This window comes from Lemur catta, chromosome 5 (assembly GCF_020740605.2).
Source record: "Lemur catta isolate mLemCat1 chromosome 5, mLemCat1.pri, whole genome shotgun sequence".
Lineage (NCBI taxonomy): Eukaryota > Metazoa > Chordata > Mammalia > Primates > Lemuridae > Lemur > Lemur catta.
Window position 1 is genome coordinate 5,117,854 of NC_059132.1, and position 143,035 is coordinate 5,260,888.

The following is a 143,035-nucleotide window of genomic DNA, read 5'->3' on the forward strand; positions in this document are numbered from 1 at the left end:
CAGAGATTGAATCAGATTCATGTTGACTTTTCAGGTGATGCTATATACTTGCTGTCACAACATATCAAGAAGCACATAATTTTTAGTTTCTCTCTCTTTTTAGTTTCCTAGATATGATTTTTTAAAAATTGAAATATAATTCACATGACATAAAATTCATTTTAAAGGGTATAATTCAATGAATTTTAGTATATTTGCAATGTTGTACAACCACTGCTACTAATTCTAGAACATACCTCGAAAATAAATCCTATACCTGCTAACAGTCACTCTCCATTCCTTACTTCCCCCATCAACTGAGAGCCACTAATCTACTTTCTGTCTCTATGAATTTGCCTATTCTGGACATTTCATATAAACAGTAGTATACAATACGTGGCCTTTTATGTCCGGCTCCATTCATTTAGAATGTTTTCTTGTTCTTGTTCTTGTTGTATTCAGAGACAGGGTCTCACTTTGTCACTCAAGCTAGAGTGAAGTGGTGTTATCATAGCTCACTGCAACCTCAAACTCCTGGGCTCAAGCCATCCTCCTGCCTCAGAGTAGCTGGGACTACAGGTGCACACCACAACACTCAGCTAATTTTTTAATTTTTTGTAGAGACAGAGGTCTCACTATGTTGCCAAGGCTGGTCTCAAACTCCTGGCCTCCAGTGATCCTCCTGCCTCGGCCTCCCAAAGTGTTAGGATTACAGGAGTGAACCACTGCACCCAGCCCACTTAGCAAGTGTTTAAGATCCATCCATGCTGTAGCATGTATTAGTATTTCATTCCTTTTTATGGCTGAATAATCTTCCATTATATGGATATACCACATTTTGTTTATCCATTCCTCAGTCAATGGACATTTGTATTGTTTTTATTTTGTGGCTATTATGAATAATGTTGTGCTATGAACATTATGTACAGGTTTCTGTGTGAACATATGTTTTCAATTCTCTTGGATAGTTGTCTCTCTTTTTGTGATGATAAAATTGATTTATTGGGCCAGGATTACAGACTCACACCTGTAATCCCGTACTTTGGGAGGCTGGGGTGGGAAGATCCCTTGAGGCCAGGAGTTCAAGACCAGCCTGTGGAACATGGTGAGACCTCATCTCCATAGAAAAAAAAAATTAGCCGGGCATGATGGCATATGCCTGTAGTCCCAGCTACTGGGGAGGCTGAGGCAGGAGGATCCTTTGAGCCCAGGAGCTGGAGGCTGCAGCGCACTATGATTGCACTTGTGACTAGCCACCGCACTTTCCAGTCTGGGCAATGTAGTGAGAGCTTGTCTATAAAAAAAACAAGACAAACAAGATTGATCGACAGGTTCAAGTATCATTGGCATTACAAAGTTCCCTTTTACCTTTCATCCAATGGTTATAGGAATCCCCGATGATTGATGATTTTTGCCTAAATCTATTATCTCATTAGAGGTTGCAAAATGATGATTTTATAATTCTATCCTTCTATTTACATTTATTAGCCAGAATTTTTCAAGACTAAATCATAATTGTAGGAAAAAAAGCATAATAAATACTTGACTCTCTTCTTTCATTTCTCAAATAATGATATTTTGTGCTTTCCTGTATGGAATCCTAATAAATTCTGGGTATCTATATGGTCAAGGGTCTCCATGGAGTTGCAAATAAAGAATTACAATCCTGGAGCCAGAAAACAAAAAATTATTCCAATCTCTGCTTGGTGAATTACAGCGTATCTATTCAATGCCCCATGGCAATACTGTACTTTATAAAACATTCCTCCTACCTTTCCTTTCCAACCTGTCTTTCCCTTCTCCCTTCCCCTTCCTTGTTCATTATTACACAGGGCAATTTAGCCTTTCTGCACTGGGCCTTCTTTCTCCCAGCCTCTCAGGCTCTGTATCTCGTGCTTTCTCTAACCAGCACCCCCACATCCCTCATTCTGATTCCACATTACAAAACATCCAGGACTGTCCAAGCTGGGGAGTTGGCATGAATTGTGAGCTAGAAGCCTCTTGTGGATGGGTAAGAGGACAGAAAAAAGAGAGAAACACTCACACTAATGAGTCTTATTTCCATCACATGTATTTTCTGCAATGAACATGCATCACATATGGTGGAATAAAAAAATACATGAATAAAATGTTTTAAAAATAAAAGAGATGGAAGGGAAGGAAATGAGCACTGTTCTCTCTCACTTTCCAGTTCCCCCTTCTCTCCATGCAGACTGCTGCATCCTTGACTTTCTGTTCCAGGGAAAGTGAAGTGGAACCTTTCCTCTGACTCAGGATTTCAAGTGTTTCCCACCCCCACAGGCCCGCAGCGGGGGTGGGACCCACAGAGTCACGCCCTGGAACGGTGTGGAGGGCTCGGAGAAGGGCTCCGGGAGCCGGGCCGGCTGAAGGCCTCAGCGATAGGTGAGTGTTGGCTGAGCGAGGTGCTCAGTCTCCCTGATTAAAACCACTGGGCTCTCCATCCTCTTCTCCAAAAGGCACCTCCCTGGACTTCAGGAGGCCTCCTGAGGGCAGTTCCATTTAGACATCTTGGCATCTCTTAGGGAGATCTCAAGGCTTGGGAAGGGCAGTAGAGAGCTCTCAAGTCTCCCTCTGCCTCCGGAGTCAGAGATTAGAGGGAGCAGCCAGCTGACAGCCAGAGTCCCACACTACCCCTGCCCCTCTGCCCAGGCCCTGCAAATGCTCTGGGGCCGAGTCTGCACTAAGCCAAGTGAACGCCGGCCAGGTTTTCACCTGTGTGGTGAGCGCCAGAGATGGAGGTGTGGGCAGATGTTTGTGTCTCAGCCTAGCTGAGCAGGAGCCTGGAAGGAATGAAGAAGCCTTGGTGAGTCAGGAGGCAGCAAGGCAAAGAGGTCCAACACTTGTGCTCTGGAATCACCTAGATCTGAATTCTAATCCCTGTCCCTGCCATTTACATACTTTGTGATCCCAGGCAAGTTTCTTACTTCTCTGAGCCTTGTTTTCACCTGTGGAAAATGGAAATAACGGATCCATTTTATTGGTTTGTTATGAGGATGAAATGAAGCAGTATCTACAGAGTGCCAGGCCCACTCCCACTGACCAGGAGTTACTGTTACGGAGGAGCCATAAGCCTCACTTTCCCCATCTCCAAAACAGGGATAACAGGAGGATTTATCCGAGGGAGGGGACTAAATGAGATAATAAATGAAGAGTGGTTGACGTGCTCTTAGTAAAAATGAACAGTTAATACTTTGAACAGCTCCCCTGTTTCACTAAAGGTCACAACCGATAGTTCCCTCCTCCTACTGCTTTCTCCCTGACCCCTGTTTCAGTTGGAAGAAGGAAATGATCCTTCTTGTCTTTTTGGACAGAGGATGCACAGAAAGAACAATGACTCCTGGAAAAAAGCACGGGGGGAGAGGAGGAGGAGATCCAGGGTCTCTCTCCTTCCTAAGACCTGCCTCTCCGTCCCTCCCATCACACTCAAACCCAGGGCTTTCCTGCTAGCATCTCTGCTGGACAAAGCTCTGCCCAGGGGTTCCTGTTAGAGACTTCGGTAATCCCAAGAGATCAGTATGAATCTTCCCCACCTACAAGATGAGTGGCAGGTTGAAGCCAAGTGCTTCCCAGCCAGAGAGAAAGGAATGGAAGTTCCCTTTTTGTGTGTGTCTCTCTCCCCCTCCCTTTTGCGGGGGAGCTGAATGTGCTCCTCTGGAGGGACTGAGGGAAGCCAGGGCTGGCTCTAACGAGATTTTGCCTAGATGAAGCTGGCAGCTGGGAACCACTTTCCCTCAGCTTGCCCTCTGCCGGGGAAACTCCATGACGGAGAAGAGGCAGCTGGCAGGGAGAAGCCTCCGGATTGAGGATGCCGGAGCTGCCGCAGTGCCAGGAGGGCCACACAGGCCCACGTGGGCCCAGAGGCAGATGCGGATGCCGCCTCTCCTTCCTGAGGACTCCCTAAAAAGGCAGCGCCTTGGGCCTGGGGGGAAGCATTTCTTTATCAGTAGCACAGAGGCAAATACACAAGGACACAGGACCTGGTGGAAAGGTGCACGACTGGGGATCTGAAGACCCAGTTCCCGGCCCGTGCTACCACCCCATGGCCATGTGACTTTTGGTCAAGTTGCTTAAGACCTTTGCCCACATTCTACCATCCCTATTTGTACAGTGAGTGTTGTAATACCTCCTGCACAGGACTGCAGGGAGAGTTAGTTGAAATAACGTATGGGAAACTGGAACATGGGCGGTGGTTAATAACTATTCATTTATTCCACAGAGGGACTGGAGAGAAAGGAAATCACTGGATTCTGGAGGCTTTGTGATTTATCAGCTTATTCTACAGAATTAAGCACTAGGCATCATGCCATTTGTCGGGTGGTTGGTTTTAGTGAAGATGTGTGTTTATCATGCACCACAAAATCCCAAGAGTATCCCTAAATATTCTGGGCCTTGGAACTGGTTTCTCTGGGTGGCGAGGCAGAAGGAACCTGTTCCTCAGAGATCCAATCAGCATCTCCTTTAAGCCTTTTGCTGCCCTCCACCAACCAGTCCTTTTTGGCTTCTAGCTCCATGTCCCTGTTTTGGGGGAGGCCAGAATGACACAGCTACATGTCACCCTGTGGTCTACGGTGGGGGGAAGGAGCTGTGTCCCTGCTGGAACTGAAAAACATCCTTGAGGGCTGCAACTTTTACAGGGAAGGTTACCATGCCAACGGCAGCCTCCTTGTCCAACAGGGATGAAAGGAAACGAGGCCGTGGGTGACATGCATCTATTGTGTATCCATAAACTTGCCTGGAACCTATTAGGGGCTGCTGACTGCTGCTCAGCAGGACAGGACAGGAAGATTCAGGTTAGATTTCAGTGGGACTCCAGGACAGGCAGGACAGATGAGGGCAGGGCCAACAAGGGAGGATTGGGAAATGGTTCTCTGAGATTGATACCTATCTCTCAGTGAGATGTGTGGGTGTGGTACTGACAGCGGGCGTGGGCAGGGATGGTGTCCTAGATACCAGTTTCTGGCTGTGACGGGAACCTCAACTTCCTCCAGGTTCTTTTTGCCTTTGCCAGATGGTCCAGGAGGTCACCTATGCTCTGGGGTAGATAGAGAAGAGCAGCAGCAGGGACAGCAGGTCAGTGGGGTGGTGGCTGAACAGAGAAGGGGGTTGCAGGCCACAGGCATGCCTCCGGTGAAGGCAGCAAATCTTGGCAATAAGGACCCAGAGGTGGCAAAAGAGGAGCAGTCTCCCCCAAGGAGCAGGGCTTCCAGGGAGAATGGCCAGGGGCTCAAGTGCCCCCCACCCCACCCCAATTGGGGAGCGGCACAGAGAACTGAGGAACTGACATTAGGAAGCTCCTACTCCATGCCAGGCACTTTACACCCTGTCCCCACCCTCACCCCAGCCCATTTCCTTTGATTTTCACAGCAAACCTGCACATCAGGAGCTCCTATTTCCGTTTCACCCGCCAGAGGAGGCCATGAAGGTCTGGGGAAGGTAAGTTCCTTTCCCAGCATCACCCAGCTGCTAGGGGCAGAAGCTGGGATTACAACTCCCTCTGCCTGAACCCTGGAAAGGAAAACTATTTTCTTCTGGAAAGATCTCTTCCTCGTTTCGCCTTTCGTTCAGGCTTCCCACGTGCCGAGGTGGCTGAGAAGAGGCTAAAGGGACACAGACAGCTGGTGTCTGGGAAAACCGCCTCTGCCCACAGCCCACAATATTAGGGTGCAGCAGCGGCCACCGCGGGCCCTGCGCGCACCAGGAGGCGCCTCGGCCACGTCCTCCCACTCTGTCCCTACCTCCCAGGGAAGCGGGCCCGAGGCTCAGAGACGAAAGCGTTACCCCAAGGTCACACAGCGAGCGCGCGGCCGCGCTGGGACTCGCGCCGGGCTCGGTCTGGCTTCACGGTCGCGCGCAGCCCGGGAGCCCCGCGGACGCCGCGGCGGAAGCGGCTCCTTCCCGGGCGGGCTCCCCGCCCCCGCCCGCCCCGCGCCATGTATGGCGCTTCCTCCGCGAGCCCTACAAGGCGCTTCCTCCCTGCCCGAGGCCCATACAAGGCGCTTCCTTCCCGGCGCGCCTGGCAGGCGGCCCGCGGGCGGGGAGCCCGCGTCCCGGGGATCCGCTGCCAAGGAGGGGGCGGCGGGCAGGACGGGCCGAGGACGCGCGGCTTGGCCCGGTCGCCGCCCGGCCAGGCGGAGGGAAACCCGGGAGGGGCCGACGTGGGAGTCCCACTGTCCGCCGCCGGTTTCGTGTTTGGGCCTCCTTTCCTCCCCCACCCCGAACACAGGCGCCCCTGCCGGAGACCCTTCAGCGGCTGCCGGCCCGGGACCTAAACCCCGGACTCCCCGGCGTGGGGCAGAGCCCGCCGCTCCGCGCCCGCCGCTCCTCCCTCTGCGTTTGGCGAGTCGGTCCTCGGTGGTACCTAAATGCTTCTGTTTTTCTCTCCCTCCCTCCTTGCTGTTTCTGGCTCCTCCCTGCCTTTAGTCAAGCTGTCCCCTCTGCCTAGAATGTCCTTCCCAGCCGTTCTGGTGGAACGAACTGCTGCCCATCCTTTCCTTGGTTCCGACTTCTGCCCTTTGGAAATCCTTCCCTCCCCCACCCCGTAATCAACAGACCTCTGCGCTTAACAGTGTCGTACATCCTTTATGTATCGGGACTGCCATTTGGGCCTACCCGTGTTTGCATTCCTAGTTACCGCCTCAGTAAATAATGGCTATTATTAATATAATATCCACGTGAGGGGAAGGAGGGAAAGGACCTGTTTTCGGGCCTTCCACAGTCCCTTTTCACCTTGGACAGGCGTTTTTGACTCTAGGTCTGGTCCCCAGCATCTCCGTCCATCCGCTGTGGCTCCAGGTGCTCTGAAGGCTCATGAGCCCCAGAACCCTCCTGGAGCAGTTCGACTCTGCGGGGAGGGGTGGAATTGGAGGAGTGGGACAGGCTGTACACAGAGTGGGGACAGGGTCGAGAAGTGCCTGCTGGGTGCTCCCACACCCAGAATGGCCTCTCGCTCAGCCTGACAGCTCTGGTTTATCCACCACTGCAAGGACCAGCAAGCCCCCGCAGACCCTCCCGGCATTGCTTCCAGAGACTTACACTTGGCCCAACCATGTGGTTACCGTACCTACTCTGCCATGAAAAAGGTCAGAGAGAGGGAGCCAAGCCCAGCAGAGATGGAACCAGCAGCAATTCCTGAACCCCCACCCCCAGCTGGAACAGCTGTGTTACAGCAGCACAGCTGACATCAAAGTCCAGGCTTTGTGCCGGGGAGTAAACAAGCAAGCCCCCCTGTGGCCAGCTGGACCAAACTGGGAGCCTGTGATTGTTCTGTCTCAGGTAAGGCAGGAAAAGAAAAGCTCAGAGCTTGGAGCTGAGTGTGGGAATGTTCTAGAGAAGGAGCTTCTAGGGCCAAGCAGGCTCTGGGCGTGATCCGGAATAGAATCACTCACAGGCTTCCAGTCTCCAGTACAATGAAAACACACACACACAGTGACTGCACATAAAGCCAGAAGTTAAGGAGCTTTGTGGGTCTCCCCAGCCCCAGGTCGGCTGAGTGCCTGAGAATAGGGTGCATGGAGAGGATCTCAAAGCTCCAGGAGTTAGGTTTTGGAGAAAACTGGGGCCTGGGTCACACACCCACGGCCTAGGATGCCTCTTGCCTTGTTTTCCCACCTAGGGCTGCAGGCCCCCAGCAGCCTCCTCGGCTGAGCACTGATCTAGGATTGTGGGTAATGTAGTCCACAGAGGCTAGGCTTCCATTGGTGCTGCTTCCCGCCCTCTCCTCCCCTCCTGTCCACCCTCTGCCAGCCACCACCCCTTCCTGCTCCAGGCTGAGGTCAATTGAGTGAGGAGGTGAGGCTTGCTCTTTGCAGGGCTGGGAGATCCCAGGCTGGAAACCAGGGAGCTATTTATAACAGCCTAGCCAAGAGGGAGGGCCTTAGAGGAGCTGGGGAGCTCCAGTAGGCTGGTACAGAATCTGCAGGAAACCCAGGCCTCTGCTTGGGCAGGCCTTTCCTTCTCTTCCCTTTTGGGGGGGGGGGAGGACAGGGAGGTTTGATCCTCTAAAAGCCTATGAGGCAGTAGGGGTCAGGGGCTGTTCACTGCCTTCAGAGGGAGGGAAAGAGGACATATGCTCCAGTGGCCATGGGGTCAGGCTTTTGGGCCTCTCTATGGTGGGAATATTGGGCCTAGGATTGATAAACAGGGTTTTTTTTTTTTTAACAAAAAGGCCAATGTGACACCCAATAACATGACAGTTGCCTGGTACTTCCATGCATTTTCCTTTTCATTGTTTTCCTTTGCTTGCCTGCTCAACCAAATCATATACCTCTAACAAACAGAAACCAAACCTTCTCTTGCCAATGGCACCTCCCTGCCAAGACCGAATTGGGTGCTACTTTTGTCTCCCCATCCCATAGGAGCCTCTGGCCAGTGGGTTTGTACTTTTCTCACCTAAGCATGGCATTTTCTCTTGGCTGGGTTTGCCACTAGATTGCACACTCCTTATTGACGTGGACTGTGTCTGCCTTGCTGACTACAGCAGGTCCTTTTTTTTTTTTTTTTTTTTTAAGACGGGGTCTCACTGTGCTCAGGCTGGTGTCGAACCCCTGAGCTGCAGCTATCCTCCCGCCTCGGCCTCCCAGGAAGCTAGGAGTATGGGCGTGAGCCATACAGCAGGTCCTTAAATAACATTTCATTCAAAGTCATTTCCTTATAATGTTGATGAGAAAAAAATCAATTCCCAGCTGGAGCCATAGTCTTTGTGGAGAGTTTGCACGTTCTCCCCAGTTCTGCATGGTTTTCTCCAGGGACTCTGGTTTCCTCACATATCCCAAAGCTGTTTAATATTGGAAGCATTTTGTTCTTTAGAAGTTGCTGATGTTTTGTGACCAGATATATGCTGTAAGAACTTAATTCTTGTTTATATCAACTAGCCTATGGTAAAATTGGTTTCGTTAAGTCACAGCTTCTAAGAACCTATCGAAGATGTTAAGTGAGGACTTAATATGCTGTATATTCCCATTGCCTGGAATAATAAAAACAATTGGTTTTGGTTTTTTTTTTGAGACAGAGTCTCGCTCTGTTGCTGGTACTAGAGTGCCATAGTGTCAGCCTAGCTCACAGCAACCTCAAACTCCTGGGCTCAAGTGATCCTACTCTCTCAGCCTCCCGAGTAGCTGGGACTACAGGCATGCACCACCATGCCTGGCTAATTTTTTCTAGATATATTTTTAGTTGTCCAGCTAATTTTGTATTTTTTTAGTAGAGACGGGGGTCTCACTCTTGCTCAGGCTGGTCTCGAACTCCTGAGCTCAAATGATCCACCCCCCTCAGCCTCCCAGAGTGCTAGGATTACAGGCGTGAGCCACTGTGCCCGGCCAAAACAATTGTTGAATGAAAGAATATGAGTCAATGATAGCTAATACTGTTTGTGGCATGCTTAATGCATACTTCATTGTCACATTTAATCAGTGTTTTACAGATTGGGAGTCAGCTTCAGCTGTTTAAGTGCCTTTCATCTTAAGTGGTAGAGCTGTGATAGGAATCAGTGACTGACCAGAGTAGCCCTGAGCCATGGCATGAAGCTGCCTTCACGTGGGCATCCAGGTGGTGCCTACAGCTGCTGAGCAGCTAGGTGGGTGAGGTGGGTTGGGCAGGTGGGGCAGACACGGTTGAACAGGCCTGACCCCTGGCTGCCACGCACACCTCTCTTGCTGTTAGTGCTCAGGCCTGGCCCCAGGACGCAGATGCTGCAGAGGGCCAGGAGAGCTGCTGGGAAATCCTCCTAAGCAGCTTACTGAGAAAGACCAGCTCTGATCTGCAGCGGGTGCGGGGGGAGTCCTGAGGCAGCGGCTGTGGGGGTTGGAGGGCAAGCAGCAGTGTTTGGGGGCTCCTCAGATGTAACCAGGGACCACCTGTCTCTGAGTCTGGTAGGATATTTCAGTCTTCATCTTCCTTGACCAACTGTCAGCAGCATTTGGCTTGTATGTGATCACTTCTCCCTGAAATCCTCCCTCTCATCGCTTCCATGCCTTGGTGGACAAAGCTCTGGTTTTTCTTCGCCCCCTCCTGCTGCTCTCTTTGAGTCTCCTCGACTTAGACATTAAGTGTTCCAGTGCTTCAGGACTCAGCCCCAGGCTCTCTTCTCAAAGTACACTGTGCCCAGAGGACCTCTTTGACAAACAAATCTTAATGTGTCATCTGCCTTGCTTAAAATACCTCAATGACTTCCCATATTCTTCAGAATGAAATCTCAGGTTGTCAGCAAGGCCTCTGAGGCCCAGCCAGGTCTGCCCTGCTGGCTTCTCCAGCTCCGTTGTCCGCCACACTCCCCCTTCCTTCTCTGAGCTTCACTCACTCCGGTCTCCACCTATTTCCTCACCTGTGCCCTCTGTGTTGTTCTCACTAGCTGGTGTGGTCTTCCTCCTCTTTGCTAGGTTGAATTCCCCTGCCACAGACCCTCACATGTGCCTTCCCTCAGGTGTTCATCTCAGCTGGGATTTCACATCCACTGAAGTGGTCCTTTAGCCTGGGGCCCACTGGGACAGGGACTGTGTCTCCTTTGCTCACAACCATATTCTATTCTAGGGTTTATCACAGGGCTTGGCTGTTGTAGGCACTTATTTTATGTAACAAGTAAAGTAAAAACTTAGTTTATTTAACAAAACACCCTATTTTAACATTGAAGAAACTGAAAGAGAAGTGACTTCTGGGCCCAGGGTCACAGAGTTAGTAAGTGGCAGAGTGTGAGACAAACCTTGGGCACCTGGCTCCAATTTCCATGTTGTCAGCCCTCTGCACTGAGCTGCCCATCCACTGTTAAGTAATTTTTCAAAGTAAAGAAGAAAGGAAGAAGAAAGATATCTGAGAAACGGGGGGCGGGGGGTGGGGTCTCCACTCATGGAAACGCAAAGTTGGAGATTTAAGAATGAAAGATCACACTTCACCAAAAAACATATGAATGGCAAATAAGCATATGAAAAGATGCTCAACATTAGTCATTAGGAAAATGCAAATCAAAACCAGAATGACACCAGCAATGAACAATCTGAAAAAGAAATTAAGAAAGCAATTCCATTTATGATAGCATCCAAAAGCATAAAATACCTAGGAATAAATTTAACCAAGGAAGTAAGACTTATCCACTGAAAACTATAAAACATTGATGAAATAAATTTAAAATGACCTAAATAAATGGAAAGACATCATGTGTTCATGGATTGGAAGATTAATATTGTGAAGATGCCAATACTACCTAAAGCAATATACAGGTTTAATGCAATCCTTACCAAAATTCCAATGACTTTTTTGCAGAAATTGAAAAGCCAATCCTTGAATTCATAAAGAATTTTGAGGATCCCTAAATAGCCAAAACAGTACTGAATACATAGAACAAAGTTGGAGGACCCAAATTTCTTGATTTCAAAACTTACTACAAAGCTACATAAATCAAAATAATGTGGTACTGGCATAAGGTTAGATATATAGACCTATGGAGTAGAGTTGAGAGTTCAGAAATAATCCCACACACCTGTGGCTAACTGATTTTCTCTAAGGGCACCAAGACCAATGGGGGAAATAACAGTCTCATCAACAAATGGTGCTGGGACAACTGGATATTCACATGCAAAAATAGCAAGTCAGACACCCAACCTCACACCAGATATAACAGTTAACTCAATAGGAGCATAAAAGGCTTATTGGAAAAAAAAGAAAAGAAAAAAAATTAACTCAAAATGAGCCAATAATCTATATATAAGAGCTAACACTATAAAACTCTTAGGTAAAAACAAGGGTAAAATCTTCATGACCTTGGATTTGGCAAAGGAATCTAAGATATGGCAACAAAAGAAAAAAAATAGATACACTGGACTTCATCAAAATTAAAAAGTTTTGTGCATCAAAGGACATTATCAAGAAAGAAAGAGGCTGAGCGAGATGGCTCACGCCTGTAATCCTGGCACTCTGGAAAGCCGAGGCGGGTGGATCATTTGAAAAGAAAATCATTTTCTTGGAAAGGCAAAGTCAAGAGAGAAAGAAAGCAGATCAGTGGTTGTCTAGGGCTGTCAGTGGGAACAAAGACTGACTGCAAAAGAACACAATTATTCTAGGGTTATGGACATTGAATTGTAGGATGTTACACAACTATACACATTTATTTAAAAAAATAATCAAACTATCAAACTATACTTACAGTGGGTGAATTTTATAGTTTGTGAATTACACCTCAATAAAGCTGTTAATAAAGAAACAAGTGATAGTAGAGTGAAAAAATCAGAGCCCTGAAATCTGAGTGGCTTCCTGGCCTTTGGATCAAGTCAGGACTGACTCACGTTCCTCTCCAAACTCACCCTCTCATCCCTCCAGCGGAGCCCTGCTCCCCATGCAGACCTACACCCCAGATGACATGGGAGCCCCCTTCACTCCTCTTATCCCCTCACACTCGTCACTCTCTATTCCTTCCTTGTTAACAGTCTCCAATGCTGGGCCTGAAGCACTGAAGGGCAGGGCCTGTGCCCAAACTGTTCCCCATTGTATATGGGCATCTTGCACAGGGCCCAGGACACAGGAAGTGTCTGTAAACGCCAGCTGAGTGAAAGAATGAGGCTGGACAGCCCCTTCTGCAGGCCCTCTAGGTCCACCCCAGTTGCTTCATCTTGTTCCTGCTGGGCAGTCTAGGCTGGGGATGTACTTGGGTCTGCACAGCCATGTAACATGGAGCAGGCGTGCTGGCATCTATCCCTGATTTTTCCTCATTCTGAAGCCCAGTCCCCACCTCCTTTCTCCCAAGTGGCAGGATATCTGCATCTTTGCCTTCACCTCAGAAGCTCCTTGCCTCCTGCTTGGAGCCTTTCTGAAGCTTCCACTTGCCTCCCCGGGTCTCACGGCTTCCCTGAAAATGGGTATGCCATCTGGGTTTCCTTTGGGTGGGGTTGGAGAGCCAGCAGAAGGGGCTGAGGGTATCTCAGCAGAGTGGGAGAGAGAGCTGGGAGTCAGGGAAACCTAGATGGGGGCTAATTTGGAAGCCCAGGGAGAAAGCTGGAGAAGCAAGTTAATCTACACACATAAGCCAACCCTGACTCACAGGGAAGTGACTTCAAAACAGCTTTCATAACCCCTCCTGGACGTTGGCCACCTTTCCCCTCCCAGCTCGCTCTGTCTTTGGCTTCAGGCCACTCACTCCCTCTGATCCTTCCTTTTCTCATCCACAACACTGGAGAGAATAGTACAGGGGTTGGTGAGGCGAGTCCACCTATCTTCTCAACTGTACTAGCAACTGTTCTCTCCCTTCTTGAGTGAAGAATGACTTGCATTTGCATTGGCTTTGGAACCAAATGGACCTGACTTTGAGCCCTAGATTTTGCCACTTAGTAGCTTATGAACTTGGATGGGCAGATATAAACTGCATCTACCTAAGTTTTTCTAGGGATTACATAACTATTCAACAAATGTCAGTGACTACAGTTATTTTACAGATGGACAGATAGCTCAAAGCCCAGAGTGAGGAGTAAGGAAACCGTGCAGAGCTGGGTTGAGACTCCTGCGCTCTCCTCTCTGTTCATTCATCCCTACTTCCTTTGGCAAACTGCCCTCTCCACTCTTCCAAAATTTAAGGGTAAAGCAAGTGAGGTACCCCTTAATGCTTGTCAGAAATCCACCCCCACAACTTCAGATGAAGCAAATTTCTTCCACAGCCACATGGCCTTAACTCTAGCACCACCTTGTGGTCATGAACACACACTTACCCTGGCCACCGCCAGAGGACCAAGGTTGGTAGTGGAGGGACCATCAGAGAAGCTCCCACCTAAGCCCTTGCTAAGCGCCACTGTACTGTGCACTTCTTGTGCCTTACCACATTTAATCTTTACCCTAGTCCTTACGAAGCAGGCATTATTAAAGGTAAAGAAATTGCTGCTCACAGACATGGAATAATTTGCCAGTCTTCCAGGTAGAGCCAGGATTTCTATCCCAGTCAGACCCCAAAGGTTTCTGCTCCCTACCATGCTATACTGATAGCTTTCACAGCTTGAAAGGCATGTCAGATTCAGGACCTGCCCTGTACTGTCAGGGAAACTGAAGGGTAGGAAGGGACTTACCAGAAGTCACAAGCCCAGTTAACAGCAGAGCCAGAACCAGACCTCTTCGTAAGACTTCTTGTCCTGGGCTATTAGCTGAGCCCCAGGTGAGCCTGCCACAGTTTCAAGGAAAGAATTCTGGAGATGCGTATACCTAACACAGCTCACCCTGTCAGGGTTTAGACTCAATTTACAGAGAACCCTGGAGAATTGTTTTCACGTGTACCTCTAGGTCCTGTGTTCAGCCACCTGCCTCCTCAAGCAACTTGTGGCCCCCAAACTACGACAAAATGAGCAAGTAACTGTGCCCTGCTTCTCTGGCTCCAATGTGATGCTTCCACTTCCACACCCTGTAGTCAGTTTCTTTTTTCTGAGACCCAGTCCCATCAGGGTGGGACTTGGCAGGTGGGACTCCCAGCTGGCTCTCACTCAAATTGGCAATGAGGGGGGAGGGAGGGGGAAAAAAAGAAAAAAAATCAAATTGGAAACAAGGGAGAAGCTGGCCTGAGGCTTGAATTCCACCTTGGCACTCAACCCTGAATCCAATGTGCCTGTCTGGGAGTGTCATGGCATGGGAACCAGAGCCAGAGAACAAAAGATGGCAAGTACTACAGGCCCAGACAGGCAAGCACCACAGCTCCACTGTGTTGCCATCCAATAATTTCGAGTTCAAGAACAGCACCTAGGGATGCATTAAGAGGGAAAATTACAACTCCACTCGCACAGGCATGTCTACTCCTTCCCAAAGGATAATTGGATTTCATCAGGGCTATCATCTAGATCCAACGAGAAAATGTGTGAAAGTATGCTGAAAAAGCAAACTGCCATTACTGGTCAATTCTGCTTACAGCACTAAGTTTTCTCAAATCTGTAGAAAGCAAACCACGCGCCACCTTGGTTCCTTAACTAGGCTGCCTAAACTACCAGAGAGAAGAGGCTCCAGGCACCTCAACCTTTGAAAAGCAAACAAAACAAATCCTCTTCTGCTCTGAAATCCTGGCTCCATTGGGCCAGCCCCTGACCTGCTCTTAGATGGGGCTATTACCCAGCGCAAGGTATGCAAGATGAGGGCAAGTGCTTAGCTTCTGTTCTTCCATCTGGACCATTCTAAGACTTAAAATAAAGACAAAACTCTGAAATTGAGCCTGGGATAAGATTTTGGCATTATCACTAAGAACCTGTTTCTGGTCTGTTTCATCACCTGTAAAAATGGGGTGCACTTAATATCCCTGCATGGGATATTAAGAGTTACAGGATAACATAACTGAAATACCTTTAAAAAAGAGCAAGATTCCCTTTGGCATGCATGTAGAATGGAAAGATACAAATTAATTTGGCTCCAGCAACTTGAACCTCCTTCCTCTAGTATAACTTTAGAATCATGACATCAGACAACCTTTGCACATACCCTTCCATAGGCAAATGTAAACAACTCAAATCTAAGGCTGAAAAGTTATTAGCCATGACTAATCTGACATATGCCTTGGAGAACTCACACTACCTCTAGTTCAGACTTTTCTAGGAATAGTCCTAAAAAATCTCAAGCACACAAGGTGTATTCTTAAATATGGTTTAATACTCTTCTCCATTTCTGTACATCACAACACCAAGATTTCGCTGCTTAGGATCTCTCTGCAGAGGCTATAGAGAATGCAAAGGCTACGGTTTTCACCCCCTCTTATTTATGTGTTTGTATGTGTAAGTGTAATACATATCAGTATATATTGATACACACATCAATATATAATGCAATATATATCACCCAAGAGAACACATTGATTAAAGAAATACAAAAATTTGGCATCATTTCCAAACTTAAATAGTAAAAATAAAAACTACAAAAGGAGCTGCATACCCTAAATGTATCATGTGAAACAACAAGCATATTCAAAAATGTAAATTTACATCCAATTTCTCTGGTCTTGTCATATCACATCAGACCCATTTACAATGGCAAAACCCTAAGGTACTGCTGTGAAGAGAGCATGTTTGCTCACTCTTGGGTGTTCTGCAAACAAACAGCAGAGCCCAAAGCAAAAAAAGAAAAAGAAAAAAAAAAAAAAGAAAAGAAAAAGGAAAAAAAAAAAAAAAAGCCTGTTCCGGTGAAGCCTCCTGCGTCGATGAACACCAAAGAATCGACTCTTCTCACTGGGGGTTGAGACATCAGGTTACACATTGACAGACAGTCGTTTGGACCTCAGAGTATACAGTGTGAGAACCAGAAGCTTTACATTTAAGACATACTCCCTTCATTCAAGTGAAACAGGATTATTGGAACGATAGGCAGGTCTGTAACCTGGGAACAAGGAGCTGGTTCAGACCAATAAAGCTACAAGTGACTGAGTCAAGTCAGTAAATAACAGCAGTCAGGCACTAAAGTGTTAAAAGTACCCAATTTGAAAACCAGATGTGCCCCACTACCTTCGTCAGTGTGGGGGTGATACCAATTGACTTTTAAAACCTTTGGTCCTTCAAAGTCCATTTGGTATACTTTTTTCCATTGCTACTACTGGGCACATACTATACACTTTGTTCACTGTCACCACCTCGGGCACGCCATGACCTTGCATGTCAGCTGGGTTCAAGTCTGACTTATAACCCAGCTCTGAAGGATGAGCTTCAGGATTTTAGGCCAACTTTTGGATCCAATATGGTCTTAAGTCCATGGTGCCAGAAGCTGTGTCCCATCCCTTCCCACCCATCTCCCCTAATTTCTCATGTGAGAGGTGCTTGCTTGTAAGCCCCACGTTAGAAACAGATGTTCCAACCCCACCAGGAGGTCAGAAGTTTATAATTACATGCAGTCGTACATGTCTTGTCCGTCGTTCCTGTGAAAAACCTTGCAGTTCATTTTAATAAATCAAAACATTCACATAATCTCATGCCATCCAACACAAGGAAAACACATCCACCTCCCTTTTACCAAGGATAGACCCAAGCAAAATAAAATAACCTTTAAATTTCTTTGCTTCCACTTAAATTGCATGTTTTATTTCTTCCAATCCCAGCAATAGCACAGAAGCCCCATAATATCCATCCCAAACTGGTTTCTAGTAGGCTAAGATTGTGGGGACCCTTGTCAAAACAAGTGATACAAAGGGCTCCCAAACACCGGGCACAAATGCGTCTGTCTGCTAAACAGAAGTAAACAGTGCACTGGCCCAAATGCTTCATGAGTCAGTTGGATTTTGCAATGCGATTTGCATCCTTGAAACTGCCAGTCTGGAGGGGGAGGGGTAGTGTGAGGGAGTAAAGTTGAAATTGCCTCCTATTAGCTCACCCTTTCAACATTAAACAGAGACCGAGAGAGAAATGGTTCCAACATTTCACCACATATATTTCTTCTTATGCAGTCTAAGCTGAGAATGCCATGTAAATGGGTCACTGCGAAATGCAGCAATTTAATTTTTCTCCAATCAAAATAAGAAACAAACCAGTATGATCTCACTTCTATTAACTTTTGGAGGTTTACAGCAGTTAAAGTATTTTTGCTTCTATGTATGAAGGTTAAAAAAATCTTTTTTTTTTTTTTTTCCATAAAATACAAGAGCAACCAATTTCACCATCGAGTAAAAGTAAAAACTGGGATTCTTTTTTAAATTAGTCCAAAGTGGCATTTAGGAACTTAGTTGTAGGCTGCTGCGCTGACACCATGACAAACCAATGTGTAGGGTTGGATCTGGTTTTGTTTCGGTTTTCTTTTCAATATCCAATGCTCATGGATTAAGTTCTGGAAATGTTCCAATTGTAAGGCAGGGATCTGTTTGGATTCCACCACGGGTATGCTCCTTGGGTTGGATGCTGGAGGGTGAGGCACATTTTGCCGGACCCATGTCGACTACCTAGTAGTCATCAAGGTCAAAAAATTCATCGTCTCCTCCTTGATATTCCATTCCCTGGAAATCTACTCGGTACCGCAAGATACCTGGGGAAACAAACCAAAGGGGTAAATTATCTGTGTTCATGGAATGGGGGTGGAGGATGGTCACTCTAAGGGAAGCCCAATTCTCTAGTAGAATTACAGACAGCAAAGAGTTAATGGTAAAAATTGGTCCAAATTAAGGAACCCGTAGCCACCTCCTGCCCTAGTCATCTGCCTCAGTAGATACTGAGCACATCTCACCTGAAGAAATGCTAGGCAGGAAAGGCCTTGGCCTGAGACCTGGGTTTTAAGTTTGATTTGCCACTCACCTCCAATTCCACCAAATCCTTTCACAAATTGGGATCCTTCTTGTGACTTATCTGTGACAATTTCCAACGTAGCTCCAAATTTTTTATAGTTGTTAGCAAACCATTCCAACAAGGGCATACTCTCAATAAGCTCATGTTCCTGTCCTGTCTACAGAGGTGACCATGAGATACAAAAACAAGAGGATTAGGATATATCAAGGCTTAGCCCCTCACTCCCCCTGCCGACCACCACTCTCATTCTCCCATTCATAATGTGTTATGCATATGTATGTACATACGCGTGTCTATGTGTAAAGACAAGTGAATTCTCAGTTTTGGTAACATGATAGGACACAGCAGAGAAATTCTGATTATTTCAAACACTTCTCAGGCTCTACCCTCAGTAATAAAATGTCAACACACTCAGTGGTTTTTCAGCTTATGATTCCTGTTGTTGATTCTAGAAGTCAGGTTGTTATAGTGTCTCTAAGCAGCACTCATTCAACAGCCCAGAAGAGACAAGCCAGAACTGCTTCGGGGAGTGGGGCCTTGTAAAGAACAAAGCTCTCCAATCAGAATTTGAAGAAGCTACCCCTTAAAGCCATCTTGTGGTGATACATTTAGACCAAACCCAGAGAAGCTGCTGCACTGGAAGAGCTGATATAGTAAATGAAGAAAGCAGCACAGGTTTCACAGTGCAGGAGAGGCACTACTCAAATTAAATTCTCCTATTTATAATTTCAAGGATAATGAGAATGTTTTCCTGATTGCTTAACTACTTTAAAAAATAAGAGGCCACAGTAACCATAAGGTGGCCTCTTTCCTTGCAATCAGATTGGAATGTGGCAGATAGGAGCTGACCACCTCCACTGATACCCCACCCCGAAGCATGCGCTTCAGCACCCCACGGCTGACACTCTACACTGCCAGCCTGACATGTGGATTCCTCGCATGTATCATCAAGGCAAGAAAACAATCACATACCTCTTTGTCTGTGAAATGAGACTTATCCTTTTCTTGTTCTGGAGTTAGATAGAGAATTTTCTCCTCTGTAATATTAGGAGGAAAATGTGTTATCCTGGCTCTCATATTCTAATGGTGTAAGCCCCACATGATGAGGTTAGGTTAGGTGAGGAATGGGCTCCTAGATTCACTCTATCAACCTTTTTTCCATAATCACATTAGCACGCACTGAATGTCTACCAGGTATAAATGCTCCAACCGTAAGGAAACGTCAAAGACATTCCAGATACAGTTCTGGTCCCCAGTAAATTTAACAATCTTAACCAGACATTAAATAGTTCAAGCAGAAAAATCTATGCAGGTATGTGTTACAGGCTGAAGGAGTGGGGAACAAGAGGGTAGATCTGTCTTGTGATTGCTCCTACAATCAGCCACCCTTCCCTAATCTCCAGGCCAGGCTTCCTTAATACACAGGTAACAAATGGCAACCTTATTTTCTAATTCTCATACCTTCTGTGCCTTGGCAATGAAGAACGTATCTCATTATATCCAGATTTTCATAGACTATTAGAATCTCTACAGCTCCCATTTCCAAAGCCTTTAGTGTATCTTCGACGCCAAAACAGTATTTGCCCGTGTCCTGGCTGATTTCATCAAAGTATCGTCCTGTGATTAGGGACAGGTCAATTTGACATTAAAGTTTCCCCAGTACATACAAACATACTTATTAGACCTAACAACTAAAGATTAAACATAATGGTTTCACTGAGGCAGAAGATTTTAATAAAAATGCTAAATCTTGCTCTTTTACCTTTTCAGTATCTTGTTTCATACAATCATATACATACATATATACACAGAAACATTTCAAAGAATAAAGTAGCTGTATTTCATTGATACCTATTAATTTCTTCTCTTGAATGAATTTCACGTTGGAGAGGACTTCAGTAGATAACTCAATAGCTTGGTTGAATCCATTTTCACCACCATAGGATATATCAACTAATTTTAAAACTTTTGATTGCAACCTCTGACACACACAAAAAAATATCGTTAGTACTTCAAAACACCTTTACCAAAACCCACTATCTCTTAATGGCATGGAAAGTTCAGCAATATGATCACTGAAGTTTAAATATGGGGAAGGAGCCTAATTTATTCAAAAGCTACTCACAGTGAACAATGCTGTCAGGGTAAACTTTCCCAGCCAATCATATCACACATTCTATTAGACCTACTACAGGATATCTCATCAAGCACAAACAAAAATAAGTTTCTTATGGAGGAAAGGGGGAATCACTGGCTCCTGCCAAATAAGGCAATAGAAAGCTTTAGACATTTTCTTTGGTGGACTTTCTACCATAACCTCTGGAAGAGGTTATGCCATCTGCCATCTCCTCTGGAAGAATACCTTGGGGATGTGTTATGGCTGAGCCCATGACATAAACCAAAAGATCCTGCTGGATTAAATGCTTTGGGCTAATCAGCTCTGTCATACTGTTGAGAGTTTCACTGCTTTACTTACCTTCAGGAATAAATCAGAAAGATACTACTAAACCAGGGACCTCCACAGAGCCTATAAGGAACCCACCTAAAAATGGCCGATTTCAGAAGAGAAAGACCCAGAAAAACATGAGGGAGTGTTTTCTAATAAACACCTGTAATCACACCACCATTTATCTCAGAGCTAGGTTTTTAACCCAAGAAATATATCACTGTAAGTTCAAAAAGATGTGTATGCTCCAGTGCTCATACAGAAGACTCATCTACTCCCATCTAGAGATATACATAATGGAGTCTACGCATCACTTACCTGATCAAACATATCAGACTGACTTAGTTCAGTTTTGAAGTCGGCTGATCCAGCTAAAACGAGACCAGCCACATTCACTTTGTCCCCAGAAATAAACAGCTGCACAGCAGTCTCTGCTACTTTCCGAACATAGTTATGTCGCTTTTCCATTCTTAAACGGGCAAAACGCAAGGCTGACTGACCTCCTCTACCTTTGACACAAAAGTAGTGAGAGAAAATGGCAATTATTAAGTAGCATAAGATGCCTTGCAAATTAAATATAAAATCATGTCATTATCCAAGTAAAGGACAAAGAAAAATCACCATTCCCTTTCTAAATGTTTAGCATAAACTGCTACTCATTTTCAGAGACTGACTACTAATTCTGATGCCAAGGGAAGAGCCATAAGCACCAATGAGTCATGAGTCATTCTAGGGTGCTTTTCTCCCATCATCTGAATTTACTTCCCCCGCAACATACTATTTATTTTCCTTATTGCTAGACACAGAGAAAGTGGGCTCACAGTCTCCTCCTATATTACCGTGTTTCTTTGGGAGATCCACAGTGAATTTGTGCAGGACTTCTCTTGTGTTTCCTTGGAGAGTGCCAAAAAGTGCACCACTACCATCTATGACAATGAATCCAAACTTGCTATCGTCGGAAAGTAGTGCTGTAAGAGCCTGAAAAGGAAACACACATACCACATGCTAAACCCCAAAGCTTTGCTTAGGTCAAGACAAAACCTGAAAGGACATAAACAAACTCTTTCAACCCACTCAACATGCTACATAAGTACTGTGGAAAAACACTTTTATGAAATAATCACAGACTTCAGCTATAACTATGGAACTCTTATGGACAAATTTGAACCCAACAGAGAAATAACCAACGATACCTATGTGAACCCCTTCAACATACCTGACCTGGGCATGTGAATATAAAACCAATAAAAACATCTGTACACTCATGTTTATAACAGCAATATTCATAATGGCTAAAAGATGGAAGTAACTCAAGTGTTCACCAATCGAAGAGTGGGTAAGCAAAATGTGGTACAGCCATACAATGGACTATTACTCAGCCTTAAAAAGGAAGAAAACTGTGCAATATGCTGTTACAACATGTATGAGTCCTGGGAACATTATGCTAAGTCATGTAAGCCAGTCACAAAAAGACAAATACTATATGATTCCACTTTTACGTGGTGCTCACAGTCGTCAAAATTACATAGACAGAAGGTAGGAATGGGATCGCCAGGGTCTTGGGAAAAGGAGGAAGTATACCTATTCTTGTTTAATGGGTATATAGTTTCAGTTATATAAGATGAAAACAGTTCTGGAGATGAATGGTAATGATGGTTGCACAACACTGTCAATGTATTTAATACATACTGAACTGTACACTTAAAAATGGTTAAGATAGTTAAAAAAAATTCAAACCCTCCCCCAAACAAAACTCAAATATAGAGTTATAAGGCTTAACCTTTTCCTAATTCTTGATTTGATTTTAACTGATGATAACTTATGAGTATAGCATTCAAATTCAGGATCTAACTTCCGAAAATTGACTTTCTGTTACCGTTAACAACCCTGACATTAATAGGCAGCATCCAGTATGGCAAATAAGAATATCTTGTAAATCAACTCAGGAGGAGTACATGAGTACAAAACTCAGAAACAGTCTATAAAAAGCCCTTGTTTTGAAACATTTCACTTAGCTCCTGTGTCTTGAGCACTATTAATGGTATCTGGATATAAAACTCAGACTCAGATTTAAAGGTATTATAGTATAGCTGAAGATTCTGAGTTTATTTTTTTTTAAAGTGACACCATCTTGCTCTGTCGCCCAGGCTAGATATAAACCTTGAACTCCTAGGCTCAAGTGATCCTCCCACCTCAGCCTCTCCAGTAGCCAGAACTACAGGTGTGTACCACCACACCCAGATAATTTTTAAATTTTCTGAACAGACAAGGTCTTGCTATGTTGCCCAAGCTGGTCTTGAACTCCAGGCCTCAAGCGAGTCTCCTACCCCAGCCTCCCAAAGTGCTGGCATTACAGGTGCAAGCCACTGTGCCCAGCCAATTACAAGTTTTAAGGGGAAACCCCTCCTTCTGGGTTAGCTTTATATCCCAATTATTTCAGCCTCCCCAAAGAGAAAATATTTAAATAGTACAGGGACCCACATAGACAAGAGTTCTCATGACGGAGTTTGAATACTACAGGCTTAACATATTTCTAATTGTCAGGTGGCAATCTCTTCAGAATGAAGAAATTATTACCCATTCCATTTTAACCAAGAAAATACCCCTTCAACTGATGAGAAAGCAGATCAACCAACTAAGAATCTAACAAAATCATGCTTGGTAAAATTAGCATTAAGACATGCATATTGCACATGTTAAAACCTAGCCTTATAATGATGTTAAGGTACATTGACTGAGATTTTCAACAAGTCTGCTTATCAGAGAACAGACTTATCCCTTGTAAGAATTATAATTACCCTGATTAAACAGGATATAAATTGTGTTGTACAGTATATGACATTCATTTCTAGTTATTGACCTATCAGTTAAAGCCAAAATATACAAACCTAGCAAGATTAAATGCTACCTTGGAAAAGGAGTTACGATTTAGTAAAAACAATGAGGCTATCTCCGTAAGTGAGCTAAAGCCAGACAACATGGATACCAGGTACCATTTAAATCAACAAGATTCAAAATCTGCTTTCATCAAACTAGATACAGGTACAGAGTGGGTGGCTAAGAGCCTCCCCAATGAAGCCTCTGCCAGGAAGACAGTGTAGCAAAGAGAAAACCAGTCTGGACTGTCTATGCAGTTGACCGAGATCCAACTGGAAATGAATTTCCCGTCAAGTTAGCAAAAATCATCCATTGTAAACTGTGTCAACAAATGTCAGTTCTAATTCCACTGTAGAGGTTTTTCCCTAGGTCGACGAAAGGCAAGAGACTGAACTAGGAACCAGCTGCGAATTCTTGATTGTTCTACTGTTGACTGATTTAGGTCACTCTAATGAGGTTTCCTTTCCACCATTAAAGTTCATCTTATGGCAGCTCTGTCGCTCAAAAGTTTCATGGGGAGAGGAAAAAAAATAGAGCTCTTATAGTCCTGCCACTAAAAATTTTACAATGTGTGAGGTGAAAACTAAGAATGCAAGAAATATGGGCAAGCATCACCAGTACATAGGGAGAGATGGAGATCAAGCAGCCAATTATTTCTATGCCTCTAATTATGTCTTCAAACCTAGTTTAGCACTTTCCTCAAACATGCTGAATGATCAGCGTCATAATAAATTTAAGTTTTCTTACTTTTTGAAAATAGCTATGTAAAATGGTTTAGAAAACAGTCTGGCAACTTCTCAAAAGGTTAAACATAGTCACTATATGACCTAGCAATTCCACTCCCAGATATATACCCAAGAAAAATGAAAACATATGGTCACACAAAAACTTGTATATGAATATTATAGGATCATTATTCATAATAGCCAAACCACAGAAACAACCCAAATCTTCATCAAATGATGAAATATATATATAAAATATGGCATATCCATAAAATGGAATTATTACTTGGTAATAAGAAGGGATGATGTATACTGATGCATGCTACCGCATGGATGACCCTTGAAAACATACAGCTAAGTGAAAGAAGCCAGTCACAATAGGCCACAAATTTGTATGATTCCATTATATATAATGTCCAGCATAAGCAAATCTATAGAAAGAAAAGAGGTTAGTGGTTGTCTAGAGTGAGAGGGGGTGGGAGGTGGGGTATGGGGAGTGACTGCTAATGGGGATGGGGTTTCTTTCTGGAGTGATGAAACCCCCACCGCCATCAGTGGAGTTCTCAGAGAAATGTGCTTGAACTTCTTACCTCCGTATGGAATTTGTTGTCACACAAATACAATGACGTATTAATTGGTTTGAAAGGTTCAAAGTCAATGTTGACTTTCTTTTCCTTTCCTTCTTCTGTTACAATTGTTCCACAGTAAACAACCAGACCATTTGGAGGTACTGCAAAGAACATAAACAATTTCTCTATTTTAATCCACACCTAATTTTCCTCAATTAACAGAAAATGTTCACACAACCTATTTTCCCTGCCCCTTTAAACCACAATTTAAATAAAGCAAAAATAGCCTTCCTTAAATCTCTCAGGCAGAATTCTCTCCCTAATTTTAAAACTTCCTTTGAGATGTTTCAGTGGGATTTATTCCTTTAAGTATAGTAAATACTACTTAACTTTCAACAAATAAAAAACAAAACAAATAAAAAGTTAAACACCAAGGCCAAAAAGGGACATTGATGGAGGCTGGCTGAGCACCATGGCAGGATCAAAGTAAAAAAATGTAACCAAGACAAACAAACTTGAGAAGGAAAATGATCAAACTCCAAATTACCTTTGTTATAAAGTTTGAGTCTCTGCTGTACAGATGTAATGGCTCCCAGGACTGAAAGGCGGTTTACTCGTGACTTAATGTTAGATGCAGTTCCAAACTCATCTGCTAACATTTTTGCCACTCGTGAAATCTGGTCTTTGGGAGGAATGATCAATGATATCATGCTGGTGCCATTGCTATGGAAAAAAGAGTAACTCATTAGAGGTTCTAATGTCACATAAGTAGAAGGTTTAAAAATCATGTTTTTCTTTAGTAGAATGAACTAAAGTGAGATGCCCCTGAAGTAACAGAAATAGGTCTCTCTCCAAGTAGTAATGTAGGGACTATACTAGTGTTGTTCACCAAAGTATGCCCAGTGGTAGGAACAGTGTTCGGAATATAGTAGGTGCTCAATTATTTGATTGACTAGCGAGTGAGGTGAGCTATGTAAAGAAGGCACTTGAAGGGATACTTGGGAAACACCTCATATTCCCCCACGATAAGGAAAGAAGCTGTAATAAGGAGGTGTCGACAGGCTGGAATATGGTAGGGAGACCTGTCCATGGTAGAGATTTGGGATCTGGTGGCTCTTCAGTGAGAGATGCCATGCCAGGATGATACAAGTCTTTCAGAAGTCTAGACAAATTTATAGTCACTAATTCAGCTCCCTAAGCACCTTGATAATGGGAAAGGAGAGCTTTGGAAGTCACACAAATATCCCAGTTATGAAATCTCTCTCTCTCACACACACACAAACTCTCTTTTTCTAGAACTAAAAAACAGGACCAAAATCTGAACCATGGAGGATACCACCAAGGCCCTGTCACACAGGAGGTCCCTTTTCAACAGCCATTAACACATTTCCTAACTTCAATACTGATGTCAGCAACAAATCTTTTTTACTCACACCTTTCCGAAATACTTATAACCATCAGCTAAGAAATACCTTATTATAATATTCCTACTTCTACATGAAGCAAACATAAAACTATGTATCAAAACATATCATTACCAATCATTAGGAAAATGCAAACCAAAACCACAATGAGATACCACTTCACACTCATTAGGATAGCTACTATAGAAATACCCCAGAAAATAACAAGTGTTGGCAAAACCGTGGAGAAACCAGAACCCTTGTGTATTGGTAGTAGCAATGTAAAATGGTACAGCTACTCTGGATAATAGTGTGGTGGTGCCTCAAAAAAAAATTAAACACTGAATTTCCATATGATGCAGCAATTCCACTTCTAAGTATATACCCAAGAGTGAAAGCAGAGACTCAAACAGATACTTGTACACACCAATGTTCATAGCAGCATTATTCACAATAGCCAAAAGGTGGAAACAACTCAAATATCCATTGGTAGATGAACAAACAAAAATGTGGGGTGTGTATACGTATAGATATGCACAAATATTATTCAGACTTAAAGGAAGGAAATTCTGACACACTACAACATGGATGAAATTTGAACATATTATGCTGAAAGAAATAAGCCAGACATAAAAAGACAAATATTATATGATGCCAGTTATACAAGGTACCTGTAGCAGTCAAATTTCATAGAGACACAAAGTAGAATGGTGGCTGCCAGTGAGTGGAATAAGGGGAAAATAGGCAGTTGTTGTTTAATGGGTAGAGTCTCAGTTTTACAAGGTAAGACGAGTTCTGGAGATTGGTTGTAAAGGAGTGTGAATGTACTTACTACCAAACTGTGCACTTATAAATGGTTAAAATTAATACTCATTAATACTGAAAAAACATGGAAAAACTATTATTTAAAATATTAAAGGACACCATCGTCTGTAGTCCTAGCTACTTGGGAGGGTGAGGTGGGAGGATCACTTAAGCCCAGGAGTTGGAGGCTGTAGTAAGCTACGATTGCACTGCTTCTCTCCAGCCTAGGCAACAGAGTGAAACTGTCTCAAAAACAAAACCAAAAAACCCAAAAACCAAAGGGCACCAAGAAGAAAGTAAAAAGACGAAAAGATAACTCACAGAAAGGGAGAAAATATTTGCAAATCATAAAATCCGATAAGATTTATGTAAAGAATATCTAGAATATGTAAAGAATTCTTACAAGGCTGGGTGTGGTGGCTCATGCCTGTAATCCTAGCACTCTGGGAGGCCGAGGTGGGTGGATAGCTCAAGGTCAGGAGTTCGAGACCAGCCTGAGCAAGAGCGAGACCCTGTCTTTACTAAAAATAGAAAGAAATTATCTGGCCAGCTAAAAATATATATAGAAAACATTAGCTAGGCATGGTGGCGCATGCCTGTAGTCCCAGCTACTCTAGAGGCTGAGGCAGGATGATTGCTTAAGCCCAGGAGTTTGAGGTTGCTGTGAGCTAGGCTGACGCCACGGCATTCACTCTAGCCCGGGCAACAAAGCGAGACTTTGTCTAAAAAAAAAAAAAAAAGAAGAATTTTTACAAAAAGACAAATAACTCAACTAAAAAATAGGCAAAGGGCTTGAACAGACATTTCTCCAAAGAACATATAGGAAGGATGTGGAGAAATTGGAATCTTTATTCAATGCTGTTGGGTAAAGTGGTATGATACTTTTGGAAAAGACACAGTATGTAACAGGATATTCCCCTTCAGGTCTGTTAGCCTGACAGTTTATGCTAGAAAAGCCCAAGCATGTTTTCCTGAGAAATGTTAATTGTATTTTCACTAAATTATTAATAAACTGCTAATCTTTTTATGTTAAGAAAACTAGCTTACCAATTTTATAAGGAGAACAAACGGCAATATAAACAGAATTGAATCTACAACACATAGGATATTAAATGCCCAAACTCTATCCTGACCAGATCTAAAGGCTGGCTTTATTATAAAGCTATCAGTATAAATTGAGCTGATTTTTATCTTGAAGGCAAAGGTTGATCTAATATGAACCAAAGCAATGAAATGTCGTATCATTTAACAAACTGTTTCTACCTGATACTTTGTAAGTCATACGAAAGTTACTTCCTGAGACTTATAGATCAGGCCCTTAAAACCTATGACAAGTTTATTACAGTGGTTATAATTATTAGAATCATGGGGAAATGTGTGGGGTCAAAGAAAGAAAGCGGGAAGACTGCCAGAAATGTCTAAACTGTCCCCTAATTACTGATCTTGCATAATTTCACGGTAGCCCAATATGCCAGCTTTAATAGAATTTCACCTATCAGGAGTCCAGTGGAAGCTGGCAAGAAAAAGAAATTAGAAAGCTGGTTACAACATCAAATCAAATGTGCTTATGTGCCAAGTGACTAGTAAGACAGAGGAGAAGCAGCACTGTAAGGGGACAATAACCCCCCCTATATTAGCTCTGTACCTATAGGTATTTGAAATCTGAAAATGTCTGGAATCAGATTCTAGGAAACATATTATCATATAGCGAAATTCATTTCATAAATGTGTACTATGGTGTTTTCTCTCAATATTTGCATTGGAAAGGGATCTCATTTACAAGAGACCCTGCCCTGGAAGTTTTCTCCTAGTGGTCAATTCCACAGGGCTTCCAGGAAGAATTTTCTTTATAAGCAGACAAGCTACCCAGTACTCCCACTATCAAAAATAGTTACTCTCAGATTGTCAACTAAAGTTAAATCTCCCAAACCAGCATTGTTTCTGTTGGTGTGTCCACTTGAAACCTAGAAAGCTGGTTCATAACCTCTGTGATAGTTCCCCCAGTAAACTACAAGTTGATCAAAGACAGCATATAGGAGAGTATGGCGTGTGCTCTGCTGCCACCCCTTGGATAGGGGAGCAAGTATGCTGGGCGATCTGGGCAGTCAGGAAAATATGATACACAGCAGCTTCAGCAGTCATCACAAACACTTGCTAGGCTTCTGAAACAAAACTTCTGAAAAATCGTTTTTGATGATTCTTTCTGGAGTTATATCAAACTCTATAGGCCAAGGAGAGAAAAGGAGTTTGCTCTGAGGGGCTGGAAACATTGAGCAAGTAAATCTGACTTCAAATATGATCTAGATTGTAGGTGCCATGCTACCTACCTACCTGGCTTCACTAATGCACATGGAAAATATGAAAATATAAAAGATGGGGGAAAAGAAAGGACAAATACGTTTGAATACCAATTTTACTAGCTTATGCTTGCTTCCTGATGAACAATTCTTAAGGGGGCATATATGTTCACCCCAGGACTCCTGGAATCTTTAGGGACCAAGGAAATTCTTTCCTTAAAGAGGGGCTCAGTTCTTTAAAAAGCTGACATGCTCTGACTCACAGAGTAGTTTCCTAGGAGATGGAACTAGCAAAGAGGCAATCAGTAGGGAATGGAATGAGAGGCAGATCCAATTCAATTGAGGAGCGAAGATTCAGAGCTGAGAAGAGGCATCAAACCCTAAAGGTTTAGAAAGTTTGAAGCTAAAGAGGATATTGGGACAAATTAACCGAGTGAAACCAAAATGCCTTAAGGCAATCCTTAAAGCAAGATAATGATGTGGAGGGCAAAGCAATGACCTTAAGATAAGCAGCTACTTACTTTCCATTGCTGATAGGTTAAGAAGATAAACATTCATTAAGCAACTCTACGGTATAGCACAGTTGGGCAACCTTACACTCAAATCCATGTAATATTCCAGAGAGGACAAAACAGCGAACACAACTAAGAACACGATCCTGTCAAAGGATTCCATTTAAGAAATGGTTTAGAAGCACAGCTTGCCTAAGAATTTTTTGTTTGGTAGATTCCTACCAAGTTGTTAAAGCTGAAGCAGTACTTGAAACTTAATCTTGGCTTCTTGCTCCTTTTGAATTACGTGCAAAAGTTCACTTTTCATTAGTTTCTGGGCACACCTCTTCCTACCCTCTGTAGGGAAACCTTAAGTTTCTGAATTTATCTTTATAAATAAGACATCAGACTGGGGAGGGGAAATGCAGATTATTAAATGGATACCTTCTACTTTAAAAATTCAAAGGGTATTTTAATAACTCTTGAAGTTTTATATGTTAGGTTTAACACAAGCAGATCAAAGTTTTTACAGTTAAGTTTCCAAATTAAGATAAAAACACTCATTTACCCCTGAGGGAAGCCAATCAAAGTTGTTAGACCAGTTTGTCTAACACCAAAATAAAATTAAGGAAGCTATTTCATGTTAGAGAGGAGACAATGAGAAATAAAGCTCTCACTACTATAACCTTCTTTAATTCTAATAGTTTTCCTCCACTTTCCTGCTGCCACGATACTCCTTTTCCAATATCAAAAGGCTCTCATTTAAGAAGACCCAGTGAATCATCAGATACAGTAATGACTCACACGGACGTTATAAAAACTGGGAGAAACAAGACATAACATACAACAATGTGTTGCCCAAAGCTCCCAGGGGCCTCTGCTCTCAGAACTCTTTTTGTTCTCATTGGTTTTAGGGGCACTTTCCCTTATCAAAGAAGCTTTCATCAATGCCTCTCCCACAGGATTAACTTCTGAAAAATCAAACAGGTGGGAGACAGGAGGAAGTAGTTGTAAAACAAACAGACAAACAAACCAACCCCCAAAATGACAGCAAAAAAATCCAAATAAAATTCTGACAGGAAGATAATTTAAATAACAGCTTTCACTTTCCTTCCTCTCAAAAAAAGAGGCTACTGACAAGGAAAGGTTTTCTCTCCCTAGGACGGGAGGTCAGAGTAGTACCACCAGCTACTCATTCAATCCAGGGATTCATGGCTCCTGAGCACTGCCCACAGACAGACATTTATTTACATGATTACTCAAAACTGCCAGGACTGAAAGATCTCTAAGGAAGAAGAAAACTCAAGGTAATCAGAGCAAATCCTGAGTTGTGCTGTGTGTATGTGTTTGTGTAACTTTAGGTCTCTCAGGGTCCCAGCCTTTGGATTCAGGAAACTTCTGAAGTAGACGGTCATAAGAATGACAGGCAAAACAAGAAAATTTAGGCACCCTTGACCTGTAAAAATCTTATCAATATTCATCATCATCATCATCACCATCAACAACGCTCAAGAACACTCAAATTTGCATGAGAACTCCAGAATCCTTGGAGAGCTTTCTAAAAAAAAAAATAAATAAATAAAGGACAGGCGCTGGCTCATGCCTGTAATCCTACCACTCTGGGAGGCGAGGCAGGAGGATCACTGGAGCTCAGGAGTTCAAAACCAGCCTGAGCAAGAGTGAGATCCCCGTCTTTACAAAAAATAGAGAAATTAGCCGGGCATGGTGGTACATGCCTGTAGTCCCAGCCACTCAGGAGGCTGAGGCAGTAGGATCACTTGAGCCCTGGACTTTGAGGTTGCTGTGAGCTAGGCTGATGCCATGGCACTCTGGCCTGGGTAACAGAGCAAGATTCTGTCTCAATCAATCAATCAATAAATATTTAAAAAGTTCAGATACAAAAGATCCCTCCTTCAACCATTCTGGCTCAATAGCTCTTGAACAGGAGAGTGAAGGTGGTAGTGATTTGGGGTGACACAGAGTCTTAATTTTCAAGTACAATAGATTTTAACACAGACCTAGGGTTGAGAATCACAGTGTCTGGCCTGCTTTCTGCAGAAGCAGGATAATCTCTGGGTTAGCTGAAAGTAAAGAGCCTCTACAATCTTACCCTCACTCACAGAACAGGAACCCAGAGGAGCCACTTGCCGTATTTACCCTATGCTATGGCTTGAACATGTCCCCCACAATTCGTGGGTTGGAAACTTAATCCCCAGTGCAACAGTATTGGGAGGTGGGGCACAGTGGAAGGTGTGTATGTCATGAGGGCTCTGCTCCCATGAATGCATTAATGCTGCTATAAAATGGGATTGTGGGAGTGGGCCCTCATGCTTGCTCACTCCCTCTCTCTCTTTTGCTGTCCTGCCATGTGAGGAACAGTGTTCCTCTCCCCTAAAGGATGCGGCAGCGTTCAAGGACCCATCTTGTAAAGCACAGACCAGACACCAAAACCTGCTGGTGCCTTGATCCTGGACTTCTTAGCCTCCAGAACTTTTGAGAAATGATTTCTCTTCCTTATAAATCATCCAGTCTTGTATTGTTGTTATAGCAGCACAAAAAAATTAAGACATCCTAGCTATTACAACCACACTGAATTCTAACAGCTCAGAGAGGCCCAACTTTTAGCAGCCAGAACACCCACTTCCCATCCAGCTCATCAGTCCTAAGTAATAGAACTTTCAGGCTAGGACCAAGAATGTTTTAGAGACTGCCTGCTATACTCTCTGGTTGGGATTTGGAGCATATGCTTCCCAAGGAGCTTTCAGCCCGATTGTTTGATGGCTGGGTGGTGGCCTAGAATATGGCTGGCCAAGGTCTTCACCACCCCCTTTTAAAGATCCCATCTATTCCTGTCTCACAAAGCTCAACTTAAATCTCAGCCAGATAACTTCTGGGAAAACCACTAAGCCAGCAGTATTATATGGCTCACCAGCTGAAAATCAATCAATTCTTCTTTAATTTCCACTCCATTTCTGAAATTGTCATTATTTTATTCATTGTCAGTTTTCCATTTTTCTTTTCCTAAATATGCAAAATTAAGTTTAAACTTTTAAACTAAAGTGGTCTTTTTGATATGGGTTTAATATGGGAACAGAATAGGAGAGCACAGGTTTTAGAATTAGGTAGATTCAGGTTCATATCCTGTTCTATCACTTAATGGCTGCGTGACCTAAAGCAAATTACATAAATCCCTGTGGGTCATTTTTTACTTACTTCACAAGGTCGTGAATGTACTGTAACATATGTCAAGTGTCTGTGCTTGAATAGCAGATAGTAAGCGATCACTAAATGATAACTAGATAGAGCTCTAGCTCTTTGCCCTTCCCCCACAATAATAAAAGTTAAAAAGAATTATTATAGTACAGCTACAAATGGGGGGTGGGAGGGTGGGAAGTACTATTAGGTGGTGTTGAAGTCTTATTTGAATCCAAGCAAGTCTGGCAAAGAGTTGATTTTGTGGTGGGTGATGGTCACCTTTAAGGGACTACAGGACTTGCCAAATCTTCCACAGAACAAAAGAACTAAACCAAAAACAATATGGCCAGAACAGAACCTGTAAACTCTGTTCTTTGAAATTTATCATAAGGGATAACTGCAGAGATTCATTCCCCTCTACACTAGGTCTATATAAGTTTTCTGAGGACAGAAATCATTTACCACATAATGGTGTCCACAAATGAATAAATGATTAATTCCTAACATCAAAAATAGGGTCTTTTCTATATACTCTCTTCTAAGCAGTCACCAGAGATTTATTCTAAGCTACCAAATAAAATAACAAAAAATTTACCACTCCTCGAAGAGGCCCTAACAAGCACCTTAAAATGACTAATTGTCCCCAGCTTTCGCTTCACGAAAAAGGTTAAACTATTAGGATTTACCATAACAAAACCAGCACTACAAAAACAATACTCAACACTTCTAAAGTGTCTTCTTCTAATTTTGTTGATCATCACCTTAATGCCACCCACCCCAACCCCACTGCTGCCACTATCTATGAGGCAGGTCAGGGGTGGATCCAGCCTTTTTTTTTTTTTTTTTAAAAGACAGGGTCTCTCTCTGTTGCCCAGGCTAAAGCACAGTAGCGTCATCACAGCTCACTGTAACCACACATTCCTGGGCTCAAGCGATCTTCCTGCCTAGCTTCCCAAGTAGCTGGGAATACAGGTGCACACACCACCATGCCCAGCTAATTTAAAGAATTTTTTCTAAAGACGGGGTCTTGCTATGTTGCTCAGGCTGGTCTTGAACTCCTGTCCTCAAGCAATCCTCCCACCTCGGCCTCCCAAAGTGCTAGGATTATGGGCATGAGCCACCATGCCCAGCCAGGGCTGCCTTTTATAAAAACTTGGTTAGAATATCAAACTGGGAGGGAGGATTCTGTTACCATTCAAAGGGGCTAGAAAAGTTACCTGAAATTGGTTTCCGCAATTCATCTTAGCGTCAAGATGCTATTACCAGATGGGAGAAATACCAAGATTGGAATTTACGGAGGCATTATAGCAGCCTCTACCCTAGGGTACAGAATAACTCAGATGCCCATTTTTTAGCAGAAAGTTTGTAAAGGTTCATTTTAGTGTTTCATCCTTAAAAGTACAAGGACTGCTGTCATCTAAAAGAAAAATGCATATATCTGGTAGAATATTACTTTTTCTACAATTATAGGCATTTGTCTTAAAAAGAAAAAAAAATTTAAAAATTTCACAAAACCTACTGGAATATTCCACCAGAGAGCAGCAGAAGCTGGAAAATTTCTCTAGAGTTCTCACAAACAGTGCAAAGCCAGAGATCGCAATCACAATCGCTGTGAGGAACTCACTACCCGTGTTCTACATAGGACCTTATAATTCATAAAAGTCCTTTCTTTCTAGACTACTATTAAAGTACTTTTCAAATAAAGCAAAAGCTATAGCCTTCCTGTTAACCTTTTTATTATACAAAAGAGTTTCTGGGGAGGGATTTAGCAACAAGTTATTTCCCTCACCACTGATGCTCATTAAGAATAAACATGTTTGGTATTCAAATTCTTCCTAGAGTAAATGTGCAAATAGCATACCTGTTTTCCTTTTATCTTTACACCTAACTCTTAGCACACCTGTTCCCCCTAGTAAATTACAAATCTCCTTGGACAAGAGTCCTTTCAGAAATACGAATCAAAGAGTAAGGCAGTGCCGTGAATAAGTTAGGATCACAGGCTTTGAAATCAGCAAAGTGGGAAGAGAATCTGGCACTGCTTCTTACCAGGGTGTGATATTAGACAGCTACTTACTTTCTCTGCACTTCAATTTCTTCATCTGTGAAATGGCAATGGCATTCCTCAGAGCTATTCTGAGGAGTCAGAATCTATGCTATTCATCTACTCATCTTCAGAAAACTAATTTCATTACTTGATTAAAATACATCTTAGGTATGAACCTCTAATAACTCCTGCATCTTTCCTGAGGATCCACCTTGCTCAACTAGAGTTAGGAAGGCTAGAAGATGCCAAATAAATAAATAAATAAACACGGTAGCTCAAAAACAAGAACTTCTTTTCAGTAAAAAGCTAAAAATATCAGAGGCATTACGGAATTAATGTTTGGGGATCAATGCACTTTCATTTCTTGCAAACTAAAGCTTATTTGGGCTGAAAAGCAAATTTGTCTTGGGACTGTCTTAAATTCTGTCATGCCAACTTTACCAACAAGGTACACATGTGTACAAATGCTCTGCACTGTTTCAATACTGACAGCTCATCAACCATCGAGCAACACAAAGCTTTGGATCTAATTTTAGGCTAACTGGCTTTTAATAAAAAATGAATTTCATTTACAATTTCAAAGTTGCAGATCACTTACAGCTCCAACCCACCATTGTATCAAAGACACTGTATCAACCAAACAATACAATACCAATGTTCAAAGTAACATTCTTTGACAACATTTTCCTTGCTTAGGAAATTTGCTAACTTTTGCTTGAGTAGACACCATGGCTTTTCCTTTCTGACAATGTTCAACATCTCATGCAAGACCCTAATCAAGTATTTATATTAAAGCCCCTTCAACATGTACAGTGCTATTCTGTACTTACTAATATGGTGCTGGAAATGGTTTATATCTGCAGGCCCCCACTGCATCTCCCCCCATGGCCTGTTAGGAACAGAGCCACACAGCAGGAGGGATCTAGGCTGCCTGCTCCTTATGAGAATCTAATGCCTGATGATCTGAGGTGGAGCTGAGGGCGGTGATGCTAGCGCTGGAGAGTGGCTGCAAATACAGATTATCATTAGCAGAGAGGTGTGACTGCACAATAAAAACGTAATTTGCTTGAATCATCCCAAAACCAAACCCTCCCACCCCGTCTGTGGAAAAACTGTCTTCCATGAAACTAGTCCCTGGTGCCAAAAAGGTTGAGGACTGCTGGTTTATATCATCACTCTATGGTTGTGCAGCAGACCATGTTCTCATTTTATTACACACTTCTATAATGTCTAGTACCCAACTCACAGCAGATGTTTGATGAAGCTTACTAGCTGACTGGTTAATAATAAAAGGGCATTTGTAGGCTTTATTTTTCAATATACCTAGATGTGTGCTTTGGGGAAAATGTAGTTTAGAAGGTCACAGAGAGCAGGAAAAAGAAACTTTTATTTCTACTACGATCATTCTTCTAATGGGGATCTTAGAAGATCCAATGAAAATGTGAAAATAGAAGAGTACAAGCCCAAATGCAGAGTTATCTGCAAGACAAGAACCAGCTGTCAGGCACCTGAAAATGTCAAGTACTCTGAACCTGGTAGGAGGGATTTTGACAAGAGTAAAGACTGTGGGCAAGGGTCCAAAGTATGTCAAATGGCATAAGATAAAGCTGCTATAACAGAGGGCTTCCTCAAGCTCTCTGAGGACAGTGTCCCAGTGAGAAACCTCAGACTCTCAGTTTCTAACCTGCTGCAAAAAAGAGCCTTGAATGTACCTAATCCCTCCCCCACCTCACTAAGATAGAAGGCTGCTGAAGAATTAAGAGACACCTACAGAACGTATCCTAGGAGAAGGTTCTATTCTGAGATCCCTGGAGAATAGGCTGGACTTAAAAGAAATTTCTACTGTCCAAGTTCTTAGTTGGACAGATCTAGCAGTGGGAAGGTAATTTCTTCCTCCTACTCTTCAAATAGGATCTTAGATCATTTAGCCCTCCTGCAAAGCAGACACTAAGTTCTTTCACAACCAAACATCATCTTCCCAGCACGGGGTTGTGCTGCACGAAGCATACCCTCAACCCCAAGTTTGAAGAAAAAGAGGATGGGACAGACCTATAACCTACATTGTACTCTGTCTTAAATGGTGTTCTAATTAGGTATTCTTGCTTTCCTAGGAGTGTGTCCAGAGTGCGCCTTCCTTCCCTGGAAGGGTAAGTGTATCTGCTATTACAAGGAGAAGTCTGTCAAGACTTGAAATTCAAAGAGAGTAATTGTTCATTAGGCCCACAGTGCATAGAACACCATGCCAGAATACAACAGCTGTTAGGAGCAGTTCTGAGTTAAGTGTCATAGGCAGCCTATGACACTTGGAGGAAACTGAGGAATACCACCACATCCTATCACATATTCTCACCTCCCCTCTTCCCTTTATCACCTATTTATTTCTCCCTTTTCTCATGGTTCAGCCCTATAAGTGGCATCTGTATCCTGACCCCTTAATAATATAATTCCCCACTAGGATATTTCTACCGGATCAATGTTTGTATATACAAAAGGAAGGAGCTAACATTTGCAAAGTACTTTCCAGGTGGCAAATGCAGTGCTAAGTATTTTAACCCGTATTATCAACTGCCACCACCCAATGCAAGATTATTATCCATAGTTACCTATGTGGAAACCAAAACTTGGAAAGAATAAGAGGCCAAGACTTCTGTGGTTGTTTGTTCTACATTTATCTCTTCTCACAAAACTTAAAATATTCGAATTCTTGACTTTACTCTCATGTGGTCTTTTATCTGTCTAACCACCAGAGACTGGAGGATGGAAGAGCCAGAACAGAGGAGGAAAAAAGCCCTCTTAAAGAAGCCTGAACCTTGAATGGTTCAGGGATTTGTATGAAAGACTACAAAGTATCACTTTAGTTACAACCAGCCCCTCAAAGATATTGAGAATCAAAGAAAAAATAAAAGTATCTGAAATTCAGTGCTTTGAGAACATTCCTTTTATCATTAGGTGACCGTTCTATTAATCAAAATGTTCATTTGGGGAAGGTACTCAAACACATTTACCATACTTTATTAGATGAAACAATCTATTCATATTACCTAGAGATAAGATTTTTAAAAATTAACCTATTCAATGATCTCACAAAATTACTTTTAATTCAACATAATGGGAGGAATTCTGTAGAGATTCTTAAAAAATGGTTATATTTGGCGGCAGGAAAGACAGTCACGTATGACCAGGTAGTAATATCTATTTCCTTCAGAGTTAAGATATGGACAAGTTATTTTTAATTAAACAATAGTTTTTTAAAAAAACCCAAAGGCCAGGCATGGTGGCTCACGCCTGTAATCCCAGCACTTTGGGAGGTGGGCAGGCTCTCTTGAGGCCAGGAGTTTGAGACTAGCTTGTGCAACATCATAAGAAGAAAAAAAAAAAAAAAAAAGCCAGGTGTGGTGGCACATGCCTCTAGTCCCAGCTACTTGGAGGCTAAGGCAGGAAGACCACTGGAGTCCAGGAGTTTGAGGTTACAGTGAGCTATGATGACAGCACTGCACTCCAGCCCAGGTAAAAGAGCAAGATCCTGTCTCAAAAACAAAAACAAACAAAAATCCAAAGACTATAGCAGAAGTTTGCAAGCTGCACTGATCTTCAAACACAGGTTGAAGGCTATGAGAGTTAACTGACCGAGCCTTCACCATATGTGAAATATATGAGGCTACCTGGTGAAGGTAGGTGAAAAAATATTCTAACACCCACAGATATAATCTAACCCAGATTAACACTGTCCATTCCCTTTGTCACATTCACCACCGTCCTCGGCTAGAACAGGCTCTAATTATGATTTCTTTCTCTCTCTCTCTCTCTCTTTTTTTTTTTTTGAGATAGAATCTCCCTCTGTCTCCTGGGCTAGAGCACAGTGGCATCACCATAGTTAACAGCAACCTCACACTCTTGGGCCTGAGTGATCCTTCTGCCCCAGCCTCCCAAGAAGCTAGGATTACAGGCAAGTACTACCACGCCCAGCTAATTTTTTGTAGAAATGGGGTCTTGCTCTGCTCAGGCTGGGCTCGAACTTCTGGGCTCAAGTGATCCTTCTGCGCTGGCCTCCCACAGAGTGTTAGGATTACAGGCGTGAGCCACTGTGACTGCCTCTAGTTATGATTTTATTACCTTTAAACTATAAAGCTTCCAACCCTATTTCTGGGGCTACTTCCTGCCTGCTCAGAAAACACTAGCGGAAAAAACAACCAAAAATTCCCATCTATCTTCCTTGTAACCTATGTTTACCTGCTTCAGTTCCTTATTCAAGATACCCACAACCACAGTTCCACTCACACGGTCCCCTAGTTCCAGTTTTGGCTTATGTACACATTTGTCCTCATAAGCCCAATGTGGAAAATATACTAGAAGCAATCATAAACAAGGAAGTACCATCCACTTTAAGTGGGGCCTATGTATACCAAAAGAATTGCTTGGTTATTTTATTAGCACACACAAACTTTCAACCAGGCTTAACTGAAACCAAACTGACATGTTCCACCCAACTTAAATCAGGTATATGTGTAACACTCTTTTCAACTCAGAAGATTAAGTATGATGCTGGTTACAAACAGAATGCTAATAAAGTTCCCCATTTTAGTAACTTGGCCTCTATAAATGCTCTTCTACTGACATAACATAAAACAGAATGTTACAGCTCAGATTACATTTTAAGGAAACCTAGTCTTGTATTTTCTGGGAAACATAAAATATATCCAGTATAGCACATTGGTTTAAGTCCTGGACCCCGCTACATTTTTGCCCTGTGACATTTTGGACAACAAGTCACCTAATCTCTCAACCCTGGATGCCTTATCTATCATATGGTGGCAATACTGATTGTTTTGAAGATTAATGACTTAATAATGTATTGTTTAGCAGAGAGTCTGTAACATACTAAATGCTCAATAAATTATTTTGCCAAGATACTTCACTTTACTCAGATGTAATTTATTAGCGAGCCCATTTTGCAAGTGGTTCCTTTTTCAACCTACATTACATTTGGGTCATATATCAAGAAGTCAATCAATCACACATTAACTATTAATTTCAAAACTTTTGTTCTAGCATATTTTAACCAGTGTTAAAACCAAACCAATCCTTGATTCTCATGCCTAGAATTCTACACTAGTGGGGGGTACTTTTTCATTTCGAAAACAATTCTGTTAATCCACCACTAAGTCTCACTATCTTGTGCTAATAACCATGTTTGAACAAAACCTCAGTTTTCTCCTGAAACCTACAGAGTGTTCCCAAAACACCAGCACACATGGATTCACTTTGCCATCCAGTTTTTCTTTACAGCCCATTATAATCCTCCAAAAATATTTTAGCATTAGGTAAAGAAGGAAAACCATTTTTCACTATACACTACCTATGAAAATCTAGAGCCTGACTTTAACACAACTTAGCAACGAAAATACAATTTTGCTATTCCCCAAAATAAATTGGTATATACTGTGAAACTTGACTCCTTTACCAACTCTGAGATGGCCAAGACTTTAAATTTTCATGAGATCAAGATGCAATCAAATCCCAATTAAAAGCAAAGCAAGACATATTAACCACATTGTTTGCAGAAAGATTTTCTAGCTATCTTAGACAGCTTAATCGTGTCTAAAATGTCTAAACTTCATCACTTGGAATACAAGTGGTGCCTAAGAACTTCATTTTTCACGTGCTTTTAAACTTTACTGAACTTTGCTAAACAAAGATGTAAAGGCTTCAAAAGCTTTAAAGAGAGGTAAAAATTTTCAAGAGGCCAGGTAACATGGCTAGGAACAAATCTAAGAATAAGATTCCATCATCGAGCAGTAGAAAGGAATGTTGTTACTTATTAAGCAGTGTTATTTTCAATGTTACCTCACTCAGACAATACGCAAATTACAGTGAATTCTTATTTTAGACTGCTTCAGAAAACAATGTATGCACTTTCCTGCAAATGAAAGTAATAAAAGAACAAATCAGAACAGGTCACATCCAACTTTAAACAATACTGCAACAACCACAATGTATAAAAACCAACACTCAATTGAGGGCTTCAGCTTCAGAAGATCGTAGTGAAATAAAAGAACCTAATTCCTGGCAGTGCATCATAATAGGTCACAATCTGTATTACCCTTCCTACAGTACTCTCACATTCTGGGATTATTCACTCTATCACATGGCACAAGTTCCTATAAGATTATTAAACAGGTCTGAACATTCTCTTAAATTCAAAGAAAAACCGATGGAATAAAAAATAAGCTGCTACCTTCAGTTCATATTATAATTATGTTTCTCCAGTACACCAAAGGAGAAATGAGCAAAAACCCAAGTTACTGACTAGGGCCAAACTTTCAGAAGCCTCACTGCAAACACAACTGTTGCTAATTTATTAAGAAGCACCATACCAAAAGCAGCCTGTTAACCATGGGTCTTCAGTAGAATTAAGCACATCCCACCTCATAAAGTAGTCATAACAAAGAGCTTGGAGGAGTGGTCATCCTATCATCGCAAAGGTATCCATAAATGACAAACCTGGCCCGGAAACCAGAATGTCTAACTCCTGTGCCGAAATCAACTTTCCACATGGCCTGGGGCAGGCAACTCTGCTATTCTAAGAATGCTCAGACATACAAGTATGTAATGTTCCAAACACTTTTTTTTTCAGGCCACTTCCTGTAAGTAAAAAGTTTCTATTACTGTGAAAGGAACAAAACAAACTAATAAAGTGAGGAAACACCAATATCTCTGGCACACCTTCTTCAAGCCAGCAATATTAACAACAAAAAAGCATACATAGCTACCTTTAATATAGCCTACTCTTCCTACAATGGACACACCTAAAGTTTCTTATCAAAACTTACAAGACTCAAAGCCCACTTAATTCAGTTCTGAAATTTCAACAAGCATTAGTATATAGGGCACCTTTACAATGATATCCCCAAAAGTTCCAAAGAAATGCCAACAGGGACTCTGTTATTACGGTTCACATCAAAGAGCCCACTAATCCGTATTTCTCCTAGATACACACATAAAGATTCATCAACCAAAGCCTATCCTGTCAACCACATCCCGCATACGCTGGCATTTTCAGTTTATAGGTGGGTCCTCAACCGCTAAAACCAGGAAGTTCAAGAGTAATTAGAGGACTTGGGAGAGGCGGAAGACCCAGAGAAATCAGAGGGAGTTAGAAACAGGATGTCCCTGGCCACCTCTCCTTCCTGTCCCATCCAAACTTCACCTACCTGGGCCTCAGAAGCCCAGGAGGGGGAGGCCATTTTAATCAGGCCTTGCTGAGAAACGTGAAGTGAGAAGGAGAGAGGAAATCAGGAAAGGACGTTCGGAAAGGAAGGCCGAGCCCTTTCTCCCAACAGAACCCAAGTCGGCTGGCAGCACCTGGAACCCGAATAGAAGGAGCTGGATTTAAGGGCCTGGGAGGTGTACAAAAGTAGCGGTAGCCTACCACAAGGGGGGCCGAGTGGCCTGAGCCCCGGGAGCACAGGCCCCTTACCCCCAAGCAGGGGAAGGACCCCTTTCTCGGGCCAGCCGCGCCGACCCTAGCCCCCGGGTCGGGGGCTACTACCCAGAGGTCCAGAAGGCGGGAGTTGGCTAGTGCCTGGTTCTCCTCATCCGGCCATGCGGCGCGGGGGCGGTCATCCTGAGGGGTCCGGGACCAAGAGGGCACGGGGGGGCCGGACGCGGCGCTCACCCGCGGGCCGCCTCCAAGCTCTTAATGAGCTTTTTGATCTTCCAGATTTCCACGTTCCTGTCGGCAGCACTGGGGTCGTCCGCCATCTTCTCGCCTCCTCCTCCCTAGAGCGGCCCGGCGGGGCCCGGAGACACCAAGACCACAGAGTTAGCGCCGCCGCTGGGGCAGAGCGGCCCCCTTCCTCGCCACCCCCAAGCGGCCCTCCTCTCCCCGCCCCGCGCAGCCCGCCGCACAGGTCGCTAGCCCTTCCCTTCCCGTGCCGTACCTAAGGGCCCAGTCCTGGGCGGCAGCGGCTGCTCCTCCCCGGCGGCGGCTCCGCGGCGGCGGCGGCTCTGACGTAGGACACCGGCTCCCTCTCTCCAGGCAGCTGCATGTGTTGCAATCCGCTCACATGGGGCCTGTGACATCACTTCCTCCGCCAGGGGCGGAGTAGAAGACGGCGGGCGGAAGGGAGGGGGCCGGTGCGGGTGACGGGAAGCTCTGCGCGCGCCGCGACTTTCCATTGGCTGGCTGCGCAGCGGCCTACAATGAGCCCGCCGATTGGCCGCAGCTGGGGCCGCGCGGCCTTGTGAGGTAGGGGCCGAGGGTGGGAGATATCACTCTTCTTCCGGCCCGGCAAGCCGAGAGTAGGAAGTAGGCGGAAGCCTGTCGCTCTCGCGAGGATTTACTCAAAGCCCCGCCAGGCTCGAATGGGAATGAATCTTAAAGGGAGAGGACGGAGGTCGTCGTCTTTTCCGTCTCTCTTCGTGAACCGAGTGGACCTCCGAGGCTCTGCAACCCGAAGCTAAGTGCTCGACCCCGACACGCGGGTTCAGTGGTAGTTGAGAAGCTTCAAAGAAGCGCGTCGCTTCGCTTTGAGCGGCGAACTTCATTGCTGACGGAGCGCTCGAACCTGCGTGCGTCATGGCTGCATGGAATAGTGTTCAGAGTCCTGGCCGATAGGTCCAGATTAGGAACCTGCCCCGGGTGGAACCCTCACCTGCAGGGGCGAAAGAAGCATGTTCCCTTTCGCCCTAGTGCTAGGATGGGTTCATCTTGAACTTTGTAGGGTGGAAGAAAAGCAGGGGTTGCCACAGGTTGGGAGTCTGAGGTATCTGACCCCGTGTGTGATTTGGCTAAGTTGTTGAGAGTGGAAATGGGGAGTGTTGAAGCAAAGTGGGCAGCTGTATATGTTAGAACTTTTGTCTTTTTGAGCTGGGATTTTTAGTTGTCTATTTTATGTCTCCCCTCACGTCATTTGGGTTCAATTATTTGAGCCCAGATCGTGTGCTAGACCGTTTTCCTGTGGATATAGAGGGGAACCAAACAGTGTTTACATTAGTGGAGCTTATAGTCTATTTGGGTTTCTGTTTGTAATTTTATACTTTAACGAAGTAATTGCACAAGTACTTAAGTACTTCAGAGTGTTCTGAGAGTGTGTGACAGGGGGCCCAACTCTGAAATGAGACCCATAGGATGAGTAGCAGTTTGTCAGGAGGGAGCAGAACACATTTGAGGAACTACAGTAGTTCCTTGTAAAAGCAAGGTCAGGAGTGGGGAGAGTGGGGAGGAAGCAGCAGGGGAAGAGATCATGTAGGGACTTTTTAAGCCAGGTTTAGGAGTTTGACTTCCTTCTCTTAAGAATGACGTTTAGAGCCTCAGTTTGAATTGGAGAGCAAAAGTGGAGGCCTAGAGACCATTTTGGCTGTTTCAGTATCAACTGAGAGATGATTTTTTCCTAGATTAGGGTGGTGACTACACAGATAGAAGTGAATGGACAATGACATATGTGAGGGTAAGAATGGATAGGACTGGATGATCGATTGGATGTGGAGCATGAGGACTAACAAGAATGGTTCCCAGAGTACTGAAGCGCTGACATTTACTGAGGTGGGAAAGATGAGGAGCAAGATTTGGTTAAGAATTACATCCTGGGCCTATAAAGTTTGAAATCGCTTATCATGATCAGTCACGCGATTGCACTTATGGTCTTTGAGTACTTTCTTTCATGTTTTATCAACTTTGTGCATGCTTTGGAGATGGGGGTGTCACCTCCTTTTCGTACATGGGGAAGCTGAGGCCAAAGAAAAGTGAAAGGGACTGGCCAGGCGCGGTGGCTCACGCCTGTAATCCTAGCCCTCTGGGAGGCCGAGGCGGGTGGATCACTCGAGGTCAGGAGTTTGAGACCAGCCTGAGCGAGACCCCGTCTCTACTAAAAATAGAAATAAATTATCTGGACAACTAAAAATATATATATAGAAAAAATTAGCCGGGCATGGTGGTGCATGCCTGTAGTCCCAGCTACTCGGGAGGCTGAGGCAGTAGGATCGCTTAAGCCCAGGAGTTTGAGGTTGCTGTGAGCTAGGCTGACGCCACAGCACTCACTCTAGCCCGGGCAACAAAGTGAGACTCTGTCTCAAAAAAAAAAGTGAAAGGGACTTGCTCAGTCACACAGCTAGTTGATGGCTTTCTGACTCTGTGTGCATTGTATTATACAGTGACCCCATTACCTGTTTCTATAGGGTGGGGGACACAAACTGATATGGGGCACATCTCTCCCCCAGGAAATGAATTCTCAGGATGAAATCTCATTAGGTTCCAGTTTCTAATTTTCGGCATATGGTCACTCATTATATAAGCGCACTCTTGCTGTGTCTCATTCACTGTGCTTAGTAGCGGAGTCTTTTATAGTCACAAACACTGCTTATTTACTAAGAATCTACTGTGTCCCAAGTGTAACCCTACTTCATTCTCCTTACCCCAGTTCCTATTTTTAATGTAAGGTTGCCTTGCTCAACCTGTCCTCATTTTTATGTTTGTATTTATAGCGTTGCATCAGGTTCATGCTTGAAGGCTTTACAAGCTTTCTAGACCAGCTCACAGGCTTCTTCCTGTGGGATTCATGCTGATGTAAGCATGACATCTCAGGTAGGATTATTGTTTGTCAGTCTTTGAATTCTTGAAACTTCTCTTAGAACATTGCAGACCCAGGCAGTTTAACTTGTAGCACCCCAAAATTCTGCCTAGTTACTGCAAACTCCCCATCTCTGCATTTAGAATCAGTCATTAGAGCCAGACTGGGATAGATTTCTAGCCAAAGAGATTACGGAGGAACGGAGCAGGGAGAGATGCTTGTCCCTTCATCAAGGAGGTGGCTTTTAAAATGGGACTGTGACCAGTGTTGAGGAACATCTTGTGATATAAAGATGATGCTACTATATCGTGAGAACAGAATATATAACCTCTCCAGACAGACTCTGAAAACTGAAGGCATTTTTCTTGATCTCAGAACGTTTCCCCCCAGCTGTAACATTAAATATTGGGATATAAGTGACGTTCCTAGCAAATGGGTGGGGCTAGAGGGGAGAGTGTTCAGAGGGTGACTTGGGTCACCCTATAGCTCCTCTATCTGCTCTAGGACTTTCCAGGAAAGGAAGTAGGACAAAGCTCTCACAAAGGAGCCTAATGAGTGAAGAGAATGGAGTTGCAGTGGTATCTGAAGTGGTGAAGGGTCTTTTCTTGAAGTGGTTTATTTCCAAAATTTGGGTTGTCTCTTCAAATCCAATCTTCTTATGAACCATCTGTAAGAATTTGCTTTTATTTTTACTGCTCCTTGCTGTAGAATCTGTACTGTAAGTGTTGTACTTAAAAATTAAGCCACCCTTACAGATTACTTATTAAAGGTACTGTTATAGTGGAGAAATGCAGTTCAAAGAAATAGAACAAACATCTTGTTCTGAAAACTGATATATTGATAAGGACACATCTATGTACTTACTATTCCTACTGATAACATGTACCTGACTTTAAACACAAGGAAATAATCAGGTGAATCCAATCCAAGGGGCAGTCTGTAAAATAAATGGTCTGTCTGTACCATTTAAAACATGCTGTAAGACAAAAAAGGCAAAGGAACTATTAGATAAAAGACACATTCTGTGTGTGATCTTTGATTTGATCCTGCATGAAAAATAAAAAGCTCTTGGATATTGAGACAATTAGGGAAATTTTCATATGGACTGCTTATTATAGTATGTTAATGTTAAATTTCCTGATTTTGATATTAATAGCTGTGAGAATGTTCTAAGAAGCATGCTGAAATATTTAGGGTGAAATGTCATGATGTTCAGAAAGTATAAAACAGCACTGCAAATGTGCAACCATGGCAAAATGCTACTTGGTGAATCTGTATGAAAAGTGTGTATACATATATGCTCATTATAGCTTTTCTAAAAATGGGCTTGAAATTTTCAAAATTTTGAGACTGTCTCAAAAAAGAAATGACAGGAACTTGAGGGGGCAGCTATTTTGCACCTTATGAACAAAGTGAGGGATGATCCAAGTGGAAATCTTGGTGGGATTACTATTCCAAGGGCAAAGGAACAGATAAAATTTGGAGAAAGGTGGTGGGAAGAGATAGGGAGGGGCCAGGTCACTGGAGCCTGTAGGCCTTTGGGGAGAGCTTTGAGCAGAGGAGTGACAATCTGTTGTGAGAAAAGGCTAAGGTAGTAAAAGCTCTAAGTAGGAAGACCAGTTAAAACTAGAAATAACCCAAGTTGTAGGAGGGGGGAGATGGTGATTGTGGATGTACTTTTGAAAGTTAAGATTTGTTGACTCCAGGATTTTTTTGGTTAGAGCGACCATAGAAACATTTATTTTGAAACTGGAAAGACCGCTTGCTTAAAAAGGAGGAAATCAAAAGATCCTTTTGGGATCTAATCAGGCAGATATAACTAGAAAAGGGAGACTGTACTAAAGAATAAAGCAAAATCATTTGTGATAGTTTTGTGTGTCAGTTTGGCTGTAGGATGACAGATAGCTAGCTGGTTCAACATTTCTGTTGATCCCTCCAGAAGAGATCAGCATTAGCTTGGAGTAAAGCATATGGCTCTCTCCCATGAGTGGGCATCATCCAAACAGTTAAGGGTCCAAATAGAACAAAAATAAACAGGCAGAAGAGGGCTGGAATTCTCTGCCTGCTTAAGACATCCATCCATCATCTTCTAACCTTGACTGGGATTTACACCTTTAGTGTTCCTGGTGACTGGAATTTTATACCAGCAGCTTTCCTGGGGTTCCAGTTTACGGATAGACTGAGACTTCTCAGCCTCCATAACTGTGTGAGCCAATTCCTTATGGTAAATCTCATCCTAGATATATATCCTATTGGCTCTTTTTCTCTGGGGAATCCTAACACCACCTTTCAAAGCCAGTTGTAATACCATCAGCTTTATTGGTAGCTAACAAATACCGTGTTCTCTACTATCCCTGGGACAGCTGAGACAGTTGCCTACAGGTACCTAGCAGCTCTTCTCCCTTTCTAATAGAACTCAAGAGTTTTTGCTCAGGGGAAACTTGACTCCTCTCCCTTTTCCCAAGGATGAATCTTGACTAATAAAAGGCAGTAGTTCTTAATTTGGGTACTTGGGAAATCCTAGAGGGCTTTTTTAGTTGTCATAGTGATTGGGAGGTAGTAGAGGCATTCAGTGGGCAAGGGCTCACCAAAAATGCTAAGTATCTTCTAACACACCACAAAACTTCATGATGATGAATTACTACACATCCCACAACTTTCCCATCAAATATCAACATGGCTAAAAACCTCAGCCTAGAATTTACTTTTCACATGAATCCCAAAGATTTTTTACATGGGTGTTTAACAGTGAATTTTCCAGGAATGTTATTGTCTAAATCACTTCCTTCACACTAGAACATTAAATTGAATTCTTATATTTTGAATTCTTATATTTTTTGAAAATACATGAAATTTCTTTTTTGTAAATGGTAAGGTCTCATGCTCTGTTGTCCGGGCTGGTCTTGAACTCCTAAGTTCAAGGGATTCTCCCACCTCAGCCTCCTGGGAAACTGGAACTTACAAATGCACACCATACCTGGCTCTGAAAAGTAATTCTAACACTTAATGTAATACAAGAATGATATAGTCACTTTTCTGCTTAAGCTGTCAGCATATAATAATTAGATAGAACTACATCAAAGAATTTGGGACAAGCAAATACACTGAAGATGGAAGAAAAGACTAGGGAAAGATTCTGGGTTCCTATTATTTTTGAGCTTTGAAATCAATGGACTTAGGACTTTGCCCTACATATTAGGTTTTTTTAATATAAGCCAGAATTCTGGCTTGGTTTTTGCTACTCGGAACTGAAAGCTACTGGAAAACAGCAGCCCTGGTTTTTATGCTAGATAGAGATCTAGAGACTATTTTAAGATTCCAAATTTAAGGTCTATAAGAGGTAAAGAAAAAAAAAAAACCCACCCTTATAACCAGATTTGCCTATGCTGATTGTTTCATTATACACTAGCCTTCCCAAATCTTGAATTTATTTGCATTTTTAGCTAGTGCCAGAAAATCTTATATTTGCCCCCTTGGGAAATAATAGGAAGTGTGAGTCATGTCATATTCCTGAAGCTAACTCTCAGGTCCTTAACCCTCACAAATGAGATCAAACTGCTTTTCACATTTATTTTTTTAAAAAAATCCAGACTAGGTCAAAAAGAACAATCATCAATGATGCAGGTGCCAGACAAGCCAGAAGGTAGTCAGAAAAGTATGCCTCAGGAAAGTCAGGGAGCCTCATTACTGCCTTTAACAACTGTACCTAACATAAATAAGCTTAGTTTTTCCATTGTTCTAGCTTCTTCTGCCCCATCTACAAACATGGCACAGCTGGCTTGCTTTGCAAGGCCTCAGATGACGGACCCCATCTACACACATGCCAGCACAGCAGTACCTGGCTAATTAGAAAAAGATCTCATCCCCAGTCTATGGCTACCTTCACTGTGTGTGTGGGATGGTTTCATCCCTTGAAAATATGGCCACTTCAGCACAAAACAATGTTAAGTCTTCATACCCTTCTACATGCAGCTGAAAAATGACAGGCTAGGGACAGAACATTGTGAACTTTGTACTGTTGGAATTATTGCCCATTAAATGATCATTAGCTAACAGTCACTAGATTTACAAATCAAGGAAATTATATATAGAATACTGCAAAAACACAGTAAGAAAATGAAGTCTGCCCATTTCTGCTCAGGAAGTCCCTTCACTCCCAAGCTTCATGTTGTCCTTTTGGCTCCAAAATTTACTACTGTTTCTCCTCCTTTTGATCCCCAGTGCCAGAACTTCCAGAGCCTTCTCGCTCAGATGCCATCTGTTAAGAAAATATGAGAGCCACTCAAATTTAATGTTTCCTCTGTTGAAATACAAAACGAAGGAACCACATAGTCCTCCCCCTGTACCCTATGGGTAGTTTTTGTGATTGTTTCCCTTTGACACTACCCCCACTCCCAAGGTAGAATCACAAAGGCCGGAAGATTTTTCCAACTCCAATACTCTCAATTCCATAAATGGCTATGGAGGGAGCCACCAGTGACAGTAATCAAGAGCAGTGACATCAAGATCAAGTTAGAACCAAAAAACACCCTTCAGGCCTTGTACCTTTTTGTATGCCATTTCGAAGAGCTTCAGTGATGCCTGCTGAAGGGAGGATGCCGCCTGTCTAATGTTTTCTCCTGTTTCGCTGTCTTTTCTAGCCAGGATCTCCCTCATTTTGGAAATCTCTTCTTTTAGCTTGTTGCACTTAAAAGAAAAACACACACACATACAAAAATCCTCACTTTTCCAAGTCTCCTGTGCCATTACATGTACAAGTACTATTCAGAAACTTTTAAAGATCTAAACCTCTATCAAGAGCCACAGAAAAATCAACTTCATTGACACTGGTGACAATACATGCAACCTATTTTAAAATAAAACTCACCTCATCAGCAGGCAATTGGTCCTTGAATTCTTCCATCTTGGTTTCTGTGTCATGAATGATTCCTTCAGCCATATTAACTGCTTCAACTCGTTCCTTAGAGAAATTAGAAGTTCGATATAAATGAAGACTTTCCAACCAACCAAAATCTGCCTAATGTCCGTACTGACCAAGACAATAAACCATCTGCTACATACATTTACAGAGTAAAATAGAGTGGAGGAAGAAATCACCAGTCTGAGTAGTCTGGAATAGCTTTGAGAGAGGCTCGAGCTACATTCTGTGTTTTAAGAATTTTAATGGGGGAAACTGAGAAGATAAAAGACATTCTACACCTAAGTTATTAGCAATGGAGAAGGAATAGACTGATCTTATATTTTATTTTCTCTTACCTCCAACCTGACATTTACTCCCACTTTCATGTCCCAGCTTTACTAAGATTAAGCAGCTCAGAGAAAGACAAAAAATAATCACCTTCTTTCGTCGATCTTCCTCAGCATACTTCTCTGCATTTTTGACCATATTTTCAATATCATCTTTGCTTAATCCACCAGAAGACTGGATTATAACTGTAGTAAAAGTAAGGCATCTCATTAGTTCATAGGTAAAATTATATGCCTCTTCTTCCTCTATTAAGAGGAGTACTCTTGCTCTTAGTAACCTAGCTTGATGCAAGTTATGAAGAGGAACACCCTACTGTTCTATAATAAAGCAAAATGAAACCAAGACCAAATAGCCTGCCTGCCCACCCACAGAACCTTCAGCAATCCAGAGGGTCAGTTCTTGCCTGTTTTTTTTGGGGGGGGGGCGGGGGCGGATAAACACTACACTTGTAAAAGTGACTCTGATTACTCAGGAAAAAAGGGAAGAGAAGACTCATCATCCTCCCCCGAGGCTCAGGAGGAAAAGATTTGCCTAAGAAGATGGTCTATATCCCAACAGAGGTCCCTTAGAACAAGGAGACTTACTCTGCTGCTCACGTCCTGTGCCCTTATCTTTAGCAGAAACATGTACGATCCCATTGGCATCAATGTCAAATGTAACTTCAATCTGCGGGACTCCACGAGGGGCTGGGGGAATTCCAATCTAAAATAAATAAGTAAATATCCAGAGTAAGCTCCTCTTACAGAGGAGTCCAGTGTTATTTCCCAATCTATATGGTCTTCTGAAGTCACTTGGTTCCTGGGGGGAACAAGTGATACCTTTTACTTAATGTTATAAAAACATTGTGAGGGCAGTAATTTCACTGCTGCCTGAAATCAATAGGGCTTATACCCGTGAAGGTTAGCTATAGCAGATAACCATAATGGCTGTATGTACCTAGGAACAGTGAATGAGAACAATCTCCTCACTACTGTTCATCTCCCCAAGAACCAGTAAGCAGTGGTAATGAGAAACCAGTAATAAATATCAAATGTCTTTTAAATGAGTAATCAGGAATTTCTGAGTTAGCACTGTTTCAAAACATTTTCCTGGCTCTTAAAAACTTTTTTAAAAAAAATTATTTTGCCACCAACACAGAATCAGGCAGAAAAATATTTGAAACTTGTCTCCCCCGCCCCTCCTTTTTTGAGACAAGGCCTGGCTATGTTGCCCAGGCTGGTGTCAAACTCCTGGGCTCAAGCGATCCTTCTGCCTCAGCTTCCTGAGTAGATGAGATTATAGGCACACACCACTACACCCAGCAGTCTTATAAAACTTCTTCATGAAGTTCCTAAGGCACAAGGAACAAGCAATGCTTCGAGGTAAAAACTGAAGCCACAGGAATTCATCTGCACACCTTCTTCTCAAGATAACACAGTATACGTGAGTATGTCAGCAGTTTATACTAGTATTTTTAGGGGTTAGAATATTGCATACAGTGAAGAGACTGAGGAGAACAATATTCAGGATTCACGATACCTACCAAAGTAAACTGTCCAAGAAGTTTGTTGTCTCCAGCCATTTCTCTCTCACCCTGACATACTTTAATCTCCACTTGAGTCTGTCCATCAGCAGCCGTAGAAAACACCTAGGAAGGAAGGAAACTTCCTGGATTGGCAATCTGGTTGAACTCCTCTCCTTATACAGACAAAATGCAAGCCAGAGAAAGAAATTTAAATCCCAACATTGGAAGGGTCCTAATTTACACTATTTCAGAACAAAAGCTTTTGTCTTTACAGGGAATCAGAGTAGGATTAGTACAGCAAAAGGGCATACAATAGCTATTGTCTCAACTAAGCAAATGCATTGTACAAAGATGCAGCATTAGCACAGAAGGCCCCAAGAGAAGGAGCTAAAATGTTGAAACATGCTCCTCTGGGGAAACAGGGATCAGAGACAGGAGATATTATCATGTGCTCAGTCACATAAGTCATCACACACATTTTTTCAGAATGATGTGTTGACAAATACATCACTGCACAAATGTAGCAATAGCTATAGTTTTTTTTTTTTTTAAATCAAGAGTGGGAAAGTCAGGAAATAATTCTTAATCCAAGACCAAGCCATGTTCCAATAACCCTGCTTATTATCTTAGTAACCCCATCCCACCCTCATCATTCATCTGAACATAAGTCAAACGCAGTCCCCTAAGTCTTGGCTAGGCTATTCTTTTTTCCATTTTGAGATAAGATCTTGCTCTGCTGCCCTGGCTAGAGTACAGTGGCAAAATTATAGCTCACTGGAGCCTCGAACTCCTGGGCTCAAGCGACCCTGCTATCTCAGCCTCCCAAAGCAGCTGGACTACAGGCACGTGCTACCATGTCCAGCTAATTTTTTAAATTTCTTCTATAGATGGGGGTCTCATTATGTAGACCAGGCTGAGCTTGAACTCGTGGACTCAAGACGTCCTTCCACCTCAGCCTCCCCAAATGCTGGGATTACAGGTGTGAGCCACCCACCATATTCTTTTTACTGCATTTGAGAACAGAGGACTACAGGGAATTCAGTCCCATAGAAAAGACTCCTTTTACCAGACCATGTTAATTACGTGGAGAGACTATTCATGTCTTCCCTAAAATCATCACTGCTAGTGACATGTAAGAACTTTTCCAGAAACAAGAAACCATAAAATATGACATTCTCACCACCCACAGTCAACTAGCCTGAACTACAACCCGAAAGTATTCTACAGCTTATGAAGAAGGTGGCTGCAGCAGTCACATCTCTCACAGAACCTAATTCCTGTGTGACAAGGCAGGGAGAAATGGCTCGTACCTGGCTCTTCTTGGTTGGAATAGTGGTGTTCCTGTTAATAAGCTTGGTAAAGACACCTCCCAGAGTCTCAATACCCAGAGATAGGGGAGTGACATCCAGGAGCAGCACATCTGTGACATCACCGGCCAACACACCTCCTTGAATGGCAGCTCCAATGGCCACAGCCTCATCAGGATTGACAGCTTTACTTGGGGCTCGGCCAAAGAGATCCTGCACGGTCTGCTGAACCTGGGCATCAAGGAAAAAGAACCTGTCACCCAACACACAGGCAAACTGTCTGAGAAGAACAGAAGACAGCACATATGTCCTAAGCTCCCAGCCAAATCTCAAAGACAAGCTGATTCAGATCCAAGAATGTTTACTCAAATTATTATTTCGTAACTGAATTCTTGTTAATGATCTTATAACACTCACACACTTTATACTCCTACAAATCATTTAAAACAGAGAGTGCAAGGCAAGGGGACTTAGAAATTGTGTAGTCCAAGTCCTCTTCTATATTATCAACTAAAAAGGAAGCTGTAGTAACAATGCAAAACTGTCAAGTATCTACGATAATTTGTTAACATAAAGTTATCTGCTTGGCCCAGAGTCTCTTTTTCTTTCAGGTTCATTTTGTACATTATTTCCTAAGCCCATGTATTTCAATGGAAAAGTAAGAAAATAACAAGATCACTAACTCAGGACCAAAATAATTCTATTTAGGCTACCAAGGAAGAATTGTACCTTCAATGAACAGGTTTGTGCTCAGTCATTAATATTCTACACATCTGTGCTTTCAGAATGATGTGTTGATGAATAAAATGCATCACTGCACAAACCTTTGTTGAAGAGAGAGAAAAATAAACCCCAGGTCCTATGCTACAAAGACCCGGACCCAAGACTCCGTAGGGGCTAGTTAGTACCCAGGTTTTAAGCTATCTCTGACCTCAAACTGTTTCATTCCTAAAAATTCTACAAGACTCAGTTCAGGATCACTATGTCTCCTGGGCTAGAACGCAGTGGCATCATCATAGCTCACTGCAACCTCAAACTCCTGGGCTCAAGTGATCCTCCTGCCTCAACCTCCCGAGTAGCTGGGACTACAGACATGCGCCACCACGCCCAATTAATTTTTCTAATTTTTGCAGAGGGATCTTGCGCAGGCTGGTCTCAAACTCCTAGTCTCAAGTGATCCTCCTGCCTTGGCCTCCCAAAGAGTGGTAAGATTACAGGTGTCAGCCACAGCACCAGGTCTTATATTCTTTAATTTAAGAAGGTTGAAAAAAACTCTTTACTGAGGATATAATCTCTTCCCCCTTTTAGGGCACTCTGGCAGAATAGGCCACACATTCATGTCCACAGACAACATAAGCCACTTGTCCCAAAAATACATTATGTAGTGGCCCTCTCTTCTCTCCATGACAAGAAAACCATGGAGCCATACCTTAGGCATCCTAGTCATGCCACCAACAAGAATCACTTCTCCTATGTCACTCTTGCTGACTTCTGCATCTTGCATAGCTTTCTGACATGGAGCAATAGTCCTCCTGATTAAATCAGTGACGATCCCCTCAAACTGAGCACGGGTCAACTTCATATTCAAATGCTTGGGTCCAGAAGCATCCATCGTAAGATATGGCAAGTTGATGTCGGTCTGCAAAGGAAATGTTTAATTGTATGTCTGTGGGGAAACCAATGGTGGTTAAGCTTATTATGTCAACTAAAATAAGACCACTCCCTAGGACACGAATACTTGGAAAGCTACAAGGAGGGTTAGACCTACTTTAAATGTAAACAGCTACCAAAGACAGTGACTCTAAGATGCAACCTCTTATCTCCCCAAAGAGAAACACTATAGAATCCGTTTTAATGAGATCTATAGTTATTAAAAATAAAGAACAGACAAACGGGGAAAATCCCTGCTAAGAACTATTCTGCCACTAAACATTGGTTAAGAATCACACAGCGGGAAGGGTGGGACAGGGGGGTGAAGGAAGAAGAACTACCTATCAGGTGCAATGTACACTATTCAGTGATGGGCACACTAAACAACCCAGAAATCACCACTATACAATTGATCCATGTAACCAAAAGCCCCCATTCCCCTAAATCTATCGAAATAAAAATATCCAGAGAGACAGAGTAAAAAGATCAGTTGTTGCCAGAGGTTGAGGGGAGGGAGGGATGAATAAGTAGAGCACAGAAAATTTTTAGGGCAGTAAAGCTATTCTGTATGATACTGCAATGGCAGATACATGACATTATCATTTGGCAAAACCCATACAATGTACATCACCAAAAGGGAATCCTAATGTGAACTATGAACTTTGATTAATAATAACGTTCAACATTGACTCATCAAATGTGACAAACGTACCACACTAACACAAGATGTTAATAGGGAAAACTATTCAGGGGGAGCAGGGAGAGGAAGTATTTAGGAACCATCTGTACATTCTTGCTCTAATTCCTACAAACCTAAAACTACTCGAAAGTAAAATGTATTAAAAAAATACATACATGATCATGCACTTCAAGATGGCAACAGTAGAGCAACAACAAAAACAATTACACTACTAAAGTTTTCTTTCACGAAGTTTTAAAAATATCCTATATACATGAAGAAAAAATAAAGGCAGGCTCTGAACCAAAGAACCTGTCATCAACCCTGGACCTTCTAAGTTCCAGGAAGTTTATAAGTGGTAAGAAAGCTTCAGAAATGTTTAGTAAGAGAAGTGGAAGGACTGGCTTTTTTATGGCCATCACATCCATGGGAGTGCAGCTGATGGTCACATCATGTAAAATCCAGTATTTAATAAATCACAATCCTAGTAAGGCATGAGATCTTAAGATGTGTAGAATACAGTGAACCCCTTAACCACCTTTCTTCAGAAGAAAGTACTATAGACATTTAAATGCTTAATAAATAATGAAATAATTAGTTAACACTATCTATAGAAATATCGATGTTTAAAGAATACTATTGACAATGTCCTCCTTTCTTTGCAAAATGTTAATAAACCAAATCAGAAAATAGAAAAATGCTATCCAGAACTTTCTATGACAACGGAAGTGTTCTTTATCTGTGCTATTCAATTCAGTAACCGCTAGCCACATATGACTGATAAGTACTTGAAAAACTAGCATAACTGAGAAACTTTCGATTTTAATTAATTCAAATATCCACATGTGGCTACTGTAGTAGCATAGCTCTAAACACTAAGTTAATAGCAGTCTGAAAAACTCCAGCACTACCAACTCTCAACCCTCTGTGCAGCCAGTCCATCACAATGTTTTGTCCTGCTCTCTCTCAAATTCAACCATTTATCCCTCACTCTTATATTCTTGTCCAAGTCCTTTCTCACCACGCGTTTACAACAGCCTCACCGTGTCTTCCCACATCCATTCAGGCGCGTTTGGCTGCAGGACCCCTTACCAAACATTTCTCCAGCCCAAGCCAGAGAACTTTCCACAAATCAAAACTTGACCACGTTACTACTCCCAATTTAAAACTTTTCTGGGATTTGTACTCACTTAGGACAGAAGCCTCTAGCCTCATCTTCCCTGCTTGCTAACCCCCATTCCCACCCCACCCCTGCCAATATGCCCTCTGCCCTTTTAGCCACTCCCTGCCCTTTCTCAAGTCTTACTGCAGAGCCTTATACTTACTGCCCGCCCCACCCTTCCTGGTCAACTCATCTCTCAGACGCCATCCTTGTTATGCTGAACACCTCTTTTGAGTTCCTTTTTATAATTATAAATGTAACGGCCTTTTTATAATTTGTTACATCAATAGCAACATATTTAGAGTACTATTTACTACAAGTTTTCCCAATAACATTATATCTGTTAATTTGGTAATCTTCACCAACTCTAGGGGGAAAGGTACGACTATTATCCTTATTTTGTAGCTAAGGAAACAGAAATGTAAAGTAATTCATCCAAGATCACAGGTAAGTGATGAAATGGGGATTAAACCCTATCAGACTGTCAGCAGAACCATCACTCTTAACCTCTACATCACTTCTGGTTTGACATTTATTAATATAATGTTATAATTAATGTCCATCTTCCCAAACCACATAGAAATGCCATGAGGAATTATATTCTAAGAATTTATCAAACAGGTTTACAATCACCTTGTACACCTGAATGTACAGGAGACTTTAATACACCTTGCTACAATAAATAAAAAGTGGGAAACAATCCAAATGCCTATCACTAGGATACAGCCATGCTAATTAAAACCAAACCAACCAATCTCTTACAATACCCGCCCCCCAGTGTCAAATCCCTGATAAGAATTACAGGCTATCTTCTGCCAGCTCCACAAATTTCAACCCCAACTCTAACCATCATGTTGCAAAATTCCGCCACTTCATGTGACAGCAAGGACAAAGTAACACGATCAACACTATGGATCAGTGTACAATTTTGTTAGTACTCACAGCTACTTACAACAAAAATATCCAGGTTTGACTGAAGGTTAATTAAGCAGCAACCACTTTACCAACACAATGACAACTGCTATAAATACCTCTTCCCCGTGGGAGATCAAACTAACAACTAGTCACAGCTCTGCTCTTCCTGCTGTCACTCAAGAAATTGGAAATAGATCCACTGCCTTACATCTTAGGGGGTGGGTCTCCAACCTAGATATAACATAGTTTGTACAATTCTACTCTTGGTAGTTAAGTGAAGCTTCACTTCTCAAAATTGGAGCCAAACAAGCTGATGCCTTAAAGAGCGGCTAGGCAAATCTGATGCCCAGGAGAGAAATTTGCACAGGTGTATATACCTCAGACTTGAGCCAGCTTTCACAGCTCATTTTTTAGACTGGTGATCCAAATTATTAAATGAGAGATAATTAGAGACTTACACAATTTGCAAGGAGAAGTGTATTCGGTTAAGTGAAGACAGCAGTTTTTCCAGGCCAGTAATTTTAGTTTTATATGTTGCTAGATTTTAAAATAGATGTCTTTAATTTAAAGGCAAACAAATGTATGTCCACTGTCATTCAGATCTTAATATACTTACTTACTTAGCTCCAGTATATACAATCTCTGGTTTGGGTGGTTACAAATTTTCAGCTCATTCATAAAAAACTAAAGGCCATACTGTTCCTGTGCTCACACCAAAGGTTTTACCAACCAGAAAACTGTAAAAAGACTAAACTGACATTAGGCCAATTACAGTATGCTATTCAAATAAACTCAAGCTCAAAGTGTGTATCAAGACTGCTAGAATTTTTCCATGTCTCACCTGCACAGATGAGGAGAGCTCACATTTAGCCTTCTCAGCAGCTTCCCGCACCCTTTGAAGCGCCATGTTGTCTTTGGTCAAATCAACCCCTGTCTACAAAGTGAAGATGTACGATACTAGCATTAGTGGGGTGATGAATGTTTAAATTGCACTGATAAGGTGGAACAGTACAAAATGGAGTCATACCTTTATAAGCAAGCATGAATTACTTTTTATTACCCTTAAAGATTGGTAGGGGGAAAAAATAGCCTATTCTAAAAAGATTATCTATGCCTAGAATAAGTAAACTGAACAGATAGTCAATTCTTTCCAGCCCTTGGATTCCAGTTTAAAATTCCTCTTCCAATATTATATATTGCATGCCATATAATTATATGTCTCATTTGTTCCTAATCTGAATCCACAATAACCAGAATAGGTAAGTCCACCCATGAACCATAAGAGCAATTATGTCAGTGCTTTATTAAGGGCACAAAAACTGTAAACAAAGCAAACAGCAATCTAAAAAAAGAAATTCTCAATATCCCAATGTCTACATATTAACCACAATGGTAACTAACCTCTCTCTTGAACTCTTTCACTATATGTCGTAGCAAGGCCTGGTCAAAGTCTTCACCACCTAAGAAAGTGTCTCCATTCGTAGATTTCACCTCAAATACTCCTTTCTGAATTTCCAGGATAGAAATATCAAAAGTACCACCACCTAAATCATATACAGCAATGCTAAAAAGCAAGAAAGCAAGAATGCCTTAAGGAACAAAACCTGTAACAAGGGCATAAACTTCAACAAACAAATGAAGATAAATGTAGCTATTTTCCTGAGGTATACAATTATTATAAAATCTGACAACTGCCTAAGTGACAAATCTAACATGTGGCCCTAATAGGTAACACGTACAGTGCACACACAGAGATGAAATGAACCTTATTTTTGTTTTGAGACAGGGTCTTGCTGTTCCCCTGGCTAGAGTGCAGTGACATCCATCACAGCTCACAGCAACCTCAAACTCCTGGGCTCAAGTGATCCTCCTGCCTCAGCCTCATGAATAGCTGGGACTACAGGCATGCACCACCACAGAACTCAATTTTAAAGACGGTATTTAACCATGGTTTTCCAGCCTGAGCAAGAGCGAGACCCCGTCTCTACTAAAAACAGTAAGAAATTATCTGGTCAACTAAAAATATATAGAAAAAATCAGCCGGGCATGGTGGCACATGCCTGTAGTCCCAGCTACTCGGGAGGCTGAGGCAGTAGGATTGCTTGAGCCCAGGAGTTTGAGGTTGCTGTGCTAGAAGGACACCATGGCACTCTAGCCCAGGCAACAGAGCGAGACTCTGTCTCAAAAAAAAAAAACAAAAAAACACCACCATGGTTTTGTATAAATACTTGCCAACATTCATACCAAGGCAAAGAAAAATTGCCATAGCCCAAAAGTAAATAAATAAAGGTATGGTCTTGAAATGAATAAAAAATATAGACCATACTGCCTTGAAAAAGGTAAAGGCAGTATATTTTTAATCTAAGTAGAAGACTCAATCACTAAGAAATCAAGATGATCATTTAGGATAAGGCTTGTGGCTCCATGACTTGAATTTCACACATCCAGGTGAAATTTACTGCACAAACTTACATTTTGTCTTCTGATTTGTCTAGACCATAGGCCAGAGCAGCAGCTGTAGGTTCATTAATCACTCGAAGCACATTTAGTCCAGATATCTGGCCAGCATCCTTAGTGGCCTAGAGAAATCAAAAAAAGCTTTTTTCTACCCTTGTGTCCAGGTACCACTACTTTTTGTGAATAAGAATGCTAATTGACCTTACCTGTCTCTGGGAGTCATTGAAGTAAGCTGGTACTGTAATCACAGCATTTTTTGCTGTGTGCCCCAAGTAATTTTCTGGAAAATAATCAAAGAATGAAACTCAATCATGGGATTCTGTCAGAAAAAACAGGCAATAGAATTAATGTAGCTTAACAACACGTGTTATGCTTTTTTGGAGCCACAGACAACACCCATCAGTTTTTCAGCAAGTTACCTTGCAGCAAAACACTCCAATTAAAGATACTGGTTGAAAACTCAAGATCTCACCTTTAACATTTTAGTGAAGGTTCACCAAAGTACAATGACCTTTAGACTTAAAACAGCCACTAGTCTCTTGAAATGGAAAGTTCTGAGTTTTACCTAACAGTGACAAAAGCTTAATGTGTAGTCTTCTGGCTTTCAATACAGAGATTACCTCCTACTGGAAAAAAGAGATAAGCCAGCCACCATTAGTGAAATGTCTTCAATCTGCAGATAAAGTATGAAGAGTAACAAAGTTTTGCCATTCCTAAGTTTTCTGTATAAAAGGCACCAGAGACTCATCTACCTGACACTGGAGTATGGATCTCAAAGGAAACATCCAGTCTTTTCAACTTTCCTAGATGTGAACTAAGTCCACTCACCTGCAGTCTCTTTCATCTTCATCAGTACAAATGCTCCAATCTGACTTGGAGAATAGAGTTTTCCATGAGCCTCAACCCAGGCATCACCATTGGAGGCACGGACAATTTTAAAGGGAACATTTTTACTGAAAGACACAAAAATTGTATCAGAGAAAACTAACCAGTGCAATCTACTATGACAATATTATCATACACCACAAATGTCCATCTTCCACACCCGAAGAAACACATGGCCAACAAATTTTAACTTTAGGAATTCATTTAATGAAAATCTTCAGAAAGCAATCAGTAACATGTAAAAAACATCCTAATGAAAGCTGAACACTTTCCTTCACACCAAGCAAAAGATTTTTGCAGCTACTTTGGAAGAAAGTCTGTCTGGCAGTTCTGTTTGAGAATGAATCAGTTACTATATGGCCCAGCAATTTGACTAGGTATCCACCCAGGAGTAATGAAAACATATTTTCATGCAAAAACTTATATTCAGATATTTATGACAGCATTATTCATAACAGCTAAAAAAAACCCAAAACAGTAGATAGAAACAACCCAAATGTCCATCACCTGACACATGGATGAACAAAATGTGGTATATAATCATAAAGTGAAATACTATTTGGCCATAAAAAGGAATGAAGTACTGATACATGCTACAACATGGACAAACCTTGAAAACATTACGCTAAGTGAAAGAAGCTAGTCACAGAAGTCCACATGATTCCATTCAAATGAATTCATATTCCATTCACAAATCAGAACTCAATAAAGCTGTTTTTTAAAAAGAAAAATTTACAGAGGAAACTCTATGCTTCCAGCATTTCTAATTTGAAAAAAGCAAAACCAAGTTTTTTCACCTATCTGGATCAACACATGATGGAACCCATGCCATCACTGCCTTACGTGTTCAACAGTGAATCACATGGTTCAGGTAATGCCTCAAAAATCTTCATCTATCATGTCAATACACACCAAACACCTAAACTGTGAAGGCAAAAATGAAATTTTTAAAGGAGTTACCCTTTTGACAAGGGCATAGATTTCCCCCAGGGACAGTATGTAAAGTGCTTAAAATAAGATGCTCCAAGGATCCTGATCAATGTGCTGAAAGATTCTTCGGTGCGGCCCCTTGCAAATAACTGTGCCTTTGCTATTACTCACATGTCTTTCTGTACTTCAGGGTCATCATATCGGCGGCCAATGAGGCGCTTGGTAGCATAGAATGTATTGTTTGGATTGGTGACAGCCTGACGCTTGGCGGGCATGCCAACGAGTCGCTCACCATCTGCTGTAAAGGCCACAACTGAAGGGGTGGTTCTTGCACCTTCAGCATTTTCCAACACCTAAAATTCCCAACATAAGAGAGAGAATAAGGTCCTAGTTATCATTAGTAGCTTTTGTTTCATTTAAGATACAAAATAGGTCTCAAGTTACTAAATGAATACTTAAGAACAATACTAATCGGCATACTTTAATGCTGTGAATACTGATACAATAAATACCTAATATTGAAGACGAAGATATTTAAGGTACCCTGACGTCTTTATTTACTTTGAAACTATTTCTTACTAAAAATAACAAATGGGACAAAGACCATAGATCAGGTCTTTCATACTCAATGTTGGGATGAGGTAACCTTTCTTTCCATATTGAGAACTAAATCTACTTTTAAATTTTTTTGTGCCAGCTACAAATTTCAGGCATATAGAAAACAACGCCAAGAAGCACAAATCAGGGCGTCTCTTGGTATAAAAAAATGGGATAAGAAGTCTCTAGATAGTTCAGGTTATTTCAGAAGAGGATATGGGGTTGGGGAAATAGGAAGCATGAAAAGCAGGAATAGCCACGAATGGAAGGAGATCCCAGGTGCTCTAAACGGCGATAAGAACCCAGTAGAAATAAAGGTTTCATGTACAGAGTAAGGATGGCAAGAAGCTCCAAAAGACATGCTTCACTTCAGATGTGGAGTTCTGTGCTCACTTCGGCAGCACATATACTAAAATTGGAACAATACAGAGAAGATTAGCATGGCCCCTGTGCAAGGATGACACTTTTAAAAATATAAAAGGAAAAAAAAAAAAAAAGATGTGGAGTTCCACTTGCTTCTAAGAAGTCTGTTCCTGCACTTCCAATCTTGATTCAACTAACTTACAAAAATGCAGGACTTTGGTTACAAGAGTAATAGTGCAAGCCATTCCAACTCCTCCTAATGGTAAGTTAGTAGTCTTACCTCTATATGAGGAGAACAATCTAATTCCTATCCAAGGAAGCCAAATACCTACAATTATCAGCACCACAAAGATTCACCCAGCAAGTCTTAAGCAACCAAAAGCAGTTTTTAAATGTAAACCAGGTCTTAGGATCCCTTACTTAAAGCAAAGGGCACAAAATTCTCGATTGGGTTCTAGCTACTAATCATGCTCACCTTTGCTTGTTTACCTTCCATAACTGCCACACAAGAGTTGGTAGTACCCAAATCAATACCAACAACTGCTCCTTTGATTGCTTCTGATCTGTAAGACATTTAAAACACCACCACAGTTATTGTTAACAATATTCTGACCAAAATTCTCAGAGAATAATATTTGATAGGAGAATGGACAATGGCATATTACATAATCTGTAAACAAACACAAATAGGTAATCACAGAGAGGAATGGTTAATCACAAACGTAGAGCCCACTGCTCTGGGGGTGTAACATGTATTTTCTCTCAGTGGAAATGAAGTTATACTTACGCATAATCCCGCCTTGAAACAATTCTAAAAGCCTCATGACTAAGGCCATTCCAGCCATCCTGAAAAAGAAGAAAAATTGCTTCAGCCATGAGCTATATAAGAAAACTTGGGCTTGTTCCAATTATTCCTCTGAAGAGCACAAAGTTTGAGATTTTCATTCAGCTGAGTAGCTACCATGTGTAAAGCATAGTAGAATGAAAAAGTGCTTTGTATATATGACGCATTAAGGTACTGAAAACAACAAACATTTAATAAATATAGTAAAAGTTTTCCAAATAAGAGAAGTATAAAATCTTCTTAAACTACATTACAATAGAGTTTCTCAACCTTGGCCCTACTAATTCTGGGCCAAATCTTTGTTGTGGGGGCTGTTCTGCACATTGTAGGACATTTAACAGCATCCTGGCCTCTATGCACTAGAAGCCAGTAACACCCCATTAAATTCTGACAACTTAAAATAACTCCAGACACCGTCAGATACTCCCTGGGGGCAAACCCTGAAGGAGACACTTAGCCTGACCTTGACATAAAATTGGTTTAACAGAACTAAGGTGACTAATCTCGTGGAATCGTTAAAAATACACATGTATATTTAAGTAGTGGCCTTCCACCAATGTAAAAAATCTTTATTACATCCTAACTTCCGGCTCCTTCCTTAATGCCCACACGTGAGCGCAGAGAGAGATTCAATTGCTATTCTCCGAAGATGTATGTTTTCGACTTTAAATGATAACGAGCAACCATTCCACGGCCTTTTTCTCCTCATCTACTTATTTTTTTCTGAAATAACAAACGAGTACGATCTCACACGGAAGGTTTTGAGAAAATGTTCCTAAGCACGAAGAATTGAGTTTGGAATTTGATTTCGACTTATTGTTCAGATGCTTTCTTCCTTTATTTCACTGTATTAATGAGATCTTTGCACGCACTGTATTTGCCGAAGGGAAGAGGAGCCATCCTCCTCTTACGTTAAAATAAAAATGAAAATAGCGGCTCTCCCGATAGGCTGCATCCCTCGCCGCCCCCCCCCCCGCCAAATCTGTCCAACTAGCCACAGAACAGACTGCGAGGACCGCTACCCGCTGACTTATCCGCTACCCGCTGATTTACGAGACCATACTCCAGATCGCGAGGGGTGTGACTCAGCAGGACCCAAGACACAAAGGCAAAACCCCGAACAAGGCCTCGAATCGGCAGCGCTAACTATGGGAGGCCCGTTATCTGCCTTCCCTCCTGATCTCTCTCCGAAGATTCTGGCCCCGAAGGGCACAGCCTGCTGCACTAAGGCCCGAGGCCCTGAACCCTCCTCCGGCAGTTCCCTACCTGGTGGCGGGCGGCCGTGGGGCCCCGCGAGGCTGCGGCGCCCACGAGACGAGCTGCCGCGGCTCTGCTAGCGCTTATCATGGCGGCCAGACGGAGGGAGTACGAGGCAGCAAACAAGCGCTTGGGCGGCCGGGTGCTGCACGGCGCGGCGGTGGCTGCGCTTCTGGAAACCTCTAACCACGTGGGGTGAGGGGCGGGGGTTGGCCACTGCGGCCCAAAGGCCCGCTCTTCCGCTGAGGCGCCGCCCTCGCCGCCTGACCAGAGACGACCTGGCTGCCGCTCCTGGAGTCAGGGCGTACGGATAACGTGCTCCGCGGCATGATTTTGGAAAAAATCCCGGCCTCCCGGTCCAGCCGCAGCGGCTCTGGGCTGAGTGAGAGTTGAGGAGAGGAAGAGGCGGATGCAGGCAGCATCTCAGACAGCCCTGGTCCTCGGAGGCAGGAAAGACTCAAGGTCACACGGGATAAATTGCGAACCGATTACAGTCTCCTTGCGTCAGTTGCGCGGAAGGCGGAGACTGTTGCGCCTGCGTAACTGGCGTCTGCCTAAGGGCCTGGAGCGCATGTGCACGGGGCGTGGCGGAAAGCGCGTGTGGAGACTAACTACAGCGCTCATTGGATGCCCCCGCGCACGCGAGTTTGGCCTGAGCGTAGCCCGGGCGCGTGCACGTACCGTCAGTGTGGGCGTGTTTTGCGCTCCTGCCGCTCAGGTAGGGCGCCATTTTGTCTTGTGGCTTTGTTAAGAGAATACGTCAGAACTTCTGTCGCTCCGTTCCGCCCTTTGTTTCCAGCTTGAACTACGTCTGGCTGGGCAGACGTTGGACAAATTCGTGTCCCATTTTACCACAGGAGTCCTTCCAACTACAAAGCTGCGTCTTGTTCACACAAAGCATTTGGTTGCGTTAGGATAAGTTTTGTGGGAACCGTCAGGGGAAAATATTCTTGAGCGCAGGCCCTTGCCCGCTCCGCAGTGCTACGCCCGACCGAGGCCCCTCTGGCCCTGGCTGAGGGATGTCAGTTACTACTCTGTCCTGTGACCAGTTTCAGATTTTTAAGAAAAGGAATTAATTTATTCAACAAACAAGTACGGGCGTGCGTACCAGGTGTCAAGCACTCTGGGTGGTGGGAATACAGGGAAAGCAAAATAGGAATGCACTGATGACAGTGAGATTGGACTTGATTTGGAGGTGAAGCGATTCGTCCTTTAAGTTTTTGGGTTTTTTTTTTTTGGCAGGGGGCGGGGGTGGGGGTCGGGGACAGGACCTCGCTGTCGCCCGGGCTCAGCAGAGCTCACTGTAGCCTCGCACCCTGCGCTCAGGCCATCGGCCTCCCGAGCAGATGGGGCTGCAGGCGCGGGGCGCTCGGCTCACAGAGGGCTGGGAGGGAGCCGCCACGCAGAAGTGCTCTTTTAAAAGAAATGCGTGCTTCAGACTCCTACCTCTTCCCTCAGAAAACTCGGTAATAAGTGATCACCACTGTGGGAGGAATTGTGAAGGCACCGTAGGGGGGAGGTTGGGGGGGAAAGAAGATAACTGGAGTTTACATTCTGAGGGGGATGGAAGTGGGAGTAAGAAAATAAACAGAAAACTCAAACGTGACATTGGTTATAGATTAGGCAGATTCTGAAAGTTTTAAAAAAATCCTCCCACATACTCTTCCCTGAAGTGTTAGCTATTACTATATTATCCTCACTAGTCTAATCTTCATTTGTTTCGTTAATTCCCTCAGAGGTAGGCTTCGCTAAGGCCACCAGAATTACAGGCTCATGACTCCTATTTGTGGAGATTGATATTTTAAAACAATACACTGATACAAAAGAAGATGACAATATTAAACATTAAAGCAAAATAGAAACAGAAAACGTTACGTCCTCATGTGGTGTGTGACCGGAAATGAGGAGGGCAGGTGAAAATAATTAGAGTAACTGCATTCTTCTCACTTCCCTCTCCTCTCAGCTGGTTCTCTTAGGAGTTTTTCTTCTTGCTCCACGCACTAAAAAGTCACGAAGTGTTAATCAAAAGAATCCTGGAGTCACATGGTGTTATTTAACATATTCAGTGCCACACTAGGAAAAAAATTTTTTTCCTTGGGGCCACAGTATTTTGTTACGAAAATAGAATAAAAACTCCTAAAACAAAAGAATCCTTTCAAATTTAATGAAAAATTTATTATTTTTTATTGTTTTCTGTGCGTGAGTTATATGCAATTAAATTGTTAATATTAATTGTAACAATAAGAACATCAACAATTAAGATTTTCACGAACCAACTGCAGGGTTTTGCCCAGGGGGCCACCCATGAGGTAGCCTGCGGGCTACAGCATGGTGGGGTCAATTGCCTGTGCACCGCACGGCTCCCAAGGTAAAGAGACGTGTGAGAGTTACATGTGCTTCATGAGGCACCGGGCTCAAAACTAGCATGAGTTAAATACAACTCACGTGGCAGTTAATATGTTAAAGGGTGTCTAAGACCAGGATTCTCTGGCTGCATACAGTATATGATTGATGTTCCTGGTGGATTCCCCAGGTGCATTGCAACTACCCGGCACGACCACAAGGGGGATGTGGTAGCGCTATATTTTCAAAGCACAAACCTGAGAATGGGGGCTTTGCAGTATTTCCAGTGTGAAGGACAGGCTTCGGGACTGCTTTGCAAATTAATATGTGTTAATACTACAGCCTGAAGGCTTGAATCTAAAAACACAAAAGGGTTCAAATGAACAAGAATGGACAGTTAGATGGACAGCCAAGTGGTAGAATTCTTCACCATACAGCACAGTACTGTATTTCATTTGTCGGTTGTCATCTCTGTGTCTCACTGGGAAATGGAAGAGCTGGTGCATAATTTGCATGTGGGTAAATGTTTACTAAACAGACCAGGTGGCTGTCCAACGCCTGTGCATTTTATATATATGTACACACACATATATATATATATATATATAATTTTTTTTTTTTTTAAAGAGCTGGAGTCTTGCTATGTTACTCTGGCTGGTCTCAAACCCCTGCTCAAGCCATCCTCCAGCCTCAGCCTCCCTAGAAGCGTGTGCCACTATACTTAGAGCCCTATAATTTTAATATTAATAATATTCTAACTGGAATGATTATTATTTTAGCATATTTGCAGGTAGGTAACTAGTTTCAACTTTTGAGTATTTAACTCCTAGCCGTTAATAGGAGTTGTCATTAGAATAGTAATCATTAATAGTTATTGGATGTTCACTTAAGAGCCATACACTGTCCTAAATTGCTTTATATACATTATCTGGCATGCTCACAATGGTCTCAAGTAAATATTAAATACTATTGGTATTCTCATTTTGTCAATGTGGAAACTGAAGCTTAGAGTGGTTAAGTGTGGGGTCACATAGCACTAGAATGGTAAAGCTAGAATTTGAAGCTAGATTGTCTGACTCTAGAACCTACACTGCTAACCACTAGGCTCTGCCACCTCATAACCAAGCTGGGTCTTTTACCTCTGCTTTCACATATCCAGAAGATGTGTTTTGTAATGCCGACCTAATCCATGATCAGTTATTTTAGGCAATTCAATTAAAAAGTTAGAAATACTTAAAAATTTTTTAGTTGTTTAGGTTCCAGGACAACTAGAAAGCTCAATCTGTAATATAAGACATAGGATCAAGTTTATATATTTAAAGTGAAGTCTCTTTAAATTGGTGACTCAGAGATGTTTTATTCAGTCTCCCCGAAGATGGATAGCATGCTGTGGCACCTTCCATCTTCAGGAAATAAAAATGTGACATACTGTAGGGATTTGTCACTTTTGTTCTCCTTAGAATTTTTCATGTACCTGCAGCAGATTTCAGGAGACAGTTCCCACTTTTCTCTTTTGGCATTAGCTACACTATATTGGAGTACATTACACAGTGTCACTCCACTCCAGCCTGGTTCAACGGAGCTTGACTTAGTGAATCATAGGACGTATTATGTCAGGTGATGTCCCTATCCCTAGGGATGGTAACAATTAGCAGGTTTCATTCTGTGCTGAATGCCTAGTACCCCACCAACCTGCCTTCCTCCTGATAGGAGAAAAGAGAAATAGAGGACGACCCTGAAAGAAAAGTAAGGCAGTAATAAATCAAAGTAAGATGTCACTTTGATTAGATAGAACATTTACATTCCAATGATAATGCAGTCTCATTGCACAAGGTAGAAAGCAATTAACCTCTTTCCGGATTTCCATTCGGGTTTGGAAAACAGTTGGCTATTGGATAGGTCTTCATGGCACCATGCAGGAAGCCCCTGTTTGGGAAAGAGGTGGGGCTGACAAAATCAGAGATTTGCTCTTCATAAAGATGGATTTAACTTCTTTTTAGAGATAGGGTCTCACTTTGTTGCCCAGGCTGGAGTGTAGTGGTGAGATCATAGCTCATTTACAGCCTTAAACTCCTGGGCTCTAGTGATGCTCCTGCCTCAGCCTCTCAAGCAGCTAGGAGTATAGATGTGTGACACCATGCCTGACTAATTGTTTTTATTTATTGCAGAGATACGGGTCTCTCTGTAGTGTTGCCCTGGCTGGTCTCAAACTCCTGATCTCGAACTCCTGGTCTCAAGCAATCTTCCCGCCTAGGACTCCCTAATTGCTGGGATTACAGGTGTGACTCACCATGCCCAGCCCTAATATTTAATTCTTAAAGATGGGCTGGGCATGGTGGCTCATGCCTGTAATCCTAGCACTCTGGGAGGCCGAGGCGGGTGGATCGTTTGCGCTCAGGTGTTGGAGACCAGCCTGAGCAAGAGTGAGACCCCGTCTCTACTAAAAATAGAAGGAAATTAACTAGACAACTAAAAATATATAGAAAAAATTAGCCGGGCATGGTGGCACATGCCTGTAGTCCCAGCTACTCAGGAGGCTGAGGCAGGAAGATCGCTTGAGCCCAGGAGTTTGAGGTTGCTGTGAGCTAGGCTGATGCCACAGCACTCTAGCCCAGGCAAGAGAGTGAGACTCTGTCTCAAAAAAAAAAAAAAGTCTTAAAGATGTAGGAGACTCTTCTGAAATTTTTTAACTTAAAAGGCAAAAATTTCAGTTTATTCTTGACTAGCATGGCATAGTGAAAGGAACTCTGAGATAGAATTTGAGCCCAAACTTGGGTTCTAGAAACACAGAAAGAACCTTAGATAGCATTTAAAGGACAGAGAGAATCAGTGAATTGCCCAAGGTCACACAATGTTAGCTTCTATTCTACAGCCTCCTTCTACACTTGCTATGCTTCTTATTCTTTTTTTTAATTTTTATTTTGTTTTTCTCCCTTCTGTACTGTCTCTACTTCTCACAAGCTATGATTTTTAGAAATCACCCACATGATTTCAGATTAAATAAATATTCAATCAGTACAGGACCTTTTTAAAATGGTTACAGACATGTCTGTCTCATATGCCCTCTTCCCCCATCTCATCCTCACTCCTTGAAGCACATGATTAGTGAAAGTACATTAGCTGTCTTTTTAGTTCTCCTAGCTTACATGTTCTTGCTATGTGAGGGGCTGTTGGTTTCTGCTATGGACTGAATGTATGTGTCCCCCATAATTCATATGTTGAAGGCTTAATCCCCAATGTGGTGGTATTTGGAGATGGGGCCCTTAGGAGGTAATTAGGTCATAGGATGGGCCCTCATGATGGAATTAGTGCCCTTGTAAGAACAGACAATAGAGAGATGATCTCTCTCCTCCATGGAGAGAGCCCTCCCTAGAACCCAACCATGCTGATCTCAGACTTTCAGCCTCCAGAAATGTAAGAAATAGATGTCTATTTTTTAAGATACCCAGTCTGCAATATTTTGTTGTAGCAGCCTGAGCTGACCAAGACATTTCTAAGGTTCCCCATACCTGTTCCTTAACTGACAGGAGAGGAAATGCCCAGATTTTCTTAAGTGATGAGGGTTTAATGGAAGACTAGTTGGGAAAGTTCAGGCATTGTCAAAATACCCATAAAGCCAGAGTACTGGAAGAACAGGGAGGGTGGCTCCTCCTCCTTGAGCAGGCTCCAGCAGGAGCTATACGTCCAGTTACCCGTCTTCCTCTCAGAAATGGGCTTCTGGTGTTCCTGCCTGTACTGGCTCTGCCCTTTTCATAGCTCAGCTTTTTTGTATCTGCTTCTTGAATTCTTTTACCGCAGTGGTTCCCAAACTTCAGAAGCAGTCAGAATTACTGGGAGGTTCTTTAAACATGCAGAGTCTTGGTACCCTACCCCTGGACATTCAGGTTATGGAATGTGCAGGTTTAGTAAGTTGAAGGGTGGAAATTAAGGACCACACCTTATTTAGAAACACCCCAAGCACCATGGTGGCTTCTCGTGTCCAGACTTTTTCATCATATATCCCTATTAGAAAAATATTTGAGCACATACTTCCATTATGTATTCATGTATTTATAAACTACATGTATAATAGTAGCACTATATACATCTGTACATATAGTGTTACTATTGTAAATTCATAAAAATAGAAAATAAAAATGGAAAAGATAAAAATAAATATAAGTAGATGTGAATATGAATATTTCTTTCCTATACCCCAATGTATCCTTGGGGCTGCTTGCTGTTACCTTTCTCTGTGTGGCTTGAATTACACCATCCCATATTGAGTGCCTTTATTGGGCAGAGTAAAGGCAAGCCCAGTAAAGTGCCAAGTTGTCTCAAGGGTCACTGGTCCAGCTCATAGGCCCAGCCTTTGGTGTAGGTGCCAATTGCTTGTTTTATTCAACTAGTGGTTGGGGGATTGGGGGGTGGGGCTTGAGTGTGTATGTGCCATGACTTGAAGCAAGCTGGTTTACCTGGAAAGATCTCTGTGACCACTTCTTCAGGAGAAAGGGTGATTTCGATAGCTGCCAAGGGTCTCATGAACACCTCTCCTTCATAGGGGAATGAACTGTTTCTAAGCCTGCCAAAGTGCAGAGGCAACTCCACAGAGGCTGTGGATGAGGAAATCCTGCCTGTGCTCTGAGGCTTTGTGTGGCTTCTCAGAAGGAAGTCTGCTTTTCTCTAAGTTGTGTGTGGGCATGTGTGCATTGGTGTATGTGTATATTGTGCTGGCCCGCTACTCTCTCATTCCATTATGGCATGACTCCCTGGCCGGAGCTGGGGAAGTCACTCTCAGGATTAAAGGCAGGCAACAGAACACCAGCTCCCAGAGTCCTGAAGAACAACATCTGTGTTTCTGTGGTCAAGTGTTGGTAACTCAGTCCCTGCACCCAAATGCAATTCTTCCCCAGGGTCTATCTGGACATCTATCAGCTCTGAGATATATTCCCAGTTGCCAAAGAGGCTTCACTTTTTCTGGTGCTTAATTTGTGGTTCACTGATATTGCTGTCTTGTCCTAGGATACTATTTTATGAGTGGAGCATCATTTCCATGAGTCAGAGCAACCACATTGGGACTAGAGCTCAAAGTCAGAACTGGGAGAATCCCAGACACATTTCAGAAATCAAGTAATTAAATAGCAAAGAAACAATCTCCCTAAAAGGTATATTTAGGTATTAAATTTGGACGTACTTTCCTTTTTTTCAATTAATTTTCTTACCCCTACATGAAGACTTTTTACATTTTCAGCTTTCTTCTATGCACTTAGGTATTTGAGTGCTGGTTTTCTGTACTCTAAAAGTCCAGAGAAGGTCGAATGCTCTTTAGAGAGCTCTGCAGAGGAGAGAGGGACAGGGTGCTTCTTGGATTCAGGGAAGTCAGCAGATGTGTATATGTGTCTATTTCCTGATTGGTAGGGAAAGTTGAAAATAAATTATTTATATTTTTCTTGTTTTTCATTTAGCTTTATACTATTGAAAATTTGTAGGCTTAAAACACCATTTTTTCTGTCTCTTTGTGTTTTGCTTTTTTTGCTTGCCATTATCTTGTCTAAAGATTTCTGCATGTCAACTTGGTCCCATGTACTTGTCATTTTTAATGGCTATCTATATAATCTTATTCTTTCTTGAAATACATAAGTTTATTCCTTTGAATCCTCTGTGCTTCTACTGTTTTTTGAAGGGTATGGGGAAAGATATATTGCATTTCTAAAATATCTGTAAAAACAAGTTGCATTTCAGAACCCAAATCAGCATTTGATTTTCTTCACATTCAGAGTATATGCAGGAAGCCATTGGACATGAAAAGGTATTGAATTGTCTTTCCTGAAGTCCACGTCTGTGGGTTTGGCTGGGCCACTTGATGAGAAATCTCAGCAAGAGGCCTCAGACACCAAACTGGGGAAAAGATTAAACTGACAGAGTGTTTGATATTTCCAAGGAGTCACTTAGGTTCTGTGTATTACCGCAGCATTCAAAAGGGAGACGTAGTTCAGTACTGTGATTAAAGTGACTTTTGTCATTACCCTTTTTGTTCATGTAAGATATAATGGTAGGCTATAGCCATTTCATCATTTGGGGGTGTAATGGTTAGCTAAAGCTATTTTTCTCCAAAGGGCCAGTTATTTCTTCATTTTTTTCCAAAACTTCTGCTTTAGCAGGTAGGAGCCATAAATTCTGTGACATAGCTGCCTTCTTATCTGTCTTGGGAGTTACAGATTACAGATATAGGACAATTCATGTACCTCTGCATAATGAGGTGAGTTTTATAAATCATAAATCTTCACTTAACATGCAGGTGGCGTTGGGTGCCAGGTTTAGAAAAACTGATGTAGTTGCCAAGTTCATGAATGTCATAAATCATTCATGCTAAGGTAGCCCGGAATCACGCTGTCCTCTGAGGCAGACCAATTTCAAGGTGGTTGTTAAACACAAAAATGTGAATCTTGATGATTGTTTTTCAAAATCAAATGCACATTTTATTTGAAAATTAAATCCAAATTACCTTTCCTTTTTTAGTTGAAGTCAGTTTTCTAAGACCTTCCCTTCATCCTCATAGAATCTATCAATAATAATATCTTTTCTTCCCTGATCCCTGAATTCTATCAGAAACACATCACGAAACACATAACCTGTACATTTGCAATCCAGATCTTTAATGTGCTGAAAATGAGATTCAGACATTTCAATAAATCTTGAGGCACGTTATTAGGAGAAAACCCACTGGGGTTTTGGGGTTATTTCTTCTTGTTCCATATTTTACATGAAGTTTCCATGAATTAAAGATACAATGATCTTAGTAGGCAAGTATAGCCCTCTTCCACACTGCCTGCCCCCTTGAGGCAGTATGTGCCCTTCTAAGTTCCCAGGCTTTAGCCAGATTCCTAGAACATGCATATTAAACTGAAGTGTTTTTTTTTTTTTAATAATCCAAGGTTTCATTAACAGCCACTGCTCCTCATGCTCCAGCATGTACACTGGATTACAATAACACCGTTCTCTTTACACACAGGTTCATAGCTATAAGTTGATTGTTCAGTCAAAACTTTTCCCAAGGGACTTTTAGGCAGAACTTCCTTATGTTGCAACAAAACTCACAAATAACAAACATAGTATAGGGGATCCTCAACACAAAAGTACCAGGCCTATCAAACAAATGGGTATCCAAAGGGGAAAATGCCACCCAAATGGCACTTATCCAGTGCCTCGGATACCCTGCCACAGGGCTGGAGGGTTCAAAACCCTCCCCAAATGGCGGCTTAGTCCTCTCATTCCCTGGGAACCACAAATGAGCTCAATCCAAACCAGGTTCCCTAGTTCCACTCAACCTCATGACCTCCACACCCCAAAGGTGCCTCCAAACCAACAGGAAGGTATGAAAACCTCCCAAATGAGTGGAATTGGGGTCTTGGCATGCACGCCAGGGAACTTACCAAATAAATAACCATGGTATCCAGACAACTTCCCAAATCTGTTTCCTTCCCCTCAACTCAGTTCCGATTGCAGGGAGTTGCTTCTACTCTAGGGCTGGGGTGAGAGAGAGGAGTAAGCATGCTCCGGCAGCTGCTGGGACCATCCTGTACTCTCTCACCTCAAAAAGAAGCTGCTCCCACCAGAGAAGACCCACAGCTTGTTCCAGGGCTAGTCCCTGCCTCCTCCAGTAGTCGCAGCGTGCCATTCAACTGGGATGTCGATGGGCCTACCAAGGAATACCGAATCTGTTATCGAAGGCTTGCCACTTATTTTTGAGGCCGCATCAGAAGAATGAGCACAAATGGTTTAAGGAGAAGGAAAGAGGAGTTTATTAATTTGCTGGCAAATGAGGAGGATGGAGACTCCTGTCTAAAAATGCCATCATCCTCTAAACAGAAGTATTTTCTCTGAAAGTTGCTCACTTGGTAGATGAAGAAAGCTATGAAGTTGGCTAATGTTAAGGAAGAAAAACCAGCTCATGCTTTTAGTGAGAAGCTCTGAAAGAGAAAAATAGAGAGAAAAATGATTTTGCCTGAGGCTACTAGGTTTTCTAAGGGTAGATAAGTATCTATACAGTATCTCTTTGTGTGGTCTCCAGATTAAGGCCATACAGCAAATAACATGTGACTTCTCTTTGGTGAACCTCAGCAGTCCTTTTGTGGTGAACATGTGAACAGCTACCCGTCCTCATTCATCATGTGGGTATCCTGTCCTTGGTTAAAGATTTTAGGCAGAACATCTTTTTCACTGAGTACAACTGAGTTTTCATCTGTTGTGATAATCCCACTTACCCTGTGAATCTCAGCTCTGATGCTTAGAAATAGCTCCTTACCTATTATACTTATGAATTTGCAAAATCACTTATATGATCTTTGTAATTTAATTCACCTTGTTAAAACACTGGGAGGCTCATTTCCTGACAACATCTTTTTCACCCCTCCTCTCTTTCACCTTAGCACAAGCTCAGGCCTCCATACTTGGTGCATACCGTTCCTACTATCTGGAATGCTCTTTGCTTTCTTATCCAAATGTTGAGCTCCCAGCTCATCCAGCAAAACCCACTTAAATCTTACCTTCTCTGTGAAGCCTCCTCTGCTTCCCAAGCTTGTCACTTGATCCTCTGTGCTTCTAGGGCATTTATCCACAGTTCTGTCATAACACATCACAGGGGATTTAATTATTTGTTGGCATGTCCATCCCTCCCAGTAGACGGTGAGAACTTCCCAAGGGCAGGAACAGAGTGTTAGTAAGCTTGGTATTGCTAGTCCCCACCACATCTGACACAAAGTGGAAAGTCAGTGACTAAATTTCTCCCCCTTTTTTTTTTATTACCCTGTCCACCTGAGCAGTAACATACAGCCTTGGGAGAGAGAACAAAGCTTTTTTAAGTTGCATTTCATCATAACTTATGGATGGTAAGACTAACTCATAAAGCATTTACTTGAGCCCCTGTAGGGATGCCTACGGGCAGAGAACAACAGAGGCAAGGAGAAATGTCATGCATTCTCAATGTGCCCTGGGATTTTCTGTAGATTCCTATTCTTTATTCACTAGGACTTTGATGTCTTCGTCTTCTCATTACAATCATTCTAATCTAGTTCTCATCCTTTCACACTTGAACTGTAGCAATTATAGCAGGTATGACTTTCAGTTTATAAATTCATGTGTGTAGGAAGAATCACATTTATTTATATTCTTAAATAAAGGTAAATTCTAATTATATGCTCTGATACCATCTGACTGGTGGGAAATTTAACCTCACTTATTTCTCATCTTCAAGCTTGAATTGTGGTTCCAGGATATTATGTTTGCATGACATTGAAGGGGCTTTGAGTTGTTCCATCATTTGCACCATCCCTCCGAGCCTGAGTCTACTCTTCATTTTAGTCTCATCCTAATGCCTGTGGTCCTGTCTCCTAGATAGACCATGTGGCCAGGCCTCTCCAGAATCTTGCTCTCTCCTCAGGTGCTGCCAGAGAGCAAGGCCTGGGTGTCCCTGTTCTAGGCCCTACAAATACATCCTCATTCCCAGCCCAGGGGCCTCCCTTTTCAGTCTGCATGGAGTGCCTTCCTGCATCCTCCTGCTCTGAGGCCCATTGCCTTAAGCTCTAGCCTCACTCTTGTTGTTTTACAGCAGTCTTTGATGGTCTTTTAAATCCCATCCTCCTATCGCTATAGCCATGTAGTGGTTATGGTTTACCTTTGGTGCATGTTTCTACGTTCCTCATCTAGATTGTGAGCGTCCCAAATGCAGAGACATTTGCTTTCTTGTATCCTGAGCCACCAAAGGGCTTTTTGTAGTATGGGATACTCACTAAATGCTGATTGATGGTGACATAGACATGGGGCCTTTCCTGAGCACACCCAGCCCTGCCATACAGTAAGAATCTGGAAGATGAAGAGAGAAAGGGGCCAAGTTTCATTGTTGCCAAATAATCGTGTGTGTTTCACTGGTTTGTATCACCAGGGGGTAGCCTTCTTGTCCTACAGCCAGCATAGCAAGAAGCATTTGCCCTAATAATGATGAACAAATTCCATTTCTCAGAGAAAATGGGCTCGTGCTCCTCTGGGTGACGGTCACTCTGGCTTTGCTGTCCTTTGGCTTCTTTCCATGCTGCCTTGCCCAGATCTCAACAATAGGTTTCTCTCACAAATTCAAACTAGCCAGGCCCTCTGGAACACATCAACCTCCCTGACACCTGCTCAAAGTCATTATTCTTCCAATGAGCTATGGTTAATGCACCTGAATGGTTGTTATCCACTTCTCCTAGGCAGATCCTGTGAAAGTGTCTTCACACAAATAGGCATTCTGACCAGAGGGCCAGCTCCAGCTCATACTTGAGTCAGAGAAATGGAACCAAGGACCTTGGACTTCATGGGTACTTCACTTGCTCCCTTACATCAGCTTCCTGTGACCCCATACCAACGCCTTTCTGGCCTCCAATTTTATTGATCCAGTGATAGAAAATGAGCTGAGAGGATTCCAGCATCATCTGGGTGGTTGGACTAGATAACTTTTAAAGTTCCTTTCTAACCCTGTGACTCTTGATTCTATGCTTTTCATTTGCTTTGTTCTTGTTTGTTTGTTTGTCTGAGACAAATCTAGCTTTGTTGCCCAGGCTAGAATGCAGTGGTGTCATCATACCTCACTGCAGCCTCGAACTCCTGGGCTCAAGCAACCGTCTTGCCTCAGCCTCCATGGTAGTAGGACTACAGGCACATGCCACCACACCTGGCCAGTCAAATGACTGGCCTACTACCTCCCATCTCAATCATGCGTTTACCCTGCCGTTTGTTCATGTATTGGTTTAATGCTGCTTTTCTGTTATTTATGTGTTTATGCTTGTCCATTTAATGTTGGCTGTCTTATGTTGTACATTCGTAGGCGGCAGAGAATCCATGTATATAATTTTCTTTTAATAGTGCTTTTTATGTGAGTGTGTGTGCGTATCTCATCCCCTGATTGTGGGGAAAGAACGAGGAGGTAAAATCGAGAAGACGGCAGTGAGTGCTGCTATGGGGGAGACACTGACACTCTGAGGTGACTTCTGAGCCCTTATGTTATCCCTGAAGATGGGCAGGGGGCAAGGGGCAGGGGTAGGGCAGGACTGTGACAGCACAGGGAGTTTAGGGGTGTCATTAAAAGTAGCCGTGCTCAGAACTGTGGTACATACATACTGCAGAGTAACAAAAGGAGGGAAGAGAGAAGCTTCAGGAAACTAAGAAAAAAGAGGAAAAGTGGGCAAAGCTTGAAGCCTCATTTTCCACAGGGATATCAAAGTGCTCTTAAGCCAAGAACTATTAGCTCTGACAACAGCTCCTATTCTTAAGACTCCTTTGGTGTTTTTATTATTTTTTAAACAAAGATTTAGGAGTAACTTTTGTAATTGTAAGTGGAACAATGACAAGCAGGATTCATGGGGTATAATCATAACAGAAACTTTGTTTTTCACTACCACTGTTTCTTTAAACCTGCTTCGTAGCAACTGTGCTAACTCTGTTCCTGGGCAAAAATACTTTTCTGAATCCCTTGGGGGTGTTAGGAAGCCCTACAGTCACTTTATGTAGTAAAACATGATTTCAATTAGGTACTTAAAATGTTCAGCTGGGTATTGTCAATGTTCCAAATTTTTTCAAGATTAAGCTATTTGTCCTCCCCACCTGGGGCCTGCTGCATGTGAAAAGAGGGGGTGTGGTCTTACTTTCTCTCCTGAAGTTTCCGACTCTTCCAGGATTAGAGTACAAGGAAGTACGAGGAGGCAGGAAATATACTAGCTGTCTCATGTTGTCCAAACTGACTTTGCACTCTCCAGGCATGGCCAGTGTTTAAATCTAGCTTTCTCCTGGGGAACTTCCGTGGGTTCTTCAGAGATCTGTGCTCCCCCCAACCGACATGGGCACACGCACACACACACAAACACACACACACACACACACACACACACACACACACACACACACACACACACACACACACACACGCTGCTGTAGTTCCTGTGGCCTGGGCAAGTGCATTGTCCTCTGTCGGTTGTTTTCTCCCTCTAGGCCCCTAATAACTCAACAGTCCATTTCCAATTTCTCTTCTGCTCAGGCCTGTTTGCCCTCTGACATTCCTATTGGACAGGATCTAAGGGGCTCTCCAAGCCATGCCCCCATGCACGTGGCCCACCTCCGGTCTGGGAGAAACAGGTTCTTTGCCCACACAAGCTTTGAGCAAATCCCAGTATCACAGAGCAGCTGCTAGCACATATGGTGGCCCCTACGTTTCTTGGGCTGGAGTCAGAAATTAGTCTACTCTGCCCCACTAACTGCAGGAGACACATACCAAGCTTGAGGGGTCCCCTTCAAGGCCTTCTCATTAGGCTTGTAGTGAAACACAGGCACCCCTCTTTCTGTGGAGGGGGTACCCTTCACACACCAATACTGCTTACCAAATAAATCCTTTTCAGAAACATTCTTAGTATCCAACAACTCCTCTCTACCCTTGATATGGGTGAAAGTTTGAGAGTTCCATAACTTTTTTTTCAACTGTTTTCTAAGAAAATTTGCATCTTTGCTGACATTTCACTTTGGTATGACATGGATACTGCATGTTGGAGCCTCTGTCAAAACTCCCAAATGACACAGTGTAGTGACTATTGTCAAACGAGATTTCAGGAACCAAGGAATTAATTTCTGAGTAAGTATAGATAATATTGTTCTCCTCTCTTCTGTCAATGAAGCTTAATTGTCCTCATCTGTAAAATGGATCCCTGTCTTTTCCTTGCCTCAGTAAGAATAGATAAGAAATTGTGAGCATAGGCTGGGTGTGGTGGCTCACACCTGTAATCCTCACACTTTGGGAGGCGGAGGTGGGAGGATCACTTGAGCTCAGGAGTCCGAGACCAGCCTGAACAAGAGTGAGACCCCATCTACTAAAAAGAGAAAAAATTAACCAGGTGTCATGGCACTCACCTGTAGTCCTAGCTACTTGAGAGGCTGAGGCAGGAGAATCCCTTGAGCCCAGAAGTTTGAGGTTGCTGTGAGCTACGATGATGTCACTGTACTCTACTCGGGTGACAGAACAAGACTCTGTCAAAGAAAAGAAAAGAAATTGTGAGCATAAAGATGACTCCGGGTGGACCACAGACTCTGGGGAATGGTTAAATAACCTCCAGAGGAAGTCTGTTTCACAAAGAAGGCAAATAGAGATGAAGGGCTTGATGGAGAGAAAAATATGCTAATTTCATCTGTGTTTTTCTAAATCCTTCCCTAACCCCTCCCACCCCCGCCTTGGTTTGGAGCTGTCCTTTTCTTGGTGGACTCCGGTCTCTATCATGGCCCCAAAGCAATGCTTGCCCAGAGCACAGCCAGCGGCTGCTGGGCTGCTTTCCCCAGCTCCTGTTACAGAGATCAATAATCCTTGGCTCTGTGTTTTCCGGCTGTACTTGTGTCTGTGTCTATGTTAAGGTGGGAGGGGTAGATGTCATCACCTTTGACAAAATGCTCGAATATCTTCATCATGATAAAATGACATCCTGGTCTTCTAGTTCAGAGCCAGAGCCTGGCCTGCAAGGAATTCAAAGGCTCTGACTTGGAGCTGCTGTCAAGCCAGCAGATGGAGCAGCAGTCCTTTTCTGTGTGCTTCTGGGCCCACCTGTACTGGTGTGCAGGGTGATGCTGGGCCCAGCTCTGCGGCCAGAGGGGACAGGGAAATGAATAAAAATGATTGCACCCCACTGCCGTAACTGTTGTCCTGTCTGCACAGGAGCTAGGTAAAATATGATCCTGGGGAGGTTGTTTTCATGTGTCCCTCCGGAATTGCTGCAGAAGCAATTGTAAGGAGTGAGTGCTGTATGCCTGAGACAACTGTAGGGCATAGGAGAAGCGAAGATGTGGGGATAACAGAACCAAGTCCTGGGCAGTGGAGGACTGTGGCATGAATCCCTCGCCCTGGAGAGCCTTGGGGAGGACACAGGGATAAAGAAGCACGGGGATACAGTGGCTCTTGGTGAGAAGGCCAGCCTTAAGGGGAACGTTTGGACAATGAAGCTGAATTACCATCCGCCTAACTCACTCTTCTTTGTGTGAATTGCAAGGACTGGAATCCGTCTGACTCAAATCTGTAGACTGCTAAATAAATTTTACTTTGGGGCTAGTAGAGTTTAAAATTCCCTGAGACTACTTCGTCCTATTTTCTTTTTCTTTTAATGCTCTGCCCACCAAGGGTCCCGAGTGGCTCAGACCCAGCCCATCCCTCTGAGCCCAACAGGTGAGAACTATTTCTTCCTATTTTCTAAGCACCCACCACACAGCTGATTAGATAGCAGCTCTTAAGAAATAATAGAGATGTGAATGGCACAGAGAACGTTCCTCTGCCCCTCTCCACCCTACAGGAGGCCTTGTGTGAAATGGAGAGTCCTGCTCCCTTCTTTTCATGGCTTCAGAATGGAGATGGGGCAGTAGATGGATTCCTACTCTGCGAAGCCAGGGCCTGTGACTCTCCTCTCTGACCTCCTCTATCTGCATAGCCCGAAGTCAGAAGCAGAGTGAACCAGGGGACTCGGCAGGATAGTCTCCATAACCCGAGGCCTAACCACTGCAGAATGCCCAGGAAGCCAGAGGACGGTGGGCCTCTTGGCTGGTCCTTTGCTCAGTCCTGAAGTCATCTGTGAAGGGAGTGGGGGTGCTTGCGTTCTTAGCTGCATGGCAGGTGGCACAGTCTCCTCTTCATTGGGAATCCAGAGGTGTCTGGCAAGCCTCTTGGCCACAGGCCTCCCTGGGGACCAGAGCTCTTTGAAGAGAAGAAAAGGTTCTAGGAATAAGCAAGCTACTGCTCTTGATGAAAAAATCAGGAGGGAAGAAAATGATACTAATAGGAGCTGAAGAGAACTGTCTGTGGGCTGAAGAGAATGTTAATGGCTTTGCTTCCAAGCTTCAAAGCCGGAGCTGGGTAGGAGTGCACACAGACACCTACAGCTGTCACCTACAGAATACTTACCAAGTACTGAGGCTTGCAAATAATCACAGCCTGATTCTCCCGGATCAAGATGCAACACTTGCTGAGACAGAGAAAAGAAGAACTGTTGGGAGACCCTAGGCCTGGTTCAGCTAGTTGGGGTTTAACTTATCTATTCTGCATCAGTCAACAAACGAGATTCTCAGAAGAACTTGGGTGCTGGGAAAATGACTGGTGGGGTAAGAGCTCTCATGGCACAAATCTGGCGAACAGTTGTCTATTTTCCCTGTTTACAAAATGGTAGCTGCTGTGGACTGAATTGTGTAGGCTAAACATTTGTATGTTGAAGCCCTAACCCCCAATGTGATGGTGTTTGGAGACGAGGCTTTTGGGAGGTGAGATCATGAGGGTGGGGCCCTCATGTTGGGATTAGTGCCCTAACAGGAAGAGACACCAGTTCACTCTCTCCCTCTCACTCTCCTTCCCCCTCCCTCTCCCCCTCTCATCCCAGCCTTATCTTGGACTTCTAGCCTCCAGAACTGTGAGAAAATCAATTTCTGTTGTTTAAGCCACCCAGCCTATGGTATTGTGTTGTATCAGCCCAAGAGGACTAAAGCGTCACTGTAGGGGATGCTGTTGGTACCCTGCCCAAATCCCTTTGACCATGGCAGTGTATCCATCCCCCAGCTGCTATATGGGGTTCCGGTGCCTCACAGATGCCCCCTTCTCCAGAAAATTGCTCCCAGTGGATGGGAGGCCCGTCCTGTACCCGCCTGCAGCTTTCAGCCAAGAGAGTACAATGGCCAGGCCAGCCCCTTTACCTCAAGGAAGGATCAATTCTTTGGTGCTATTCATGCTCCTGAGTTCCCCCATGGGATCCGGCTGAGGCTAAACACAAAGATGCAGCCACATCCTTCTTTCCTACCCTTTCCTGCTTCCTTCATTCTCTTTCTTCTGAAAGCATAAATCGTGTGTGTAAATCATGTGACCCAAATCCTGTCTCAGGCTCTGCTTCCAGGGAACCTGACCTAAGACAGCCACTTTCCTAAGTGGCAAAGTATTGAGCAACCCAGATGACTGTAGAGAACTTTGTGAGTATAGTGATGATGATCAACACCCAGTGACAATGAGCATTGGGAACAACAGCCCCTGTTCCTAAGTCCAAGAAGCATAGAGAAATAAAGGTCCACTGAGAAAGAAAATGAGGCGGGAGTATGTTCTAGCAATAGATGGCTCCTTCAACAGGCATCTGGCAGACAGCTGTGCTAGCAAGGGTGTAAACAGCCTTGTTAGCATAGAGCCATAGGCTGAAGTTCCATGAGTTTAACCTGTGAAGGACGCATCTTGACTGCAAAAGTCCTTGAGCCATGACTAAACAGCAGAGTCGTTCAGGTAGGTTTGTGCTCTGACTGGGAGCCAGCTGCGTCCCGAGCTCCACACTCCTCTGAGCAGGGTCCAGAGTTCTCTGAGAGGAGAAGCCGAGCGCCTGCCCAGGGAACTGCCTGATCTATTGAAAGCCTTCAGGAACTCGGGTCTTGCCACCCTTGTGCTATGTTTGGCTCAGCCTGTTAGCTTCTTTATGACTCTGTTCTGTTCTTTGGGGTTTCTTTTTCACTCTTTTTGTAATAATTCCCTTTGATCTCCCTTCTTCTTCCTTTCTACCCGCTGCTTTCCTTTCCAACCCAGGCTTTGCTATTAGGGCCTATAAGATCGAATCTGGCTCCATCTTGAGAGGCTGAGGGTGGATTCTTACATTCTTCCAGGCCAGGAAAGCCTCTGCAAGGCAATCCCTTACTGTTTCTGGTCACCTCTTGGAGCTTAACTTAGTGCACTGTTATGCTGAAAGCCTCGCTTCCCACTAGCAGTGAGGATAGGGAGGAATGGAGTGGGTGGAGGGGCGGAGAACCCTCTCCTGCCATGCCCCTGGCTTACACCTTGGTCCATACATTTTGACAGTGGCCCCCAGGGAAAATGTATGATAGGGCACAGTATACACCTATCAAGATGCTCCCAAAGATTTACGGACATACCTCAAGTATCCTTAACCTCTTTAGCAAGTACTTATTTGACTATTTCTAGAGTAAGAGTGCCTCCTGATTCTTGTTCTCAAGAGATCTGGAAACTTATGTTTAGATTTAGAGGTGAAAAAGAGAATTTTGGACAATTGCTACCCATTTCCACAACTTCTCTCCCAACATATTTTGTAGGAGGGAATAAGATAGTGGTAGTATAAGGGCCTTGTCCTGGAAAGAAACCTGAAAGGCAGCTATGTGTTTTCTTCTAGAACATCTCCAGCAAAGGGTAGACTGGCTTTGGGAAGACTAGATCCATGCGTTCAGAAGATGCATCAGGGTATAGACTATCTCTGGTATCAATACTTGGCTTTGCTTGCTTCCGCTTTGTTTCATTCCTATACAGGCTCTCCACACATGATAGCAAGATGGCTACCAGCAGCCCTAAACCACTGCAACCCTTAGAACTCACTATCTCAGAAAGAGAGAGAATATGCATTTTTCTCATAGCTCCTGCAAAACCCCAGAGAGGACTGTGATTGCTCTGGTTTGAGTTATATGTCCTTTTCTGAACCGGTTGCTGTGCACAGAGGTGTTGAGTAATCTGATGGGCTAGGCCTGAAGTTGAGGGGAGAATCCTGCCACTCCAGAACCATGTGGTCTTAGAATAACTAGAGAGACTGATCCTCTAAGACAGCGACATTTGGGGACAAACACATGTCCATTACAGCAACAGTCCTCAACCTTTTCAGCACCAGGGACCGGTTTCATGGAAGACAATTTTTCCACGAACTGGCATTGGGGGGGTGGCGAGTGATGGGGAGCAGCTATAAATACAGATGAAGCTTCGCTCACTCGCCACTGCTCACCTCCTGCTGTGCAGTCTGGTTCCTAACAGGCCACATATCAGTACTGGTCCCTGGCCCAAGGGTTGGGGACAGCAGCATTACAACATACATTGTCTATTCACCCTTTTGTCTATAGAGTACACCTAGCTCATTCAAATGAAATTGCTTAAGAAACACAAATTATGGGCTCAGCAGTTGTGAGTGGCACTTTCCAGTAGCAGGTGTGAAGAAATGTAAGCTCAGCATAAGAAAAAATCAAATCAGTCCAGCTAGTTTGAAGAGCCTTCTGGACTTAGTGTCAGGGAACCAGCTGGAGGTGTTGGAGAACCACAAGGGGGAGGCGATCTTGCCATGAATGAACCCAGGGATTGTGCCAGGAAGAGCAGCCTGGTACACAGTGGCACTCACTTAATGTTTGTGGAATGACTTCTCTGAGAATGACAGGTCAAAGAGGAGGTTAGGAGAAGCAGGAAGAACCAAGAACTGAAGGCAGACTCTTATGCTGATCCAGAGTTCCACTCTTTGACCAAGCCCTGCTCCCGCAGTTTGCCAGATGGCACATGCTTGCTACTCTAGGATTTTCCCATACTGTAATTCAAGTTGTTATTTGTTTTCATTCTAAACAGCTGGTAAAGTATAAGACTTTCTAATAATTCACGATGGAGAACAGGACAGATACCACGTAGGAATGACTGGTGATGCTGGTTTCAGGATCAGAGTCTTCAGAAATAGGCAGTCTTTTTCTTAAGGGTGGCTTTTAGACTTTGTGTCATTGTCATAAATTGTCAAAATTGTAGACAATTGTCATAGAGAAAGACTCCACAATTGAGGCTTCTTAAGTAACATTTTCTTGGGCATGAGTGGGCTTTGGGAGATGTGTGCTGATTTACCCAGTGTCCTCCCTCCCATCTCTCCTTTGTGGCTGGTGACAGGCAGGGATCAGCATGTACTCAGAGAAGCATGTGGGTTTTCAGACCAGGAGCTGGCATTCAGCAACCTGGCCGAAACACAATGCTACTATGCGGAAATGAAAAGATAAAAACCTGAGATATATGATGGGGGCTGCAGTTTGGAATAAATGGGTTCAGGACCTCTGCCCATCAGCCGAATGTTCTGGCAGCTGCTGCATTTAATAGACAACTCCATTAACATCTTCCCTTAGGGGGACTAGGGAAGATGTGTGTGTGTGTGTGCGTGTGTATGTGTGTGTGTGTGTGTGTGTGTGTGTGTGTGTGTGTGTGTGTGTGTGTGTTGAGAGAAACTAAAAAGGCCTGGAGCTTTCCTCCATGACCTGTTGGAGTGTATTTACAGCTATAAATATGTTCTGTTGGCTTTTGTGGCTCCCTTAGTCTGGGTGCCCCGGCAGGCTGTGGCAGCTGAGGTGGGGCTGGGAAAGGTAGCAATTTGGCGGGGTCGCAGGGGGACTCAGATCACCTGTCTTCTCAGCCTCATAGGATAGCAAGGATGAGAAGGAATATATCCTTTCCCCATTGTAATGAAGAAACCGTCAGTCCTGGAATTCTGAAGAAAAAACGAGGGATTTGGGGGCGTCCTCAGAGAGATTCTATGATGATGCTGGTAGATGAGCAGAGAGGAAGGAAGAGGACAGGTGAGTCCCAGACTCGGAGGCTGGGTCATGAGTGAGAAGACACTGGTTGCTATTGCAGGAGGAGAAGAGGCACAGGTCTAAAGAGGGAAACAAAGGAAGCAGACAGACTCCTCACCTGCTCGAGGGTTCGGCCCCTCTGTGGAGACAAGAGAAGGGTGAGATGCCCCTTACCATGGCTAATGGGTGAGACTCAAAATCTATCAGATAATTGTGCGCCTGAGATTTCCTGAGTCCCTGGTACATAGAGAACACAAAGGTTAGTAACAAGAAACCACGTTTTCACTGAGGGATTTTTGGTCCTTGTATCTTCCCACTCCACCTTTTAGCTGCTGTCAGACCACATTAGGGCGGAATATTGAGCCCAGCCATATCCCAGCTGCGGGGCATTTCCCCAGAGGAAAGCGTGGCAAGAGAGGGCAGCACAGCTCTGATCCCAGACTTCGCTCCTGGCATATACCCGAACGCTCTCACCTGCTTACCTCCTCTCAAAAGTCACTTCCAGAGGCAAAGCTAGGTATTTGGCGTGGTGCCTACCCACAGATCCACAGAACAGAGTATGACCAGCCCTGAGACAAGTTCTTGGTCAGATGAAGGCTGTGATTTCCGGGTATACTGGCCTGATCCTGCGTCCTGGGTTGGCAGGGAGGCCAGGGTCGAGGGTACAATGGACAGGCCCCTGGCTGGGAGGTGAAAAGTGCTGGGTTCAGGTCTTGATTCTACCCTGTGTAGCTGTGTGGCCTTAAGATATTGGTAAGTTATGTAAGCTTTAGTTTTTATCTCTAAAATGGGAATAATACTTTCCTCAGAGTGCTGTTTTCAAAGTCATATAAAATCACTTTGTAAAATACTGTATTAGTGGAAGGAATTATTTCCTTCATTTTGTCTCCCAAATTGAAAGGCCTCAGGCTGGGCATGGTGGCTCACGCCTATAATCCTAGCACTCTGGGAGGCCAAGGTTGGAGGATCGCTTGAGCCCAGGAGTTTGAGACCAGCTTGAGCAAGAGTGAGACCCCATCTCTACAAAAAAAAATAGAAAAATTAACTGGGCGCCGTGGTGCGTGTCTGTAGTCCCAGCTACTTGGGAGGCTGAGGCAAGAGGATTGCTTGAGCCCAGGAGTTTGAGGTTGCTGTGAGCTACGATGATGCCACTGCACTCTACCAGGGGCAACAGAGCAAGATTCTGTCTCAAAAAAAAAAAAAAAAAAAAAATCCAAGACCTCTCTTTGAAATGTGTGAAAGTGGGCCAGGTGTGGTGGCTCATGCCTGTAATCTTAGCACTCTGGGAGGCTGAGGTGGGCAGATCATTTGAGCTCAGGAGTTCAAGACCAGCCTGAGCAAGAGCGAGACCCCGTCTCTATTAAAAATAGAAAGAAATTAGCTAGACAACTAAAAATATATAGAAAAAATTAGCCGGGCATGGTGGTGCATGCCTGTAGTCCCAGCTACTCGGGAGGCTGAGACAGAAGGATCACTTGAGCCCAGGAGTTTGAGGTTGCTGTGAGCTGGGCTAATGCCACAGCACTCTAGCCCGGGCAACAGAGTGAGACTCTGTCTCAAAAAAAAAAAAAAAAAATGTGTGAAAGCTATTGGGTTCAAGGTAAACATCTGGAAGGGTATGTGTGTGGTGGGGGCAAAGAGAGAGGAAAGGAGAGGAAAAGATGAGGGGAAGGGTATCCCCTATAGTCAAGGAGGACATGACATGAGCCTCTTCAATAAACACCTGTTAAAGCCACTGGCTTGAAATACCTGAGGGCCTGATGCTGCTCTGATAAAGGGAGGGCAAACAGGGACAGCCAGAGAATGGGACTCCACACATGGAGAGTAAAGGGCACATTCTGGACCAAGTTGCTTGCTATGACTCCTTAGGCCTCAACCCTATATTCTGCCTCCTCTTTCTACGCATCATTTCAGCTTTCATTCCCACTGCTGGCCATATGGCCCCTATGTTGCATTCTGAATTCTCCAAAGAGAGAACCTGACCCCCTCACCTCACCTGGTTACCCTGGTTCAGAGTTATGGTTGGAGGCCTCAGGCTTTCATCATAGAACACATGGTCACATAAGATAAAAATAGTAGCCCACAGGCAGGTATGGTGGCTTGGGCCCGTAATTCCAGCTCTCAGGAGGCTGAGACAGGAGGATCCTTGAACCCAGGAGTTCAAGGTTACAGTGAGATATGATCACACCACTGTACTCTAGCCTGGGCAACAGAGTGAGAGCTTGTCTCTAAATATATATGTATATATATATATACACACACACACAGATACACACACACTATATCACTATATATATATTTATAGTATCTCCCATTTTTTGAGGGATTCCTATGTACCAGGGAGAGTGCTAAGTGCTCTGCATAGCTTATCTCAGTAATATAATCCTCCAAACAACCCTGCTAAAGTAGGTTCTACTATTTTTCCACATTGTGTAGATAAGCAAACTGAAACACAGAAAAGCTAGATAACTACCAAGTGGTGCAACTAGGATTCAAATCCAGGCAGAGTAGCTTCAGGGCCAGAGCTTGAAGGCGGCATCTAGACTGCTTCTGAGGTAGGACTGTGGGTGAAGCTATATGTCTAAGCACGGCGGTGGGTGTGTAGGCAGCGTCCTTGATGTATGTAGTCCGGATGTGTCCAGCATCAACAAACTTGATTCTAGAGTCTGCTAGCTGTTTTGTGACTGCTCTTTTAGGATCTGTGAATGGGTGTGGCATGAAAAAGGCTTCACTGTCATTTAAGGTCGATAAACACTGAGGGGAGGGTACATGGCCCCCAAGACATATTCTAGTAAAGAAACTGCTTTTCCATTTGTTGAATCTGGACTTTCTCAAAATTATCTAAGCGAGAACTCTTTTGTTTTTTGCAATAAGCCTAATCTACAATGAACCACACCTAACCCTACCCTCCACTCCACACCACCCAGCCCTCAGAAGTCATAGCAGCACCTTGGGTGGCAGCTAGGATTTCCGCAGAGCACAAAGTGTTTGGTGGCCAGTCCACTCAGATGGCAACCACAGGATGCTGATTAACCAAGGTCAGGCAGCCACTCAGGTTCTCAGGCTGCACGAAGAACCCATCCAGCAAAGTTCGTTTGGGTGGTTTATTTCTTGCTTTCATTGCCCCATCACTGCTCTTGTCTAGACCCTTTACGTGTCAAGTCTGGGCTGTGAAAACAGCCTCCTGACCAGCCTCCCTGCCAGCTGGTTCTCCCCTGCAGTCCATCCTGCCCGGCTGGCCAGATAGATCTGTCTTCCTAAAACACTGCTTTGAGCTTGCCACTCTCCAGTCCCAAATGTATTAATTCAGATTTCAAGACTGTCCTATTGGCCCTGGCCCACCTTACCTGCAGCCCTGCCACACAGCCTACATTGTAGATGAAGCTGAATCTTTCCAAAGCCCCTGCGTGCTCTGCACACGCCGCTTCCTCCAGCTAGTGCTTGAGAAGCTCCTTTCTCCCTCCCGTTTCCTCCTGTCAGAATCTTGTGTCTCATTCGTTCACTTATCCATTCATTTATTTTGTGCCTATGTGCCAGGTCCTGTGCCAGGATAACACACACTCCTTAACCTCAAGGAGTTAATAAAAGCAGATATGCAGTGGAGTGTATTATGACAGGGTTTTGTGAGCAGGGACACCATCCCTGCCCGGGACACAAAAGGCAAGTTGGGGTCATTTTCCTGGAGAAAGGGCTGTTGACGCTCAAAGGAGGCCGTGGTGCTGATCACTTGACGGCATGTGGCCTGCGAGCAGCTGGCCAAGGCTGTGCTGGGTGTCTGGGTCTTTACGGGCTCTCCCCAACCTCCCTGTCCTCAGGGAGAATCTCAGGCTGATTCTGTTGGCCTGCGGAAGATCATGAGGGCACAACACTTGTACTCATCAGGGGAGTGGGGTCTGGGGCCGAAAGGAGGACAATGACTGATAAGCTCCTTGCACCCTGGGGTTCAGGGGCCATCCCCTCCCCCTCCCCAGCTCCCTCTGTGAGATACAGACATTCAAGCAGCTCGGTTGCCAGGGGCAACCCCAGAAGGCCGTTTCATTCCAAAGGCAGACACTGAAGCCCCCTACCCTGGGGCCTCATACCCTGGCTCTGATAGACAGTGGGTAGGTGGCTCAACTCAGCCAGTCCCCTCTGGGAAGTGACAGAACAGGGTCTGAGTGGAAGGTGTGGGAGACAGCCCTTCTAACCACTCAGCAGGGCCCTAAGAAAGGTGACCCACCAAACAGGAGATGGCATTTTAATCCACATGAATACTTAATATGAGTAACATAACCTTGTTTTTCTGAGACGCGGCCTAATTTATTTCAGGCCTCAGGCTTAGTAGTTTAGCCCTGACAAGCTGCAGGCCCGGCGCATGTGTGTGGGGCTGCAGCGCTAATGAGACTGTAGAAACAGCCTCTTCCTCACAGTTTTCCTGTTCGGTTGAAGCATCCGACGGGTAAGTTCCTCCTTTTCCTGAGCTAGGACTTGTGATCTGGGAATGTGGGCCCTACCCAGGGAAGAAGGCAGGGCACGCAGGCTGCCTGCAAGAGAGGGCACTCCTGCTGCAGATGACATGCGACCAGCTGGTTTCCCGAAGCTCCCTCCTTCTTTCTCTTGTTCCTGCTGTTCTGACTGCTTAAATTGCCTGCTGTTCTCCCTACAATGAGGGAAGCCCGTGCTGTGTAGAGTCAGAACACCTGGGTTTCAGTGTCTGCTCTGTGACTTGGGCGATATATTTAATAACCCTGAGCCTCAGTTGCTTCGCCTGTGAAATGGAAACACCTGCCCTACCAAATCACAGGGTTATTGTAAAGATCGAATGAGATAATTGATGAAAAAGTGTTTTGGAAACTGTAAGCAGCAATAAGAAGAAGAGGGAGAAGCAGCAGCAGCTATCAGGTGTTGAGGGGTTAATCTGCCAACTGCTATCCCTTTATTTACATTGCCTTTTTAATCAAGATATCATTGTTTTTATTCAGATCCTCCCAGTCCTTTAAGATTCAGCTCAAAATTCACCTTCTTGTGAAAGCTTCTTTGACAGTTCTTACTCTCTTGCTCTCTGAGCTAGTTTGCACCATCGAGGTTAACTTGCCAGTATTTCACAAGTTCAAGTTCTCTCTCCCCAGCTGGATTATAAACTCCTTCAGGATAAGGACTAGGTGCTCTATTTCATTTGCCTTCCCCAAGATACTGAACACATAGTAGCTTTTTTTTTTTTTTTTTTGAGACAGAGTCTCACTCTGTTGCCCGAGCTAGAGTGCCGTGTCGTCAGCCTAGCTCACAGCAACCTCAAACTCCTGGGCTCAAGCAATCCTCCTGCCTCAGCCTCCCGAGTAGCTGGGACTACAGGTGCCCACCACCATGCCCAGCTAATTTTTCCTAATTTTAGTAGAGACGGGGTCTCACTCTTGCTCGGGCTGGTCTCAAACTCCTGAGCTCAAGTGATCCTCCCACCTCGGCCTCCCAGAGTGCTAGGACTCCCAGAGTGCTAGAATTACAGGTGTGAGCCACCACACATGTCCTAGTTTACTCACTTCTTACCTGTCTCCCCCACTAGAATGAATGCTCCATGAGAGTAGCGTGCCTTTCTGTCTTGTTACCACCATATCCCTGCACCTGGAACAGTTTCTTATAAAGACTCTAAATACTGAATGAATGAGTGTTTGAATGAATTATGTTTGTCTGGGCTGACAAGAAGAGCAGCCCTATTTGGAGGGAGATAAAATGAGATAAACTTTTGGTGGCAGACCCCCCAGGAAGAATAATCTCTATTTTGGTCACCCTCAAGAAAGTCCGACCATAGTTCTTGCCTTAAGGAGGAGTTGCTCTTGCCTGCTTCCTGAATGCAGATACAAAACTGAGTTCCTGTCCTCCTAGGACACGTTCCAGAAAGTAGAGAAACTAGTGGGTTCACCACTTTTCAGTTGAAGAAGAAAGAAACACCTTACACACACATGCCTAGGAGAGGCCTCAGAGCCTGGGGAAGCTGTTCAGTTTGCAAGTTGGGCTTTGCAGACTAACAGTCGCCCACCTGAGGGTATGAGGGAACAGGACTCTCCCTGCCAGAATGACATGGGTAACAGGCAGGACCTGGGAGGGGGTGGAGCTGGGGAAGACAGAGGAGGGAGTTTGGCACATTCCAATTTAGGCAGCACATCACCCTGAACAGTCTGCATCACCGTGTGCTTATTAATTTAAAAAATGTTTCTGAATCAACATATTCCTTGCCTGTCCAGGCCTGGGTTTTTTGCAGCCATGCAGCACACTGGCCAAGAAAGTGTGGGGTCTTGAAAGAGAAAGTGCCCTAGAGGAATCACCCTTGCCACCTGGCCCTGCTTTCCAATGCTTAGAAGACAAGCGGAGGGTCCTGAAACCCAGGCTGCCCTACTTTTGTTCGCTTGGAAGAAAGACAATAGGCAGATGCCTCCTCTTCTGCCTCCCCCAACACTATCTTCCCCACCACACACTCTCCCGCTCACACAGAGGAAGCTGGGAGGGCTCCCAGTGGCATGCTCCCGAGAAGCAGTGGAAAGGACAAAGATTCCCAGTTACCCAGGCATGGGGGTGAATCTTGGCTCCTTCACTTGCTAGTTGTGTAATCTTTTTCTTTTTAGAGATGAGGTCTCGCTATGTTGCCCAGACTGGAGTGCGGATGCTAGTCGCAGGCACGATCATAGTGCACTACAGCCTTGAACTCCTGGGCTCAAGCGATCCTCCCTCAGCCTTCTAAGTAGCTGGGACCACAGGCATGCCACCATGTCCAGCTGTAATCTTGACCAAGTCACGTAAAATCCCTGAACTGCAAGCTTTCTCAGCTTTTTCTGCAACACCTTGTGGAGTTATTCAAATCAAAATAAGGTTATATGCACAAAATACAAGGATTATAGTAGATGCCCGATACAGAGGACTAGGGGAGGGAGGGAGGCAGCGCGCTCGCTCACCAGTGGCTGGCCGGGGGGACTGAGTCTGTCTGTCTTAGACTAGCCCGTAACGTCTGGCCTTGTAGCCCACACAGCAGGGAACGCCCTTTTGACTCTCTTGACCCAGGAGCTAGCTTGGCAACACCGGGTGCTCTGGTGCTCAGGCATGTCACCTGGCTTTCACCAGCTGCTTCTCCTGAAGCTTTGAGAGAGCTCCGAGAGGTCACTGAATCCTTTCTCCTTCCTTTATGTAGCAGAACCTCTCGCTCAGACAAGCCTGAGACCTCTGCCATCAGCTGAGCCTGAGGGAGCAGGGCCACAGCCTGCGGGCTATAGCTCACTCAGAGTCCCTGCCCCCTGACTGGCACTTGTGTCTGGTTCCCAGGGTGTGTGGCTGGAGCCCAGGGTGGGGGTGTGGGGTGGAGCCCTGAGGAAGCAGTTGGCCAGTCTGCTGGCACTGGCGCTGTCGCTGCCCCTGGTGTCCCCTGTGCTTGAAGTGCCAGGTGATACTGGAGTCTGTTCACCCAAGACTTGCCATTCTCTTACGTCACAAGAATGCTCAGTGCCCAGGAGGGGGACCAGAGACGAAAGGAGGGGGATCTGGGGCATCCGTTGCTTTGGGCAGATCCGTGCCAGTGTGACGCGGGCTTTCCTGCCTGAGTGTCTCCAACTGTATGACGGTGGCCGCCAAGTTCCCGTCTGGTGTGTGTCAGTGTGACCCTGTGGGCGGGTGTGGGGGAGGTGCATGATGCTCTGGCTACCCGAGAGGGTCAGCACTGGGGCTTCTAGGACTTGTCCCCACCCAGTCTCCAGCCTCGCTGCTCCCCAGGGGGCTGTAACTCAGCCCGAGGCCACCCAACTGCATTCCCCTCCCCCAGCCCACCAGCCGCTCACTCTGTCACAACAAGGAGCTTTGGCAGAAAAGGAGAGGAGCGTGGGTGCTGCAGAGAGAAAAACACCCCAAAGTTTCAGTAAAATGGCAGGAGACATGCCAGCACCCAGGGAGCAGGAGCCTTCTGCTTCTCACAGCCTGCACTGCTGGGCTGGGGTAACACCGAGATTTCCTTTCTTCCTTCCTTCCTCCCTTCCTTCCCTTCCCTCCCCGCCCTGCGTGATAATCAGGGAGGGAGACCTGCAGTGAGGGAAGAAAGGGAACAAAGACATGCTTTTCAGAGGGACCGCTGGATTTTTATGTAACCACCAGAATAGACACTTCTGGGCTCTGCTTGCTCTGGGCAAAGCGGTGTGTGTGTGTGAGGGAGAGAGAGACAGAGTGTGAGCGCATTGTCAGTATGTGAGCGCCTGTGAACGTGTGGGAATATGAGTTTCTCTACGCGAATGTGCCTGTGAATTGGTGTGTGTGTGTGTTGGGCGGCAGCAAAGATAAAGGCAGATAGAACAGAAAGAAGCAAACACAGTGGCGGTTAGATGTCTGCCTTGGATAATCCACACGTGAATAATTGAAAATTGACTAGTATTTGTGCAGTAGGTTGGCCATTAACCAATATTGTGCAGCATTAGAATAAAGCTGTATAAAAGGAAAAACCTCAAGACTGACATTTTTTTCTTCATGCTTTTGAAATTAGGGCATTTCCTTTGGGCAATGGCTCCTTATCTATAGGGTAAAAACCTCATTTACTCAAAGCTCAGAATACAGTTTTGTGATCATTTCACCTAAATAAGGGCTGGAGTTTATCTTAGTACTATTTGCTTATAAAACATTTGAGTTCGTAAACCAGATCCCAAAGGGAATGTTTATCCCACTCAAGAAAACAAGTTACTTTCACCTCTTTGACGTATCTATTTACATTCCAACAATGTTACTTATAAATCATTTCTTTCTAGCAATCCATTAAAGCAACTCCTAGAAGCAATACTTAAAAAAAATGGCAGGGCTGTATTTTTTTATTTAAAAGCCTATAATAAATTTTAATAGTTTATCTGATTTATTGATGTCTTCTCATATATGATCATAATAACTTCTAATATTTATTGAATGCTTATCACACACCAGGCATTGCATTATAAATGCTTTACATACATGCTCTCATTTGGTCCTGTTATTTTATAATTAAGGTGTAGAGAAATAACTTAACCAAGGTCATGTAAGGTAATCAGTGCCAGGGAATAACTTAGATTCAGGTTTTGACTCCAAACCCCATGCCTTACCCCATATGCTCAGTTGCACCCTCTATATTTACTGCCCAAGGATGTCAAAGCATGTAACAAGAGGAACGACTATGCAGGTGCCTACAGAGGGCTGTCCCTGAAAAATCTTGGCTCCTGGTCCAGACCCAATGCCAAGGCCAGTGTCCGGGCATTATGGGTCAGTCCAGCTCTGAGAACATAATTCCTGTTGTTGGGATAGAGGGGATAAATCCAGCTGTGTCATGACCCCTGAATCTCCTTGGGATTTTTCAGTTCTCTCTGGACAGCAGATTTCTGAAGCATCACCTCTGATAGAAGTATCCCTGGGACATTGGCATGAGGTAATTGGTAAATGCAAAGCATATCGTGAGGTCTGTATTCAGCACTGTGATGACCAGCCCAGTGGAGAATGAGCTCAGAAGGTTGTAGGAAGAGTGTAGGACTTTGAGAAAGAGCAATGACCCAGAGCTCCCTCTGGAAGGGGTGAGGGAGAGGAGGCAGAAGGAGAAAAGGAAGGTGATGGGAAGAGGTCGAGGGCGGGGAGGGGGAGGACGTGTGACTGGCTGGAAGCACACAACCAGATGAATAATGGAGAACAGCTTTATTACTTTGACTTTTTGAAATAAGAACTGGTTTATGAAGGTGGGGAGGGAGCAGCCTGGGAATAAATTAATTGAGAAAGGAAATTGAAGCCATCATTTCTGCCCTGCTGATGAGCAGATGTCAGCATGCCCCTAGCCTCTTGCTATATTCAGTGCTTTTCTAGAGATAAATGGTGGAGCTCAAAGAGGTTCCAACAGGGCCTGCACTGCAAACTCTGAGGATCCAGGATATTTAGGTCACAAGAAAAGAGAACTGGAAGTTAGGGACCAGGCTTCTAATCTCTGAGGATTTTTTTTTAACATGAGCTATTTCCCTATTACCAGTGGATTTAACTGCAAAGCTGAAGGGAGATCAAATAAAAATTCATAAAACATGAAGTTATAAGATGTTGGGATCCCTACCAAGATGATCCTAGGAATAGATTTGTTGGGAGATCTAGAAGGGAAAGTGTTGGAAACACCTTCACCAAGCCATTGAGAAGCCTAGCAGGGCAGAGAGTGCTTGGAGCCATCCAGCCCAAGGCCTGTTCTTAGAAGCCAGGTCAGGCCAGAGACCAGGGGGGGCCAGGCAATTGGGTCAATAGCTAGCTGAAGAGGATAGAGAGGGAGCCTGGCTCGGCGCCCTAGCCTGGGAAAGCAGCCCTTGTGCTGAGAGAAGTTCTCTGTGTAGACTCACCCCCCACAAGGGGAGATAGGCAGAGTGTGCACCCAAAACCAGGCATCCTCAACACAAATTTTTGGGATCTCCTCTGCATCCAGATGAAGGGGATTATTTACTAACATTTGGAAGAAATGGGCAAAAATCATAACTTGATGGGCTAACCAAGGTCTCCAGCCTCCTTTTGGGCATACAGACCTATTAGCACAGGGAGCAGTTTTGCCCCTGGGGTAGACTCTCGCTGACTCAAAGTCTATGCAACCCAAAATCTTGCCTCTAACAGACAAGACTGAGAGCCTAGGATGGAAAGAGAATTTAGGAGGTGCCATGAATGCCACAAACTTAGTCCCAGGATTCTAGTGGACTAGAGGCTTGGATGCTCCTCTTGAAAGTCTGGTCCATGAATAGCCTGGTCCTGGAATCAACTGAGTACTTATTAAGCACTTTTTGGGGTTCCATGGGGGATTAAAAAAAAAAAGAGGTTATGAGGCTGTTCCTACTCTTGAGAAAATTAATGTGTTTTTTAATGGGATTGGCCCCTTCCTCACGCCCCTTTCTCCTGTCCTTGTTTTCACCTGTGTGATCATTCATCTCAATACGCTTCCTCCTCTTTTCTTGTCATCTTCCTCCCCTGCTCTTTCTTCCTCCCTTTGGTCATTTTTCTCTGGGATTATCTTTGTTCTCTTTCTCCCACTTGGTCTTCCCTAACCCCTGAGTATTTTGTCTCTTGGTTTTCCCAACACCTCTCCTGCTCTGGGTTGATGATAACCTACCTGCACCATGGGCTCCAGGCTGCAATAGAGCTCCAGGGAAAGTTAAAGTTCTGTGATCCTGCGAGTGTGTCTGGACTTGGATAGGCACAAGTATTCCTGATTTTTTCAGAACTTAGAAACTGCTTAAATGAGTAAGTGATTTGGGGGAAGGGTGAATGAGCCCTCAGAAGAGCAAGTGACAGGCTGAGGCTGTCTGGGTGTGATGTCGACCTCCTGTCTCCTCTCCTGTGATACAAATTAATCTTTCCTGGTTGATGAGATTCCTGGGGAGGGGATTCATGACAATGGAGTTCCTGTTGGAGGATCTGTCTTTAGGCAGACAGGGGAAGTTCAGAGAAAGCCCCTCCCTGCATTTGCTCTTCCCTAAGTGCCCTTGTTTGAAGTCCACAGTGGCATATTTTTGGGTGGCATTTCCTGAACTCCTTCAGAGCTAATCTGTCAGAAGGCAGGTGGAGCCTGGGTCAGAGAAGTCTTAGCTATGGCCAAGTTATATTAAAGTTATGAGTCAACAAGCACATCCTGGCCATTTTTCCAGTATAATGACTAAAAGAAATTAATGTGGAATTGATGGAGGGTGACTCATTAAAATTACAATAATAATTAGGAACAAGCAGAGAAAGACCATAGGAAAGGATAGTTTCATGGGCGAGATCATGTTTTCCCACATTTTATATTTGGCGAATGTGTAGGAGTGATGAACATATCCAGACTCTACTCACTTTTCAGCTACAACTTCAGTTTCAACAAAAACCTAAATTTGAAGCCCTCAACCCAGACTCTGTTTCCGCTTTTTGAGCACTAAGGCTGCTGTTCATACTCTTGGCATTAGTGGCTTCAAGATGGGGGTAAATGGGTTTGTGCAAGTGACTTTGTGGGTGAAATGAAACCTGAATTTTCCATGCCCAGCCTCAGCACTGCCTCAGGCATTAAAGGTAAGGAAGGCTGCACTGGTGTTTTGGTCAGGGAGTGGAGCTGTCTCAGACCACTTTGTATACCCTATGGAGCAGGAACTGTCAACCTAAATAACAAACAGAGAGAGGCTCTCTAAAAGAAAAGATATTTATCTGGGAAGAGAGCATTGCAATGGGAATGGGTGTGTCATAGCAAACTATGTACTTATTCAGGGAGGTAAAGGAAGACAAGGGGTTTTAGAGGAAAAGATGAGGAGGATTGTTTTGACACACCTATTCTTGGCTACAAAGATCAATAATCAAGGGTGATGCCAACCTGAGGTTGGACAGGCAGTTGCTGGGCAGATGTCTTTGCAGAAGTATTTTTTTGTGTAAGGTTGTAATGGCCTTTATGCAAGGCTGTGGGTTTTGCAGTCTTTTGGGATTTCTGTTTGTTTGTTTGTTTGTTATCAGGCATACAAGCATAAGAACCCTCTCTTCATGGTCTTCCCCACCTCTGTTTGTCAGGGTTTTCTTAACATTAGTGACTCCATTTTAATTCTGAAAACTTTTACAGAATATAATTTTATTTCCCCAATTCATAGTTATCTCTAACTCTGGACTGCCCAGAAAGAAAGGGGGTTAGTTTGTTGGTTCATTGTTGTTTCTTTTCTTTCAGTCACTTATTCACAAATAGTGCCAGACACTGGGGGCATGAGAATGACAAAGTCATGGTACCTACCCTTCAAGAGCCAGAGTCTCGGCCAGGCATGTTGGTTCATGCCTACAATCCCAGCACTTTGGGAAGCAGAGATGGGAGGATCACTTGAGGCCAGGAGTTTGAGACCACCCCGGGCAACATTGCGAGACCCTGTCTCTACAAAAAATTTTAAAAATTAGCCAGGTATGGTGGCATGTGCCTGTAGTCCCAGCTACTCAGGAGCTGAGGTGGGAGGATCACTTGGGCCTAGGAGTTAGAGGCTGCAGTGAGCTATGATCAGGCCACTGCACTCCAGCCTGGGCAACAGAGTGAGACCCCCGTCTCCAAAAAGAAAAAAAAAAGAGCCACAGTCTTGTAGGGATGCCCTTGGGATAGGGATAGAAATCACAATGCAGATCCAGGTTGATAAAAGCTATTATACGCATACTATGTGACCTTAGAGAAGGAAATAGCCAACATTAAGGAGGGAGAGAAAGACACTTAAGCAGGATCTTCTTTTAATCAGGGAAGTTGAGACAAATGGCTGGATCTTCTTAAAGGATGAGTTAGGAGTTGGCCAATCCAAAAGGAGGGGAAAAGCAGATTCCAGGCAGAAGGAACAGAAGACGCAAAGGCACCAAGGCCCTGGGGGAATGGGAGAATAGGGCTTTTCCTATGAGTAGAGGGCAAGGGCATCTTGCGAGGGGCATGGGGGGGTCTCAAAAGGGGACTAGGAAGGGAGGTGGAGAGCAGTGGTGAAGGGACTGGCTGTGTACGCTGCTGAGTTTGGACTTTCTTGCATAGGCCGTGGGCAACTCTTGAAGACTGTTAAACAAGGGGGTAGGATAATCAGATCTTTGCTTTACAAAGAGGTCACAGGGTAGAGTTCAGTGGAGACAATTTATTCTAGGTCCCAAGTACAACAGTGCTTAATATCTGTTTCCTATCCTGGTCCTCGAATGAGGAATTGCTTCCTTCCTCCCTTCTTCTCCTTTCTTCCACAAACATGCAGTGAGCACTTACCATAAGCCAGGCTTTGAGTTAGGTCCTGGGAATACACAGATGAATAAATACCACTCCCTGCCTAGAGGAGCTCACAGGCTGGTTATGCTCTTCCCAAATGCCATGCGATGGTAATTCACGTCTCCATTTTACTATCACGAGAAAAAGCAAGGACAATATAGTGAGTCTTTAAATAAAGTTAAGTATATTCAATGTAAAACCTTTTCTCTTTAGTTGAAGTTATATTCTTATGTACATTCTTTCCTCAAAAGATGTTGAGAACTGTCTCTGCTTATCAGTTAAAAAGAATAAAAAAGATATTGATAGTAGATGGTAGTTGTCATTGATTTTGTTTGTTTGGCATGGACTTCCTTGCTTGGCAAAATGAAAATGAAGCAATCCTTTGTCATATCGCAAAAAAGTATGTGTGTGTGTGTATGTTGAGTGGTGTTACTGGTTAAAAATTCCTCTTTCCAAAGGTGGGACTAAGAGTGAGCCTTGCTCATCTAATGAAGAGGACTTTACTCAGGGAACGTGGATTTACCAGACATGACAAATGCAGGCTCTCTTGCCACCTCCTACCTTCCCACCCTCAGAAGCAGGAAAAGAAGGGAGTTCCAGGCATCAAGAGAGTTAGGATTTGCTCTTTTCTGGTTACTGGGGCTCAAGGTGCCAAGATCAGCAAAGTGACTGGGCGCCCTGTGCAAGGCGGTGTGAGAAGGGGAAGTCCTGCACTGGGACCAGCACAGCTGCTGGGGGCATTTGGAAACAGTGGAGCCGCAGATCAGCCTGAAGAGCTGTGACCCTCGAAAGGACAGATACTTCTTGGGCACCGTCAGGCTTAAGTCCTCTCCCCGCCCCAAGTTTTCTGCGCGTATCCTGGGGGACCAGACGCAGACATGCCCCACGTGCACATCCAGGTGCTGAAGACTCTTGGCAAGAATAAGAAGGTGGTCAAAGAGCTGGCCAAGAAGTATGACACTTTCTTGGCCGTGGAGTCTCTGCTTAAGCAGATCCTAGGAATCCTGGGCCCCGGACTAAATAAAGTTGGAAAGTTCCCTTCCCCGCTGACACACAACAAAAACATGGTGGCTAAAGCAGATGAGGTGAAGTCCACAATCAAGCTCCAGGTAAAGAAGGTGCTATGTCTGGCCACGGCTGTTGGCCATGTGGGGATGACAGATGATGAACTTGTTGACAACATCCAGCTGGCTGTCAGCTTCCTGGTGTCGTTGCTCAAGAAGAATTAGCAGAATGTCTGGTCATTATACCTCTAGAGCACCACTGGGCAAGCCCCGGGGTCTGTATGAAGTCACTTTCTAATAAATACTAGTGCTATTTAAAAAAGAAGAAGAAAAAGAGAGAGATAGAGAGAGAGAGTCAGGTGCCAGCAACGTCCTTTCTAGACGAGGGCTGCTCCTCTTGACAACGTGGAGATGGCGCCTCATTGGGTTGGGGAAGGACAGCAATTCCATAGAGAGATCCAGCAGGCTTAACAGGAAAATCTGGTGAAACCAGAACAGGCTGCCCCAGGCTGCCTCTGGCTCTGTCTTTGATGGGTAATTGAATGTAGTCATCAACTTTTATCAAAATTAGCCAGGCATTCAGCGTTTTCATGGCCCAGGCATAAATAACCCACCCACCAACCCCTTCAAATTATGTCCTTTAACCAGTCACACGCCTGCTCTCAACATAGTATTAGCACCTAAGCTTAAACTACGACACACTCACCAGACTGCATTATCCTGCTTATAACTTACTTAAAGCTTGTGGGTTTAAACTAATTCAGGAGTCTGTCTGAGGACTAAAGGCAGAAAGTCTTATTATGAAGTAGCAACGTGCTTAGGAAGTAGGATGCAAAGCATGGATGAAATCCAGAGGTTGGGGAACCAATGGTCTCATGGGAGAGTTAAACATGTAAACAATCATTTCAATATAGTATAATAAATGCAGGTACAAAGGCACAAAGAACCATAGTGTAGGGGCAGAATGGTGAATTTAGTATGAGTAGAGGTAAGGAGCCTCTGGCAGGAGTGTGTGAAAAGGGGACCAGTAAGGGAGGTGGGAGCCTGATTGTGAAGGGCCAGACCAGGAGGCAGAGCTGGGGGAGAGCTGCTGACCAACGGACCGGACTGGGGAAGTTGGGAAAATCTTTCCCAAGGAGCTAACCCTTGCCTCACCCTCTACTTTAAGGCTCTCTCTCTCTTTCTTCTCCCCCTGCCCCACATTTCCTATGCATGCCAGGCCCAGAACATCCTCACAGGCTGCCGCTCTAATTACTTCATCCCATTTTAATTCTGCTGAGTTAGGAGCCTGTGAACTCAAGAGGAAATTCATGCAAAATACCCGACAAATTGAATGTGCTGGCGTTTTAGAAACAGGTCTGACCCTATCTGCCCCTTCATCCTCCTTCCCCCAGCACTACCCCGACCATTCTCAGCTTGAGAACTTGAGGGTGGCACGTGCTGATGGGAAGAGGGGGTGGCACTGATGGAGTAAGATGTTGGGTTTGACTGAATCATTTGAGCCATTTCTGGCGGAAGAGAGGAGGACAGAGTGGGGCTCTCTGATGGGGGTCCTGCCATGGAGCCTTTTTTGGAATGGATGGAGTCCATCTCCACAGCTCCAAAACATTGTGTGGTTGTAGTGTTCTTCATTCCTCAGGATATTTACAAATTGGGAGAGATTCCTTGTTCCAAACTGTTTATTCATAGAGATGGATGGAGTAATCTCTTAAAACAAGGGGACAGCTGTTTTCTTTCTTTCTTTCTTTTTTTTTTTTTGAGACAGAGTCTCACTCTGTTGCCCGGGCTAGAGTGCCATGGTGTCAGCCTAGCTCACAGCAACCTCAAAGTCCTGGGCTTAAGCAATCCTCCTGCCTCAGCCTCCCAAGTAGCTGGGACTACAGGCATGTGCCACCATGCCCAGCTAATTTTTTCTATATATATTTTTAGTTGGCCAGATAATTTCTTTCTATTTTCAGTAGAGACAGGGTCTCGCTTTTGCTCAGGCTGGTCTCGAACTCCTGACCTCGGGTGATCCTCCCACCTCAGCCTCCTAGAGTACTAGGATTACAGGCATGAGCCACAGTGCCTGGCTTGGGGATGGCTGTTTTAAATCAACAGTTCTCAAATTTTTTGATCTCAGGATTCCATTATATTCTTAAAAATGATTTTAGTCTCCAAAAACATTTGTTTACGTGGTTATATCTATCAATATTTACTGTATTATAATGAAAACTGAGGCTAGGCATGGTGGCTCGTGCCTGTAACTCCAGCACTTTGGGACGCCAAGGCATGAGGATTGCTTGAGGCCAGGAGTTGAAGACCGGCCTGGGTAGCATAGTGAGACCCCACCTCTACAAAAAATTTTTAAAATTAGCCGGGTGCAGTGGTGAGCACCTGTAGTTCCAGCTGCTCAGGAGGCTGAGGCAGGAGTATCACTTGAGCCCAGGAGTTCGAGCTTACAGTGAGCTAGGATCAAGCCACTGCACTCCAGCCTAGGCAACAGAAGGAGACCCTGTCTCTAAAAAAAAAGAAAACTGAAAAGTCAAAAGGATATTTAATTAATCTACTTAAAATAACAATAATAAACCAGTATATGTTAACACAAATAACACAATTTCTTGAAAAAAGTACTGTTTTCCCAAAAGGATCATAATGAGATTGGCATGCTTAAAATTTTTACAAATCTTATTCATATCTAGCATAATAGAAGACACCTGGATTCTCTTATCCATTTCTGTAGTTAATCAGTGTCTTTTCTCTCTCTTTTTTTTTTTTTTTTGTAAGACAGAATCTTGTTTCACTGTGTTGCCCAGGCTAGAGTGCAGTGGCGTCAGCCTAGCTCACAGCAACCTCAAACTCCTGGGCTTAAGCGATCCTCCTGCTTCTGCCTCCTGAGTAGATGAGACTACAGGTGTGCACCATCATGCCCAGGTAATTTTTTCTATTTTTAGTAGAGATGGGGTCTCGCTCTTGCTCAGGCTGGTCTTGAACTCCTGAGCCCAAGTGATCCTCCCATCTCAGCCTCCCAAAGTCCTAGGATTACAGGCATGTGCCATTGAGCCCAGCATAATCAGTCTCAATATGTTGTTTTGGTTGAAGTATATGAAGCAAACTCGGCCGCCTATATTTGGAAAATGAGAAATATTTTCATTTTCAGATAATTATGGATATTTTTCTTTGATACTATACCAAAACTTGACACACAGTAGTTTGTTAAAGGTCAGTTGCAATGTGGAATCTGACACCATATCAATTCCTATTCTGTTAAATTAAAACATTGGTTTATTGTGAACTTCAAAGAGATTTTGTACTATCATGCACTGGTCATTTGGACAATATAGATCCGCTGAATTATACAGATCTTATAAATGTTGATACATTTCATTATTCAATATTTTTAAAATCATATTCATTATATCACTATCAATCTCATCAGAGAAGTTTTTAAGTATTGGGAAGCTTTCAAGTTCATGGTGGCAGATACAAGTGTTCCAAAATTCTAATTTTTCACTTGAAAGCTTGAATTTTATTATTGGCAACAAATACTGTCAGTTGTTTTCCTTGAAGTGACAGGCTCACTTTGTTCATTTTTGGGAAACTATCTGCCAAACACTCAGGTCTGAATAATCATAGTTCGTCTCCCAGTCATTCTTCCAAGTAAAAGTGGTGCTCCACGAAAAAAGAGTCTAGTTCTGCCTGAAACTCAAACAATTGCAGAAGTGCTCGTCCTGGAGATGATTGTCGTGTGTTGGGATACAGCAGAAGTGCTTTCTGTGTGCTTCTGATTTTGTCAGTCAGAATACTTGAAAACATACTCAAGAGTTGAGACTTAATAGAAACTGATAATTTTTACTGTCTTCTCAAGGACATTCCTAAGTGAACATGACACTTTTTTGGTGCACATGTGTGGCCGTGAAGAGTACAATGACTGCTGGTGCGGGTCAGCAGGACTGCTTTGATTTGTGCTGAGGTACAGGCTGTTTTACCCACAATTGCTTGTGCACCAGCAGTGCAAATGCCTCCTGATGAAAAAGGCCAACGGTTTATCTTACAGTATATGAAAACAGTTTTAGCCTCACAGCCCCTTGGAAGTGTCTGGGGGATCCTCCGGGGTTCCAGGGACCACGCTTTCAGAACCACTGCCCTAAGTGACATGTCTGAGTTCCTCTGGGTTTGGCCCCAGGCTCTCTTTTCTTCTCACTGTCTGCTCTCTTCTTGAATGTGCTCATCTACGGCCTTTGAACTACCTCTGAGCAACTGAGCCACACGTTCATCCTCTCCAGGCCTGACCTCTCCCTGGAGCTCCCGACCATGTATCCAGCTGCCCACTCAATTTCGGCACTTGTCTGTCACAAAGGCTCCGCACAGGCAGCATGTCTAAGGCATCGCTCGTCATCCTCCATCCATTTACATGAGGCAGAATCTTTGCCATCATCATGTTCCTTCTCACTTCACAGCCAATCAATCACCAAGTCCAGTAAATGTCTCTTTAACCCGTAACTTCTCTCTGTCTCTCCTACCACCACCACGGCTGGAGCCAGGCCCCGTCACCTCTTGCAGAATTACCACAACAGGCCCCCTTCAATCTGTTCCCCTCATTGTAGCCAGAGTTATCTTTTCAAAACACACATCTGATTGTGCCAAAACCTTGCTTAAACCCATCAGCGACCTCCCACTACTCTCAAAACGAAGGTCCAAATCTTTAGCACGGTCTGGCTTCCCGATCTAGGTTGGATGCTTTATTGCAAGTTCTCAAGGAATCATGCCCCTTTCCTTTGTAACCCTCATATACTCATTAGTGGGACTGGTTGGCTCCCATCTCTCCCTGATAAGATTATAAGTTCCATGAGAGCAGAGACAGTCACACAGTAAACATTTTATAAATTTTTGCTGAGTCAATGATTGAATGAGGCCTAGGACAACTCCTTTTAGCACGGATTAGCCACTGAAAAATAAGTTTTCTGCCCTGGGCCCCTAGGGGAAGACCTATTTTTATTTTTATTGTCTCATAGCATTTCAAAGAAAAATGTTGCCTTGTCCCATGCGTTCCATCACAGTGTCTTCCTAGGCATGGAGGGACATTTATCTTCTCTTTGAGGAAGGAGCTCTCTTTGCTCCCCATCACTCATCCTGACAGTGGCTCTTGAAGAGGGTCAGCCAGCAATACCGGTTCCTCAGGATTACAGGAGAGGGGACTCCATCTCTCCCTCCCCTAGGTGCTTGGCTAGGAGGCCCATTTCAGCAAGAAAGAAAAAATATACCAAGAGAAGAAAAGGAGAAAATAAAGGGAACAAGAGAGAAAAAAATATGGCCTTTCCTATAGAAGGAAAGGGAAACAAATTTTTATTAAGCACCTACTCTATGCCAGGCACTTGGAAACTTTTGTTCATTCCTTTAATCTTTTTTTTTTTTGGCATTCCAGAGGGCTTTTAATCTTTACAACAACCCTATGAAGTAGGAATTATTGTCCCATTTGTATAGATGTGAAAACAACTGAGACCCAGAGAAGTTAAGTAACTTGCCTAAAGCAACACAGCATAGTATATTAGACCTGTTTACCTTCCCGCCCTACAGCTCTCTGAGGGACTGTGTACTGGTGAAAACTTTGCAGCAGGCCATGTTATATACCTGTGGTCCCCAACCCCTGTGGCCGAGGACCGGGTCCGTGGCCTGTGAGGAACTGGGCCGCACAGCAGGAGGTGAGCAGCAGCAAATGAGCGAAGCTTCATCTGTGTTTACAGCCGCTCCCTGTCCTCGCATTAGCGGATAAGCTCCGCCTCCTGTCAGATCAGCAGTGGCATTCCATCCTTATAGGATCGCGAACCCTACTGTAAACTGCGCATGCGAGGGATCTAGGTTGCACACTCCTTATGAGAATCTAATGCCCGATGATCTGAGGTGGAGCTGAGGCAGTGATGCTAGCGCTGGGGAGTGGCTGCAAAAACAGATTATCATTAGGAGAGAGGTTTGACTGCACAATAAATATAATGTGCTTCAATCATCCTGAAACCATCCCCCTCCCAGGTCCTCAAAAAAATTGTCTTCCATGAAACCGGTCCCCGGTGCCAAAACGGTTTGGGACCACTGTTATATACCGTACGACATCACCCTCACCCCAGTTTCTTAAACCACCATGTACTTGCCCCTGCTCTCTTCTGGCCTAGGTGATTAGACCAGAGGCAGTTTCTGATCTAAGGTCCGTTAGTCTGTGGCTGGCTAGTCACCTTGGACTTATGGCCTGGTGCAAAAAGACCAATAGGGCCAATAGGATTCCCTCTCTTAGTAACCTTGACCGAAAGCAAAGAGTCCCCCAGCAGGGAGCCAGGACTGGAAGAGAAGCAACACGCCCCGTGTGGCTGAATCACACTAAGGGCGAGCAGAGCCTGAGAAGAAAGAGCCATGACCTTCTCGTGGCTTCTCGAGAGCCGCTGAAGGTCTTGAATCCAGATTCCTCCCCCACTTCAGCACCTGCCCTTCCCTGAGAGGCCCCACGTGGCTCCTCATGCATTTTGATACTAATCTCTGTATCTCTTGAGCTAAGTCTAGGTGTCTCTTTTCCCCAACAGTCAGCCTCAAATGGTGATAGAGTAACAGAGTCAGGATTCAAACCCAAGCCTGTCTGACCACACGGCCCGAGCCCCGTTCGTTATTCCACAGCATAGAGGGCGAGTCCCTGAGCAGTGTCAAGGGCCCGATGCCTGGGAATGAGCACAGTCAGCTTTGGAGAGAAGCACTAATTTTTTTTTTTTTTTTTATGTAATTAAGAAAATTTTTTTCTGAGACAGAGTCTTGGTCTGTTGCCTGGGTTAAAGTACGGTGGGGTCATCATAGCTCATTGTAACCTGAAACTGCTGGGCTCAAGCGATCCTCCTGCCTCTGTCTCCTGAGTACCTGGGACTACAGGCACGTGCCACCATGTCTGGCTAAACAGGTACCAACTGAAAGGAGAATGTGTGAGCAGCCCTCTCCTCCTGGGTGCTGTGAGGTGGTCAAAGACTGATCGATAGTGCCTGGCTTTGCTCTGGGAGCCTTCCTGAGAGGTACAAACCACGCTGTCTAGAAGCCTTCCCACTGTGGGCCACAGTTCAGTGTGTGACATCCCGTGTGAAGTCACTAGTCATCGGGAACATCACTCAGCAATGCCATTTCCATAAAGGTCCTAGACCTTGGGCAGTTCGGGGTGGGGAACGGCAGAGGACAGGCTTTGGAATCAGCCAGACTGGGGTTTAAATCCCCTTCTGACTGTCCATCCTTGGGAACTACTTTCCTGGCTGTTCCTCAGTGTCCTCGTCTGTAACAATGGGATCATTCCTACCTCACCACAAAGATCGCAGGAGATAAATAGGCAAGACCCTAGGCTGGAGGAAGTTAGTGTCTAATGGGTGCAGAGTTTTAGCTGGGGAACCTGAAAAAGTTCTAGAGATGGGTGGTTGTACAACAGTGTGAATGTACTTAATGCTGCAGAACTGTACACTTTAAAATGGCTAAAATGGTAAATTTTGTGTTATGTATATTTTATAACAACCACAAAAAGACCTTACCTTGGGCCTTCCATGTAGCAGGTGCCTTATAAATGCTGGTTTTCCATCTTTATCGCCCGTAGCAGAAGCCATGGAACGGTCCATCCTGATGCCCTTAACCCGAGGCAGCCCACTGGCCTCTCCTGAGGCACAGGGCCCGCCACAGCCCCCGCCCCAGAGAGCTGGAGACCCGTCGGGCCAATGAAGTAAAGACCTGGGCGATCAGGGCACTGCTGTGAGCTGAGCGTTTCCAGGTAGAAGCTGGAACTGAGGCTGCTGGTGCAGGAGAGCTGGGCCCGAGGCTTGAGCAGGCCTGGCCCCAGGATGCCAGGCCGTGGGGTGATGTCCGGGCTCTGGCTGCTGACGCCCTCTGCCCTGGAGAGAGGAGCACTGTGCAGCCTCCTCACCAGGGAAGAGTGGGCGGTTGAGCTGCATCTCCGCTGGAAATGCCAGAGCTCCTCTGGGAGGGCTCCTATCTTTCCAGCCATCAGTTTTCTGATCACAGCACTAGCAATGCTGGTTGTGTGCTGTGTAGGGCCGGCCTGGTTCCCCCACCTCTTCCTCACAGCAACCCTCCTGCCTCCCCCAAAGCCAGTGCCTGTGTTTATATGATAATGCCATGATAATGGCCGGGAGGTGACTTCAGCTAGCTGATTAGGTCCTCTGGAGTGGCATCTGAGGCACAGGCTTAATTCTCCCTGGCAAGGAGGCAGCCGAGGCCCAGGGCTGGAGCACACAGCGCTGGCTGGGAAATTGCATTTTTGGGAAAGCACTGAGGAGGAAAATTGGAAGTATCAGAATTTCCCAGGTTGCTATTCCACGGGGGCCAAACATCATTAACAGCAGCACTAATTAGGATCCAGGAGAGTCAGGCCTGGCTGCCTAGCCTGCCAAGGCGGTGCTTGACAGCAGCCTTGGGAACTAGCAGGGCAGGGGCAGAGCCGCAGGGAGGCCGCAGCTGCAGCCGCGGGGAGAATTTGGAAGAGGAGAGACTGCAGTGTCACTCAGACACCCGGGAAGGCGGAGCAGGATGGGTTTAGTCGCTGGGTGCCCTCATGTCCTTCAGAAGGCTTGGAACTGTGCTAGGAAGGGTGGAGATTAGATTGCTTAATGATTCCTACCTGCCAGGAATTCAGAGTGGTCTGTTTCTCCACTTCCTCTCTTCCCATTCTCTCTTGTCCTCAATGCTCCATGGACAATTATCTTGTCAATGTCACCAGTGATTTCCATGTTACTAATTTCAGCTGTCATTTCTTTTTTATTTTTTTGAGACAGAATCTCGCTGTGTTGCCCAGGCTAGAGTGAGTGCCGTGGCGTCAGCCTAGCTCACAGCAACCTCAAACTCCTGGGCTTAAGCGATCCTACTGCCTCAGCCTCCCCAGTAGCTGGGGGCACCATGCCTGGCTAATTTTTTCTATATATATTTTAGTGGCCAGATAATTTCTTTCTATTTTTAGTAGAGACGGGGGGTCTCGATCTTGCTGAGGCTGGTTTCGAACTCCTGACCTCAAGCAATCCACCCACCTCGGCCTCCCAGAGTGCTAGGATTACAGGCGTGAGCCACCGCGCCCGGCCTCAGCTGTCATTTCTTAGTCCTCATTTTACTCATCCTAGCAGCACCATTTGACATAGATGGTCATTTGCTCCTTCTTAAAACACTCCCTTCATGTGGCCTCCCCGACACTCCTCTCTCAGTCCTCCCACCTCCGTCTTCTCCTTTGCTGGCTCCTTGTCTTCCCTGCCTCTGGGTTGCCCAGGACTGTCCTTACACCTCTGTTCTTCCTTATCCATTCTCGTTCCACAAGTAACCCCATCATCTCTCTTTGAAGCCAGCTATGCAGGTCAATCCCAGCCATATCTAGCTGCTGCTTCCATCCCCTCGTGAAGGTTCTCACAGTCCTCTCAAACTCAGTGGACCCCAGTCTTTCCTAGGGCAATAATGCCACTCTACTAGCCCCAGCCTTGGAGTCATTCCTGGCTCTTCTCTTTCTTTCAAATCCCCTATCTAATTCCTCAGAAAATGCCATCAGTTCTACCCTTTAAATGACCTCCAGAATCTGGTCATTTCTCTCCAGTTGCACCACACCACCCTCTGCAGAGCCACCCCCATCACTGCTTGCCTGGGGAGGTGCAAACCTCTGAATGAGTCACAACACAGATTAGGCTGCACTCTTAGAGTCCCCAGATACAGTGTAGTACACAGGATAGAAGATTGCTTATTTCTCACATGTGGATCTGTGCAGAAGTAGTGCAGGGTCGATATAATCACTCCACAATGTCAAAGGCCCTGGCTCCTCGTGGCTCACTGGCCGGTCATCTTCAACAGGCAAATTCCAGCTTGTGGCCGAAGCTGGAGCTGCCGCCATCGTGCCCGTGAGACGGGAGCCTGCGGAAAGGGACGAGGGAAGAAGTGGAAGGAAGGCCCGTTCCTTTGAGAACATGACCTGAGAAAGGCAACTATGAGGCGATGGATCTGTCAGTCAGTTGACTGTGGCAATCATTCCTCAGTGCGTGCAGAAATCAGAACGTCACCCTGTACAGCTGAAATACCATGCACAGTATTTATCTGTCAATGACACCTCAAGAAAATTGAGGGGAAAACCCCTAGCACAGTGCCTACCTGTGCCGAGCCCTCGAGAACATGACATGACAGTTGCAGGTGTCACTTCTGCTCACAGCGTCATCCACTGGCATGTTTTCACATGGCTGCGCTTTGTTGCAAGGGAAGCTGGGAAATGTAGTCCTTTTTCTGCGCAGCCATGTCCCCAGCTACACTGTGGAAGGAGAGAATGAATCTGGGAGGAAAGCTCTGGCTCTGCCATCATCTCCTAAGTGGTTTCCTGCTTCTGCTCTGCCCCCTACAGGTTATTCTCAACACAGCAGCCAGAATAGTCCTACCAAATGGGAACGTGTCACTCTTCTGTGCAGAACCTTCTAGTGACTTTCCCATCTTACTCAGAAAGAAATCTAAAATCCTTACCGTGGTCCACAAAGCCTTGCATAGTTTCAGCACCAGTTTCTCTCTGATCTCGTCTCCCTCTCTCCCCCTTGCTCACTCCACTCCAGCCGTGCTGGGCTCCTTCCGAAATGCCCTCATCTCAGCGCTTTTGCAGTGGCTCTTCCCTCTGCCTGGAACACTGTTCCCCCAGAGAGCTGCAAGTGTAGCTCCTTTTCTCCCTTCAGGGATCTGCTCAAACGCCCCCTCCTCAGAGAGGCTTTTTGTGATTCCCATTCCCACCATCCCCAGCCCCCTTACCACGCTTCAGTTTTCCAAGGCAATTAATACTACCTGCAATATGTGTTTACTCACTTTATATTTGCTTCTCCCCTGTGGGACATAGGACCTAAGGTCCACACACAGCAAGTGTGCCATGCGTGCTTGCTGAATGAATGAGCAGATGAAGGTGCAGTGCATGGGCACGGAGGTGGCAGAATGCAGCTTATTCCTTTCAGGAGGACCCATTTCTTTCTTTTCTTTTTTCTATTTTTTTATGTAGTGACTGGGTCTCACTATGTTGCCCAGGCTGGTCTCAAACTCCTGGCCTCAAGCGATCTTCCTGTCTTGGCCTCCCAAAATTATGAGATTATGAGCATGAGCCACCACACCCAGACAAGACCCATTTCTTTTTTCTTTTTCTTTCTTTTTTTTTTTAAGACAGGGTCTCACTCTGTCGCCTCTGCTAGAGTGCAGTGGCATCATCACAGCTCACTGCATCCTCAAACTCCTGCCTCAACCTCCCGAGTAGCTGGGACTGCAGACATGCACCACCATGCCTGGCTGATTTTTCTATTTTTTGTGAGCTACCACTCCTGCCCGGGACCCATTTTTTGACCTCTGTTGTGGTTCGAGTTTGGAAACAAGAGACTCCTCAGTTTCTTGCTTCGGGGAGCTCCTTTCAGTTCAATTTATCAAATATTCATTAGGCCTCTAGTGTATTAGGTATCTAGTATAGTAGATATAAAAGGAGGATAAGCTGTAGACCAGTACTGGCCCTCGGGAAACTTGTGGGTTGGTTAGAAGCCTAGATTTTCGTCCTCTTTTTTCTTTGCAAGTGTGACCATCCGGTGTTATATAAAAGATCAGGAAGAGTGGCTTCTCTCTTTAGGGTGGCACCAGGAGCTGGTGAGGCCTGGGGAGGGAAGGGGGGAGGTTATGAGGAGAGGCTGCCCCATTATAGTTTATAGTTCTCAGCTGTAGTGGGCTTTTTCTCTTACTCCCTATGGAGTGGGGCCTCACTCATTGCCGGTCTGCTCCAGAAATAGTTTGAACGAGTTCTCATTCAGTGGACAAGGGGGAAAGATGGGGGGGGAACAGCCTGGCCAGAGGGATGGGGGGATGGAGAGGAGGGCCGTGTCAGGGAGCCCCAGCTGGAGGGAAAGGTGGTGGAGAAAAGCTGGGGCTGAGCAGGAGATAAATCACCCGGAAAGATTGCTCCATTATCCTTCCCTGCTCTGGGCAAAATGCAAAAGGTCACGCTTGGTTATTCTCCCCAGACTCCTCCTCACAGGGCCACTTAGACGCTGCTCTGACATTTACAGCCAGGGAAGATCGGGGGCCTCTTCTGAGGCCTGGCTCCAGGTTTCCATATGGGGAAGTTTACATTTTTTTCCCCTTCAGATGAGGCTGCTTGATACATCCCCTCCTACTCCCTCCTTCTCTTGACATTCCCCTTCAGTCTGAGAGGTAACGGGCCCAGAGGAGTGGTTCTCAAACTCTAAAGTGGAGAGGACCACTTGGAGCGCTTGTTAAAGCAAGATTGCCTGTCGCCACGCCCAGAGTTGCTGATTCAGTAGGTCTGGGGTGGGCCTGAGAATTGACATTTCTACCAAGTTCCCAGCTGATACTCATGTTGCTGCTCCCAGCAACATTGAGAGAACCACTGGCCTAGAGCCACTAATTTGGGTTTAAAGTCGTCCCTCACTAATCTTCAGTCCTTTCCCCCCACTCCCCAACCAAGGGGAAGTGGGCTTGAGTTATCGCAAGATTCACTCAAATTAGATGTCAAGGACTCCCTGACCATGGTCATAGGCCAAGGCAGCCCACGAAACCTCCCTCCCTGGAAATCTCTGCAGATTTTTCCCATTCCCCTTATCCGGGTGAGTGAAGATCTGTTCTCCCCTGCCACAAACCCTCCTCCCTGGCCAGGGAATCCTGGCACCTGAGAATTGCAACAGCTATTGCAGGTGGAGGAACAGAGAACAATAGAGGCAGAGCAAGCAGAGGGAACCCCCTCCCCTCCTGCACTTCCATTTCTTTGAGATCAAAATATTTGTTTCTTCCTGGGATCTGCCCAAGCCCATGTCTGGGAAACTATTTAGGCTTAATGTCCCTGATGCATTAGCAGCCCCGCATGGGGCTCTGCTAATCAGGCTCCTTAATGGCAGCACTGTGAAGAGCGAGGGTGTGAGTGACTGCACCGGCTTCCTAGCCTCAGCTGGAGAGGAAGCGTCTAGACAGAGATCAGAGCCCAGGTAGGCTCGGAGGTGGCCTAAGAATGGGAAGGCCAATCTAATGATAACCTGTCCTCCCACCTCCAGTTTAGCAGGGGTGCCAGGGGAGGCCCCTTGGTCACCTTGGCTGAAGTAGCAAGACCCCCTACTCCTACTCTAGCCTTCTCTCCTCTCCTCCAATTAGAGAACACTGGCCTCCTCTGGAGCACGTCGCTGCCCCATTGGCTCTCGTCCAGCATTTACTGAGCATCTTTGTGCATGAAGGACTCTCTCCTGAACCACTTGCTGCCCCCTTCAAAATCCAAAAGTTCATACTTTAGTCTGTCTCCAAATAGGTGGTGAGGGCCTTTGGCCTGGAATATAGGGATCCCTAGGGTCCTTTAGCTCCAAGACTGTGATTCTGTGTCAGCTGCTACTTCTGCAGCCACTCTTGAAGAGTGGCTTTGATCTACAGAGCGAGCATTTGGAGTGCGCTCATTTAAGAGTAACCAGGCTGGGCATGGTGGCTCCTGCCTGTAATTCTAGCACTTTAGGAAGCCAGCGCGGGAGGATCTCTTGAGGCCAAGAGTTTGAGACCAGCCTGAGCAAGAGTGAGACCCCATCTCTACAAAAAATAGATAAATTAGCCGGGCGTGATTGGTGTGCGCCTGTCGTTCCAGCTTCTCAGGAGGCTGAGGCAGGAGGGTCCCTTGAGCCCAGGAGTTCCAGGTTTTAGTGAGTTATTATGACACCCCTGCACTCTAGCCCAGGCGACACAGCAAGACCCTGTCCCCCCCCAAAAAAGAGTAACCAGATAATATTTTCAGAGACGAAGTCAATCTCCAAGTATTTGTCTCTTGTTCCTCTTGACATCTCATGATGTGTTTGTTTCCTTTTATAGACTGAATGTTTGTGTTCCCCCAAAAATTCATATGTTGAAACCCTACACCCCAGTGTGATGATATTAGGATGTGGAGCCTTTGGGAGGTAATTAGGAATAGATGAGGTCATAAGAGTGGCGCCCTCAGTAATGAGATTAATGTCCTTATAAGAGTCACGAGAGCGCTTGCTTCCTCTCTCTGCACTCAGCCGTCTGAGCACACAGTGAGCAGTCCGCCATCTGCAACCCGGAAGAAGGCCCTTACCAGAACCTGACCATGTTAGCACTCTGATCTTGGGCTTCCAGCCTCCAGAACTGTGAGAAACAAATTTCTGTTGTTTCTAAGCCATCCACTTTATGGTATTTTGCTGTAGCAGCCTGAACTGACTAAGACAGTCCCAATAGAAAACTCCAACCACTGGCAGCTCCACAAGATGCTGAGAGGGAAAGATATTCCGCCCCCACCCCTACACAGTGAAACCCCTGAGAGAGGAGGTGAGTCTCTGCTGCTAAGATACACAGAGGTTGGAAGGAGCCTGCGAGTACTGGTGACTGGTTTCCGATCACCTTCTCCTTGTTTTTGAGGAACTTCAGGACCTAGAAGAACGAGAGCACCTCTAAGGGGGACCCCAACACGGAGCCCCAACTGTCATCAGAATCACAGGGTTGGACAATGCTGTTTTCCTTCCAGGCAGGGAAAGCCCACATGGACACCTGTATTCCAGGCCACCAGCAAGCCAGCTGGTTGGCCAAGAGCTTGGGGGCCTCCTCTTTCCTGCTTTTACCATTCTGGCTCCTCAGCCTCAGGTCGGAGCCATGGGGAGCCCTCTCCAATCTGCTGGAACAGAACATCACAAACTGCTCCTGTTGTGGTCTGGGCCGCCAGCTCCCCAGCCTGCTGCTGCTCTTGGAAGAAGGCTAGGATGTTAGTAATCAGTCCACAGCAGCCCTCCCCATGCCAGACCCTTTGTTGGGGGAGGGTGCCCATTTGGAAAGAATCGCATCTGAAGCAATTTGGAGTGATGGGAGGAATGGAGGAAACAAGAAGTGCTCAGGTCGCCAACTGGGCAAAGCTGTGTTCCAGCCAGGCCACATTATGCCCTTGCTTTTCCCAAGGCCCAGCCTTCTGCCCATCTGCCCAGCTCTCTTCCCCTTGCCTGCTCCTGGGCCCTGCAGAAATGCCCGCTCTTCCCTCTTCCGTCCCTGCTACCTTCCAGGCCACACCTGGCCATCCCAGAGACGGATAAACCTCCCAGCTGGAGTCTGGCTCGGTGCAGGCAGGGTAAGCAGGGCAGGGGCGAGAGCTAAGTCTGAGCTGATGAACCTGTGTTCCAGAGCCAAGGGTGGGTGAGAACACTTAGCAATTGAAATGTCACCTACTTCCTAGCCCCCTTCCCTACGAGGACATGATCTCCCTAAAGGCAGCCTCTGGCAGTGGAAGATCCGTGCTCGACTCAGATCTGTCCCTTTCTAGCTGCTAGCTTTGGGCAAGTTAGTCCCCAGCCCCTCTAAGTCTCCACTTGCTCATCTGTGAAATGAGGGCAGTAATTAGGGCAATTTGAGAAGGAATGGGTGAGCCGGGAACTGCAATACAGACCTTAGTCATCCTCCCCATCCCTGCCCCTTTGGGTCCTCGTGGGTGCTAGTCACACAGGAGGTGCTGTCTTGGCTACCAGAGAGGTTGGATGCCCCTAGAGCAGCCAGAGCACAGAAACCTCCAGAAAGGGGTGGGCGAGCCCGTCTCTGTGTTGTCTTTCCATGGACCCAAGGGAGGGGGTGCAAAAGAACTCAGGTCAGAGGAGTCACTATGGGGTGCCAGGGTGGTGCGGGGTCTCTTTTCCCTAGCTTGGCCCCAGAAGTGTGTGCTGGGTATTTCTCCTGCCTGGCTCTGGCCAGGTTTGACAGAGGAATCCCTGCTGGAGATTGATGTCACAGACCTGCCTTCCCCTCCCCAGCCTCGTCCTTGGTGATTTAAAGAAATTATTTGGACATAGGAGTTAATGGAAGTAGGTTGCTAGAGTGTGGGCGAATTCATCACTGTCTCCCTGCATTCCAAGAGTGGATCTGTCTTTCAGGGTGAGGTATCCGGCAGCAACTTTCCAAGGTCTGAGAACTGCACGCTGCCTTGGGAGGGCAGGGCGGGGGTGGGGGGGCAGCCTGGGCAAGGAGTCTGGGCAGCTGGGGTGACTGCACAGTGGCCAGGCATCCACTGGGAGGGCTTCCCCTTTTGTTTCTTTAATTACGCGGGGAAGGGAGGCCAAGGGTATCAGCATTATGGGGGATGCTGCGTCTCCAGCCCCACCCCCACCAAGCTGTCTCCTACCCTGGGAAATAGACACATCCCTGCAGCCCACTGCTCAGGGTGGGGGCCGTGTTTGCAGCTGTCAGCGGCAGTGATGAAAGAGGTGGAGGTGAGGGGTAGGGGGGTGCTGTTTGACGGAGGGGTGCCGTGGAGGGAGGAGGACCGGCTCCGTTCCTTCCATCCCCCACTCTTTCAGCTCAGCACTTCCTGGAGGTGGCAGTCTGGGAGGAAGCTATTTTGAAAGCACAAAGACCTAGTGATAAAAGGCTTGGAGGCTGGGGTGGGGTCTGGGTGGGATGTGAGGAGGGAAAGATAATTATGCAGGTGGGGGTGGAACTCACGGGGGCAAGAGAGGACAAATGCCCCCTCGAACCCCACACAGAGCCAGGCCTTCCCCACAGCCTGAGTGTGTGGGGTGCGTGTGCACGTGCGTGTGCGTGCGTGCGTGTGTCTGCATCTATATTTAGAGCGAGCACAGGCGAATGTTGAGGGGGAATGACTGGGGACAGTGCTGAAGCTGTCCCTACCTCTCCACCGGTCAGACGGTTCCTCGCAGGTATTTGCTGGGGCCTTATTCAGTCCTCTCCACTCATTCTTGCTGCTGCTTTCACTCCCTCAGTTTCTCCTTCCCCCCTCCCTGCCTGCCGCCCTCCCTGTCTATCTCTGATCTTGAAAATGGGATGCTAGAGAGAAGACCCTCCCTTCTGACTGCCACTATTCAGGATGCAGCAAGATGGATTTAAATCAGATTGAAGAAAGAACTGGGAGTAGGGGGTAGTGGATGGTCCTAGAGAGAAGGCAGCCCCGGGGGTGGGCTATGGAATCCTGTAGGCTCAGAGAATGTTAAAACTAAAGACCTGAGAAATCTGCGGGTCTCTCCTGAACTTACAGACAAGAAGCTAGAGGTCCTTTTGGGAACGTGTCCCCTTGGCCCTGGGGGAGTTGCTGGGGAGAAGTGGGGTCTCCCCGTCCTGTGCCCCGACTGCTAGCAGATCCCCCACGATGCACTCCTAGCCCTGAGAGAGTTCACTGAGTGCGTTTCAGACTTTTCTCTCTGCAGCTCAGAGGAGGAGCTGGTTTTGCTCCGCAGACCATGACTTTTCTCCTACAGCTGGGGACACTGCAGTCTGGACAGCATGCAGGGCCTGGGTGTGACAGCCTAGGCGTCCTTCTCTCAGGTCAACTGCTCTCCGGACGTTCCCCTGCTCGGTCCCCGATGCCCCCTGGGAAAGTCCAGCTCTGATTCAGGCTCAGGCAGTGGACGGCGGGGGCAGCTTAGGTGGGGCCCCTTGCGGCGGGGCCTGCTGCTGGAGCCGCTGGATTTGGGCACTGCTCCTAAACCTGCTCCACCAGCCCCTCCTTCCGCCCACTCCCCGCCCCCATCCTGAACTGGCTTCGGCCAAACCAGACAGAAGGGGGCGCCCCTGGGTCATCCCAGGAGAGCATTCTGGGCTGATGCCTCGCCTTGGCTCACAGAACATGAGAAATTTTGTCTGTCCGTCTGTCAACTTGAAGGTGACGGGGCAGACCCTAACAGCAATTTTTTTCCAGCAGGTAGAGACAGAGACTTGAGAGAAAACTGGCTTTTATGACTTGTCCTGAGACTCCTTGGGCTGCCAGGAACCTGATTTCTGCCTCTGGGAGGTCATCTTGTGGAGCGCATCTCCGCGGGGTCCTCATCTGGGGACAGGGTGACTCCTGAACCTTTGCCAGTCCCCGGCAGCTGCCCCTGGTTTGGCTATCTTGGGGGAGCCGACTGTCTCAATTTGCTTTAGAATCATTTCCAGATCGATCTGTGTTGCTGTTGCCTGGGACCTCACCACCACGTTCTTCATCGTGGAACCAAAAAATGGCTTTCTCTCCTTCTCCAGATGTAGCAGTCCTCTGTGACCGTTCCTGGACCTCTCAGATGGGGACGGGCTGCGCGGGGCGTGTGGGCAGGTCAGCGGGGTGCAGCACACGCCTGACCCCGGGCTGACACGGCCGAGGCTTTCTGGGTGTCCCGAAGGTCAGAAGTGTGACTGGGCCTGGAGGAGTGTTGGAGTTTCCAAGGGGGAAGATTGAGGACAGGGAGCAGTCTGCCCTGCTCAGCCACGTCTGAGATCTCCTTACTGAAACGAGGCCTCGGCTGGGGAACCCGCGGCCTTGGGGCCACATGTGGCCTTCTGGATCCTTGAGTGTGGCCTTTTGACTGAATCTGAATTTTACAGAACAAATCCTTTTAATAAAGGGAAAACTCACTGAGTTTTTCCACTGTAAGTCACCATTTTAGCCAGGCGTGGTGGCTCACGCCTGTAATCCTAGCACTCTGGGAGGCCGAGGCAGGAGGGATCGCTTGAGGTCAGGAGTTTGAGACCAACCTGAGCAAAAGTGAGACCCTGTCTCTACTAAAAATAGAAAAAGTTAGCCAGGCGTGGTGGCATGTGCCTGTAGTCTCAGCTACTTGGGAGGCTAAGGCAGGACGATGGCTTAAGCCCAGGAGTTTGAGGTTGCTGTGAGCTATGATGATGCCACGGCGCTCTAGCCCGGGCAACAGAGTGAGACTTTGTCTCAGAAATAAAATAAATAAATAAATCACCATTTTTCCCTTTTCTCCCAGACGCTGGGCATTAGCTGGACATCAGCCTGTTCAGGAAACCTCAGGCTCCTAAGATGGAAATGAGGAAGCAAAGAAGCCTGAGGTTCCCTCCTGGTCCAGAGGTGAGTTAGAGGTTCACTGGCACTGCAATTCGGAATGACTCCCCCCACTACAGCTCCAGAAACCTACCACTTAGGGAACTAGGAGTTTGGTCCAGCGTGGTGACAGCTCCCTGGTACATAATCTGAGGGCCTGGGGTGGGGGGCGGAGAGGAAGGTAGGGATTGCTCCTACTCATTAAGCACTCTCCACGGCTGAGGTGTTGGTCTGAGCACTTCACATGCTTTCTCTCATGTAATCTGCAAACTACTTCATTGAATTAGGTCTAATCATGATGCTTGTTTTATAGATGAGTAGACAGAGGCATACGCAATGATGACATAAATTAAAATAGTAATAATGATAAAATTGTAACAGCTTTTTAAAAAAATTGACCCAGTGCCCTCTCTGCAAGCACATAACCTATACAGTATTATTATTAAATCCCGGAAATTCATCATATTATCCCCCTTTTCAGCTAAGAAAACTGAGTCTGAGAGAGAAGTGACTTCCCCAGGGACGTGGAGTCTTAGAAAATGACCAAGCCAAGAGCCAAACACACTTCTGTCTGACTCCAGTGCAGCCTGTCCCGTGATCCCTTTGCAGCGCCACCTCCCAAGGAGCCACTGTGGGAGCCACCGTGGGAGACAGCCCCACTGGCCTTAGCAGGCAGCAATACCCTTGGCCCTTCCCAGCTGCCACGCTGGGAAGTTGTGGAGGAGCCCCCAGTGCCCCTTCGTCCCCACCTGCCAGAGAGGGAAGCTCTGACGCTATTTTCTCACCCCCGTGGGACTGGGCTGTGTAAAACAAACCCGTAACCTGCAGGAAACGGATCCTGCCTGAAGCCCCTGCCGCCCTGCTCACTCTCGGATGTGCCCCCACCCTGGCATCCTGTCTGGGGTTCCCGTCAGTCTCTGCGCTCTCTCCCTCCATCCTCACTGTGAATCTTGCAGGGCTGTGGTTGCCTTGGTAACTTGATGGGATCCTCTTGAGGTTTTCTGGAACCAGAGAGGGCTGTGGAGCGAGGAACCAGGCTCTGCTGGGCTGCCTGTTACAAAAGGGAAGGAACCATGCCAGTGCTCACTGCCCCTGCCAGCCAGTCCTTCCTTGGGTCTGACCTCAGCCTCCTCTGTTCCGTCTGTCCTTGGGGTGGGCTCCCACTGTCACGAGAGCTGCCTGGACTCCTGCTTACTCCCGTGACCTGGTCTTGTAGTCTTAATTGGTTTTATGGAGTTCAATGCTGTTTTTTATGGGACAGATAATTGCAGTGAGAGGAGGTCAGGCCCTCCTCTGCCGGACTTGGCGGGTCCCCCGGAGTGGCTGACTCTCCGATCAGCACCAAGCAGACTGACGGGGCAGGGAGGGGACAGGGGCAGCTGGGCCATGGGAAGAGGACGAGGGTCCACTTTCCAGGCCCTGTGATGGGATAAGGGAGGAGAATGTGCTGTCTGCCTCTCGAGGAGGCCCACGCCTGGGAGGCTGGCGCTTGCCATGCTGTCCTTTGGGGGCATGAGGGAGAAGAGGCAGCCGGCGGCAGGGCTGGCTCTCCTTCTAGGGGCCTAGGCAGCTCGCTCAGGCCTCCTGGGGGAGTCCAACATGTGGCTGCCTCTGGCTGTGCCAAGAAATCCTGTCTTTGACACCACTGGCACCCTGTGGAGCTGTTTTCTCTTCCCTCTGTCGTTCCAGTCTCTTTCCTTTCCTTTCTCCCATAGTCTCAGTCCAAAATAGAGCCTATTTCCCTCCTGTGTCAGCCTCCGTGACTGGTCTCCGCTTCTCTCTCTGGCCCTGGGTCTCTCTCTGTCCTGCCCAGGGGGGAGTTGGCTGCTCCCACTGGAGGGCTGGAGGGTCCGAGGCGGGTGGAGCTAGATGGGGGGAGCAGGCAGTGCAAGACGTGCCCCTCCAACCCTCGTGGCCACGAAGAGCATGGAGGGTAGAGGTTTGTGTGCTTCTCTCCAGGCTGGGAGCTACTGTCTGCGATCGCGACCCCCCCAGTGCACCAGGCTGAAGAGCTGCGTGCCCTGTCCCCTCCAGCCCTCTGGGAAAGAGCTTTGACAACCTGCTCTGTCTCTAGTTACTATCTGTCCTCATCTCCTTTTCCAAAGGGAGTGAAAGCAGCTGACCCACTCATGGCAGACACATGACTGCACTTTCAGACTGAGCCAGTTCCCGGTGTGGCTGGCTGTGGGACAGGATGACCTCAGGAAGACCCTTCCCCACTCAACATACTATCCAGCTCCCTCCTTCCCTTGCTTTCTGACTCAGTGGCCGACTCCTCAGGAGTTGCTTCCTCTCTAGAGTGAGTCCTGTCTGGCAGGAAAGAAGAGAGGAGTGAGACTGCAGCCACCCAGGTCGGAAGGGCTTAGAGTCCCCGACTGCGGAGGCCAGGCCCCTTGCCTCCTCCTCCTCCCCCTCCTCCTTCCTCTTCCCCTCCTCTTCCCCCTTCTCCTCCTCCTCCTCCATTTAATTAGCTAATGTCTGTAAAGGGCTGGGTGGTGGAAAAGCCCTGTACAAATGTTGAGCACAATTTCATTTCTAAGACTAGCCAAGAATATATTTGCAGACTTGAGCGAAAGGTCACTGGGCCTGCATGGGACAGAGGGAGGACTCCCTGAAGGCCCCAGAGAGAGGACGGCTAGGGCAGGGGAAGGAGAGGTCACAGTGGAGGCCAGGGTGCCTGCCTCTTCGGTCCTCCAGCTGAGCACCTTGGCACCGCGCCTGCTTTGCTCTGCCCCCTGCCCCTTCCGACTCCCAGGGTCCTAGAGGCTGAGCCCTCACTGCAGGGACCACCGTCAGAGACTTTCCCCTAGAGATTATGCTAATATTCACAACAACTAATATTTATTGAATACTCATTGTGTGCCAGGCCGTGCTAAGGGGCCAGAGGGGAGGGGGGGCTGCCCGGTTGGGGAGCTTTTCCAGGGAGGTGAGCCCCTGAATGTTGCAGGCCTTCTGAAACCTTATCTTCTCTGACCAATGAGGGGCGTTCCTGCTTTGTGATTCCCCAAGTCCCTCTGGTGTGGATGTTCTGTGAGCTTTTGAACTCTCCTTTCCCCAATGACAACATACAGAGCCCTAAATCCATTATCAAAGAACATTGAGGCCAATTAGCCTTGACAGGCTCCATGCCCATGGGGCAGCTTTCCGGTTTCCCCTGCTCCAAGGCCTGCTCAGGCCACTTATGTGCCTCTTCCTGCTCAGAATTCTCAGGGCAGCCCCTCCTTCCGCCTCTGAGCAGGACCATCCTTGGCCCTTACAGTGCCACAGCCAAGGCCAGTGCTCTGGGAGGGCAAGAGAGACAGCAAAGCAGCGGACAGGGGTTCAGAAAGATGCAGGCAGGACAGGAGAGGGACATGGAGAATGTTTCCAGCATCCCCTGGGCCTTCTTTGTCCTCACCCTAATCCCTCTAAAAGCTGAACAGAGCCGGAATGGCCCTTCTGGGAGACATGGGCTTTCTGGGGTGCCCCTTGCCAGCCCCCACTCTGTCCCCAGTCACTCTGTATGTCATCAGTTCACTATCATCCTGATAAAACTTAGACAGAAGGCCAGGCCCCCCCGCCCCTACCCTGCAACCTGAGGAGGAACACAAATGCATGGGGATGTGGGGACAAGGACAGACACACAGATGCACAGACAGACAACACAACTGCAGTTGTTCCCGGGGTGTGTGCAGGTGGACACACAGGCACAGGGCACACAGGCACAGGGATGTTTTCACGTGGTCACCAGAGAGCCCCCAGGGCTGCGTCACTGCAGCCACACACTGCCGTGTACGGCCCTGGAGACTCACTCCACATTGGAAGCCACGACCCCCTGAGCCCGGCGCCCAGCAGCCTCAGCCTCCTGCAAACACAGAGGCCAGGCTCCCCAGACGCCGGGGGCGGGGCGGGGCTCGGGAGTGGAAGGTGGAAGCCGAGGTTAGAGATCTCTGAGTTCCATTAGCCACAAGACGCGTGCCCTGAATCTAAAAGCTCAGCGACAAGGGCGCCGCAGTCGGTCCCTGACAGCAGCGTCCCCATTTCCCACCCCTTCCACCTCCAGGAAGCTCCTCCCTGTCAGCAAAGCCATTTAGGGATTAGAGCATCTCCCTCAATAAAAGCTGCTTATTCAAAAGGTGCTTTCAGTTCATTTGCATCTACTTGTGGATATTAGAATGCACAGAGCAGCTTCCTCCTCAACCCCACTGGAATCCTGTCCCCAGCTTGAGTCTCTGGCCCACACAAAGTACCGGTTTGGGCTGAGCCAGGCCCCTCAGCAACCCAGGAATCTGGATGGGGCGTGGGAGGTGGTAAACACTGGCCCAGAGGGCAGCTCCGGGGACAGCCAGGAGGGGCCACAGCTGAAGGAGTTTTCCCAAAGGAGAAGGAGGAATCCCAAGGTCCTGGGCCCCCAGGTGGTGTAAGACTGATCTCAAAGGGGAAGATGAATCTGACCGGCTGTTTGCTATTTGCAAAGGGGGTGTGACAGGGAAATAGAATCAGCTTCAGCTTCTAAGACTTTCTCTTTGGCAGCCTCTCCCCGACCTGCCATGCATTCAGTTTGTTCAAAGAGCAATTAATTATTAACACCCAGGATGTGTGAGGCTTGATGCTAAGTTCCCGGAAGATAATGTTGAATAAGGCAATGTGGCCCCTGCCTTCACTGAGACTCCAGTCTAGCGGTGAAAACCCACAAAAAATGAGGAAACCAGACAATAAGATGGAATTATGAATTATGACAAGTACTATAAAGTGAACAGAGGGTGTGAAGATAGTAATAGGTCAGGGCCAGGGGGACCTTCTTCAGATGGGGTAGTCAGTGAAGGGTGGTGACATACGGACAGACCGGGAAGAGCCTGGGAAAGAGCATTTTGGGCTGGGCCTGGGCACAGTGCTGGAGAGACAAGAGGGAGGGAAGCTCACAGAGAAGTTTAACTCGAGGAGAGAGAGGCGAGACCTGACTCCACCCAGCAGGAGGATGCGTTGGAGGGGACTAGTGGATGCAGGTGGCCCGAGAGGAGGCTACTGTAGTCACGCTAGCAAGGAGGGGGGACAAAGGGAAGAAGGAAAACTGTTTATTAAAAGAGAGGATCAACATTGTCAAGGTACCTTCTAGGAATAAATCAAGAATTCCTCTCTTCATTTGTCCTCTTATCACCCCCAAGGTACACCGTGGGGTTTCCTATCCCAGCTCAGGGAAGAGCTGTGGCTGATGCCTCTTCCTCAGCTATGGTAAGGGCGCTGTTTTGGAGACTCGCCAGGGAAGGCGCCCAGCTTCCCAGGGCTGGGGGGAGGTTGCCCGTCTTTGGGAGGGGTCAGTGTCAATCTATCCAGAGTATGTCCACAGGGCTGCACACCGAGCAGCATCCGGGTAGACCCAGAACCCCCACCCCTGCTCCCCAAGCCAGGGCCCCAGAGACCCTAGAGCCAATTCCAGCTTCCCCGCTGCTCCTCCCGCCATCAATCAGGGGCTGGGATGTCAGAATCAACGCTGGGGGAGGCCCCCTCCGCCCCGCTCAGAGCCTGAACCAGCCCCCAGGGACTCCGGGCTGTGAGCCGAGGATCCCGAGCTTGCACATTTACAGGTAGCATTCAGGATTGAAAACTGATTTATGGTCTGAAGGCCGGCGGGAGGGAGCAGGGGAAGGTGCGGAGCTCTGTGTACAGTGCAGCCTTGTGGGGCGGCGGTAATTACGTATTACATTGAACTGTCCTTGCCGCACGGGGAAGGGCAGTGGGAATGAGGCTCTAAATCACGCTTCCCTGATGCTCCCCGTAGCTCACCTCCCTGTGATGTGGCCCCAGAGCCCAGGGCTGACACCTCTCCCCACCACACACATGCACACACAGCCCAGGGGGAACCAGCCCGACTGGCCAGGGACCCAGAGAGCAGGACAAGCCGATGTCGGCAGCTCCGGCAGCTTCCAGGGGCTGCTCTTCCTACAGGCCACACTGCGTATTGCCCCCCCTTCCACTCTTCACCCCCCTTCCTCCACCGGGGCAAGTCTGGCTGTGTCATTTGAAGCAGACATCCCTGTCCTCCCTGCATTCACGCACCCCTGCGGCGTCTCTCTTCCCTACCACAGCCACCGCCTCGGTTCATTAGGGCCTCGTCCCTTCTCACCTAGATTTTTGCCACCATCTCCCAACTGGTCTCCTCTGGCTCAGCCCCACCCGTAGTCCACTGTACTTTACTTTGTTGCCATGGTAATCTCCCTAAACACACCTCTGACCATAATCTTGATCATTTGTGTGGGAATTCCGGGAGTGGGGAGAGGTAGTCAAACTTTGGTTCTGTAGAGCCCAGGAGGTAACAAATTCCAGCCTCTCTAAGAAGTCCCCCCAGGCTCTTGGCAGGTTGGTGACTGCTGGTTCACCTCCCGTCCTGAGCCATCAGCCCAGGAGGAACGCTTGTACTCGTCTTTCCTGAGTGCCCATTTCCGTGGCCAGACCCTGGTCCTTAGGACCAATCCCCTGTCCCTCTCGCCAGGCCCGTGCACTTTCTGGTCCATAGTTGAGCTGGCAGCGCTTAGTGGGAATGAGACAGGGCTTTGGGGTCAGACAGCTCTAGGTTTGGATTCTGGCCCATGACCAGGCACAGGTACTTGAGCAGTGCGCTGATTGAGAGCAAGGACTCTGCAGCCAGGCTCCTTGAGCTCAGATTTTGGCTGGGCTGCCCTTTAGTTTGGCTAGGACAAGTGACAACCTCTCTGTGCAGTATCTCTATTTCTAAAATGAGGGTAATAATAGTACCTACGTGATACGGTTGTTGTGCAGATTAAATGAGCGAATACATGTAATTGTCCCCGCTGCTACAAAAGCTTTGTGCTTGTAAGCTATTATTATAATTAGACTTCTCTGAGCCTCAGTTTCCTTGTCTGTAACAAATCTCCACAATCTCTCTCCTCCCTGCCTCAGAGTTATGAAGATTAAATGACATACTCCATTCAGAAACACTCAAAGGCTGTACAAATGTCAGGTATTATTATTATTTATTATCAGGTACTTGTTTCTCGGGCTTCTCAGGGTTTGGGCAAGAGGGCCACATTCCCTTTAGCAACAAAGCAGCTACCTTAATCCTCCTCCTACACCAGCCTTGAGGCAGAAAATTTTGAAATCCTGGAGACAGAAGCAATCTGGGAGGCCAATTCTAGCTTCTCCGCTGCTCCTCCCACCACAGTCGGGGCCTGGGAAGTCAGAATGAGGACTGGGGGTTGGGGGGCAGCCCAGAGCCTGAACCTGCCCCCTAGGGATGCCAGAATATGAGACAAGGATTCTGAGCTCGAACACTCACAGGTAGCATTCGGGGTGGAATGGATTCTACCCAGGGGAAGGGTTATATGAGGCTGTGCAGACAGACACATCTGATAAGTGATTTCCAAGGAGGCTGCTAATTAAGCTAAGAGCAGAGAGCTTGTCAGCATTTTACACGATTATCCCCTTCATTGTGGAGGTGAACCCAGGTTTTGTGGGGCATAAAACTTATACAATTTGGGGAGCCCTCTTTAGGGAGAATACAGGATTATAAACACGAAATTAAGTGCAGGCTTTGAAAGGGGCTTGTACCAATGAGGAGCGCCGACACCTGAGTTTCATTTACCTTGCACGTGGACGTTTGATAAAGACTTGTCTGAGACCAGCCTGAGCAAGAGCCAGACCTCATCTCCACTAAAAATAGAAAAAATTAGCCGGGCATGGTGGCGCATGCCTGTAGTCCCAGCTACTCGGGAGGCTGAGGCAGGAGGATTGCTTGAGCCCAGGAGTTTGAGGTTGCTGTGAGCTAGGCTGATGCCACTGCACTCTAGCCCAGGTGACAAAGACTCTCTCTCAAAAAAAAAAAAAAAAAAAAAAGACTTCTCATTTAGTTGCCTATGGCCAAAATAAACCACTTCTACTAGCCACAGCTGGGCCAGGATCTCCAGGGAGGGGACAGGAGTGGGCTGCATCCTCCACCCAGACCCTGGAAGTCACCCCATTACCAAGCTGTGGCTCCTCCACTGCCTTCACCTCAGGCTAATTGTTCTTTTTCAAGACCCATCAGCCATTTATCTTTGCTTTTGATACATTTGCATTTGATTTCCATAGCATTAATATTCACCCTCATGTTTTAGAACCCCTTCTCTGCCTGGCTTAAGCTGGATTCCTGGGACTTTGTTCCCAAGTCAGATGCAACTTTCTTCCCAAAATGGAGAGGGAAAGAAAGACACATTCAATTCAGGGGTGGGTGGTAGGAGGGGACAATTTTGACATTTGTCTTGGAGTCAGTTTCTAAAGTCTCTGGCCCTACCCAAACTGTCCTCCTCCACATACCCCCTTCCCGCACACACAACCTAATTCCTCACCAGTTCTCCTCTGATTATGGAATTGGACAGGCACAGTCTCCAGGACACACCCAAAGGCTGGGCTTCTTCCCCAGATCACCCTCAGGGAGAATCAGCCCCCTCAAGTCCCCAGCACTGCTGGGAGGCCCAGTTTTTGTGATTCCCCCGACTGGCGGAAACAGACGGCAGGTGGGCGTGTGTGTGAGTGTGTGTGTGCATGCACGTGAGCTGTACACACATATGACAAGTGTGCACGCATGTGTGAGACAATGAATGCCCACGTGCGCATTGGTACATCCACCGAGACAGGCAGAGGAGGAGGAGGAGGTGAGGAAGTGGGAAGGAAGGTCTTGGTTTAAGAAAACCACATTGTGGTTCTAAATGTCATCAAAGGTGAAACTTGTTTTCGCAGCCCTGCCCTGTAATGGGGAGGCAGAAAAGAAGCTAGCAAGGCAAGAAAAGGTCTCAGGACAGGGATGGGGTGTAGCTGCCAGTGTCACCATCGGCTCCAGTAATGACGTCACTCTCCCAGATCCCTCCCCTGGGGTGGTGAGTCACAGAGTCCAGTCAATACTGCATTGCATTCATCTCTGCCATCTTCTTTTTTTAGACAGCGTCTTGCTCTGTCACCCAGCTAGAGTGCCGTGGCATCAGCAACCTCACTGCAACCTCAAACTCCTGGGCTCCAGCAATCCTCCTGCCTCAGCCTCCCAAAGTGCTAGGGTTACAGGCGTGAGCCACCGCGCCTGTAATCTTTATGCCCCCCTGAGCCACTGTGTGCTTTCCTCTTCCACGTGGCCTGGTTCCTACCCTCCTTGTGCCTGAGGAGCCTGAGCCATCCCGGCCCTGCACCTTGGCTCTCCTTTAACCCTCTATCAGAGAAGGCAGGAATCTCCACTTATGGGTGAGGCAATCGGATACGAATGAGAAGACAGGGAACAGGAGAAACAAAGAAAGACTCCCCTGTATGAGAAGGGAGTTTGGGAGCAGAAGTTGAAAACTTCCAAAGCCAGTCTGAGGGAGAGGCAGAAAAAAGAGGAGGCAAAGGAGACAGTGAGAAGAGAAAGAAATTAGGGAACCGGGATGGAAGAAGAGTAGGGTGACGGGATGCTGACAGCTGTGGATGCTCCCTTCTCAAGATCCGAGGATTGCCGCCCCATCTTCCTGGCCCACCAATCTCTTTTGGTTCCCCTAGACCTAATGATATAGGAGGAAGCCCAACACTTTAACCAGCTCCCCCGGGAGAGGATGTCTGTGGTATGGCCCCTTTACCCTAGGATTTCTCAGCTTGGTCCCACCCTCCTGCTCAGAACTGGGTGTTGTGGGGATTAGAAAAGTGACAGGCACAAAGACAAAGGCAGTGGCCAGTGGGGCAGCTCTGGTTTCTCTCTCGGGACCTCAGATTTTCCTAGGACCTTGGCACCTGCCCAACCATTGTTCCTCCTGGCCTGGCCCTTGGTCTCAGTGGCAGCCTGAGCGTCATCTCTTGTTACTGACGGGAATCAGAACAGGGGCCCCTTTATTTGACAGTGAGAGAGACTCAGCCTGGTCTCTGTGACTCTAATTTCCCAATGCTGCTTGTTCCCAATGTAAAGTGAGCTGCCCCGAGGAAATCAAAGCCTTTATGTCCACGTCTGCGTCAACAAGATGGCACGAGAGGGGTAAGACCAGGCCCAGGCTCTAATGAGACCGTAGATGGCTTCTGGTAGAGACCCCAGTCTGGGAATTTCTTCCCCTACTCGCTGCGGCTGTGTCTCTGCAGACAGGAAAGTCTGTTCTCCAAGCCCCACTTCTTACCTCTTTCCTCATCATCACCATCAACAACAACAGTGATATCAGTAATAATAATCGTAGCAACCATTTACTGATTGTCTAATATATGTCAGAGACTTTGGTAAGCATCTTGGTACATTATTCCATTTAATCCTGCAACAACGCTATGGGATAATCAACCACTGTGGAGTGTGGAGGAGGAAACTGAGGATTCCAGAATTTTCCCCGAGATTTCACAGCTTGAGATGGAAATGAAGTTTGAACTGTCTGATTCCAAGTCCTTGGCTTTCCACTTTGCTTATTTTTTTTTCTTCTTTTGAGACAGCATCTTGCTCTGTCACATGGGCTAGAGTGCCGTGGTGTCATCATAGCTCACAGCAACCTCCAACTCCTGGGCTCACTCCATCCACCTGCCTCCGCCTCCCAAGTAGCTAGGACCACAGGTGCACACCACCCCACCTGGTAAATTTTTCTATTTTTTGTAGAGTTGGAGTCTCGCTCTTGCTCAGGCTGGCCTGGAACTCCTGAGCCCAAGCAATCTCCCGCCTCAGCCTCCCAGAGTGCTGGGATTGCAGCCGTGAGCCACTGCGCCCACCCACTTTGCTTATTTTCCCTGCCTCAACAATGCATCCTCCTCTTTTGGGGTTTTGAGGTGCAATTCAAAGCCTCTATCTCCGGGAAGTGTCCGTCCACCTCTCCCTGCCTCAGCTCTCCCTCTGGCCTGTGCCATCCTTAGGAAGGCCCTGCTGGCCGGGGCTGTCTCCTGCGGGCTCAGGTCTGACTTTGAGTTCCTTCTGTGGCCCTGGGGACTGAGGCGGTGAAGAGAGCAACCTGGCACTCGGCTCTCACTGTTGTGCGAGGAGGAGAGGAAGGTGAGCATGGCTGTCATTTTATAGCAGGAACAACACGAGGTTGCCGGAGAGGTTAGTTTGAGGGTCACCTGGCGCCCTGGGCTCTGGTTCCCATGGGGAGACACCTGGCAAAGCTCTGGAGCCCCACAAATGGAGTAGACTGTGGAAAACTACCAGGTCCTCGAGGGAGCTAGGGATAGGGCAGGGGTGTAGTAAGAACTCCTTTTCCACCGCAACCTGTGTCGCTAACAAGGCCAGTGGGGTTATCTGCCCACAGGGCAGTCACAACTTCTAATGCTTGAGGCAGAGGCAGCCTGTTTCTAGACCCTGTTCCCTCAGTGAAGGGAACCTGCTGCAGACCTTGGAAGCCCCCCAGGGGCCTCCCCATAAGCTCAGTGAAAGCCGCGTGCCGCCGTGGCCTCGGGGCGGCCTCAGAGCCACCTTCCCCCAGACTGCCACCTCCGGGCTCCTCTCTGAGGGGATGTTCTGGAACACCACTGGGAGAGCCCAGGTGGACCAGATGTCCCTCTGAGAGTCTGAGAGCAAACAGGGAAAGCTCCGCATAAAGAAGGGAGCCGGGCACAGACCGCTGGATGCCACGCAGGGAAGAGCAGCGGCCTCCCAAGGACAGCACCACAACAGAGAACCGCTGTCCTCTCTTCCCCTGGGGTCTGGGCACAAGCGCTGGCTTTAGGCATAATTTAGGGCAAGCTTTCAAATATAAGGAAGTTGAGACCCAGAAAGCGGACAGCAGCTGCCCTAGGTCACATGGCTCCCGAGCGGGTCTCCCATTCAGCGTTCTGGGTCCAAGGAGAAGCAGCGGTCCTGCCTCAGCTGTCTTCCCGAAGCAAGGGGACCTGCAGGGGAGGGGTCCCACTTCCACACCCCCACCCACTGCTCCTCCTCAAGGAGCTCCGGGGCTTCCGCCTCTCATCTCTAGACGCGCCGGGCCCCCAGTCCCCTTGTTAACAAAAGCGGAGGCGAGAACACCTGCTTCCCTCCGCGCAGGGCCGAGCGGAGCAGCTGGAGAGGACGCACGGAGCGCTTTGCCGGCGCAGGGTGTCACTAATCGTCACGAGGCCAGGTGAGTGGGGACCGCAGGCGTCATGGGAGGATTGATGCCCAGGACGTGGGAAGGAGGGAGGCTAAACTCTTGCCCTGTCCTCGCGTCCCGGTCACCTGCCCTGAGAGAAAGCGTTCGGTGCTTCCAAATTGACTTAAAGAAGAAATGTGTGTCGGCAGCGGCCTGTCCTCACTCAGCCTGCACTTGCCCAAGGCGGAGAGATTTTAATTTTCAAGCCGTAATGAGAAAAAGAAACTCAGAATTAAAGAATATTCCAGTGAAGCAGTCAAAATTGCTGCCCAGACTGTGAATCAGGCAGAGAAATAGAAATTAAAAATTCCCCCTCCCTCCCTAGCACCAGCTGGGCTTGAAGAAGCCGGGCCTGGCAGCTGGCAAAGGTTCCCGAGACCCTGGCCCTGAGGTCAGCTGGGCAGGCCCCCACCCCCCAGGGTGTCGACAGGACAACAAGGAGCAGAGGCTCATCCACATCCACCCACACACAGGAGAGGTTTTCCTCCATCAAGACTGGCTTCCTAGAGTGGGGGTTGGACTAGCAAAAAGAAAAACAAAATTAAAAAGAAAAAAGACTGGCTTCCCTGGGCCACAACCCTCCTGAGTGAGGTCAGGCCCTGAACGCTGGGTTCAGGGAGGGGGTGACTCCCTGGACTCCCGCCGCCCCAGTCTCCTGGGACACAAAGATGTTGAAGATGCTGCTGCCAACTTATGTTTCCTCTCCTCCCCTGCGTTGGCTTGCTAATCTTTCTCTGTCGCCCCCAGCTCAGGCCAGGGTCCTGGGAGCGGGAAGGAGCCCCCCGGGAGGGCAGGACCACCTGTGCCTCAGCTCACACTCCTGAGCTTCAGTCTGTTCCCAAGGAGACACCTTGCACATGTACTTGCACTGGGGACGGTAGGGTGAGGTGTGTGAGTGTCAGGGCCAGGCCACGGCCCTCCCCCCGCCCATTTGAGGCCTGGCCTCCCAGGGCTCTGCAAAACAGGTCTCATGCCCCACCCAGCCCTGCTCCCAGCCCTTCACCTTGTCCTTTCTTCCTCTCCTTTCGTCATCAGCTTATCCTAGAAACAAGCACTGTGCACCTACCGTGTGCCAGGATCTGTGCAGGGGTCAGGGGCTACAGAAATAAAACAAACCTGGATCCTGGTGTCAGACAGAAGAGAAAGACCAGTGGTCTGAGGATTATGACACAGCATAGACCATGCCCAGCAGTCAAGCAGGGCAGGTGGTCAGAAACTCCGCAGTCAGACTGATCTGGTTCCAAAACTGCCTCCGACCCTCACTGCTTACAGTGTGACCTCAGGCAAGTTGTCTAACCCTGAAAAACTTCAGTTTATTCACCTGCAAATGGGGATGATAATTCTTCCTTTAGAGGATTGTTGTGAACGTTAAGTGAGATAATCTTGGTAAATTGCTTGGAACAGTGTCTGGCACATGGAAAACACTCACTAGAGGCCAGTTAGTGTTATTTTAAGTGTCCTAATGGTAGTGCTGACATGTGTTACCCGGTACTGAGTGCTCACTTTAAGCCAGCCGGGGTGCTGTGCGTACAGCAATGACTCAGCTGTGGTCCTTGTCCTAAGGAGTTCATAATCTGTTAGAGGTGCCGGATGTGTAAACAGGCCACTGAAAAAGTGTGATCACGGCCAACATCATTCGGAAAAACTGTCACTTTCTGAGCCTCAACCATGTGCCAGGTACAACATGAGGTTTTAAAGCTACATTATTCTCTGATTCCTCCCTAACCCTGTGAGGGATGTATTAACCCCACTTTGCAGAGGTTTCATAATCATTAGTAATGTGTTCGCTATCAGGCCATTGCAGAGTGAGTGAAGTATTGACTTTAAGGATAGTGATCAGCTAGGCCCAAAAAGGGATCAGGGAAGGCTTCAGGGAAGTGGTGATCTTTGATCAGGATTTTGAAGAATGAGTAGGAGTTTTGCAGGAGCCCAGACTGGGAAGGAGGGACATGGCACAGCACTTCTGTGGGCCTGCAGGAGGCCTGGAGCTGTGGGCAGCATCAGCAGGGGTTCCCAGGCTGGAGGTCACTGTGTTCCTAAACAGAGCTGCGGCTCCCTGCACCCACCCTGATGGCCATTCTCTCATGCACCTCACACCGTATCATAACCTAAATAAATGGAGGGTGATTATTTTAGAAAGAATATAGCTAACAGCCTGCAATCTCAGGGGATTTCAGCTGAATCACAGAGCTGAAATAACTGCATGGAGATGGAGCCCCTCTTCCCCCAAGTCCGCTGATCTAGCCGAGGGCACCAGGTGCCAGGAGAGTCGGGGCGCGGACTGGGCTCCCCCGGGAGGCTGGGAGGCACCGAATGGGCTGGAGCCAGGGAGACAGTCTGGGTGACCTTGGGAAGACCCGCCAGATTTGGGGCAGATAAAAATGAAATCTCTTCCCCGCTCTCTCCCTGCCTGTTTGCTCCCTGGCTGCCAACAGCAGCCGCGGAGGAGGTGGCCATCGTGGCGCAGTCGCAGGTCTGGCGCTGCAGCCAGGACGTGGCATTAGGATCCGTCTGACTGGTTCCACACCCGGAAAAATCTGGACTCATCCTCATTAGCATTCTGTTTCTCAACCCGACCGGAGCAAGGAGAGGCAGCGTCCTGGCGAGGCACAGCGGCAAGGGGGAGCCGCCTGGAGCAAAGTGGGCTTCAGAGCTCAGAGCCCAGTCTCGGGCCACCCCCCTCAGCGAGGGCAGGCAGGGCTTCCAGCACAGGGTGGGTTTCAGGGAGACCTTGGCGGAAACTTGATGAGCACAAGTGGTGAGGCTTTTGTGCTGGCGACAAACAGAGATGGCAGGTGCCCTCCAAACACCTGCCTGGCCAGTGTGGTTTGGGGGAAAGGGCTGCATGAGGTAAGCTCCCCGAGGCCCACCCACCTCCACCCTCTCCCTGAAGCAGCCCCCACCAGCCTTGCAGGCCCGGGAGGGAGCGGCCCCCGAGGAGCAGGAAGCACGTGCGCATTCCAATAAAGCACTCGGAGAGGCAATTATTTCTGGGCTGCCTGTCCCAGCCCAGAGTATCTGCAGCCAGATTTCCAGAGCTGCTGTCATTGCCTCTGGCTGTTGGCAAAATTAAACTTCTTGAGAAATCTGAATGAGCTGGCCCCCAGCAGAAGGGGGTTGGCGTTGCTCCCCTGCCTGGGGCCGTCTGCGTGGGGAGGGGTGAAGGCAGCGGGGTGTGCAGGTGGGGACGGAGGAAGGGAAGTGGCATCGCAGGCCCCACGAGATAGCACAGTGAAACACACACGTCTGCGTGTCACCCACCAGGATATGAGCTCGGTGAGGGCAGGATGTGTTCATTGCCATGTGCCCAGCGCCTGGGACAGTGGCTGGCACATAGTAGATGCTCGGTAAGTATTAATAGACACTGATTACTGAGTGAATGTGCGCACTTAGGCACCTGGCCAGGGTCTCATGATAAACACGGTGAGAAACCCCCCACCCCAGCCTCTCACACAACATAGGTCACCTTGAGAAGCATGCCAATGCCCGGCCTCCTCACCCTGCCCACGGGGTGATGCTATGGGATATTTAGTAAATCCCTCCAAAAGTGAGAAATGGCCTCTTCAGGACATGAAGGGGTGGGCAGTGGCCTGGTTGGGCCCCACACAAAGGAGATGCTGTCCAGGGCTTCAGACCATGACTCACGTTGCCTTGGGAACATCCGCCTACCCGGCTTCCCCCCTCTTCCTGGGCATGTGCTGCTCATCCCTCCTATCTCCAGCCCCCTCTCCAGCCTCACATTGTGTCCCTGTTGCCATATCAGACACCTCTTGTGGACCACTTAAAATTCTCCCAGCCTCACCTCTTATTCCAGTCACTGCTGTGACAACCAGCCCTCTGGTGGCTTCCGCCAGTTCATGGGGTGTGACCTGACAGCACCTCACCCTCAGGGCGCTGACCTTGACCTCTTGCATTCCTCCCAGGCCTTCTCCGTGGGCAGGGCCCACTTGGCTCTCCTGCCTGGCGACCCAGAGGTGCAGGGTCGTGAAGGCTCTGGGGCCACTCTGGACAAGGCGGTTGGAAACCACTGCGTAAATGCTTTTCCCTTTCCTGCCCCACAGGGACACTTCTGAGACCCGTCATAAAGCTTTTCAGAATGTTTCCTGGTTGCTTGAAGCTGTGACCAACTCAAAAACACATTCTCATTTGGGCTCCCCTAGTCTGCCTCAGTCCCCTGTCCTTGCACCCCTGCTCCCTGGACCACGGCCTTTTGTCTAAGGTTCAGCTCTCCAGGGAACCCGGAGGCTAAACCACTCCCCTGTTCCCTTTGCCCTCTCTGCCCAGCCACGCTGGTTTCCTTTCAGTTATTCTGCTCTTTCCCACCTCAGGACTTTCCAACAAGCCTTTCCAACTGCCTGGAGTGTTTTTCACTCTGCTCAGCTGAGATTTGCACGACCCGAAGAAAGCGGCCATGAGAAAATCTGGGAGAACATTCCAGGCAGAGGGAACAGCCAGTGCAAGAGCTGTTGAGGCAGGAATGGATTTAGCCTGCTCAGGGTGTAGCAGGAAGGCCTTCATGGCTAGAGCAGAGAGGGAGAAAGAAGGGGGGCACGAGATGCAGTGGGAGAGGACGGGGACTAGACCCGTGCAGTTTCATAGGCCACAGGAGGGTGTTTGCATTTTAAATGCATCAGAAAATAAGCTCCATCAGGGCAGGGATTATATTTGTCTCATTCACTGCTGGCGCCCTGTATATAGTAGGCACTCAATTAATGTTTGAATGTGAAATGAATGAATAGGCATCCTTGTCTGTATCCATGCCCCCCTCCCCCGATACAAGGTGACAGAGCAGTCATCTCTTCTAAGAGGACAGCTCCGGGGAGAGTGAGGGTCAGGCTGTGGGACGAGGCTGGTTTATTTTGTGCTAAGAGAATCATCTGGGAGAGCGAGCCCTGCTGGCTCCGCACCGACTCCTCTCCTCTCTCCTCCCGCATTCCATTCTGATCCCGTTGCTCAGTTCTCTGCTCCCGCTGAGCTCTGCTCCTGACGCCATTAGTCACCTCCCTGGTTCTCAGCTTCCCTAATGAGCATCTGCCTTGTCTTTGGTCTGAGACGGGCCTGCCCCTGCCAGCTGCTTCCTGGGGAAACCAAGGTCTGGGGTGGGAGTGCAGGGCTCAGAGAGGGCTCCCATTCTCTCTCCCTGCTGCCCACCACGCTCTGAAGGTGGGGTGGGCGGGAAGAAAAGAGGATCATCTTTAGGCAAAGGCAGAGGTAAGTGGAAGACAGCTGAAGTTTAGGGGTAGGCTATAAAGGGGGCCCCAGCTTTCCTGCTAGAAAGAGTCCATGGAGAACAGAGTTGCCTGTTTTTCATTCAGGGGACAAGGAACAGGCTGAGAGAGCAGCAGAGGGAACTGAGCCAAAGGGGAGAGAACCCGCCCTGGGAGGCAGCGGGGCCCAGAGGGCCTCTCCTTGGCTGAAGGCCTTTCCTGGGTAGGCCGGTCTCTGCCCCGTTACTGTTGGTCAGCAATCTCCTTCCTGGTCCTTGGTGTGCTCTTGGCCAGAGAATGACCAGACACACCGAAAACAAGGTAAGCAAGAAAATGAGGTTCATTGAGGAAGAGCAAGAAAAATTCACCAGATGACTGAATGGGCCCATGTTGTAACCGTAACCGTAACAAGAGGCTCTGGTTATGGTCTGGGGTCCTGTCTTATGCTGTCCAGACTGGACCCTCCTCGGGTTCAGATGTCACAATGCAACCACGCTGAAGGAAGGCCAATGGAATGGTAATTAGCCTTAGGTTACTCTAGGTCACTTTCCAGATCCTGCTGTGCCTTGGCTGCCTGGCTGTGGGCAGGGAATTGCAGATGGCAGGGGGTTCCTCCTGCCCCCAGGTGTGGCAGTTGCCCTGGGCAGGATTAAGGTGGGCGGGACCGAGGGGGCACCTGCCCTTGTCCTTCTTGCCCAGGTGGGGCAATTGCTTGAGGCAGCACCAAGGCAAGGTGGCCAGTTATGCTGTATAATAATCACAACATTTCAGTGGCATGCAACAGTCACCATTTACTCAGCTCGTGTATTTGGGGAGCGGCTGGGGGTTCCTTGCTACACTCCAGCCAGGGTTCAAATTTTAGGTTTAACATTAACTAGCTGTGGCCCCTGAGGTAGGTTGCTGGAACACTCAGAGCCCCAATTTCCTCATCTAAAGAAAGAATCATAATACTCTCATGGGGTGTTTTTTTTTTTTTTTTTTTTTTTAAGATGGGTGTCTCACTCACCTAGGCTGGAGTGCAGTGACACGATCATGGCTCACTACAGCCTCCAACTCCTGCACTTGAATAATCTTCCTGCCTCAGCCTCCCAAGTAGCTGGGACCACAGGCACGCGCTACCACACCTGGCTAATTTTTTGTAGAGTTGGGGTCTTGCTGTGTTGCCCAGGCTGCTCTCAAACTCCTGGCCTGAAGCAATCCTCCTGAAGCAATCCTCCTGCCTTGACCTCCCAGAGTGCTGGGATTACAGGCATGAGCCACTGCGCCCGGCCTCATGGAGTGTTTTAAGAATGAGAACTTGCCAGTGAAGACTGAGGTTTTCTTCATGGGAACGTTTTTGACTTCTGATCCAATTTCTTTAATGGTTATAGGATTATCCAGATTTCCTATTTCAAGATGAGTCAGTTTTACTAAGTTATATATTTCCAACAATTTATCTATTTCACATATATCTTCAACTTTATTGGCACAAAATTATTCATGATATCCTCTTATTTTCTTTCTAATGCCTGAAACATCCATAGTGATATGTCTTTTTATTCCTGACATTGAATTATTATTGTCTTCTTTCAACTTTTTCTTGATCATTATCACCAGAGATTTATCAGCTTTCACAGAATCGGCTTTTGGTTTGGCTGATCCTCCCTGTTGAATATTTGTTTTCTGTTTCTTCAATTTCTGTTCTCCACTTTGTTATTTCCTTCCTTCTACTTTGAGTTTATTTTGCTGTATTTTTTTCTAACTTATTAAGATAGATTCTTAGATCATTAATTTTCAATCTTTTTTCTTTTCTAAGATGTGCATTTAAGGCTATCCATTTCTTTCTGAAGGCTTAAATGAAAAAAAGAAATACAGAAATAATACAGAAAAATAATACAGAAAAAAAAGAAATACAGAAATACAGTGCCTGGATCCAAACAGACACTCAAAAAATATCTCATCATTACCATCATCATCATTATCCGGCGTCATATGGGATGGGACCCTCTGCCACAGTTTCCAGCTCTCCTGCTCTCTGATGTGATAGATGCCCGCTGAGTATTCACCAGGGCACTCTGAGGACTCATTCTGGGCCTCACATCCCCTCCCTGTTGGGTTTTGGGGAGGCCTGTGAAGGTTGCGGCAGAGCACAGATGGGGCGTGAGCCTTTGGCCCCCTTCCTGGGGGAGCTTAGACCTTATCCTCCTGGATGGCTGGCAAGGCCCACGGCAAGTGTGAATTCTAACCCACAGGCCTATGGCAGGGTGTATTTTCCCAAGATGGTCACAATATCTCCCATCCCACCTGCTCTCCTAGTAACTTGTCTTCCCCCATTGAGAGATGAGAGTATAGTTCCCCTCTGCTTAAGTCTGGTGGGCTTGTGACTCTCTTGTAACTAATAAATTGCAGCAGAAGCGATGCTGAGAAACATCTGAGGCTTGGTTTAAAGAGGTGATGTGGCTTCTACCTCGGTAGCTGAAAACCCATGCCAAGACCCTGAGCCACCACACGGGAAGTCCGACTACCCACAGCCGCCATGTTGTGAGGAAGCCAAACCACACAGGCAGCTGTGTGTAGGCGCTGGGCCCGCAGTCCGAGTCTGCCGGTCAGCCCGGCCCAGGCACCAGACGTGCTAGTGACTAAGCGGTCAGTGATTCCAGCTCCCAGGTGTTGAGACACCCACATCCTTCTAATTTTACCTGCTGAGGCCCTGGACCGAGACAATCCACTCTGCTCTGTGCCCTGTCTAAATGCTTAACCCAGAGAGCCCTGAGCACAAAAAATGATTGTTTTAAGCTCTAAGCTTTCAGGTATTTTGCTACATAGCAATAGATGATTGGAAGGATGCTAATTATTTTGTCTGGCAGCCCACTCTTCCATCAGACTCCTTCAACCTCCACCACCCTCCGTGTACTCTGAGAGAGCCTGCGGAAGCCAAGCACAGCAAAGGTCTTTTGCCTGAGCCCCGTGGGAGACAAAGCGGTAATAGAGATTCCCTGATCCTACCAATCTGATAGACTGCGCTCTCCTAAGACCCTTGGTTCCCAACCTTTCCAAGTGCTAAGACCTCCTTTTTCTCATTGAAAAGGCCTGGAAGAGCGGTGACTCATACATAGCTAATATTTATTGAGACCTTACACAAGTACCAGGCACTGTGCTAAGTAGTTTACATATATTATCCTCATAACAAACCTATGACTATGGCTGTTCCCATTTTACAGATGAGGAGTGAGGTAGTCAGATTGCCCCGGCAGTCTGTTTCGCATACCAGATGCGGAGCTCACGAAGGGGGCAGGTAGAATGGTATCCAGACCCCTCACCCTGGTGTGCTGGAGAGCGTTGTCTTCTAGCTCCACCTTTGCCCTGCCTCACTTTCCCTCCTAGACCAGGGGGCCCACAATCCACATTTTCTACCTTCCCTGCGGAGCTGGCTCCCTGTTAGCTTCTGCCACCTGCAACCACTGGCCAGAGACTGGAAGGCAGGAGTGAAGGAGGAGCCATTTTCTTTGCTGTGTTTTGATGGCATCTCTAGCAGTGGCCACGTTGCTTGCTCTTGGGTTCCAGCACACGCAGTTCAGTTCCTAGACAGCGGCCTCAGTGGCTCAGCAACTGACTATGATTATCACCATTTTACTCTTCCAGCCTTAGGACAGATAGAGACTTCCTGTAGTTACTAATCTTTGGATAACCTCATCTCCCTCTGTTTTCTCCTCCAGCCCTTCCAACATGTTTGTTACCAATTCCTTGAATTAAATTCCTTCTACTTGAAATACCTAGGGTGATTTCTGATTTTTCCTGATTGTCCATTGACTAATATACTTGGCTTTACAGAACTTTGCATAATCTAACTTTTCTTCAGCTCTCCAACCTTTGTCTCCAAATCATTCCTCCTTTGCACCTGCTGTTCCCAATATGTACTTATAATGCTTTTCCCCCAGCACTTGGGAAAGCTACTCCTTCCCATGTCGCAGGCCTTGGCATCAATGCCAGCTTCGTAGAGCAGCCTTTCCCAACCACCTTATCTAGTGTAAGCCCACGCCGAATCCAGATACTCTTATCACACTACTCTTTTATTGTCTTGCAGCACTTATTACTTACCTTATCTAGCTGATTTATTCCTTAACTTGTTTACTGTCTGCTTCTCAGATTAAGAGAAACTCGGATGCTTGTCTGCTTTGCTTATTATTACATACAGTGCCTGGCACAGATTTGGTGCTTAATACATATTTTTGAGCAAATGAATGATAGAATGGGTGACGTGCAACCCCCCCTGCCCCCAGGCCAGAAATGGGCCCTGGCACCTACTGAGAATTTTTACATTGGAGGCTACCAAGGCCGAAAGCTCCCTGCCTGCCCTGAGGCAGGACCACCAACGTTTGTGCCCGGAAGCAGGGTCCTGAGCTCCACTGGTGCCCTCAGGCGGGCCCCTCCTGGGCAGTGGGAGGTCTCCCTGTGGCTCTGGCCTGTCTCCTGACACGTCCTAGTCAGCCTGTTTCTTTCCATGCTTCTAGCAGGCTGCAGGGCATTCATGATTAAAAGTGCAAACCTGCCCAGGGCCAGTATCAATTAGGCTACATGCCCGCCATGTGGGCAGCTCATTAATTCCAACAAGCCAGTACCCACCCTCACAAAGTTTCTCCAATCTGTGTACCGGATTTTATAATTACAAAGAAAAAAAAAACAAGATTGTTATAAAATTAATTTACCTGATCATTACATTCTTATCACATAGTAAGAAACAGAAAGTTTCTGTTACATAAACATTTAACCCAAATCATTGTTGCAATAATAAGCTGAATCCAAAAAGACAATGAAATTCATATTGTAATGCATGTAACTGTGAAGAGCCATTATGTTTTTCTTTTATGACATTGTGAACAAAGTCAACTACGGGATCTTGTTCTACAGGAAAACAAAACAAAAATTCATTTTGCTGCCGCAGGAGAGAGAAGCCTGCAGGGTGAGGACTGAGGCCTCCTTTGCCATTACGGGCGCTGCGCCAGGTTCTCTGGGCTGTCCCGCCGCCTTTGGGAAGAGCTCTTTTTGGGTTCTAACATCTTTCGGTCTGAGAGTGTCCTCTGGATAGCAGGCTGGCTGAAGCAGGCAGAGGAAACAAACAGAAAATCCACAGAAACCTTTCTAAGAACATTAGGAGCACAATTCCCAACAAGAATTTGAGACAGAGGCACTGAGAGAGAGAAACTGACCTGGGGCTAGGATGTGGGCGTGGCCAAC

At 46.1% G+C, this 143,035-nt stretch overlaps 2 protein-coding genes, 2 long non-coding RNA genes, 3 other non-coding genes and 1 pseudogene across 8 annotated transcripts; 3 read left to right on the top strand and 5 right to left on the bottom strand.

Annotated features, from left to right (window-relative positions):
• Positions 1-2,238: 2,238 nt before the first annotated feature.
• On the top strand, positions 2,239-37,932 carry LOC123637824. 2 transcript variants are annotated; one of them, XR_006735076.1, is made up of 4 exons: positions 2,239-2,382; positions 5,365-5,433; positions 37,157-37,192; positions 37,793-37,932. It is a non-coding gene; the product is annotated as an uncharacterized LOC123637824 (long non-coding RNA). The 2 variants fall into 2 exon arrangements; XR_006735077.1 differs by lacking the exon at positions 2,239-2,382 and adding an exon at positions 4,974-5,070.
• ETF1 (eukaryotic translation termination factor 1) lies at positions 15,569-43,189 on the bottom strand. Its single transcript, XM_045550913.1, has 11 exons — positions 42,986-43,189; positions 42,721-42,824; positions 25,359-25,534; positions 24,833-24,972; positions 21,480-21,618; positions 20,959-21,149; positions 20,046-20,175; positions 19,656-19,811; positions 19,167-19,231; positions 18,204-18,351; positions 15,569-17,937 (listed from the first exon to the last, which is right to left on the bottom strand). Exons 2-11 carry the CDS (start codon positions 42,804-42,806, stop codon positions 17,855-17,857), a joined length of 1,314 nt encoding a protein of 437 aa, XP_045406869.1. The 5' UTR covers positions 42,807-42,824; positions 42,986-43,189; the 3' UTR covers positions 15,569-17,854.
• Positions 43,190-49,169: 5,980 nt separating this feature from the next.
• HSPA9 (heat shock protein family A (Hsp70) member 9) lies at positions 49,170-65,908 on the bottom strand. The gene is made up of 17 exons (XM_045550914.1): positions 65,421-65,908; positions 64,098-64,156; positions 63,786-63,873; positions 62,522-62,703; positions 61,364-61,488; positions 60,742-60,815; positions 60,551-60,657; positions 59,480-59,642; positions 58,920-59,012; positions 55,102-55,311; positions 53,676-53,903; positions 52,384-52,488; positions 51,446-51,563; positions 50,952-51,046; positions 50,481-50,573; positions 50,159-50,299; positions 49,170-49,871 (listed from the first exon to the last, which is right to left on the bottom strand). Exons 1-17 carry the CDS (start codon positions 65,499-65,501, stop codon positions 49,806-49,808), a joined length of 2,028 nt encoding a protein of 675 aa, XP_045406870.1. The 5' UTR covers positions 65,502-65,908; the 3' UTR covers positions 49,170-49,805.
• LOC123639051 lies at positions 52,813-52,881 on the bottom strand. Its single transcript, XR_006735619.1, has one exon. It is a non-coding gene; the product is annotated as a small nucleolar RNA SNORD63 (small nucleolar RNA).
• LOC123639050 lies at positions 54,418-54,492 on the bottom strand. Its single transcript, XR_006735618.1, has one exon. It is a non-coding gene; the product is annotated as a small nucleolar RNA SNORD63 (small nucleolar RNA).
• On the top strand, positions 63,333-63,440 carry LOC123638977. The gene has a single exon (XR_006735547.1). It is a non-coding gene; the product is annotated as a U6 spliceosomal RNA (small nuclear RNA).
• Positions 65,909-75,535: 9,627 nt separating the features above from the next.
• LOC123637826 lies at positions 75,536-80,694 on the bottom strand. The gene is made up of 4 exons (XR_006735078.1): positions 80,661-80,694; positions 77,522-77,594; positions 76,280-76,355; positions 75,536-75,703 (listed from the first exon to the last, which is right to left on the bottom strand). It is a non-coding gene; the product is annotated as an uncharacterized LOC123637826 (long non-coding RNA).
• A 12,653-nt stretch (positions 80,695-93,347) lies between these two features.
• LOC123638731 lies at positions 93,348-102,108 on the top strand (annotated as a pseudogene).
• The last annotated feature ends 40,927 nt before the right edge of the window (positions 102,109-143,035 follow it).

Bases quoted from the DNA above. Each gene is read 5' to 3' on its own strand.
- ETF1 (XM_045550913.1), bottom strand. From the start codon at position 42,806: ATGGCGGACGACCCCAGTGCTGCCGACAGGAACGTGGAAATCTGGAAG. The intron at 19,232-19,655 runs GTATGAGAATTA...CTAATATTACAG, and splicing joins TCATTGCCAAGGCACAGAAG to AGGAGAAAATTCTCTATCTA. The intron at 17,938-18,203 runs GTGAGTGGCAAA...TTGTTTCCCCAG, and splicing joins AGGATTTGGTGGAATTGGAG to GTATCTTGCGGTACCGAGTA.
- HSPA9 (XM_045550914.1), bottom strand. From the start codon at position 65,501: ATGATAAGCGCTAGCAGAGCCGCGGCAGCTCGTCTCGTGGGCGCCGCA. The intron at 63,874-64,097 runs GTAAGTATAACT...AATGTCTTACAG, and splicing joins GTTTCAAGGCGGGATTATGC to ATCAGAAGCAATCAAAGGAG. The intron at 59,013-59,479 runs GTTAGTTACCAT...TTCACTTTGTAG, and splicing joins TGAAAGAGTTCAAGAGAGAG to ACAGGGGTTGATTTGACCAA.